General features: G+C 56.8%; 1 protein-coding gene across 3 annotated transcripts; it reads right to left on the minus strand.

Moving 5' to 3' along the window:
* Nucleotides 1-18,275: 18,275 nt before the first annotated feature.
* TRIM8 (tripartite motif containing 8) lies at nt 18,276-70,645 on the minus strand. 3 transcript variants are annotated; one of them, XM_075935574.1, is made up of 7 exons: nt 68,648-70,645; nt 67,736-68,407; nt 27,283-27,381; nt 25,715-25,948; nt 24,937-24,968; nt 23,887-24,002; nt 18,276-19,715 (listed from the first exon to the last, which is right to left on the minus strand). In XM_075935574.1, the coding sequence occupies exons 2-7, from the start codon at nt 68,303-68,305 to the stop codon at nt 19,108-19,110; spliced, it is 1,659 nt and encodes a 552-aa protein (XP_075791689.1). In that variant the 5' UTR covers nt 68,306-68,407; nt 68,648-70,645; the 3' UTR covers nt 18,276-19,107. The 3 variants fall into 3 exon arrangements, with proteins under 3 accessions (XP_075791689.1, XP_075791688.1, XP_075791690.1); XM_075935573.1 differs by having other exon boundaries at nt 67,736-70,645; XM_075935575.1 differs by having other exon boundaries at nt 27,286-27,381; nt 67,736-70,642.
* Nucleotides 70,646-105,475: the final 34,830 nt, after the last annotated feature.

Here is a 105,475-nt window from a genome sequence, read left to right on the forward strand (position 1 = left end):
TTTCAAACCAAAACCCTCTCTGGCGACATCCCCAAGGAGAGCCCAGCTCTGTGGCGGGCCACGGACATGTGTCTGCGGCAGAGAATTGGGGAGGCAGCCAGGAGCATTTTCCATCCATGAGTCTGTTTCTGCTCCTTCCCTACACTCCCAGCAGCAGCCGGCCAGGCACTGCGTTCAGTAGCAACCTAAGGGCTCGGTCCTGCTTCCATTGGGATCAATAGCAACACTCCCCCCGGGGTCAATGGAGGCAGGGGTGGCCTTAGCTCTGCAGTGACTTCCTTGGCAGCCATGGGAGGGTGGGCGGATTTCTGCCAGGAGGCGCTAGACGCTGTACTCCAGGGTGCCAGCAGGCCGATCACACGCAATAGTGAATGCTGCTCTTGCACCATCCAGCTGCTTTCCAGACCCTGCTGAGCTTCTCCTTGCCCAGGGGAGGTGGGTTGGAAGCAGAACCCCCATTTCACAGATGGGGAAACCAAGGCACGGGGCAGACATGCCTACGGTCTTACAACAGAGTTGGGAATAGAACGCAGATTTCCTGCACCCGTCCCACCCTTTAGCCAGGAGACTCTCCATCGCCATCATAAAACCACCGAGGCCCTCAAAGTGCTGTGAGCCAACAGCGGGCTGAACGGCTCCCATGTGGGAATGGAGGATGATGCTAGCGGGGCCCACAGACAAGTCCATGATGGACGAGAGGGATCAATGAACTAGGGGGAGGGGAGGCCGGTGGCTGTTGCCTGCTAAAAGTGACGTAGGAAGAGAAGAAACGTGTCCCTAAAATAGAGACCCCCCCCGCCCCCAGCTGTCAGTGACCCCAGGGGAAGAAGCCTCTGGCCCAGGAGCATTATGAGCATTGTTCCCTCTGTGCGGATTTGTTCCATCCATGTGCGGAATAAATTTTGTGCACTGTGCAAATGTACCCACCAGTAGACACACAAACCTCGCGGTGGGCATGCTGCTGATCCGCTGGAATCTCTCCTGAGCACCCACCCAAGCGCTCGGCTTACAGGGAGCACGGATGATGTGTTCCCATGATAATGCGGCTCACCTCTGGGCTTCCACCGAGCTTTCCAAGGGCTGCTGAAATGCAGCCGTCTCTGGGGTGGAGTGCAGCAGCCATTCCAAACAGCCTATGGTGACCAAGGGCGCCATGCAACAGGTCTCAGCTGACACTAGGGTTCATTAGTCATGGTTTTCTACCTTGGGAAGAGCAAGGGCTCAGTGGAGACTTTGGGGGTTTGAGGCGGAGCTTGTCAGGCATTTAGGTATTTCAGGCCTGCGGCTTAGCTCACGAAATCCCTTCCCCAGCATAAGGTACAATAGCACAGTGGTACGCTGGAGAGCGTGCGGCCCCCAGGCAGTTGCTGCGCTGTGTTTACCCAGGATCAGATCAGCACCCCAGTACCAAAGCGTAGGGGAACGAGAGGCTCAGGACCGGCTCAAATAAACCTTCCCCTGCCAGGTGAACAAGCCCAACCCCACAGCTTTTCGCTAGTGCCGGAGTCCCGAGCTGAAACTGACAAGGTGAAACTGACTAAACTCAGTTCACCTATTGACCTGACTGGGAGACATGCCAAAAGTGAACACAGAGCGTAAATAGCGAAAAACAGCTTGGCTGTGATGTCACTTTTCAGCTTTCTTAAGCTGCCATGTCAGGCCTGAGGTGGAGCCTATGAGGGAATATGATTTTTAAAATCACAGCAAAGCTAGAAGCACACAACTGCTGGGGAAAACTAAAGCACCGCTCAGTCATCTCTGGTGTGAAAGAGTTCAGAACAGGGGCGGTGTGGCAGCAGCAGGGAACCAGAACTGTTTGGTTTGATATCTGGTTCCGCCCAAAACTTTTGCCCATTTGCTGGCGTGGGTGCATCAAAGTCAAAGCCAGAAACGGGGAAGGAAGAGTCCGTTGTATTGGCCGACGGGGAAGCATTTCAAAAAATCACGGTCATTCATCAAAACTTTGGCAAGATGTGGGCTGCAGCAGGATGAGCGAGGCACTAAATGTATTATGTTTGGTTGAGGTCAGATTTTAGAGGCTGCTCGTGGCCCACTCGGATCTGCCTTCCTGACTCTGGGCTGCCTCCTTTCAGGGCGCTCTCTTCCCCTGGAATCAGAAGCAGAACAAGCGAAGGAGTTTGCTTTTTCATTTCCCTTCTTTTGAGTGACGTGTATGTTGTGGCGTGACTGGGCGGTGCCGGGTGTGTCCGGGGATTTGGGGAGGCTCAGGCTGTTTGTGCTGCCATGCGAGGGCAATACGGGGTTCAGCTTTCACAGGCAGCTGGCAATCACACTCTTTGCCCACAGATGGTCAGCCAGCGAGACAGTGCAAAGGACAAGAGGAGAGCAAGCTGGTTGGGTGAAGATTCCCTGCTATGGGCAGAGCGGAAGGTTCTGTCTCCGGCCTGCTCACGCAGCGTGGACTGAGCAGAATTAATCGCGTAGGAAGCATTCAAGAGGTTGGTGATGCGGACGTGCAGTCGGGAGTGGCTCGGACGATGCTGTTCAGCCGGCGTCCCATTGAGACTGGGGCTCGGCTGAGAACGAGGAAGCTGAAGACAGAGGGGACGCAAGTGTGTTGGGAAGCTGCTGGAGATGGCAGAAGTAATAGTGACTGAGGGAATGTGGCCTCCATCGGTCACCACGGTGAATCTCCTAGACCTCCCAGTTGCTGTGTACAGCTCACATCACAGCAGTGACCCAGGCAGCTTTCCCCCTCTGCCTCAGGCTGGGAGGCTGCGACCTCAGCTTTTGGCTGCAGCCCCGGCCACCGTCATCCCGGCCTTGGTCAGGGGTCGGACTTAGTGTTCCCTGAGAGCTGAGCACTTGGGCGGCCACCCAGGAGAAATTCAAATGCCAGCCAGCTGACTAGTAGAGTGCCCACAACATCCATATGGAGCCAGCAGCATGTGTGGTGCACATCTGCACATGCCCCTGGGCACATAACAAAATTCATTCTGCACGCAAATTGAAAAAATTCGAGGGACCATTGGTTAGACTAGTGCACGATGCTGCATCTTAGAACCATTTGGAGGTTGAAGCTGGTGCCGCTGAGCAGGGAATTTCACTGGGAGCCCGCAGTGATCTGCACCGGCTGCCCATTGGCCTCTGGGTGCATGGTAAGGTGTTGGTTATGGCCTGGCCCTGATCTCTTTCTCCAGGCTACATGCCACAGCGGCACCTGGCTCAGATGCCTCCCACCTATTCCAAGAGTGAGCTGGGGTGGCAGGAGGGAAAGCTTGCTTGATCCCAAAGAGCCTGGATTTGATGAGCTTCTGGGAAGACGGCGAACGCCCCCCCCCCCCGTCCTCAGTGGGGCTGCGGCGCACGGAGCAACGGAAAGAAGCTGTTTGGGAGGCAGCCTGCCAGCCCAGTGCCCCGTGGACAGGTCGTTTCCTCGTGGCAGCGTCTACGTGTGTTTGACGCAAACCGAGCATATTTGGTTACGTCCCCTGGATAGCCTCTGGGTGCCTGGCATCTGCCACCGCTGGGCGCTGCCATTAAACGCCCCAGGGCCTCTGCCCAGCTTTATGATGTGCTGCGATCTTCCTGGCAGCACGAGGTGCCATCCGTCAAAGCAGCGGGCTCTTACCGGCTTGGACCCAGGTTGCAATTTCCAGTGCAAACAGGAAGGCGGCCAGCCAGGGCCGTGTTCCCCTCAAAGCGCTCATGCACTGAAGGCAGCGGCAGATGCCAGGTACAAAAGGGGGTGGGGAGGGAGTGTTGCCAACAAGGCATAATGTATGGGGGGGTCACTTGCTGGCAGAGATTAAGATCATACTGAAACCAGGACAATATCCAGCACCCGCGGCACGACTTTCCCTTGCAAAACTGCATCCCGGTGGTGCCGAACCCTCCCTCCCCCACAAGTCTTTCCCTCCCCCCTTCCCCCCGCCCCCGTTAAAACAACTAAAACCAAAAGTTTTCCATTGAAAAAAAGCTGCTTGGGAAAAAAAATTACATTTCCGACGCCAATTCTGCAGCAGCTTCGTGCCGCGCCTCGTCCCAGAGGTGCTCCTGCAATCCATCGTGTAGGGCTGAGCCGCCCCCGGGCATCCCACTGGGCTCGCTGGCCGGACACAGCCCAATCCAGAGCCCACGCTCCCTGCCGGAGAGACGCCAGGGACGGTGGGCAGCGTTAGATCATTGAATCAAGGGCCAGGAAGGGATCTGGAGGGGGCTGCTAGTCCAGTCCCCTGCAAGCCCGGCCTGAGCGTTAGACCATCCCTGATGGATGTCTGTCCGACCTGCTCTTCAAACTCGCCACTGACCAGGATTCCACAACCCCCCAGGGCAATTGATTCCAGTGTTTAACCACCCTGGCAGCTGGAAACTTTTTCCTAATGTCCAACCTAAACCTCCCTCGTTGCAGTTTAAGCCCATTGCTTCTTGTCCTATCCTCAGAGACCAAGGAGAACAATTTGTCTCCCTCCCAGCACCGAAAGCTGGGAGGGCAGAACAGAGCAGGCTGCTTGTCAATAGTGGAGGGGCCCTGCTGCCATTTCACCAGGCCGCATAAGCCCCCTGGGTTGTGTTGCTCCTGGCAGGAGGTAAGCGGGCAGAGCAGGAGCGAGGGCAGGGCTTGGGGAAGTGGTGGAGTGGGTGAAGGGAAGGAGCAGGGTCTGCGGAGGGGGGGTGTTACCCTCTGCCCCCCACCATGGCCCCGATGGCAGTGACAGGGCAGCCTCATAATTCAGAGCCTCAAAAATAAAATTCAGATCTTTCTTTTCTTTATTGCCCATCTGGGTTCTGAGCCTTTAGGCTTCCCCGCGGCACATTTCCAAGCTGGTCTCTGCAGCCACGAGGCCCAGATGCTCCTGTGGCGTAAAGCGAGACACGGTGCGTCGAGCCGCCGAGCACGCTGCGACGCACCACAGCGCACCAGGAGGCGGCCACAGGGGGCAGGGCCATGTTCCCAGGGCCGGGGGCGCGTCTTTAGCCCGCGCCCCGAGCAGCCGGAACTGGCCTCTTCGCCCAGACGGGGGTGGGGGCGCTGGGGCTTGTCTGTCGGCAGCGTTCGAGAGCCGCGGTGCCACAAGCGACGTGAATCCACGGCCAGCGCCCGGGCTGGGGGGAAGCAGGGACTCAGCCCCGGCTCTCTAGGTGCCTGCCGGGCCTGGTGCGTTGGCGTGTGATTCACTATTCCACGCTCCCGCTCACCGGGGAGAAGAAAGCCTAACCGTGTACACGGGTCACCCCCAAGCCAGAGTGACCCCTGCAGCCAGGTTTTTAGGGTTGCCAGGTGTTCGATATTGATCCGAACAGTCCAGTATTTGCGGCTTCTGTCCGGTAAAAAACCCCAGAAAATACCAGCCCTGTAAAATGTCCGATATTTTCTATTTTTCTCGACTGGAAGGCCTCTCGGGACAGTCTTCCCCTGCCGCATGTGGTGGGAGTCGGAGGGGGGGAATTTAAAGGCACAGTGACTCTTTTTTTGGGGTTATTTTTTGTTTGCTCAGCCAGTTTTTTCCCCGCCCTGTTCGGTCTGTTTTGTGAGACTGTCTGGCAACCCAGCCCCCGGCAGCACGTCCTGGCCGCCAAGTCCAGCAAGGACAACGCTGAATCGGAACCCTCGTACCTCAGGGTCTCCCCTGCTCTGTGTCCATCAGGTTGGGCCGAGATCTTCGTTGGGGGGCAGCTCCCACCCTCCTGCTGCCGGGGGCCAAAGTGTCAGAGACGGGGTCCCCCCCGAGAGCCCCTCGCACCCAGCCCGGGCCCTCTCCCCCCCCAGGGCAGGGGGTGCTGAATGAGGTGTGGTTTGAACACAGCTCTGTTCACAGTCGCACTAACCAAGGGACAAGGGCTCTGGAGGGACGTGCGTGGCCGAGCCGTGGAGGCCAGGCAGGATCCCCCCAGCTCTCTGCAGACAACGGGCCCTCGGAGGGACCTCTGGGAGGGACCCTGCCCCTGCCGGACCCCGGGCGCCCCAAAGAGCCACACTAATGGCCGTCTCCTGCGCTCAGAGGGCCTGGGGGTGGGGGGCAGCTAGACAGAGACGCTCCAAGGACAGGTGAGGGGAGGGGTGAAGTCTCCCTCCCTGCTGGTCCCTACAAGGCCACAACCACCCACCCAGGGAGGGAAGCCGTATTCGCTGCGTCAATGTGCCCGCCAAAGCCAAACCTGGGCTTTCGCCCTGCAGCCGCCCCCCACCCCAGTGTTCCTCCCCCAACGAGCTCCCCCTGCTCTCCCATATGACCCCCCCCCCACACACACACACTTATCCCCAGCGCCCCCCCCCCCCCGAGTGCTCTGCCCTGCCGGCCAGCCTGCATCCCCCCAGCCTGGCACCCTGGGTCCCCTCCCAAAAGGGGTTTGGCTTAGGGCCCGTCTCCAGCCCCCCAGAGCCGAGGGGGGGGGTCCGAGAAGGCGAGGGGTTCCTCTCTGCTGGGCCAGCCCCTGGGAGCTGTAGCAGGCTGGAAGGGGCCAGGGTGGGTTCTCTCCCCCTCCCCCCCAACAATGCTCTCCCTCCTCCCCTCCCCCATCGGCAGGCCCTGCCCCTGCACCATCAGGAGCCGGCGGGCACCAGGGCTTTGCTTCAGACCTAGCTCCCCCCCAGAGCCAGTGCCAGGTGACCGGGGCATGGAGCAGTCTCACCTAGTGGTTGGAGTCAGTAGCCAGAAATCAGAGGCCCGGGTCAGAGCCGGGTGGAGATGGCAGCCCGAGACTCCCCACGGCACAGGGGCTTGCTGGGCTGGCATGGCTTGGGTCCGGGCTCCAGCTGGTCGCTGGTCCCAGGGCCTGTGGAGATCCAAGCAGGAGTTACCCGGCGGGGGACGGGCTTGCGGAGCCGCACAGGCCAGGGGCCAGATTCTCAGCAGCTGTAACCCGACGGATCCGACACACGGAGACCAGTGCAGCTCATCTGCTTTGTGTCGGCTGAGAATTCGGCCCACGACTGCAGGCAGCCATCTTCACTCGCCTGCTGGCCCCGGCTGTGGGGAGGAGGAATGGGGGGCGGGGAGTGGAACCCCTGGGAACCAAGCCCCTTCCCCCCACAGAGTCAGACCCTGCGAGCCCTGGACCCAGCTCACTTTGCCTTTTCCCAGCCCCATTCCGACACTGCGGCCGGGAACGTCCCTTCCCATGCTCCCGCGCTTAGCCAGCAGGGTCACTCTGCTCGGGGCGCAGGAGGGAGGAGTCAGACAAAGGGAAACAATCAGTGGAAGCAACAGTGGCCTCGGGTGGAGAGAGCAGGGCCAGGCAGCCAGCCCTCTGCCCCGCCCAGACCATGGCCTGCCCCCCACCGTGCTCAGCGCTGCCTGGAGCGTGCCACATGGCGCTCTGGTGGCAATTCCAAGGGCCTGGGACTCCGGATGCCCCTGTAGCAACAGCTGGGGGGCCCGGGCCCTACTGAGTCTCACTGCAGTGTAAACGCTGGGCCCCAGGGCGGTTGTCCCCTTCCCCCCATCGGCAGGCCTGCCTGGCCAGAGGACGGGCGGTGTGACTCTGCAGGGTGGGTGCATTAGCTGGGAGCGCCCTCTCCAGCAGCCGGGAGGGGGACCTTTTTTGGGTGGGGGGCTGCTGGCCCACTGAAAAAATCAGTCTGTGGCCGCACACCAGCGAGAAGCAAAAACCCCCAAACCCAACCCCCACGGACGTGTCCCCCGACTGAGGAAAAAGCCCCTCCCCACGCTCCCCTCCCACACCCGAGCCGAGGGGGGCCAGGCTAGTAGATTGTGTCTGCTCCAGGCCCACGGGGGAATAGTGGGGGTCTGGAGCACCAGCATGGGCTCCCCAATGCCGGGAGGGAGCCCCAAGACTCAGGGGCTGGACCCAGGCCTTGGGCCCTTCTCCATCCTTACCAGCAGCAAAAGTGGGCGCGGGGAGTGCCGAAAGGAGGGTCTTTTCTCAGCCAGGACACAGGCTGGAATAGAATTAGTCCCTGGGGTTCCAGAACAGCGCGCCCACGGGGAGCTAGTCCACAAGGCCTCCCCCCGTCGAGTAGCCCCAGCCGGACAGCAGTTTCCACGCTGGAGGGGCCCAAGCCAGCTGTGTCGTCTCCATTCGCTCTTCTCGTTCCCATCTCGCCTCCTTCCTTCGGCTTCTCCCCGAGACGTGGGGCTGCACGTATAAGCTACGGGAAACACACGCCAGGCCCTACAAAACAGAGCTTCCTTGCTGCGGAGCGCCAGGCACTGTCCTTCCTTCCCTGAGCCGTCTTCTCTCTGGAGCCCTCTGAGCTTGTAGCTTCCCTTTTAAAGCAAGGGTGGTCCTACTGAGCATGCTCAGTGGATTTCCCTGCAGCTAGGAGGCGGGGCTTTGGAAGGAGGCGGGGCTCTTTCTCCTGTGCCACCTGGCAGAGGGAAGGTGGGTGCCCTCTTGAAAGGTCATGATGAGCCTTACTTAATCGGCCAGGAAAGATGTGCTGGAGCTCGAGCAATTTTTTAAAATCGTTCGTAGTTTTTAAAGCCCTGAGGTGCTGGGTAGGGATGCCAGGTGTCTGGTTTTTGCCCGGACAGTTCCGTATTCAGGTCCCCCTGTCCGGTTAAAAAAAAAAAACCTAGAAAATACCGGACATGTGAAATGTCCGATATTTCCTGTTTCCCTCAGACAGAAGCCCAGCAGGGACAATTGTCCCCTGCCTCATCCGGTGGGGCAGGAGCGTGGGGCCATTTAAAGGTGCAGCAACTTTTTTTTTTTTTTTTTGGCTCAACCAATTTTGTCATGTTCGGGATTTTTGTTGAAAGCATCTGGCAAGCCTAGTGCTGGGGCTTAGGCAGTGATTCATAGAATCATAGAATCATAGAATAATAGGACTGGAAGGGACCTCAAGAGGTCATCGAGTCCAGCCCCCCGCCCTCAAGGCAGGACCAAGCTCTGTCTACACCATCCCTGACAGATGTCTATCTAACCTGTTCTTAAATATCTCCAGAGAGGGCGATTCCACCACCTCCCTTGGCAATTTATTCCAATATTTGACCACCCTGACAGTTAGGAATTTTTTCCTAATGTCCAATCTAAACCTCCCCTGCTGCACTTTAAGCCCATTACTCCTTGTCCTGTCCTCAGAAACCAAGAGGAACAAATTTTCTCCTTCCTCCTTGTGACACCCTTTTAGATATTTGAAAACCGCTATCATGTCCCCCCTTAATCTTCTTTTTTCCAAACTAAACAAGCCCAGTTCATGAAGCCTGGCTTCATAGGTCATGTTCTCTAGACCTTTAATCATCCTTGTCGCTCTTCTCTGGACCCTTTCCAATTTCTCCACATCTTTCTTGAAATGTGGCGCCCAGAACTGGACACAGTACTCCAGCTGAGGCCTAACTAGTGCAGAGTAGAGCGGCAGAACGACTTCCCGAGTTTTGCTTACAACACAAACTAAGCAAAGGCGATGAGGATTGCTGGGAGTTCGGCACCTTTCTGGATTTGGCGCTACGTAGAGCGCGCAGATGCTTTAGTGGTCGATGCCGCATACGAAACTTTCCTACATGATAAAGCTGGTTGAGAAATGAAGGGGAGGGTTCTATTGAAAATCTAGACTTCTCAGTGAAAAACGGAAATATTTTGGCTGAAAACTGAAATTTTCCCCTTTCATTGGGGTACCTCATGGGCTCCCTGCTTAGACTACATCTCCCACGATGCACCTGTCTTCCCTTCTGGTGGTGTTCCTGGCTGTGGGGCATCATGGGAGATGTAGTTCAGCAGAAGGGCCTACAGGAAGAAGGGTTGTCAAACAATTGATTGCGTGGGGCGGCTGAGCAGAACCCCCAATGGAAATATTTTGCCCTGGGGGCATTTGGGCGGTGTGAGGAGAAGCTGACGATTTCGCCAGAACGCAGGCATGCGTGGGTTTCACTTACTCCAAAAAACCCAGCCCTCCATCGGGAAGGAGTTGAGACAGAAACGTTCTGTGCTAAGCAGGGAAATGCTCGGCCCTCGTTTGGCACGGGAACACTCGCTGCTGCTACACCAGGAAGCACCCAAATCCGTCCCGCCAGACCTGCCCGCCGAAGCCTCAACTCCTTGGCAGGGCTGAGCGGGCCTGAGCACGTCCCCTGGAAGGCTGAGAAATTCTTCCCTGCCTGTGATACGGTTCCTCTGCCTCAGCGGTGCGGCTTTCCTCAGGCCCAGCAGGCCCCTCCCTCCCTCTGCGAGGGCACCGCTTGGGGAGGAAGACCACAGCCTTCTCCACCTCCATCAGCTTGTGCCTCCGTTAGTCCCTCCAGCTGGCAGGCAAAGGTTCACATTGGTCTCAGTCGATGGTGCTGAGATCCAGCGTGGGGCCTCTCACCAGAAAGGACAGCAGCTTGACCAGGATCAGAAGGAAATAACACAACAGACAGCGCCCAGCTGGCTCGGACCAGCCCCCCTCGGGTTACAGAGGAGAGTTTCCAGTGCAGAAAGCTTCCCAAGCCAGGAAGGCCTTAGACTCAGCTCTCCGACCCTGGCTCGTTCCCAGCCACAGGTCCTAGCTATGGTGCAATCGGCAAAAGCGAGGAGTCCTGCGGCACCTTAAAGACTACCCAATTTATTAGGGCATGAGCCTTCGTGGGCAAACGCCCCACGTTGTCAGAGGCCTGGTGTGGAGCTGCCAGAGGCAGGCAGAAATACCCTGGCCCATGACGAGCAGGGAGCTACCTTCTAAGACCCGCGCTAAGTCCGTATCTGTGCCAGTTTTTCCACGAAGTTGATGGATTCCCACAGCCGCCGGCTAACTGCAGGGCCTTGTGTGGCGACAAGTCCCAGGGGGAGCCGTGTTGGTCTGTAGCCTCAAAAACAACGTGGGGTCCTAGGGAACCTCAGAGCTTGATTTGGGCATAAACGTTTGTGGGCAAAACCCCACCTGGCCAGGTGCCATCGGTGGCACGACGGCGGCTTCGCCACGCAGCTTGGGCTGACGACAGCAGATCTCCAGGGGCGGCTTTAGCAGAAGCCGTACCAGCCTGGCCAGAGCTGGGGGGACTTGCGTGCGTCCCTAGTCTCCGTGAGGATTGCCAGGTGTCCGGTATTGACCTGGACAGTCCGGTATTTGCGCCTCCTGTCCGGTAAAAGAATTCAGAAAATACCGGACACCTAAAAAGTCCTAAAATGTCCAGTATTTTCTGATTTTTTTCCCAGCCAGGAGGCGAAAATACTGGACACCTGACAACCCTACAACACTCAGCAACTGGGTCCAGCCCCCGGCCTCCCACTCGCCCCGCTTACCTGGTTCTGCAGGGAAGCTGTCTTGTGGTTGGAGTAGGAAAACAAGATGGCCGCCAGCAAAAACGCCTTCTTAAAGGGGCCATGCTGGTTTTTTAATATCTGTTGGGGTCTTAAAAAAAAACAAAACAAAACACAACACAACAAAAAAAAAAACCTTTGGTTTCCCCCTTTCTTTTTTTAAACTGAATTTTTTCCTGGTGTCTTTTTTTGGGGGGGGGTCAGTATTTTTGGTTAAACCATTTGGCACCCCTAGTCTCCGTGCCACTGTGTTTTCACTGTCCATGAGTCATGCCAGCTCGCGTGCCTGCCGCACCCCTCTGGCTGCCCATGGACACTGGTGCGCGCACTGGCCGTTGGCTGCACACGTCCCGGCTCTGACCCGAACGTGGCCCAGCCATGGCCCCAGAGCAGAATGCGGGGGCGAGTCCCCTAGAACTTGAGAGCAGCCCAGCTCAGGGGCCTAGCTGGACTGTGGCATTTGCGCTTTCTAGCAATAGCACCGTGCACCACAGCTTTCCTCTCCCCGGTGCGCTCGCCCGGCCCTGTGCCCAGCTGGAGATAGGAAAGGCTGTGGGGCAGGGGGGCAGGGCTTGGGGCTGGGTGGCAGCACCCCACTGATGTACCTGGCCGGTGAGGCTGGCTCGTTCCACGCCAGGAAGCGATGCCAATGCAGCACAGTCACCTTGCAACAGTGACACAGAGGACTTCAGCCGCAGCAACCTTGCGGAGGGGAGCCAACGCCGCAAGCCAGCGCCAGGCAGAACAGAGAGGGAGGGCTCGAGGGCAGGAAGGACAGTCCCGTTCCACTCCAGAATTAGCTGCATCTCCCCGGGGATCGCCAGCCACAAAGGGCCAGCTCTGGATCGGCTTCACCCCCGCTTCCATTCAGAGTCACGTGCCTTGACTGGAGTCACTCCGGCTTGACCCGTGTGAACGAGAGCAGAAGCCGGCTCAGGGGCTGCCCTGGCAGTGCGGTGGAGTGTTAATCGCTGGCCTTCGGTGTAGCCACCCTAGAGATGGTTCCGCCACAGCCGTGGGGCAGCCAGCGCCCTGGCTGTAAAGCAACGAGCGTCTTCGGTGCCTCCTGTCCGCCCGCCTGTGTTAAAGTAACCGGTGCAGCGCCCAGACCGGCATGCCGTGAATTCTGGTCCTGGGAAGGAGGGGTCATTGCGAGCCGCTACTGCGGCCTCCCCTCCCTCTAGCCCCCCGAGCCCGAACGCACAGACGGTGCATAGGAGTGTGGGGTGCTGGCGGGCATGGGCCTGGCGGGAGATGCCAGGCTGCTCGCTGGGAAGGGCGGGGGCAGGGCAGGAAGGTCCCACGGCCGATCGCTCTGACATGCGGTGGCAGGACAGCCCGCGGCCGATTCCACCCCCGAGTCACGTCCTCCCTGCACGGGGAGCTTCGTTTCATTCCTGCCGTAGCGATCGCTGGCCGGGCCACATCCCGGGCCCCTCGTGCACACACAGCATACGCTGCTAGAGCAGGGGCTCCCAAACTTTTCAGCATCACGCCCCCTTTTCGATTTTTGAGAAACCCTCACTCCCCCCTCCCCAGTAGCAGCAAAATTTGTTGAGGGAAAAAAAGAAAGAAACTGACCGGGGACGAAAAACAAAATAGCAGCAAAACTTATGGGGGAGATTGACAGAGGGAGGGGGTCTGGGTCACCTTGCGCCCCCCCCTCCCCGGAATTTCTTCATGCCCCCCAGTTTGGGAATCCATGCGCTAGAGGGTTTTCAATTCCCCCAGCACCCTTAACTCTGCCCACCATCGCCTTCTCCTGCCTGCACAGCCGTGTCCACACAGGGGCATATGTCGCCATAGCTACGGGCATCAGGGGAGGGGTGTTAGCCCCCCCGCCGCCTCCCTTCGGACCAAGCCTAGCTCACTACCCAGCGTCCGTCTCGGTGTTTCTGTCCTAGGGGCTTAGCCATTGCTCCCCGCATGGCAGGACAGCCCCTATAGCCCCACCCGCAGCAGGATGGGTCAGTCCTGACGGGACCGTGGCTGTGGCCGAAGCCGGGGCAGACCCGCACCCCGTTGTGAGGGGATAAAGACGCTGTGTAGACGCACCCTCCTGGAGCTGGGCCGACGAGCAGACACGTCGTTCCCTCCGTCGCCCAGGCAGGGAGCTTGGAGCTGGCGGAGACGCGCAACACTCCCGGTTTGGAGTCCTACTGCTTCCCGCCCAGGTCCGGCTGCAGCGTTCCAGCAGGTCTGGGATCCCTTGGAGCGGCTCTGGCCGTGCTCTGCTTCCCAACAGGCCTAAGACAAACCAGCAGCCACGTCTGGAGCACCCTGGCTCGGGCCCAAGGCCGCCAGAGGACACACTGCCTGGAGTCCGGCTGTAGCCGTGGTTACGCTGTAGCGACCCCCAACCCCGTGTCTACGACGGGTAGCAGCTTTCGCTGTAGACTCCAGCATCTGGGAGCGTGCTGCCCCACCCGGCTGGGACGTTCGGTTTGCCCCCCCGCCGCCGCGGCGTTCCCAGCCTTCCAGCGGCCCCCCGAGGCCCAGCCGGCCCGCGTGCAAACCCAGGCAGCGGAAAGCGGAGCTGTGGTGATGCAGGGCAGACGACTCCGTCGCCGCGGGGTTACCCAACTGGGCTCGCTTGTGCATTTCAGAGGCCCCCCTCCCCCCCGCAGGACAGTCTGAACCCAGCCTGCGAGGCAATAAAGGCCCAGACTGGAGGGCGAAAAACACACACCTCCGTTTGAGACGTTGGCAGATTTTTTTTTTTTGGTAAGGAACTTGTACAAAACTCCACGTGCTCTTCCCAGGCGACACGTCCCTGCCTAGCGAGGGCGGGCTGCAGATCAGGCTTTTAGCCGTGTCTTCACGCGGATGGGCACGTCGATACAGACAACCCTGTCACTAGCTGTGCAAAACCCCAGGCGGTCCACACGGCTGGCCAGAAATGTTTGGTCCGTGGATTTTAAAGGCCAGAAGGGACCAGTATCACCATCTTGCGTCACCCCGTAGTTCCAGTTTGAAGTTAGCGCGTTTCAAGTTCCCGCTGTCGCACTCCTGCTAGTGGCACACAGCAAACCCGGACGGAAAATTCAAAGGGGGGGCCAAGCTGCGGTCCATGGGCGACAGGGAAAGGAAACGCCACCGGCACGAGCGTTTTGACCCTCGTGAGCATCCGTCGTCATTAGTGCTTGGAAGGCGTTATGGCCAATACCACTTTTAATTGGCGGGGTCTATCGCAGCGTTACCCGCGGCCGCTTTTCACCCTTCAAAAAGTGGCTCTGTCCAAGACAGACACCTGTTTTGTCGCTCCTGGAGACCCGATGGACAGAGCAAACCTCCCCTCCCCCAAAACTCCTCTCGATAGCCTCTGCGAACTGACTTCAAAGAAACTCGTGGCCACTTGTGACCGGCTGCTAAAAAGGGGGGAGACGTATTTGATCAAAAGAGAAACAGGCAGAGAGGTGAGATCCTGGTGACTCTGCCAAGGTGATTCAAAGGCCGGGGCAGGTCACTTAATTTCTGTCCTTCAGTGTTTTCAACTGTAAAATGGGTAGAATGTCCCTGTAGCAAATCCACGGGGGCTTAGAACATCCCAGGTCTCTGTGCTGTACCTTACGATTACCCAGAAGGTCCGGGAACCACTGGGGAGTGTGTGTGCGTGGTGGTGGGGGGGGGATCTTTCCTTCACAGGCACAGCACCGGCTGCGTGTGCGAAAAGGGGACTCCCATGGGCTGTTTTCAGTACGGGGCCTATGACACAGAGCTGAGGAATGTGGATTGCACCGGGCCAGAGCAGTGAAGGCTGCAGGCACCGGGCCATGGGTTGCAACACCCCACCCCCCTTCGCGGAGCGCTGCGCGGCTGTTCCTTTCAAACATGAGTGTTGGCCCCAAGCCCCCTGCCGGGGGGTCTCACGCCACGTCCCTCCTGCCCCGCTGGCAATCAGGGCTCGCCGAGACACCGGCCGTCTGGGGCAGGACGGGGACACAGGAGACTTGGGGTCCACCTGGCTCTGCAAAGCGGGGCCTTCCCCCCTTCCCCGCCTTGACTAGTGTGTGTGGGGGGGTTAGCTCTGCCGGGAAGGGACCAATTCTCAGTGGGCGTCTGTACAGCGCCTAGCACCCCGGGGCGCCTGCCAGCCCTGGTAAGACACAATTAGATCTCGGGGAGCTCCCCCCGCCCATTGTGGCCTCCTGGGAGCCAGAGGAAGAGGTGAAAGGCCCGGCTGGGGAGCGGGGGGCCCGGCTCAACAAGGGGGGGCAGAAAATGCCTGTGGCCCACGTCTACATGTTCAAAGGCAGGGGGAGAGACGACCACAATCCCCAGTCGGCTGAGCCTCCCCCCCCCCCGTTCCAGTGGTATAATCCTGTCCCCCCACACCCTGCTGTAGAAACTTTTTCCTCCCCCCTCCCCATTACTGGCCAATGGGGACAAGCCACACGCCTCCCGTGGGGGGGGGGGGGAGATTCAACATGACGCCTGCGGGCCCCCTTTACGCGCTCAGTGTCCCCTTCGCATGGCCGGCGGGGGGATGGGAGAGGCAGATGCAGGGCCTGGCCTGCTACTCGGGGACCGGCGGGGCCATAAGCCCCTCCCCCCCCGGGAACTGCAAGTCCAAACCCAGCCAGGCTCTGGCTCCGGTTCTGGTTGGGTCAGGGCAGGCGCCGCCCAAGCCCTGGGACTTGCAGGCGAGCCCAGACCCCGGCTGCTTCCTCCCCCGCAAGGAGCACGGCCCCAGCTAACCGGGAGGGCAATTGAAACGTTCCTCCCAGGAGGCGGCTGGGGTCCCGGGCGGGCCAGGCCCATGGCTAGTGCCGGCCTCCAGCAGAAGCCAAGAGAACCCGGCTCAACCCGCAGGCCCCAGCTGCCCGCCAAGTCCTGCCTCTCCCACCTTCCTGCTGCAGCAAAGAGGGGGAAGGGAAGGCTGGTGGCTTGTAGAATCCGAGCTGGCCGCACTCCGGGTCGGCTGGTCTGAGCGGAGCCATGGCACACGCCCGACGCCCGCGCCCCACATCTCCTAGTCTGCTCCAGCCCGGAGCGGATGAATTGGCCACCCTTGGATCTGAAAGGCAGCGCCAGCTGGGGTCCCCCTCCTAGCAAGCGCTTCCTGCCCCTGCCCCGCGTGGAAAGGCACCAGGGACCTTCGCGGAAAAGAGCCACCGGCGCCTGCACTGGCCAACGGGCCGGGCTTGTAAAAGTCCCAATTCAAACCTCGCGCAGCCCCAGGATCGTTCGGTGCCCACAGCCCAAGCTGCCAGGGCCCCGTCTGACGTGTGGATGCTGCGTTTTCCAGGGCAAAGACGCAGCCTCCCGGCTTCCACGCCAGCCACGGGGAAGCCACGGCCCCGCTCCACTGCGACTGAGCCCCCTGGACCACACCAGGCAGTGTTCACCGGCGGCCCACGGAGCCCTACACAGAAACAGCTCCGAGACCCCAAACAGGGCTCCGCTCTCAACTGCGGCCGTGACAGGGGTCCGCGAAGCAACAAGGACGTTAGGAGGGGGAAGGGGGACCAGGGACAATCTCTTCCGCCTGGAGAAATCCACCGTCCCCTTGTCCCCCGAAACGGGGCTGCCGTGAAGACCTGGTGAATCCTGCAAACCCCCCTCAAGCGAGGTTCCCCTTCCTCGAGGAGCCCGACGGCCGGATGGAAACGGGCTTCCTGCTGCCACGTTACAACCCGGCGCCCCGAGAGCCATCGCGCCAGGGTCAGGATGGAGAAAGGACACTCTTGGGGTGGGCAAAAGGGCCTCTGCGGGCCAGCCCCTGCCACTCCCTCTACCCCCAGGCCAATCAGGGCTTGGGGGCGGGAGCGCGTAAAGTCTCCTCCCACAGCCAGGCGCACCCAGTGCCTAGTGGGAACTGTCAGCTGTTCAGAACAACTGGCAGTTCTCTGGGGGGTGGGGAGGAAGAGGACCAAGACTTTGCTCCCCCACTCCCAGACCAATCAGGGAAGGGAATCACAGAAGTGTCCTGGCCCCGCCCCTTCCAGGACAGCCTGGGGCCACTTAAAAAATTTCTGAAGGGGCCCCCGATCAAAAATGATTGACCACCCCTGGTCTATACACACCCGCCCGCCTCTGTCCACCCAGAAGGAAGTTCTCGCCCTTTAAAAGAAAAGAAACCCAAGAAACCCCTCTGACTGCGCCGACTTCAAAATGCCCAAACCCCTTTAAAACGGGACAGGAAGCCTGAATTTGACCCTTTGCCATTTTCCACCGACGGGCGCTGTGTCACGACTGTACGCCAGCCACCAGACTCTACGCGGAGCAATAACTGGCCTCGTGTCAGGGCGGAGCCCTAAGACCAGTTCACACCTGTGCCCGGGGCGGCTAGGACTGGTCTGCGGACGGGGCGCGCTGCTCGTTGACGAAAGCTGATAAGAGCCGTGCGCAGTGAGGGCTCCTGCCTCTTCGTCCTGGCCCCATCCCTGAACACACACCACTTGCAGAATGCTGGAGTCACACACATGGTGGCCTGGGGGATATTGACAAGAGGACGGGTCTGATTGGGATCTTACGCGCCCAGCAAGACTCCGGAGTAATTTACACTGCGTCCGTGGAGAGAACCAAAGGAAGGCCCGACGGGGCGTGCACGGGCAGCTTTCTCTGCTCATTCCCAGGGCGACTGGGAACCGCTACCGGCTCAGAACCTGCACCCACACCAACTCAAATCAACAGGACCACATTCGCGTGTTCTGCTGCTTCGGGTAGCAAAAGGAGGATGTGAGGAGCCTGAATCGCAGCTGCGATCGAGGAGCTGCTCCACTCAAGGCAATGGATTTACACCACTGCAAAAACTGGAGTAAGAGGAGGAGAGAATCAGGTGGACCGCACAAAGCTGCGGGGCAGCAGGCCAGGAGCAAGGAGCCGAGGCATTGAGCCACCGCAGAATCCGGCCCAACAGGAGACCAGAATCGGGCCCCTTAATTTTAAAAAGGGTCCCCCCAGGTTCAAAGCCTGCGTGTGTCTCACCAACGTTCGCGGGTTCCCCGAGCCCGGGCGCTGTGCACGGGAACATTCCAATGCCTGACGTAAAGAGACGCCCATCAACCCTGAGACTAGCTCGTCTTTAACATAAATGCGCCGCCGTCTATCGGAACAACGCATCCCGGGTCCCTGGGGAGGGGAAGGCAGGAGGGTACCAAAGCAAACCGTTTGCACTAAGTGATCACATTTATTTGAATATTTTTTTTGTGTTCTAAAATTGGTTACAGAATAAATACCTGTGCCTTATAGCAGGAAGTCCACTTTTTTTTTTATACAAAGTGCTTGTTACAGGAAGTTGCATCAGCGATACACGGGAAGGGGCGTGTGCAACGTGGCAACGCTTCGCTCCCGGAAACTAAAACAGAATTTTTTTTGTTTACTTTTTTTTTTTAAAGTTTCTTTTCCCTTTTTTTGTTGTTTTTTTGTTTTGTTTGTGCATTAAATCTCCTGCCATCGTGTATTTACAAATCTCCGAAAGAAGGGGGAAAAAAAGCCAGGATGCATGAGAAGTAGCCTTTCAACACACACACACGCACACAGGGAAAAAAAATCAGCCTTAAAAAAAAAAAAAAATCTACAAATATTGTTTCTTACTGAATCAATGAGAGAATTTTCTTTAAAGGGAAGGGAAAATAAAAATGAACCAAAAAGAGCCCAGAGATACTGAAAGAGAAAAGGAGCCACTGTCCCTGCAAGTTTTCAAAACCAGAACGTAGCAAGTACGTGTAAAATTCAGAACCCGATGTCTGATTGAAAAAACCTCATTCATTTCTCCTCGTTAATTTCATCCTCGTCTTTTTCCAGCGAGGGGAGGAATTTGGAAAAATTAAATTAAAACCAATACTTGAAAGAGAGGAAGAGGAGAGAAAAAGACCCTCCCCAACGGCGAAGAGCGGAGCAGGAAGGAAGGGGGGGGGTGCAATTTAAAAAGACAGCAAGAAAAACTGGACGCGGAGCTCCGAAAGCGTCAGGAACACCACTCCGTGGCGAGTCTGAGGGTTAACTGGTGACGTAGTGTTTGGTGGAAGGTTGGCCATAGACTCTGTAGAAATCCTGACGTCCGTGCTGCTGGGAGGCGTCTATCCAGTCCCTCACGGCAAGTCCGGGAAGCGACTGAGGTACAGCCGGCGCGGGGGGAAGAGGGTGGGAATACTCCTGCGAAGAGACTGTCCAGGGAAAGTGACCCGACCGGGGGTACGGCTGATGCCCGCTGTGATTGGACACCGAGGAGCAGTAACAGTTGTCCACTGAACAGACCAGGATTTTGCGCCCGCCGTACTGGGACAGCACGGACTGCTGAGATGAGGTGCTACTGGGGTAGTGAGATGGGTTGAAGACGGACCCCGAGTGCACCGGCTGCGGGCCGCTGGGGAGTCCGACGATGTGCTGCGTGGAGCTACAAGGCACCATGGGTTGTGCGGACTGGCCCTCGCCAGCGGAAGCGCCCTGGCTCATGTACTGGCTGGCCACAGGTCCAGGCGATGGCTCTAGGAAGCTGCCTTCGGGGAAGGCCGTGGAGTGCTTGCGTTTCTCCGCCCCGGGGTTGCTGACGCTGCACGGGTACATGGGGATGCTCTGCAGGAAGGGGACCGGGGTGCTGAAGGGACCTGGAGGGGGAGAGAGAAGAGACAAAACGGCCAGATCAGAAACCACCCCTGGAAGGCAAGAGGGGACGCTCACAACCAGACCACAGGCGCTAACGCTACAGCGGAGCCCCCATGGGAACCAAACAGCACAGACCACCCACCCGGCCCCACCAAGCAGTCCCCCTTCTGGTAGGGTTGCCCGGTGTCCGGTTTTCACCCGGACATTTGTGGCCCCTGTCCGGTAAAAAAAAAACCCCAGAAAATCCTGGACATGTAAAATATCCGGTATTTTGTTTTTCTCGGACGGAAGGCCGGCGGGGCCACTTTTCCACTGCCACGTCTGGCATTGACAGCGGGGATTTAAAGGCACAGTGATGATTTTTTTTTTTTTGGCTCAACAAGTTTGGTCCCTCATTCCCCCCCCCCCCCCGCCTATCAGCTGTTCCAGGTGGGTAGGAAGCCTTGAGGGGGAGGAGCAGAGGCAGGAAGAGGCGGAGCATAGGGGGGAAGTAGCAGAATGTGGGTGGAGCTTCAAGGCGGGCAGGGGTGGAGACCCCCTTCTCCTCAGAACGCTGAAGTTGATGCTTATTAGGAACCAGGCCACCTGCCAAGTGGATTGTCCCGGCAGTCGTTTTCTGGTGCATTTCACCCCGCGTGGCTTGCACGCCACAGGGGAGGGAGGAAGGTCCTTGCGAACAGCTTTCCAGCGGCCCTACGCCCCAGCGTGCTTGCACAAAGCTCCCTGCACACGCCTCGGAGCCGGCTCGCAGACAACGGCCGGACCCCGACATCGGCGCGGCGCTGACGTAGAAGAGAGAGCACCTGCTACCGAATCTCAGTGCTCTCCACGGCAGGGCCGACTAGCCCGTGCTGGCCCCCAGCCTGGCCGATTGCCAGGCGGAACGTCGTCAGCGGACGCCGCAGCTGTGCGATCGCTTCTGGGGCGGTGGCCAGCGGCCCGGCAGATCAGCCAACGTTCGGCTGCGAAGCGGGAGGAGATTTTGGCCCAGGGCAGTGGGCGGACGGCGGCTCGCAGGGGACACGCTAGAGACTCTTTAGGTGAGCAGGCCTCACCCCCCCAAGAATCTGTCCTTGGAAGGGGGAGCCAATCCAGCTAAGATGGGGGCCTCCAATTGCCAGCACTCGGGGCAAACCTGAGGCTAGACCCAGACAGCTCTGAGGCCTCCGGGGGAGACGGACAGGAAGGCTGGGGAGATATCCCACCCTGAGCCAGTGGAAAGAAGCAATCCACACGCCATCTGCCCTGAGCCAGCCCACAGACCGGCCGGACCAGTCCCTCCGTGTGGGCAGAAGCTTTTCGGGTCGCTCCATCTTGCGCAGACCCTAATGGCCTAGTTCGGGAAGCAGCCGAGGACAGTGAGCAGGGCGTCTCGGAAATAAGCCGAGAGGCAGGCGCTGAAATTCCCTAACGCCCAGGCTCGCTCATAACTGTTCACTGGGTTCCCTGTAAGCTGAGCGCTCGGGCGGCCACCAAGGACAGATTCTGACGCCACTCAGCTGATTAGCGGTGTATCCACAGCCAGTGGCGTGTGTTTCTACTGGTGGTGCACACCTGCACATGCCTCGGTGCGCGTAGCAAAATTTATTCCGCACACACAGGGGAAAAACGGAGAGAGCATTGGCACCGGGGCTGCTTGACCCCCGGCATGGGGCTACTGTGGAGTCGATTCCTTCCCACTCGCCCAGCGTCCCCTTCTCCCCCGCGGCCCCAGCCTGGCCCTAGGGTGAGGGAGCTGGGACCCAGCCGGAGCTGCATTGCTGGCGGCCGGTGTACAAGGTGAACTTTGGCTGCCGGCTAGAGCCAAACATTACCTCAGCCTCCTGGCCCGGCAGCGGCTCTGCGGCACCAGGGGGCCCTCTGGCAGGGCCCAGGAGCAAGAGCAGGGAGTGGGGGAAGGCGTGCAAAGAAGCCAGTTCTGCAGCTAACTCAGCTCAGCCACCCTCCCGGCGAGCGAGACCCTGCAGTCCTGGGCCACCATTCTGCACGGGAGCATCCCCTGGGCCACGGGCTCGGTCTGTGCCGGCAGCATCAACCCACAATCCCGGTCAGAGTCGCTACGGGGGCCTGCTGCCTCTCCCCCGCGGGCGCCACAGCAGAGCCCCAGCGCAAACCCGGACTGCAGAGCCATTTCCTGGCAAGAATCGGCCTCCGAGGCAGACGCCCGCCTTGGAACGGGACGCCGGGTTCGAGGAGCTGCAGGCATGTCTGCTGGGTCCCCTTGGAAGCCGGATGGGGCGCCCTATGAGCTCCCACACGGGGCTAGGAAAGGATCTGGGGATCCGGAGACAGAGGGAACTCAGGGCAGGGTCTGCAGGGACAAGCGCTAAGCACAGCCAAGCCCAGGAGCAAGCCACAGTTTCTTTTATTTAAGGGCAGGTCTATGCTGCAGGGACCAGTCGATCTAAGCTACGCAACGTGAGGTATGTCAGCAGCACAACCCAAGTCGATGGAGCTTAGATCTCCTGACTGCAGGGTTCACACCGCGCTGGGTGGATGGGAGAGCAATCGGCGATTGATTTAGCAGGTCTTCACTAGACCCGCTAAATTGATCTCCGGTGGATAGATGCAGTAGTGGAGACAAGCCCTAAATCAATGCTAAAGGCAAATGGCAGGCAGGTGCCCAGGTAACATGGAGAGACGGGAATCAAAGACAGAGGTTGATTCGGTTCAGATCCTGCACGTATTCTCTGCGCAGGGTGGGAAAGTCATCTGCCTGCGTAGCCGTTTTCCATCCCTGTTTAGAGACGGGATAGGTCAGACGACTAATGTCTATTTAAATGCAGTCTCTCCAGTCCCCTTTCGTACTCGCTCTCCCCCAGCCTCCAAGAGAAAGCACGTTTTACTGGCTTGCCGATCAGCAGAAAGCAAAACCGACATTCCCCCGGGAGGGCTTGCGGCGGTTGTGCCCTGCACAGCATTTCAGGACAGGAAGTGACACGTTAGCATCTCTCATCCCCACTGCCAAATCCTTCACCCGCCCACCTTCCTTCCTGCCAGTGCCGGTTTCTTTTCATCCTTCGCTAGTTTACGTTGGCCTGGGAGATCCCGAGGCTGGCAGAAGCCCCAGACGCGCCGATGGAGCACAGTACATGCTGCGGTAGCCAATGGAAATTGCAAGGGGGCACGTAGGAAGGCAGAAGGCAATTCTGGAACCTGGCCAGAACCCCCAGGCTGCCTCCTAAACTGAAATTTCATGCCCCAAGATCCAGATTATAGTCCCGGGACAAGCTGAGCGGGGAGCTCGCTGGCCGCGGCAGACCGACGGAAGGGGAATGGAGGTTTCCGCCGGCCTCGCAGGCGGTTTCCTGCACGTGAAGCCCCTTCGCACACAAAGGGCCAGATCCCGATCTGGGTCACGCCGGTATCACTCCAGAGCAAAGCCCCGTGAGTTCCCACGGCTCTACCACAGCGACCGTGGTTCAGGGCTGGTTTTAACCCTCATGAAGTGAATGCACAACTAAGAGCGGCCAAACTGGGTCAGAGCAAATGTCCATCGCGCCCAGCGTCCTGTCTGCCCACAGTGGCCAATGCCAGGTGCCCCAGAGGGAGGGAACAGAACAGGGAACCATCTAGCAATCCCTCCCGTTACCCATTCCCAGCCTCTGACAAACAGAGGCTAGGGACACCATTCCTGCCCAGCCCGGCTAATAACCATTGCTGGACCTAACCTCCATGGACCTATCTAGTTCTCTCTTGAACTCTGCTAAAGTTCTGGTCTTCACAACATCCTCTGGCAAGGAGTTCCACAGGTTGACGGTGCATTGTGTGAAGACACATTTCCTTTTTTTGTTTTAACCCGGCTACCTGTTCGTTTCATTTGGTGACCCTTAGTTCTGACGCTGGGGCATTCAATTCCCTGGGCGTTTTTAGCCTGGGAACTGCCGTATTTCCCTCGGAGACTCTGGAGACGGGGAGCGAAGGTTTGGCAACACGACACTGCAAAGTGCAGATTGATCAGCCCTGGGCGAACCCCGCTGACCTCAGAGCAACCCAGCAGGGGAGGGGGAATGCGGCTTCCTCTCCCCCCGCAGGCAACGAGCATCTTGATCGCGGGGCACCACGCTACCAGGCAACGGGTCCCCGGGGCGCTACGGCTGGAGGGGGAGAAACGGACGAACTGGCGGCACGTTCCCACCTCCCGAGGACGCCGGCGCCGGACGCGCCACTCACCTTCCAGCAGCTTCCGCAGCTGCTTCTCCTTCTTGGCGATCTCGTTCAGGAAGAGCTTGGAGTTGAGGTGGCCGATCTTGGGCGGGGGCAGGCTGCCGCCTGTGCAGTTCTGGGTCCTGTCCCGACGGGCAACGAGAGCAAAGACTCAGGAGAGGCGTCGCGCGCCCCCTCCTCCCTCTGCCCCCCCAACCTCGGCTCCCGACTTTCCCCTCCTCAAACCGTCTGCCTGGAGCGCTGGGAACGGCCTCTAGAACAGCCAGGCCCCCAGCCCAAACGCCGGGGCAGGCCGTTCTCTGGGGCTTTGGCCAGCCTCGTTTCCCATGGCCCTTGCGGCGCGGCTCCCCCGCAGCCTACCGCTGCAGATCCAGCCTGCGTTCCCTTTCCCTTCAGCTGCATCCTCCCCGCCCTTCTGGGATCACGGCCCCCCAAGTCAGTCCAGGACTCTCCCCCCAGCTCCCCTTTGGCTGGGGGCTAATGCGTCTGCCGGGGCCCTTCCTGCGCCTGGGTAGGCCACCACTAGGGGGCAGGCTTCCTCGGGGTGCCCGGCCTCTCGGCGAGGCCCGTGTGGGAGAGACCAAGAGGCGCATCCTGCCGGGGTGGCGCGTCCTAGCAGAGCCCGCACGCAGACCCAGAGCTGAACCACTGAACGAACGGGGCCGGGTGCCGCCCTCCGCGCCTGTCGTGCTCCCTCCCTCCCCGTGAAGGTTCTCCCGCCTTCCTTTCCCCCGCCCAATGCAGGGAACGTCTCCGGATCCTACAACCGCTGCCGGGCACTCTAGGTCTACAACACTTCTCATGGGAAGACCGCAAAGCACCCTGCAACCGGCCGGGGCTCAACCCTCCCAAGCCCAGGGGAGCGGGGGGAAATATAGCTCCATTTTACAGAGGGGGAAAACTGAGGCACCAGGCAGGAAACGTGACTTGCCCAAGGTCACTCTGTGAGTCTGTGGCAGAGGGGGTGCGAGAAGCCAGGTCACGCGAGTTCCCACCCTCCGGCCCCGCCTGTGAAAACCCTCCCTTCCCATCCTGGCCAGCAGATCGGCTTCTTACCTGTCCATTAAGATTTTCACAGACTTGGTATTCTGAGGGGGGAAGGAGAAAGGCTGGTCAGCAGCTGCTGCGGATTGTCTCTGCCTCTCCCAGGACCTGCCGCCCCACCCTTCCCCCAGGCCTGGCTCCCTCCCGGTGGGTGCCCTGGCCTTTCCCACGGGCTGGGCGAGCCACCGGGCCTCTACTCGGGCGTCAATTCCTGCTCCTCAGCCGGATTCGGCCCAACAGCTCCCCGCTTTGCCCAAGGAAGCGGCAGGCCCCCGAGGAGTTCGGGGGTTGACCATCCGCCTTAGGGAACCGTTTGAGTCCCAAGACCCAGCCGGGCTCAGGAGTCCGAGGGCACCCACCCCCCGCCCCGATCCACTGGCCGTTAGAGATGGGCCAGGAACTGGGGGCGGCGGGAGGCAACACCCCTCCCCTTCCCTCCCCGGGCCAATTCCCCCCCAACCCCTGCCGGCCAGCAAGGAGTCCCGGCTTCCAGCCACCAGGCCGGAGGCTGGAAAAGCTACTCCAGCTACCAGGAAGCCAGGCTAGGACCCTACCCTGTCCCCTCCCCGGAGCCCCTCCCATATGGTGCTCCAGCTCTTCCCAGCCCCCGGGACGTGGGGGTGCCGGGCTCCTCTGCTCCCAGCTCATCATGAAACCCAAGGGTCCTTGTTCTGGGGGGTCCGGCCAGGCCAGAGCTGCCCCACGGAGTCCCCCATCCCTCCTCTGCTCTGTCAGAATCCAGGCCCCGGATTTCCCTGCGCCTGCCCCCGGCCAGGCGGCCCCCCCTCACCTTCATGAAGTTGATGTCCTCGGTCTTGTCGAACATGACCTGGACGGAGCTGAGCAGCTTCTTGGCCTCCTGCATGCGCTCGTTGAGGTGCAGCACCTGGGCCGCGTTCTCGTTGCAGAACTTGGCCTGGGCTTTGTCCAGGATCTCCATGGTCTTGCGCAGGTCTTCGTCCAGCAGCTGGTGCATCTTCTCGTACTGCAGGCGCACCTCGTCCTTCAGCTGGCTCACCTTCTCCTGGGGGCGAGGGGCGTGCCATGGGTCAGCCGCGGCCCCGCCCACCGGCCGCCCGGCCCCGCCCACCGGCCGCCCGGCCCCGCCCACCGGCCGCCCGGCCCCGCCCAGGCACAGGGCCATGGCCCCTGCCTCTCCCTGCCGCCCCTCTCTTGCTAGGCCGGCCCTCTGGCTTTGCCTCAGCCCCCGACCCAGCTAGGCAGGGCTGGGCAGGGACTTCCAGGAGCGAGCGGCCCGGCCTCATGGGCCAGGACGCCTCGATTCCGGGCCTGGCGTGGGGGACGGAATAATCTCAGCAGATTCCTCCGTGTCGCCCACCCAGGCCTGGCGTCTCCCCAGCCCTTCCCCGCCCGCCCTGCGCTCGCTCCACCCGGACGCCAGCGCGGCCGGCAGCCTCGGGGCCACGCCTCTGCCACTCCCAGGGGCGCCTGGGCGGGAGGGTGGGTGGAAGAGCAGCTCCAGGGCAGGGGAGCAGCCTGGGAACCGCCGAGGCCGCAGGGCGGTTCGAGGCCCCTGCTGGGACATCGCATTGAGCCAAGCAGATCCCGGGGATCTGGGGGGCTCGGGTCTGCCCCAGAGCACCCGAGGCGACCGGCAGGGGGAGCTCCGTCCTGGGGCCCTGGGTTCGTCGGCAGCGCCTGCCTGCGGGGCACCAGGGACGGCGGCCGGGACCTCCCCGTGTTTGCTGGCTTGAGACCTCCCCCTGGTGAGTTTCACCTGAAACGCTGAGCTGCAGTGGGCCGGGCTGGAACCGAAGGCGGGGGGGGGGGGGGGGGGTTGGGCCCTACAGATTTGCCCCCCAAGCAAAATATGAACTTCGGCCTCTGAAATCTCCCCTCCCCCCCACCCCTCAGGGTCCCACCCCCTGCCCCAAGATGCTGCCTGGAACCAGCTCCGCTTGGGGTGTACTCAGACGGTTCCTTCCCCTAACCCAGGCACCTTCCTCTCCCATCCCGAGGCTCCATGGGGCTGGGGGGAGCGCAGCCAGAGTCCCCTCTCCTGATGGGGGAGGGAGCTCTTGTACCAAGCGACTTCCCCACCTCCCCCAGGTTCCTGGCCCCAGGAACGGGGCAGAGGGACACAAACTCAGCCCCAGCTGCCTCCCAACCCCGACTCCCCACAGCAGAACCCTGGCTTCACTGGGGGGTCCTTTCTGTTCGCTGGTTCCCTGCCCTCCCCGGAGGTCCCCCGAGGCTGGCAGACCTCCGCCAGCATGACTCCCCGCTGCCCTGGCCCCAAGCAGAGCGCTAACTGCACGCCGGCCCCCTCTGCCCCCAGCCCTCTCTGCCCCACGGAGGCCGGCGGGCGAGGGCCACGAGGAAGGGAAAAGCACCAGCTACCTCCACCAGCCGCTTGTCCGACTCCAGCTTGTAGAGCTGCTCCTCTATGTCCTGCTCCCTCTCCTCCAGGCGGTCCTGCTGCTTCATCAGCATCTTCTGCAAGAGACAGGGCAGGCGGCCATGAGGCATGGGGCGAGCCGGGGAGAGGATCAGAGTTACACAACAGCAACGGGGGCAGCTGAGCGGCACGCTGGCTGCCGAGTCGCCAGGGCGGGGGGGTGACATTCCCTCCTGCCCCGCGATTGGAATCGTCCACCCCTGATTCACGGGCCCCGGTAGCGCCGGGGCTTTCTGGGGGTAGCAGTGACCAGGGGAGGGTCTTACAGAGCAGCCAGACCAAAGACAGTGGGCAACGCCAGGGAACAACACAGGGAATCATCAAGTGATCCCTCTCCTGTCGCCCCTTCCCAACTTCCAACAAACAGAAGCCAGGGACACCATTCCTACCCTGGCTAATAGCTATTGATGGCCGATCCTCCATGAATTTGCTTTTTTGAACCCTCTTCTATCTAGTCTTGGATTTCACAACATCCTCTGGCAATGAGTTCCACAGGTTGACTGTGTGAAGAAATACTCTCTTTGTTTTCAACCTGCTAATTTCATTTGGTCACCCCAAATTCGTGTGTTATGGGAAGGAGTAAATAACTCTTCTTTATTCACTATTTCCACCCCTGCCACGATTTGCAGACCTCTATCATATTCCCCCCGCCCTTCATGGTCTCTTTTCCAAGCCGGAAGTCCTGGTCTTATTCATCTCTCCTCACAGGACAGCTGTTCCATATCCCTCGTCATCTGTGCTGCCTTTTTCTGAACAGACATCTCTGCTTCCTCCTGCACGGGGAGGGGACTTTACATTGGTTCTTTCTTGATAAGTGAACTCTTCTAGGCCGACAGCCTGTTTGCGCCTGGAGGCCACCTTGGAGCAGCGGTCCCGAGGGTCGGCTTTGAAAGGTCGATGTTCCCGCCCCACACAGCGGTCCTGGCCACTGAGGGGTGTGACCCCTTCCTGGTTAGGATCCAGCGTTTCGGCTCCCCCCTACAAGCGATGCTGTCACGGTAACAGCAACCATCGCAATTAGCGGACACAGACTGGGGCTGGCGGGACAGCCCCTCCCCTGGATACGCTGATATCTGCTCTCCCTCCCAGACCCCCAGAGAACCATCCGGCTGCACCGAATTCCCAGGGTCACCCAGGGACCCATGGGAACCCCTTTCCCTGCACCGCTTCCTAGACAGCCACCAGGCCCGGCTGCGAACAGGAATCAACACAATCGGAAGAGGCCCCCCAAGAGGAAGAGCCAAATAAAACAAGCGGAGAAACCAGCTTCCCGCCTGTTCTCCTCCCTCTGCCCCACGTAACCCCACTTCCCCCTCACTTAGGGACAAGGTTTGCATCTGAACAACCAAGTAAAGAACCCCAGGGGCTATTAACACTGGCAATCAACGTGGCAAGCTGCCCGAGTATGTTGTCACCCTAACGTCTGGTAGGGATAACTGCCTACTACCGCCGCCAGCTGACTGAGCCGTTCCTTTAGCTCCAGGCGTGGAAGCGGCTGCTTCGGTACAGACGTTTGCCAGTTCGATCCCCGCGCGTGACCCCTGGCGTAGGGCGTTACGTTTATGCTGCTCTTACTACCTCTGTCCCTCCTCGAGAGGATCCCAAGCTGCCGGGTGAAAGATCAGTTATTCCCCGTCTGATACACACGGAACCGAGGCGCAGAGTGTCTGAAGTCACACGCCAGGGTAGAAAACAAGTGCCGGCTTTCCGCCCCCCCCCAGTCCAAATCCCCACACTCCCAGATTTTTTTAGGGGTGACGAGGGGGGGAAAATAGTACAGCCTGGCTGATGGGAGCGAAACGCGCAGCGTGTGGGAACGAGGCCAAATCCCATTTAACAGGCCCTCTAGAGACGCCGACCCCGTTCTAGGCTGTACACCGGGGTGGGGAATCTAAGGGCAGGATTCGGCCCCTGAGGCTCGGGGAACCCGCCCCCAGCACTGGGGAGCCGTGCTGGTTCGCCAGCCCTCTGTCTCCCCCCCCCCTTCCCGCACAGAGCTGGAGCACACATCATCTACCAGCCAGGGTCTGTTGTGAGCAGGGAATGCAGGGAGTTTTTTTCCTCCTCCACGCTCGCCGGCTTGAGACCCTTCACGCCGGGGAGGGGTGTTTCTTAGCTTCTTGCTTGCATGTGGCCTCGGACTGATTTTCTGTGGGTCAGCAGCCCCCAACCCAAAGCAGGCTCCTTGCCCCAGTGGTAGACGCTGCCAGAAACCAGTCCGAGCAGGCGTGTGTCCGTCCCTAGGTCTCCCAGCCTGATGGATATTGAGCAAAGATGGTTAGTTGGGACCTCGCGGTTTTTTCCCGTTGGTTCTGTTGTGTAACGAGCGAAAGACACAACAAGGCGGGAGATAGGAAGGAAAGGCTGATCAACAGCCTGTCCCATGAGGGGGCTCGTCCCAAGCGAGGGGAGAAGGCAGCCTCCCTTTCTGATACGGGCGTTTTGGGGAGAATAAAGACTCAGCTACATCTAGCTGGCGAATTTCTACTCTCACCCCCAGGCTATGTCTACACTGGCGCGATCTTGCGCCAGAGCTATGCAAACGAGGCTAAGCGTGGACTATCGCCGAGCCTCATTTGCATATCTAATGAGCTGCCATTTTTGCGGAAGAGGCTCGTGCGCCGGAAGGAGCCGTCTACACGGCCCCTTCTTGCGCAAGAAAACCCCTCTTGCGCAACGCCGCTACGCTGATCATTTTCAGGAAGAACGGCATCGCGCAAGAGGGGTTTTCTTGCGCAAGAAGGGGCCGTGTCGACAGCTCCTTCCGGCGCAAGAGCCTCTTCCGCCAAAATGGCTGCTCATTAGATATGCAAATGAGGCTCGGCGATAGTCCACGCTTAGCCTCGTTTGCATAGCTCTGGTGCAAGATCACGCCAGTGTAGACATAGCCCAGTGTTTTGGCCGGCGGAGTGAAAGATCACAACAGGGTCCCAGGCTGATCACTGGCATGGACATTTGCATGTGGATTTTGCGAGGTCGCCTACACACGGGAGTCCACGCGGCGCCGGTGGGAGAAGACGTTCTGGCACGTTCCCGCCCGAGGCAGAAGGCCCGTCCTTGAGGATTTAGGGCCGAGAGAAGAAAGAACATTTTCAAAGCAGCCCAGCCCGCCGCTTTCTCTAGTCCAACTGGGGGAATCCAGTTCTGGGACCAGGACAGCGTCTTCCCCAGGATCAGCAAATGGAAGAGACGCACACGCCCAAGCCCTAAAAGACCGAATCAATTAAAAAGCCAAAAATGGCTCCAAGCTTCTGAGTCATCTGCTAAACAGCTTGGCTCCAAGGCCTGGTGTTCCTGCCAGAAGGCAAGCTAAGAGCCTCTGGTACAGGACCAGTGCCGGGCAAAACCAGTCACTGTGTCAAAGGCGCCCTGCCCGTAACGCGCACACAGAATTCTCAGACATTTGCCCTGAATTCTTCCCTGCCTTAAGCTCGTCCGAAAAACCCGCTGCGTTCCTAACGGTTAATGACAGAGGCGGAAGGGAGGGGTCGCTTGGAAACCGACCGGCTGGGAGAGCTATGTGGAGGAGAGCGGCAGCAAAGACCAATTTTGAGGGGATTATTGCTAATATAAACCAAACACTCTGGGATTTATAATCAAGTAATTAATTCCTGGTCTAAGCAGGGGGAGGGAGGTGGAGAGGGAGGCAGAGGGGCGGCGGACAGCTGCCATGATTAATTGCACTGCGGGGAAAGGCTGTAGCCTTCAACGTAATTCATAAGCAAGACCGTACAGCCTCCTCCTTTGGTCATTTTTCTTAAGGCCCGGGGCACCTGCATCCTCGGAGAAGCCGGGCACCAAGGGGACCTTCAGGTGCTCAAAGGGGGACTGACATGTTGAGCGGACCTCAGCTCTGGGCCCAACCCACGACGGCACAGAGTCCTCACCAGCTGTTTTCTCCCCCGGCGTCAGTCAAGAAGCCCACGGGTTAAAATCCGCCAGCAAAGGTTAGGGAGCCTAACAGGGGACGAGGGCGCTGGGATTTATTTTTAACGTTCACAATGGAAAGTAGCTTTTAAAACAAACCAGCATTCCCCAGCTGGGTCTGTAGGCAGCCCCCTAGGCGAGGCGGGGGGACGGGAGCAGGGAACGGCCTCGAAACTGACTAGCTGCGCCAGTGAAACTGACTAGCTGTGCAATGAACAGGAAGGGGCGTGTGCACGCTAGGGGTGTAAAAACCCAGTTAACTGCTTAAAATGGGGACAGGTGGGGGCTATTCGGTTAACTGTAACCGACAAGAGCAGCCCGCCTGGCCTCCAGTTAACCGTAACCGGCAATCAGCAGTCTGGCTGGGCCTCGGGTAAACCATAACTAGTAAGCAGCAGAATGGCTGGGGCCTACGGTTAACTGTGACTGGCAAATATCACCCGGTAAGGGTAACGCTTACCAGCTAACTAGCGTACACACATGCATGTGCCGCATGCACCCTTACAGCATTATTCGTATGTATACTGCATAGCACAGATTGGCCACAAGGGAAAGGGGAGCCCGGTGGTGCCAGGCGCTGTACAAACACCGAGCCAGCCCCTGCCCTGAAAAACTTGCCATCTGATCAGACCCGGCCAAGTAGAAAGGGAAGCTGGACTTGCCGGCTCCAATCCCTACCTGCTAATGCAAGGCTCCATCCACTGGACTTCCCTGCCCCCCTCAAACCTTCCCGCTCCTGATCAGAAGAGCTGCCCCCTTCTGTATCATAGACCTCACACTGCCAGGCCAGCCCCTCTGACACCCCGGTGTTTCAGGAGGCCAAGAAAGAGCCCAGTAGGGCTGCGAAGGGTTAACCTGGTCACATCGCCCGTAACGGCTCACCGGTTCCAGTTAGCCAATGGGAACAGGAGCAGCTCCCCGCCCACCGTTGACAGGGACCGTGGGGTGCGTCTAGACTGGCATGATCTTGTGCAAAAGCAGTCGCTTTCGCGCAAAATCTGGCCGCCTGTCTACGCTGGCCGCGAGTATTTGCGCAAGAACACTGATTTCATAATGTACAAAATCAGGGGTTCTTGCGCAAATACTTCGACGCTCCCGCTCAGGGATAAGCCCTCTTGCGCAAGAGGGCCAGTGTAGACAGCCACCTTAATTTCTTGCGCAAGAAAGCCCGATAGCTAAAATGGCCAGCGGAGCTTTCTAGCGCAAGAGAGCGTCTACACTGGCACGGATGCTCTTGCGCAAAAGCACATCTTTTGCGCAAAGGCACACGCCAGTACAGACACTCTCTTGCGCAAATACTTTAAACGGAAAAACTTTTCCGTTAAATGTATTTGCGCAAAATCATGCCAGTCTAGACGCAGCCCATGGGTATCCGGTTAACCGATTAAACGTGATTTTACATTCCTCGTTCCAAGTGGCCAATGAAACGCGGTTTAACAGCGCTGCGCCTCTAGCCAGGCAGGGACTGATAAGAAGGACTGAACAGAACAGGGAATCATCGAGTGATTCCTCCTGTCGCCCACTCCCAGCTTCTGACAAACAGAGGCCACGGACACCATACCTGCCTATCCTGGCTAATACCCATTGATGGACCTAACCTCCATGAACTTATCTAGTTCTTTTTTGAACCTTGTGAAAGTCCTGGTCTTCACAACATCCTCTGGCAAGGAGTTCCACAGGTTGACTGTGCACAGTGTGAGGAAATACTGCCTTTGGTTTGTTTTAAGCCTGCTCCCTATTAAATTTGGTTATTCTCTTTCATATGTGGGTGGGTGAGATTCTGTGGCCTGCATTGCGCAGGGGGTCAGACTCAATGATCATAATGGTCCCTTCTGACCTTAAATCTATGAGTCTATATTTAAATGCCTGCTCGGTCACCTGAGGGCGTGCCTTTCAAACGCCCAAGCACAGCTACTGACCACACAGGAAGCAGCGACATGAACCTTGGCTGGCCAGCCAGTCCGTCACCGTGCAGCCTGGGCCTGGTCTCTCCCTCCACAGAGCGTGTTCGTGTGCAGCTTGGCTGGACATCGGGGCCAAAGCCCCAGAGGTCTGGACAGGTTCAGCAGTTAGCTGGGACCTGTCCCCAGGATACAGTCCGTGTGGACTACACACTGCCCCAGAGGTGACCATCTATCACCAGTTGAAATCCATGTTGGCAACATCCAAGAGAAATGGCCCAAGCCTGAGTGGGAGACTAACGAACTTCGGACCAGCGCCCTGGGGCTCATTCAGGGCTCTGGATGCCAACGCCTGTAAGGTGTTGCCGACTGTTGCCTTCTGCAGTGGCGTTTCTGCACATGGAATCCAAAGGCCACCGATTCGGACGGGAAAGTGACAGGCTACAGCTCCGTCCACAGGCGCAGCCTTCACACCGTGCCGGGCCCAGACAGATCCCTGCTCACCTCCCTCCTGGGACGCTTCCGCACGGTCCCAAAGACCGCCACCGACCAGCGGCTACAGCAACAGCCACACGATCCCGCCGCAGCCGAGACGTCCAAGAAAACAGCTCCCCGCCGACGCCTGCCTGCTGCCCGCACCCGCTCCACCCCTGGAACAAGAGCCGGGGGACGGGGAAGGGCAGGGAATCGCTGGGGAAGGAGATGGGTGTAGCCAGCAGGGTCAGTTTCAAAGCCGGAATGCGGGAGAGCCTCTCTCCTCCACCGCGCCGATTTCACACCCGCCGGTGAGGGGCATGGACATGCAGGGCGAGTCTCCCGTTCCAAGCAGCATCCACAGCCAACCTAAGCAAACGACTCCCCTCCAATGCCAGATCGGTCCACAGGCCCCGATTTCGGTGGGTCGCTTCTTCCCGATGACCGGGCTCCCGGTGAGCCTCAGTCAGCACGTAGGAAGCAGAGGGAGAGCTGGCCCCCAGATGCCTTTGCTGTTGGGTTCCCCTTCAGAAGTCAGATCTAACCGTGGGCCACCTCAGGCCAGCCAGGAGTTGACAAAACTTTGCCACGTCCCCGCCCCCCCCCCTTCCGGAGGGGGGGCAGGGAGAATCCCTTCTCAGGGGCCTCCTAGAAACACAGAAGCCGAGTGCTTCGTGCCACCCCTCCTCAAAGCCACTACACTGCTGCAGTCGAGAGGCAGCCATGGAAACCGGAGCGACACATGTGTTTCTGGAACGCTAGAGAAACCCCAGGACCGTCTCCGGCACAGCCCCTGCCTGCAGGCCCATTCCGATGCGATCGGCCCCAGCCCGCACTCTGATCTCCACATAACCCGGGCCGTTCCCACGTTCCAGGCAGGCCCGCCCAGACCTGGTGCAGCCCAAGACCTTGGTTTCTCACGCCGCAAGCTACTGACCCATGAAACAGACAAGGGCTGCGTCCGCTCTGTGGCCTCGAAACAGAGCCCCCTTTGCATTCTCCTCCCGAGCCCCGGCTCGTCTCTGTCTCTCCACCACCAGCCTCAGAACCCACGCGCCCTGCAGCAGGCGGGAAAAGTCCCTGCTGACCTCCACGGGACGCCCCGCCCCAACGTGGAGCAGGGCCCGAAGCAGGGGTACTGGCTCCTGGCTCCCAGTGTGCAAAAGCTCTGGGTTCAGCTCCCGGCTCAGGAGAGGCCCGACCAACATGCTAAGCACCTTGTGCCTCTCTGTTCCCTGGCAGCTCTTCTAACTGTGGGACCCCTACCTACTTACAGGGCCCCACAACCCTTTCACCCATCTGTGGCTGCGCCAGCCGTGCTGCGGAATCAGTCACACGTCCCACAACACGTGGCGTTTCACCTAAAACCCCAGCTCCCCGAGTTCTGCGATGATGTGCAAATCCCAGCTTGCTTGCTTGCAGCTCCCAGGCCTCGCGGAAGCAGAGAAAAACGGGAAAACATGCCGCTGAGAGAGACCGAAAGACTCCGACACCAGAAGACCCAGAAAAGAAGCTGAAATGCGTGACGGTTTGATGCCACTGAGGAGTCAGAAATCTCTGATTTTGGGGGTCCCAAGTCACGATTTTTGTATGCTTAAGGGGTAGGGAACATTTGGACCCACGGCAATTAGCTCCATTAATAAAAAATACGAGCAGAAGCCACCTCTTGCGGTGCCTATGAGAGCAATTTTCTTCCTCTGTAGCAGGGCCAGAGTTCTTTAGCTGTTTTGAAAAGGAAAGGATCTCCCTTGCACCTTGCTCCCAACTCCTCCCCCCGGATTCCCCACTCAAAGAGTGATTTTCCCCTAGATTTGCAGGGAAGTCTTTCAGTTCGCACATAACCCGAGCCCCTCTGTCTCTGTGCAATGTCTGTCAGTTTATATTTCCCAGTGCCTAAGAAAGCTTAGGCCAGGCAATCAATTGCTGGGGTGGCAACGGATCGATGTATTCCATTAAAAAAAAAAAAAGCCATTCCGCACGCAAGATCCTTAACAAAAACAATGAAAAAAACCACATAACGTACATTCCCCCAAAACGTGAAATTCAAGGGACACAATATACATGACAAAGGATTCATTTCAGTTTTATTTCAGGATAAAGGGGTGCCCTTTTTCTTTACTGAAGCCGTCCCCTGCGAATACAAGGACATGAAGCCAGTCCTGGAGGAAAACCAAAAGCGAAACTGACCAGAAACACCACGAGAAACTGACCAGTCTAGTTCTATTTCTCCAGCCAAGTGAAACGCAAAAAGAGACTCAACGGTAAGAAGCAAATCGGCTTGTTTAGATTCGTCGAGGCTCAGTAATTCATGGGGCCGTTGGTAGCGCGCAAGGAAGGATTCTTACGTTCTATACAAATGGTGATGGGGTCTTATGAATAAATAAGGTTTCTAGCCACAAAGGAATCCACGCCCGCACGGAGAGGCTGCCCTGTCGCTTTTCACACTTCCTCTCCCATCATGCAGCGTGGCCAAGGGGCCGCGTCTCTCGTGCGAGGCGCTGAGCACTCTGGAAGCCGGGCACGCAGCATCTTGCAGGACTAGCCCCCACGGGGGTGAGTCTATTGTTCTCACCGTGCATAGTTACCAAGGCAGTGGCTGGTTCCCTAGCAGCCGGCCGCACACTGGCTCGCGGGCAGCAAGCGGAAGCAATTCCAGCCTCAGAGCACAATGGGACTCTGAATGGAGGGAAATACTATTTCAGCTTCCTCCCAGCAGCCGACCCGTGGGGACCCCAAATTCCACAAGGGCCTGAGCTGAATGGACGTGCACTAGACACCTGCCTCGTCTATTGGTGTCGCATAGAATTTCTCCTCCAATGCAGCTGAATGGCTAGTGTTGATCCAGCCCCAAGCAGACACCATGGAAGGTACCAGGATAAAAGAAAGCCCAAAGCTACCTGTCTGAGGATGGACGGTGGCCAGGGCCGTAAGAACACCTGGGAACATACATGTCAGCTGGGAGGCGTTGAGAACCCAAGGAATCACAAACAGGAACCAAATGCCATTTGCAGGAAAAGACAGTATTGCAAATGCTCCAACAGGGACCGGCACCGCGAGCGTCCTAAGCATTAACAGGAGCGTGCGAGCAAGACACGAGAAGTCATCCTCCCGCTCTACTCTGCGCTGATTAGACCTCAACTGGAGTCTTCTGTCTAGTTCTGGGCACCGCATTCCAAGCAAGATGTGGAGAAATTGGAGAAGGGTTCGGAGAAGAGCAACAAAAATGATTCAAGGCCTAGAGAACATGAGCTCTGAGGCAAGGCTGAAGGAATTGGGCTTGTTTAGTTTGGAAAACAGAAGACTGAGAGGGGACAGGAGAGCGGTTTTCAACTACCTGAAAGGTAGCTACAAGGAGGAGGGAGAAAAATTGTTCTCCTTGGCCTCTGAGGATAGAACAAGAAGCAATGGGCTTAAACTGCAGCAAGGGAGGTTTAGGTTGGACATTAGGAAAAAGTTCCTAACTGTCAGGGTGGCTAAACACTGGAATAAGTTGCCCAGGGAGGTTGTGGAATCTCCATCTCTGGAGATACCGAAGAGCAGGTTAGACAGACACCTGTCAGGGGTGGTCTAGATGGTGCTTGGTCCTGCCGGGAGAGCAGGGGACTGGACTTGATGACCACGGCGCACATGTGGGAAGCCCAGACCCCTTCAAGGGCACGTCCCCACTGCCACTAACCACCCCTCACAGCCGCAAGTCTCACCCTGGGCTAACGGACTTGGGCCATTGGGCAAAACAGCTGGAGCCCAGGCCCCGAAACCTACCCCCTTGCCAGGTTTCACTGCTCCTTGTAGTGCCACGGCAGGAGCCCTGCAAGCCAAGTCAGTGACCCGGCTCAGAGACTCACTTTCACAGGCTGGTTTTTTTTGTATTGTAGATTCAGGGTTCCCTGTATGCTGAGGGCTTGGGCCCAGGAGAGATTCAAATGCCACCCAGCCGATTGGCAGAGTGCCCACAGCCAGGAGCATAGGTTTCTATCGGTAGTACACATCTGCATGCGTCTCAGTGCACAGGACAAAATTTATTCCACACAAAGATGGAAAACTTAAAAGGACCATTGGTAGCTGTAGCCGGCTGATGTCTCAAACTGAGCACCCCAGAAAAGAGGCCCCTTAAAGCAATAATCAGAGGACAGCGAAGACACAGGAGCTGCAATATTCCAAAGGTGCCTAGGGGAGTTAGGGTCTCAAATTTCACTGAATGTCAACAAGATTCCGTGCCTATAACATTTTCAGCCACCATTACACACCCCATACACAACTGTGGCTTGTATTACAGAAGCACCTAATCCCAGGCCAGGTCCTGAGGGTGCTGGGCCCAATACACACACACAGAGATGCAGGAGGAGGAGGTAATTTTGGGACTACAGACTAAAGCTTTGTAGAAATTATGTATTTTTTTTCGGATTCCAGACAGAAGATACAAGGTTCACCAGATTAGAACAAGGAGAGAGAGAGAGAGAGTGAGAGCAAGCGAGCGCTAGCGCGCTTCTGAAAATAAAGAGATCCGAAGCTATCGAGCTAAGCTTCTCACCTGGCAAGCTTTTAAAATGCAGTTACCCTCCCTGCACACCTGTGAGGCAGGGCAGCTCTCTGCATTGGACCCAGGGGAATGAAGGGCACTCAAATGACTCACATGGGCGCAGCCCACCGCAGAGAAAGGAAACGAACCCTGGTCTCCTGTAGCCTAGGCGGATGCTCTAACCACTGGGCAGGGCTCTCTGCAGCTAGCAGCGTGCACACTGTTTCGGCCCCATCCCTTCAGGAGCCATCTTGCAACTCTCTGACTTTCAGATGTTGGCCAAAGCCGAGTTGTTCCTGGCAGTGCCTAGCAAATAAGCATCACTCCCACCCACCCCACTGGAGACCAACCCCCCCCCCCCCCAGCACTGTCTGAAGAGTGGGTCGCTAACCTGCACCGGGGCACACGCCTAGGGGAGCCTGAGGTCGGAGCTGGCCCCACGGCAGGTGCGGAAAACGATGCACTCCAACTCCAGCTTTGTCCTGCCCGCTGGATCCCCGTCTCCACTCTTCCCCTTTGGCGATGCCCGTGCGAGCAAACCCCAGACAGGACCAAAGCTGCATCTTCCGCCTCGACATTTCGCGTCAGCCTGGCTCTGCCCTGTGCTGCGATGGGCGCTCCTGCGTGGGGCTTCGAATCCTAGAACGCTAGAGCAGGAAGGGCCTTGAGAGCTCATCGAGTCCAGCCCCCTGCCCTCACGGCAGGACCAAGCACCATCTAGACCATCCCTGAGAGATGTCTATCCAACCTGCTCTTCAATATCCCCAGTGATGGAGATTCCACAACCTCCCTAATCCATTGATTCCAGTGTTTAACCACCCTGACAGGTAGGAAGTTTTTCTTAATGTCCAACCTAAACCTCCCTTGCTGCAGTTTAAGCCCATTGCTCCTTGTCCGATCCTCAGAGGCCACGGAGAACAATTTTCCCCCCTCCTCCTTGTGACACCCTTTTAGATACTTGAAAACCCCTGGAGAACAGCCCAACCCCCCTTTTTTTGGCGCTGGTGAGTTTTGCTCCCTAGTTCTCCTACGGCGCCCCAGAATCATCATGTGATCCCTCTCCTGTCGCCCATTCCCAGCCCTCGACAAACGAGGCAAGGGACACCGTCCCTATCCATCCTGGCTAATAAATTCATGGAAGTTAGCACCATCAATACTTATCGAGCTCTTTTTTGAACCCTGCTCTGCACAACACCCTCTGGCGAGGAGTTCCACAGGTTGACTGGGTGCTGCGTGAAGAAAAACTGCCTTTGGTTTGTTTTAAACCTGCTACCTATTCATTTCATTTGGTGATCCCTAGTTCTTACGTGATGGGAACAAGTAAATAACTTTTCCTTTTTCACTTTCTCCACACCTGTCATGATTATATAGACCTCTATCATATCCACCCTTAATCTCCTCTTTTCTATGCTGAAAAGTCCCCGTCTTTTCAATCTCTCATCATATGGCAGCCGTTCCAAACCCCTCATCATTTTTGTTGCTCTTTTCTGAACCTTTTCCAATGCCAACATCTCTTTTGAGATAAGGCGACCACATCTGTACGCGGTGTTCAAGATGTCCCATGGATTTAGAGAGAGGCGATAAGATATTCTCTGTCTTATTCTCTGTCCTTTTTTAATGATTCATCACATTCTATTTGCTTTTGTGCCTGCCGCTGCACACGGAGTGGATGTTTTCAGAGAACTATCCACAATGACTCCAAGATTTCTCTCCGAGTGGTTCTAGCTACATGAGTCCCCATCGTTTTGTGTGCAGCGTGGGAGTTATTTTTCCAACGTGCATTACTCTGCATTTATCAACATTAACATTCATTTGCCATTTAGTTGCCTAATCACTTAGTTTGGCGAGATCCTTCTGAAGCTCTTCACAGTCTGCTTTGGTCTTAACTATCTTAAGCCGTTTAGTATCATCTTGTAACTTACCTGGACCATCCTTTTGGGGGGTTTGGGCTCCCCACATAGCTGGGACCTCACTCCCAGAATGGGGTCCCTCGAGGCTACTCTAATGCCAACAACCACCAGAAATACAAGCCATATTCTGATCAGAGTTGTTGATAAATGTTTTAAGATCCCCCCAATCTTCTGAACAGACACTGTCCCTTTAATTTAAACACGACTGGCTAGCTAGCCCTCTTCTCGCACCGAGCAGAGGGCATGTCCAGCAGTGCTTCTCTCTCTCTGCCCCCTTTGCTGATCTCGCTCTGAGCAGCCGGGTGAGGAAAGGACAGGACGTTGTTTGCAACAACCGGAAAGACGGAGCGGAGGGAAGTACACAAGGCGAAGGGGGGGCGAGGGAAGAAGCTGTAGCAAGAGAAAAAGAGGTCACCAACAGCCTCTGCCTATCTTGAGCAACCTTAAACGGGCCAGAGGTAAAACCAGTCCAAGGCGAGACCTGAGTCGTGCACAGTGGTGCTTTTGGGAAACAGACACAAAACACTAGTGACAGAGCAGACAAGTGTGTGTACACACACTCCCCCCCGCCCCTTACCTACACTGGTCACGGCCTGCATCCCATGCTTGGGCGCTTTCCCCACATTTTTTGCTAACCAAAAAAATTAAATTTCCCAAGAGAAATGTGTGTTCGTAACTATGTGTGCCCGGTCGACGCAGGGCAACAGGACTCCGGCTTGCCAACAAGCAATCGACTCGATACGGCCACCACTAAAATGCGGCCTTCTCTGGGGTGGAGCACGACAGCGGTCTCAGAGCACGCTGCGGTACTAGAGCAATGCAAGGCAGGCCAGGATGAACGCTGCACCCACTGGACGCCACAGAAGGACTTTTCGGGGGGTCGGAATCAAACCCCGGGGCTGGATTTGGCCAGGACACCCCGACGACGGCAGAAACGATCCATGGTGAGCGTTTAGGGTCTCGAGACAGACGACAGGCAGCCCAGCACCCCGCTGTGCCGCACCGGGGAACTGCTCCAGCGTTCCAGAGCATCAGCGACCTCCGCCCCCCCCGCGACTGGATTTTCCTTCGAAGGCCTCTCGGCTCAACTCCTACGAGCCCAGCCCTGCTGAGTTCATCAGATGGGACGCAGTCCCACGCCTGGGTCACGTCTGTGCATAAGGGAGCATCGTTGCCTTGCTTTAAGAGAGAAACCAGCCTGCAAAACCTAGCAGCTTCCCGGCTCTACAGCAGCAAACCTGTCCCCATCTGAAACAGTCCAGGCCTCCGAGTGCAAGGAGGGGGGGAGGTGATGAACCCGCTAAGCTCTGGAAAAGTGTTCGGATGCATCCATACACAGAGGCATTGGCCCTTTAATTATCTCTCCTACCCCCCAGACACTCACTGTAGGCTGATCCATTTCCATGGACAGGAAGGAAATGTTTTCTGGGTTTCATCTTACACAAATTTACAGTAACCAGCCGTCAACAGAGGAGGCCGGAGGCCAAGCGGAACGCCTCTCCTCCCCCGGGCCAGCTACACACACAGAACGTCTATTTTCAGGCCTGGCTATTCTCACGCTACTTTTAGGAGGCTCTAGATCTCGGGCCAAGTTCCACCAAGGTTCCTGGGAGAGGGGGAACATGTTGCAAAATATGCACCATACCCGCCAACGGCTCCATGTCCCCCTACGAGGGAGGCGATGCAAACAACAGTCAAGAATTCACCCGGCCTCTGCTCAGTGACATCTCCAGCTCACTCCTGCAGCTAGCTTTCAAAGGCAGTTTTGCAAGCCCTCGCGGAGGCCTCAAAACCGCACTGATCTGTCCTTCCTGTCAGGGCCAGCCTCTCATACCGAAATCAGGTGTCATTTCTTTACCGGTGAGGATTAACTGCTACCGCCGCCTGTCATTTTACAAGCAGGGTGGGATGTTTTTATAAAAGGCCACATGGGAGTTTTAGGGAAGACCCAGGGCCTGTGAGCTCCCCGAATTCAGACTGCACCATTGCCGTGGTTACAACTGAACGGATTGCCAGGCCGGAAGGTATTTCAGCATTTGGTGCTTGCAAGGCGAAGGATTGGACAAAGGGGTCTCATTCGGGACAAGCTATAACAAGCGGAGGCAGAAGTCACTGAGCTGAATGCAGCCAGGCCATATGGAATTTCACACTCCCAGCAGGGATAGAACTCAGATCTTGTCCATGTGAACTAAAGGAAAATCTCCCCTAACCCAGAGCTCTATAGGGCTTAGGACACACAAAAGAGCCATTTGGTTTAAGAACCTCCACCAGAATAAGTCATACAATCGCAAACTCTTACTAAGTGGAATTTGAACAGTGATAAGGTGGGGGAAGTCATATTTGTTATTTGAACAACTTCCGAGACGAGCTTTCGAACTCGCACAGGGCTCTTTTGCAGGTCTGACGGTGCTTCCTACTGACGCTAAATAAGCTGCCCCACTTCATGTTTAGCTGGGACGCTCAGAGTACGTCTGCCAGCCCTGAAGAAGAGCTGGGTAAGCTCAAAAGCTTGTCTCTTCCACAACAGAAGCTGGCCCAAGAAGAGATATTAACCACCCCCGCCCCCCCCACCTTCTCTTCTCCCAGGGGATACTGCTTTTAGTGACCTTGTAAATGACTGCCGTGTTCCACTCCAGAGATGGCTGCATTTGAGCGGTGACTGTGCAGAGCCCTGCAGACCGGTCTCAGTTATGAGAGAGAAGGCACTGAAAATCTAAGGTTAGCTCTGAGGCATGGGGCAGTTCTGGCCCAATGTCCCGCGCCCCCGGGAAGCGCCTGTCACCTTCCCAAAAAAGCCACCTTTGGTCGGCTCTAGCGCCTCACTGGAAGATCTCAAAGCACCGGACAAACATTTAATCAAAATTCACAACCCCCTGTTGTGAGCTGGGGCCCCTTTGTGTGAAACTGACACCTAGCAGTGGAAGCCACTTGTTCAAAATTCTCACTGCAAGCGAGGAAGAGAACCCAGCAAAGTCCAGTCGTGCCCCTATCTCCCCAGGAAGATGCAACATTAGCTATGGCTTCTGCAGGGAGATGAAAAAGACGGGGACTTTTCAGCTTAAAAAAAGAGTGTCAACCTGTGGAACTCCTCGCCAGAGGATGTTGTGAGGCCAGGACTTTAAGAGGGTCCAAAAACGAACTAGATACATTCATGGAAGTTAGGGCCATCAATACTTATCAGCCAGGATGGGTCGGAATGGTGTCCGTGGCCTCGTTTGTCAAGGGCTGGGAATGGATGACAAGGGAGGGATTGATTGAAGATTCTCTGTTTTTGTTCATCCCTCTGGGGCACCTGGCATTGGCCACTGTGGGCAGACAGGATACTGGGCTAGATGGACCTTTGGTCTGACCTAGACTGGCCACTCTTAGGGCTTGGATATTTCAGTCCTGGCCAGTCCATAAACGGAGTCCGAAGTCAACCACACAGGCCATGAATCGTGGGCAGCTTTTGGCCCTAAAATCCGCCCCCCCCTTCTCTCCCCAGCTGTGACAGATGCCGGGAGATGCTATTTGGACCACACCTGGGGTCAAGCCCCACCCTCACTAAACCCGTCCACGCGAGAGCATGGGTACCAAGTGCCATTTCGGCTCCCGGCTGGGACCCGGGGAAGGCGCATCGTGGAGGGAGACTGTCGGGGGGTGTAGGAGGGCTGAGGGCCCATTTGTGATCACCCGGGGCTACTGCCAAGAAGCCCGCAGAGGAATCGATTGTGAGTTGTAACAGCCGTCACTTCACGTCCTGAGGGGTACAATCCCTCCCCCCCCCCAGCAGATTAACACCCCTTCCTCCCGGGGGTGGGTACGGACGCTCCCATCCCAGGATCCCTCGTGCCGGTTTGGGAGGAGAAAGGTGCAGCGTGTTCCTGGGCTGCAGACCTGGGGGGGTCGGGGGTTCATGCTGCACCTGGCTGCAGCCCTGCCAGAAATTAAATCACCGTTCTGTGCTCGGGGTTTCCCCGGGGAATTGCCCCCACCGGCCCCATTTCCAGTCGTGGCTCCCAACCCTCTCCCCCCCCCCGTCCTCCACGCGAGGGGGACGGTCATTGGTCACGGCTCCCCACGCCCGCTGCCAGGTCACCACGTTCTAGAATGAGCTATGGGGCAGCACCTCTCCCCCCCCCCCCCCCCCACCGGGGGCCTGGATTCACTGAGGGGGCGGGGAATGATTGCTCCACCCACTGACCTCAGCAACGCCAATCTCGCGCAGGCAGCGAGCCCAGGAGAAACTCCCCCTCCCCAGCGGAGATGTTGCCTACCCCTCTGCAGACACCGGGTGCAAAACCCGAACACAGGGCGCAACGAACGGCCCGCGCGGTCACAACAAGCCGGGGGAACCTCTCGTTCCCAGCGCGGCACGGCCAGCCTGGGACAGCCGACGCCCCAGAGGGCCAGGGAGTCAAACCCGGCAGCGGCGAGATAATTTTCCAGCCCATAATATTCAAGTCACACATGGCAAGATCGGGGGCAATTCAATTTCATGCTTCAGGAGGCGGAGGTCAGGAAGAAATCCTCCACCCCTCCCAGCGTGCACAGCACCACCAGGCCGGGGAGTGGGGGGGGGGGGGGGGGAGAGGTCTCTCTCTGAAGCATCACACGTTGGCCCCATGGCTGCTCAGCCAAACGCGCCTATGGGAGATCTTCAGAGGCACCTAACTTCCACGGAAGCCAATGGGAATTAGGTGCCTGGGCCTGCCTGCCTTGTGTTGCGACGCCCTCCAGGTCTCACCCCTCTCTCCCCTGCTGCTGCAGTGGCAGGAAGAGACAAGCTACGGATCTCGCAGCGGCAGGAAAACGCAGGCCCCCTCCAGCCCCGTTTCCCATGGGGCGGCCTTCGAACGCCCTCGCTGACCTCCCTCCCCGGGCGCCGCGGGGGGCCCCTGGCACGAGTCCTGCCCATTCCCGCGGCCCCGCCAACCGGCCCGCTTTCTTTAGAGAGACTTCCAGGCTGCCATGGGGAAAACGTCCCCTCCGGGAACCACGTGGGCCAGAGCCCTCCGCTGGGCCGCCCGGTCCCCCACGGCGCTGTGGTGAGTCACCCCCGCGGGGCGGCGGGGGCCCGAGACGGGAGAGGCACAGGCAGCCGTGTCCAGGGGGAGACAATGCCAGTGATTGTGAGTGCACAGCCAGGCGGATGATCGGATCCTTTCCTGGCTCCCCCCCCCCCCCCGGCGGCCACCCCCGTGGGCAGGCCCAGGGCTCCTCCATCCGCGGCAGACCTGCCAGGCTGCCCTCGGCCGGCCAGGGTGCCCTGCCAGAGGAAGGAGAGAGAAAGGGCCAGGAGTGAGTGAACGCAGGCAGCGCCCTCCCCCTGGCCACAGGTTGGGGGGGGAGACAGCAGGTTTATCCTGGTCACAATCTCTGCTCCCTCCTGGAGATGCAGGCTGGGGTCCGGGGAACCAGCAAGCCAGGGGGCTGGAGCCTGGGAACACAGGATCCCCCCGGGAAAAGCCTGCTCCATTTCTGCATCCATCCCCTCGGCCGGGCAAACTCCCCCCTGAACTCAATGGAAGCCGGAAGAGGCCCGTTCCTCCCTGGGGCCGGCCCCCTGGATACGCTGCGACTGGGCCCACGTCCCCTGGGGTCTCAGCCTGAGGCTGCAGCCAGGGCAAACATGAGGGGAGGACAGAGCGGGCAGGGAGAGGACACCTCGGGCCAGCCCGACACTCGCCCCGGGTCTGCCCTTCCCGAGCGCGAGATGCAAACCCTTTTCCTTCCCCGCCCGGCTGCTCTCCCCGCCAGACTCCTCGGAGGACGACACAGCCCTGGAACCTGGAGGAAGGCGAAGGCTGGTTGGCTAGGTGAAGCCAATAAACGGGGGATGGGGGTGACAGCGTGGCCTAGTGGGCACTGAACCGAATAAGGATGCTGCAACCAGCTTGCGACTCCCTGGCTGTATCACCTGCATTTGCTCCCTTCCCACCATTGGCCTCCCCCGGGCTTAGACCGCACAGGCTCCGTGGGGCAGGAACGACGTTTGCACATCGCCCAGCCCCACGGTTGGGGGTCAGGCTGCTACAGTAACGCGAACAGCAGCGCCCAGCGAGAAGCCGCGCGGTCGCCACGTCTGCAGCGAGGGGCCCGGCTCGCCGGCTGATTTCCCAGCTGCAATCCTCTTCCACGGTCGCCCTTGCAGAATTCAAAGCACCCGGAGCCCCCTGCATACTAATGGGTAGCGCTGCGGCAGCAGGAGACGGCAGCCCTGCCGGAGCCAAACAAACCGGGGCGGGTAGCCGGGATCGGTCCCAGCGGAAGCAGATGGGGGGAGCGGGGGGTTATTAATGCTGCGTTGAGGATCGTGGGATGACGAGTTCTGTGCCGGGATCCCACGTCCCCGGCCGGCTTTCACGGATGCGCGTGGGAATTCTCGTGCACGCGGTTGCAGCCAGCAAATTGCAGACTCGGTCACTGGCCCTCCATCGATATTTTCGGGGGGGGGGGGGGGGAGAATCTGTTTTATAAATCTTAGCGATGCACTGTGAAAGTTCTCCCTTTTGGGCCCCGGCGCAGGGAAAATGGGTCGCTACTGCCATTCCCCAAGGAGGCGCGCCGATTCTAGGGCACGCAGCCTCTCCCCCCGCAGCCATAAACTTCCTCGGGGGGGGGGGGGGGAGAGGAGGGGAGAGGCCACCATCAAATCAGAGACAGTGATTTTCACTTGCCCAGTCGCCATGGCAACAGGCTGGAGAAACCAGGGGCAACAGCGAGGCGAGGGGGAGGGGGAGAAAGGTCGGCCGCTCTGAGCGCTCACGCGGGCTCATCGGCCCGAAGAGCCCGGCGTTTGGCCTCTGGCCAAGCGAGCAGGCGCACGGCTCACAGGAGCGGCCGTGGCCCCGCGCGAAGGACAGACTCTCGTCTGCCCCGCAGCAAAGGAGATAAGAGAGGTGACAGAGGTGACGGGGCAGCGACAATGCAGCCTCGCTGCAGAAGGCAGGGACGCCATGGGCCAGCTAGAGGCTTTATGGCCCATTCGGGGTTCACAAACCCAGCGAGGACGCCCTGGTGGGGAGAGGGGCCTTGGTGACCGTCGGCCCAGTTTTCACCCCAACTGGCCTCACCCTCCGTGTTTTTATAGCGGCACTTGGCTCTTCGGCAGCGGAGGATAAACAATCCGCTGCCCTGAGTTGGGAGAGGGACCGGGGGACTAAGGGGACCGTTTGAAAGTGCGTTTATCGTTCTGGGGGCTCAGCTTGAGCGGGGTGCAGCACAGCGGGCCCCTGACTGAGAACAAGCCGACGGCGGCACTCGAACACAAGCCTGCGTCCACAGCCCCCCAGCCCACCGCATCGAACCGCGAGACGCCAGCTTTAAGGCCACACAGACAGGCTCCTTTCCTGACCCTTGGAGGACAGACCCGCCCCCCGCCTGGTGCTCAGTCCCACACCCTTAGCTCCTCTCGTGCGAGCGGGTGAACGAGCAGGCCTGGTCTTGATTCTCAGCAGCACAGCAAGCAGGCGCAAACACGGAGGCTTAGCAAAAAGGAGGCGGGGGGGGGGGGGTGGTGCAGAAAGGAAATCCGGCCGGGAGAGAGGCCGAAAAGCCAGAGGGAAAAGAACAAGAGGGCCATGGTGTGATGGGGGGGGTGGAGGGTTGCTGCAGAAGAGGGATTTCCCCTCCCCACCCCCCCAGCCAGCACGTGCCCCTGTAACGATGATTTATAACATGTATTGAAGGAGGACAGGGGAGCCCCAGACCCGGACCCCGCTGTAGAAACACGGGAAAAGGCCAGGAGCTGAGGCCAGGGGCTGGATTTTGAACAAGAGCCCAAGGGAGTTAGGTACTAAAGCCCTTGGCCTTTGAAAGCCCTGGCCAGAGCCCTCTCCCCCGCCCCCCGCCGCCCCATTCCTGGTGATGAATGAGTCAAGTCCTGACCCTGACTGACGACAATGGAAAAAACTCCCGCTGACTTCACCGGGACAGGACTTCCCCCTCCCTGGGTTTTCCCCCCATTCTCGCTTGCAGGGGGGCTGATCCCTTCCCCTGTGACACGAAAGCCAGCAGGGGATCGCTGCCGGCGGCTCGCACAGAACCAGTGGCTGCCTCCACGCGCCGGGGCCCAGTCCCAGCTGTGCCACCGCCTCCCGGTGCCACCTTGGCCAACTCCCCCGGTGCCACAGCCTGGCCCCGGCTTGAGAACAGGGGACAGCCACGCGGGGGGGGGGGGGGGGGACCTCTCTCCCTTGGGAAGGCTGAGGGTGGACTCAGCCAGAGATGAGCCGCGGGGGGGGGGGGGGGGGGAGAGACACCCCCCCCAATGCTTCTGCAGCCCATCCGCGCCGGCTGGGAGCCGAGACGCGCCGGGGGCCGCGTGCTCGCTGCAAGGCGCTACGCCGCCTATCGCACTTCCGCCATCTGTTGGCTACAGGGGCCGGCTCCTGGCTTCCCTTCCTCCCCTGCGGAAGCAGGCAAGCCCCTCCCCCCCAGCCCACCCCCTGCCAAGCCCCGGCAGATCCGCTCTGTACTTTAGACGATGTAATCTAGGTCACTCTGCGGCTTACGCCCCTGCTGCCGCGTAGCTGCTGCCAGCAAGCCTCACCCCCCGCCCCCCCGCGCGCACTGCGCTCTCCAAGCCACCTCCTCTGGCACCAGGCTGCGCGGCTAACACAATCAGGCTGGAGCGCGGGGCCAGATTGGAGGCCCTGCTGGATTTCCAGCGGGCAGCAGCGCCAGTAACCAGGCAGGGCCGCGGCCCAAACGCCCCGTCGGGCTCCCAGAGGGACAGGAACGAGGTAGAACTCCCCACCCAGCTGCTATGGGGCTGGGAGAGGCAGGACGGGGTGGGGGATGGGGGGCTGCCCTCAGGAATCCTTTCCCCCCCGTTGCCGAGTCCAGCCCAGCTTCAGGGAGCCGCTGGAGGGAAAGGACAGGTGCAGGTGCCGGGAGTGCGATGGCCAAGGGGGTCTAGCAGCCTCAGTAAAGACACTCTCGTTCTATTCCCAACGGACAAGGCAGGGAGGCAAAATCCCAATCAAAACCCCAATCTACCTGGCTGCTCCTCTCCCCACTGCCTCCCAGCCCTGGTGCAGGTGGGGGACTGCTCCCAGGTGCTGGTTAAGCCTCAGGGTGGGACTTGAACCCACAATCCCAGGCTCCACAGGCCAATGCCTTATCCCTTAGGCCACCTGGACCCACCCCATCTCTCTACCATCACTGGCTACTTTAACCTCCCTACTTTCACCTGATGCCAGCTCCATCCCTAGGGAAGCAGGGGGTGGTGTCCCAGCTGTCCGTGGGGGGGGGGGCTGGAACTGCTCTTCTATCCTGGCAACCAACCTCCAATTACCACCCTTGTGTGGGTAAAACACCACAGCCCAATGGTTTTGCTAAAAGGCCGAGCACAGTCATAATCAATGACGGTATCATTAGGTTTCAGAGGTATCGCCACTTGATGGGCACAAGGCAGGATTGCTCAGCGCTGGTTCAGGCTGCATGCAGACACACCAGTGCGTTGGTTACACTCAGATCAGCTCCACACTGCTCATGGCTGGAGCCCTGACCTCCTTCCCCCCATTGCGGCAAATAAATCTAGATTCTGCATTTTTTTAATCTAGATTTTTGAACGCTGTGTGTATTCTGCAGCCATGAAGTCCTGGAACATGGGGGCGTGAGCTAGAGCGCAGGGAAAATAAACGAGCCAGAGGAAAGGGTGGTTTTGTGGGTCTGGCCACAGGAAGGAAGAGGCAGGAAACCTGGGTACCCTCAGGCAAAACCATTAACTTCTCAGCCTCAGTTTCCCTGCCCGTGCAACAATGCTGAGAACACGGGCCTATCTGGAGAGGGTGCATAAGGATTAAGTGAGGGTTTCGAGAGCACGCTGAGCGCTTCAGATGGAAAGCACAAGAGATAGTAATCTCTGGCCTTCAAAACGCCTGACGCTATTTTTGCTCTGTGCCAGCGAGTGAGCGGAGAACTCTTGTCCTCCGCTGCATTCAGTCACTCACTGCAGCGCAGACACCCGCATCACCACCAGACCGCCTGTGTCCCTCCAGCCGGAGAGCCCGGCCATCCGCACACGGGGACTGAGATGGCAGCTAGGAGTGCCGGGGTCCCAAAGCGCCTTGGAGATTTCGGACGGGGAATGTTTTTGAACAGAACACGGCACAGATCTAGATGCTGTCCAAGAGATGCTCCTGCCAGGGCCGGTTTACAAAAGCACGAGTGGATTTAACGCTCCTCCGTCCGGCCGGCCAGCCAGGTGCTGGGGGAAATCAAACCCACCCTGACGACCTTCCTCCACCTCCCTCCAACCCCCAAAAAGGTTCTGCCCGTGCACCTCAATCCAGTCTTGCAACAGCCCGTTTCCCAGCCATGGACTCGACACACGCGGCACTGCCCCTCAATACCTCCAGCGCAACTTGCCTCTGCCGTGGCTACCTAGGATGCTCCTCCTCCGACCTGCTCTGTCCTCGCCCCCCATTGCCTGGGCTCCTCCCCACCACTACAGCTCTGTCCACACCCCTCAATCCCCATGTCTCCGTCTGCCAGATGCATGGGGAGCTCATGAGTTCAGCCGGGACAGAATCACCCCTTCCCACGCAGCTCTTGGTCTAGTCCAACAAATGGCTGAAAAAACTCCACTCCCCTGGCTGGCAGCTGCAACGTCTCCGCCCCGTGCCCAGCCCACTGGGTTTAGTCCTGACATGCAAGACAGTATCCCTTCCATCTCCGTTCTGTCTCCCACTGAGACAATCAGCAAGGAATTGGACAGAGAGCATCCAACACCTTTCAATTGCCCCTCCAGTCTGGATCTCCACCGGCGACGCAAGAGACCAGACCTAGCCCTTCTGCCCTGTCCACACTAGAAAACGTGCACCGTTTTAAAGAAGCTGATTTTTACACTCACGCCAGATTCACGGAGGCAAAACCCTCCTTCAGAGGCACTTGGTGGCTCCATGCTCACATCCAGAGAGTTTAATTGTGTTACGTTACACAGGGGTCGCCGGGTTCATCTGTACCTGCAAAAGCAACGTGGAGTCTGCGGCATCTTAAACGGATTGATTTGGATGCAAGCTTTTGTGGGCAGGCATCAGATGAAGTGGGTTTGACCCACGCAAGCTTATACCCAAATCAATCTGTTAGTCTCGAAGGCTGGGCTACTCCAATTTGGAAGCCCCAGGGGCCACAATGATACTCAGCACATGCCGAGAGCCGCAACTTACGTGTGGTTGCATAGACATGCACGTATACAGGCAAATAGCGTCTTTCACATTGACGGGCATGAATTCAAAGAGTAAGGCAAGACTACACAACACACAGGCCCCATTTAAGTCAGGTCTACTGATATTAATAAAATGCAATATTGACCCCATTTCCACCCATAGGACAGCATTGTCAATGAGCAATGACAGGCCAGGAATTTAACTCACACCACACACATCAAGCCAAACTGCACCGTAAAACCCAAACTGCACCGCAGGCCGCAAACAAACAGGCCACAGGCCTGCTCTAAGATATCAGAGGACTCTGGTTTTACATTGTGTTGGTAAGTTACCAATTGTGACTGAATCGATATGCACACGGGATGGTCCCGCTTCAGTGCCGCTCGCAGGGGGCTCCGTCAGCTGAAGGAAGCGGATTTCTGCACCCTTAAACTGGTGAAGCTTGTCCAGTGTAGATGGGGGACAACATGTCTTAAAGCCCTTTTCAAAAATGACCCAGGCATTCGGGAACGTCACTGAAAACCATCACTAAACAGGCAGCTTGGCACCGAGTGGACTTTACAAATGCTCCTATCTGGATCTTTTGGTGCCTAAATACCTTTGATCCTCTGACCCCGATCCCTTGGTGAATAGGACGTAGGCACTTTCTGAACATTTTACTTGAGGCCTTCGCTGCATCATCACACACTTTATACTCCAGTTTTTACACCGTCCCTGGGTGCCTCTCAGTTGCAAATGGCTAGTCCAGTAAACAGCAAAACTGCTGCCTCAGCTGAAGGCAGAAAAACAAGCCAGAGGAATTTGACAACCAGCTGCACTCAGCAACCAAGAGGGAAAATGCAATGAGCGTTAGCACTTCTACAGCACGGTCTGGGGCAGGATCTCATGGTGCCTTCCAAACCCACCTGCAGCATGGGACAGGTGGGGGGGGAGGGAGGAAAAGTCACCCTCCAAATGCTGAAACGCACCCACACGGGCCCAACTCCTGATTCCACAGCAGCAGCATCTCAAGCCGGGCGAGACACTTGCCCATGAAACTTTGCATTTCAATCATGACCTGCCATGACCAGTTACAAAGTCGCTGAAGCCCAAGGCTCATCAGCTGTCTCCTTTAAACCAAAAATCAGCCTGCATAGTTGAGTGGGTTTTTTTCCGAGGGGGTGTGTGGTCAGAATTCTAAAGGCTTGGATTAGGATCTTTATGAATCCCATCGTTAGAATGTGCCGCACAACAGCCCGGGAACACCAGATGTTCCAGTCAAGCTGCCAACCAGCAGCTGCGTGCAGCCTGTTTTTATTTTAAAAAGCAAAAGGATCTAGATCTATATTAAAAAAAAGCGATGTGTATTTTAGATACACGCGCCCCTCCCGGTATCAACTGAGGCGGTGGGTATTGCTTCTTTTGAGTGGGGAACGGCAGCAAAAGGATGGATTATTTTAAAACAATGCTCCCTCAAATCCTGGCCCTTTTCCTACGAGGAGTCATGTTACTTTCTGAGTGGGAGGCGGATTTCTGAAGGCCTGTCCAAAAGAAAAGCACCCCCAATAAACACCATCTAACTAACGGAGCCGAGCCTGGGAGGGGAGGGGGGAGAGAAGAGAGACAGCATCACCTTGCTGGCACTGTTTACCTTGAGGTGTGCTGGAGGGCATGAGGGGGTCGGTTTCAGATCAGTGTTAGTTGAGGGGTCCAGGGAAAGCGTTTGGGGGAGGGAGAGGATGTTCTTGTGATTAAGTCATGAAAAATAGGAGCCAGATCTTTGTTTCTCCTCTGCTCAGTGACGTACTCACTGGGCACAAGTTACTTAACCATGGTGCCTCAGTTTCCCCATGACATGGGGATAATTATATGTGCCCTTTTAGGCTTCAGGGCTCCCCCTGTCATCCAAACTCACAAGCGCAGAATCCCACACACGCTTTCATGTTTCATTATGGTGAGAACCCCTACCCCCAACATGCTATAAATAAAAGGAACACGCATAGTACCACGGAGTGGTGATTTCAGGATGGGATGACTGAGCTTCTCGCAGGAAGGAAGACGATCAAAAGTCAGCCTGATCACCGATGCTCCCTCTGATCTTTTCCATCCATGTGTGGATTTTTCCCGCCCTTATGCGGAATAATTTTGTCTATGTGCACGGAGGCATGTGTGAATGTGCACCACCCAAACACAAAATCTAGCTGTCAACTGGGTGGTAACTGAATTTCTCCTGAGTGGCCACACAAGTGTACAGGAAACACCGCTGACCATCCATCTGTAGTGGAGTGATGTCTAGTGGTTAAAGCAGTGGGGGGGTCAGTTTCTGTAGCTGTAAAATGGGGATAAAAATACTTCCCTGAATGGCACAGGACAAAGTAGTGGTTCAGTTGGAATAGCCCCATTGTCCCTTAAGTCCAATATCTGTCTCTCAGCAGCCAGATACTTGCCAGGAAAGCAAAAACACCCTCGCTGAAATACACCTGGCCATTGGTGCAACACCACCCCCTGGGGACATCCCAGTGGGTGATTAGTTTGCAATTTGAAGTACAAAAGGCACAATGCAAAACCACGTCTATTACATTCAGATCTGCTGTCAGAGAGTCAAGATTGAAGCCCCATAATCCAAACACTCTAATCTTTAAAGGGTGGGTATATTAGGATCAGGAGTGTTGTCACAGCTCCAAAGCCAGCCCTTGCTTTAACAACATCAGATTCTGTTCCGATAGCTAAGCACCTGCTCCTGTGAGCAAACCGACAAACTATTTGCCTCAGTAATATCATGTGGCAGGGAGTTCCAGAGGTTAATCACATCTTGTGAGAGATAATCGGCGGTGTCCATAGCAATAAGCTTCCTGCACATTGAGGGGGGATATAATCACCCCCAGGAGAAAGGGGGATTTTTACCTCACTCAGGACAGCCTGTCTGATATTTGCAGTCACTGCCATGCCAAACCCAGGCCTATGCTGGAAGGATGGATGTTAACGGGGAGCAGGGGTGATTATTAAAGTCCAGCAACAGAGCAAATGCAGCTCCAGTTTCAGGGCCAGACCCACTCCCATGCACTGCAAAATGCCCATCAATCAAAGCGGTGACAAAAGACTACACGTCCCATCATGCAATCTTCTGACTTGCTCTCAGGCGAGTGGAACATACCAGGGCAGTTACAAACCTGCTTCACTTTGGTAAGAATCGGGGGTGGGGTCCCCAGGTGCAGGAGACGCTGCTAGGAACAACGTGGGTAGAGCCACCGTGTTCGTGCCTTTCCCCTTTTAAGCTAGGCCAGAGCTGCCAGCTTTCCCAGGGGGACCCGAGCTGAAGCCATTAACCTCATGCCCACCCCATGCCGAGTGTTTCCTCCCAAGCCAGGCGGCTGCCAACAAGCCTCTGGGTTTTTTTTGGGGGGGGGGGGTCCCTAATTGGGAGCAGCACCTCCCTCCCCTCACGGGGCCAGCGACAGGCCCTTCAAGAAGTCTCAGATCCCTTCTGCCAGCATGAGGGATTGCGTCACACAGAGGCCACGCCCTCTGGGAAGACACAGGATGCAAATTCTCAGGGTGCCTACAGCAACTGAGGCCAAAAGGGAGCACTACAAACTCCCGCCTTCCTCGTTTTTGTTGGGAAAAAAAAAATCGAGTAGAATTGTGACCTCAAGAGATGTAAGTTGAGCAAGGGAGACCTGGGGTGAGGTTTTCCATTCACACTCCTCGGCTTCGGGGTACAGGCGTTTGAATTCAAAGACCCAACACACACTTGGGAGAAAAGTTCTCTTTGTGAAGGCACCTAGTTACTACAGCTTTTTGAGTCAAAGGTGGCGGCAATGCTCATCCACAGTTCTCTAAGTCCTCCAAGGAAGCCATCAGCAATAACAGGAGACACTTTTTTTTTTTTTTTTAAATCTAAAAAACCCAAACACCCCCAAAGCAACCTGAACGCACTGTCTCTGTACGTCGGGAAGAAGGAATAAAGAGCGCATTTGTTGATTCCCCTCCCTCTTTGCAGATCACCTTTAAGATCAGGTGGGGCAGGAGTGCGGGACACCTTCACCAGGTGACGACAGAGGCCAGACAGGCAGACTATATGCCCAACCACAGAAGGAGTCAAGGATCACAGCCTGCTCCTAACAGTGGGAAAACTCCACCTGCATGTCCATCCATGCAAATCACCGCGGCTGAGAAGGGGATTGTGGGAATTTTACCCAGGGCAGAGTTCTGCCCACTGACTTACCCACACACTTAGCTCTTCTTTCCCTGGTACAGTCGATTGGCATCATCGCAACCAGTCGCTAATAAACCCGGAACTTTTGGTTTCCTCCCCGACTGACAAGCCAACTCACCTTGTGAGCCCCATGCTGTACTGCCTCTGTCTCCAAACTCGAATCAGACCACACCTCTTCCTGGGACGCATCAGAACCAGGGCTGGTCCCAGGGACTGAGCTGTCACGGCCATTTGGAGACCAGAAAGTAGCAGCAGGTGTTTCAAACGCTTTTTTCAATGGATATGACCCCCAGATCAAGATATGATCGTCTTCTGGGATCACATGATCCATTTCCCCCTGTGTCAGGGAAGCACGTTTTAACGGATCACTGCAGTTTTTGTTTTTAAAGCTACCTCTCCTCCCCTCCCCCCGCTAACATCTGGATGCCCGTCACTAGCTTTTAATCTTCCCCGATTTGTTAGCAGCCTTTGACTCTACTGATTTGCAGACCCCGACGCCTCATTTATCTTCTCGTTTTGATTTCCAGGCACTGGTGCTCAGGGATTCAGACTGTAGCCGAATCAGTTACCCCAAGTGATGGGGGCAAGAATTTCTCGTGCATTTCAGACAGCTGAGCTGGGGGATTGGAGGGACTTCGAGATCCACAAACCTATCCCCATTGGAGAACGCGACGATAGATTTCAGTAGCCTCTCTCGGCAGGTAATAATACAGCAAATGCTCTGATTCTCCACCAGAATCCACCCTACCTTACAGGCATCTAGACCTGGTGGACACCAGCCCAGGAAATACCCCCTCACACACAGGGGACTTCCCTCAGCTTGGGCAGAACTAGTGTAAGAACTCTGCCCTAGTTCGACTGCGGCACAGAAGGCGGGAGGGCGTGCGGCCATGGAATATAAACCGGTGCAGCCCCAAGCAAGTTGGCTATCGGCAGAAAGAGAAACCGGATCTCCGGACTCTAAAACTACAGCCCCAGTAGGGCTCCATGGAGTTTGGCAGTACAAAGTCTACAATCCCTCCTTCTCAATGCCTTGACGTGATCTCCGTCTTAAAGAGACGCAAACGGCGGTATCGAGGTTAAGTGACTTGCCCATGGCCACAAACAGAGACCCTGTCAGAGCAGTGATTCAAATTCAGGCGTAGTTGCTGGGTTCAGGTTTACTGACATTTTCCGAAGCAGGGCTCCAAAGACGAGGCCAATTTTTTTGGGCCTAAGGGGGACCTCAACCCCGCCACTGCAATTTTATAGCTTGCGGAGGTCCAAACAGTCGATCCAAATTTGATCTGTTGCACAGTTAGCCACAGGGCCTGGCCCTGCAGCGGGGTAAGGCCTGGCTGGGCTGACGTAGGCGTTGTTCTGACCAGGCTGGGCGCTGGTTAACCAATTACCGGTGAGCACCACCCGGTGTTTACCAGGTGACCAGTTAACCGGTTACCTGTTTCCATCCACGCCTCACGAGCCTAGGCCAGAGAGGTTGCAGCTGAGGAGCAAGGGCTCAGATGTATTGTTAGACTCTCCCGCACGCCCTCACCCATCGTGCCTTGCGAGTGGAACGTCAGCCCGGTCCCATGGGAGCTTCCCCCCCCCCCCCGACTTCATTCGTTGAGGGGGTGTTAATTATTAGCTGGCCGGCTGGCACACGTGTTGCGGCGCGACGCTTAGCACTGTGTAAATCGACAGGCGACAAGGAAAAGCCAACCCTGGAGAGATCCAAGGCCCGGAGAAAACAGGGTCCCATTCGGCAAGGCGCTGGCGCATCGGAGTAGCCACGCCGGCGGCAGAGAGGCCCGCTCGCGCGCTCGGCACGTGCCTAAGGAACTGGCTGAATCGGGGCTAGAAGATGCAGGCTCCAGTCTTGGCCGTGTTGGGTGACGGCGACTGAACACCCGGTAGTGGTTGGAAAACCGGACTCCTGGGCAGCCCAGGACTTGCTGTGTGACAAGGGCAAGGGGCCTCCCCTCTTTGAGCCTCGGTTTCCCCAGCTGCAAAAGGAGGAGACCGGAATGTAAGCTCCCTTTCCCGAGGCACAGCAAGTGCTCTGAAATCCCTAAGCAGAGGCCAGAACCGGGCGTGAGGCGGCCGGTGCCAGCTAGCACAGGGGTGCTAACAGAGCCATGGGGAGACCCCACCCCATCTAGCACAGAACGGGACACGAAACCAGGGACCTGCCTGATACAGGGATGGTGCAAAGCCTAAGAGACTCTCATGACTCAAACCACAGCTGTCTTCCCCCCTAAGCGAGGCACACGTCGCCAGACACTCCTCACCACCAGCACAGCCGGACCCTTGACTGCGAGCGACAATGATCTGTAGGCCTCCCCCGCCCAGCCTGTGCACGGCCCCCCTCCCTTGCTCCACCCAACAACCCTGGAGCAAAAAGCGTCCTTCGCCTGGAGCAATTACACTGAAATTAAACCAGTCGGAGCCAAATCTCCCCCTCATGGCCCACCCCCGAGGCCGCGGCCGGCGAGAGGCTGGCGACGGAGTCCTCGTGGCTTTATTATGAATTCCTCCCCCCCGAGAGGGGGGCCGAGCTCTCAGGAGCGCTGGCTGTCAGTGCCCGGCCAAGAGAACAAAGAGAGAGGCGCCGGCGCACACACGCAGAGAATCCCTTTGTCTGAGTGCCGGGATCCTCACTCAGCCACCGCTTCCACGGAGCCACTGCACCGGGTGCGGACGCATTCGGGGGGCAGCTTGGGGAGGGGAGGGAGTTACACCCGCATCTCACACCTGCACCACCGCCTTCCAGGGGCAAAAATCCAAACAACCCCACAACAACGTGCCCCCAAACCAACGCTCCTCCGTGGGTCAGAGCATCCACCTTTCACAGTGGGAAACCCGCAGTAACAGGGCTCAAAAATCGGGGGTTCTATCCCGCCTAGGGAAACTTTTAGTAACTTTTTTTTAAAAGGACAGCACTGAACAAAGCTACATGGGCTAGGCCAATTAAAGTGTTTTGAAATCAGGAGCGGCCGGGGAACCAGACGATCCTTCCATGGAGAACCCGCTTCAGGAGCGGAGCACCCAGCTCGCCACGAATCCACAGGACCCTCCGATACTGGCCGGCCAATAGCCATTCGCTCACGTTTTAGTGAGCGCGCTCATGCCCCGACCAGAACATCCACTTCTGCTAACCGCTTCCTCTGGATCCATCCGCAGCGGAGGAACGTGCGAAGACGCGCGCGGACGTGTCCCAAAACACCAACCACAAATCAAAGAACAGAATCAGACACTCCCAGCACTGGAAGGGACCTTGAGAGGTCACTGAGCCCAGCCCTCCGCCCTCACAGCGGGACCAAGCACCGTCTAGGCGTCCAACCTGTTCTTAAATCTCTCCAGTGTTTCCACAACCCCCCTGGGCAACTTATTCCAGTGTTTAACCACCCTGACAGGTAGGAAGTTTTTCCTAGTGTCCAACCTAAACCTCCCTTGCTGCAGTTGAAACCCATTGCTTCTTGTCCTATCCTCAGAGGCCAAGGAGAGCAATTTTTCTCCCTCCTCCTTGTACCACATTGCCCGTGTAATAGAAAGCATCAATGGGGGTCAGGAGCGGAGGGGGCAAATCCCAGTTTGTCGGATACATCAACCCCAGGAGACACAGAACCCAGATTGCAAGGTTTTGCTAGATTTCACCCGGCACAAGCCTATCCCGGTTTTGCTTTGGGCCTCTTAGAGCTGCCCTAGTACAAGCAATAGGAAGGAGGAAGAGTTTGAGGTTCTGATCCAACGCTGGGGCCCGGGTTGCTGATTCACCTCCGCTGAAACCGATCGGGTTTGGACCAGAACTATTTCCTACAGATCACCTCTGTGAAGAGACATAATCAACCCAGGATTTCATGGCAGAAAACATGCTGCCCTTGCAGCTGCTCAGGGATAGGTCTCTCTTCCTCCAAAAGCAGGGGCTTCTACCCCTTGAGCTAAAGGAGAACCGTCTCTGTTAGCACAGGGTTTATGACACCTAGCTGAACGGTTCGGATTCTGTGCGATAAAGGGAAGGACACACCCACACCACACTAACCAGTTGACTGCAACACTTCTCTCCACGGCACTGTGCAAACAAACAGGGTTTTCCTCTGTCGTACGATAAATGTCAGCCCCATTTTACAGGTGAGCAAACTGAGGCACGGAGACGCGACGTGGCCTGTCTACGTTCACACAAGTGAAGAAAAGGTGTCTACGATTAATTCAGGAGTCCTTGGCTACAAAGCCACTCAACACCTGCTCTCCTAACAAGTAGGGGCTGACAACATGCCCCCCATCCCCCCTGTAGCAGCTAAGCCAAAGAGGGCAACGTTACCAGAGAGATCAGTCCCGAGAGAAACAAGCAGCACAGCCCGGACTCTGCCCTGGAGCCCCCGGGGACCAGCGTGCGTGACGCAGAGCGGGGTGTGGCCCGAAGCATTGATTTCTAAATCCATCCGTGCCCCTACAGCTGAACTCTGACCGCGGGATGCACAGTCCCAGCACTCTGCGCCTGCCACACCGGCCGCTGCAGGCCAGCGGGGCCAAAGAGCAAATTTCAGCCACCGCGCCGCTACTTCATTGTTTCAATGTCAGTCCCTCCTCTTCTCCTCCCCCCCACATCTTTTGTCCCCCTTCTAGAGGTGATCTGCTTTTGTCAGGCCCAGTTCAACTCCAATTACAAGCACAAAACCTGGCAGGAGGAGGGGGGGGAAGCCCCCCCATGCTACCAGGCAGTCCTAGAACTTCTCCATCCTCCGTCCTTGTGCCAGCTGCAAACTAAACGCTGTCCCCTAGCACCAGGCAGCCGGAAAAGCAGGAGCCCCTGGGATGAGATCACCAGCGCGCTCCGGGAGGCGTTTAAATTTTACTTCCCAGGCCCCACCCCATAAGCACCAGGAGAGACGGCCTCATGGAGGGAGCGCTGCCCCGCCAGGCCTTGCAACCAGAAAGCTTGGGAACAATCCAGTCACAGAGGGGAAAAAAAGGAAAGCTGCCAAGCAGGAAGGGCCTTCAAAACATCGCATTGACCAGAACCCCTCCTCTCCTTCCGTTCCAGCTGATCGAGGGTGTCAAACTTCCAAACATGGGGGAGGGGAGGGAAGGAGAACAGGCAGAAAAAAAGGGGGAAGGGAAAGAAATTAGACTTTCAAATGAAGGCCTTTTCTCTTCTCTTTCAGTCAACAAACCTCCCAGCCCCTCTCTCTCCCAGCAAGATCACGTCTAAGAGAATGAGTCCCCGGAGCCTCTCACGCTACGAATATTATGGGCTAGCCTCGGTTACGAGCTCCGAGACCACGTTTATTACACAGAGAGCATCTCCAGAGCCGTCCAAAGCAGCATTTATACCCGCAGGTTTATAATGGAACAGACTTGGCCAACACTCCCCCACACTCTGTCTACTGCACCAAGGCCTTCCTTTTGCTCTCCAAAACCAGCTGCTTGGTGTACCTGGAGCTGCAGAAGAGAAGGTCCTTGAACCATAATTTGTAGGGGAGGTCAGAAGAAGGGGGGTTCCAACACCCAAGCTGTCAGGGACACAGTGGGTGGGCAAGTCACCCAGTCTTTCTGTGCCTCAGTCTTCCCATCTGTGAAATGGGAGAATAGCTAAACCATGAAAGGGTGGGGGGGGGGGGGGGGGAGAAGAGCTTAATTTGCTACCGGCTCTAAAGCACTTAGAACCTCAATAGCAGATGCTATGCAACCTACAATCGCAGGTGCTATGCAATCAAGTGCAGTCTACACACACTTACCCTTAACACTGCCCTTCCTCCCCTGCACACACCCATATGCAGTCTTCACTTACAGCACTAGGGCCTTCTCCTCTGCTGCTCCTCCTACATCAAGCAGCCTTCTTTCACCTTCCCCATTCCATCAGCTTCATATCTGGCACCTCGGCTCAGCCCCGAAACCCTCCCCCCCTCCCGCCACCCTCTGCCTCTTAATTCCCCTGGTCTCTGCCGTTATTATTTATGCTAGTTCTGGAAAAAGCTTGCGAGGCTGGAGACGGGCAGCGAAGCTGGCATAAGCCACCAAGTGGGGGAGGGGTAGCTCAGTGGTTTGAGCATTGGCCGGCTAAACCCAGGGTTGTGAGTTCAATCCTTGAGCAGGCCATTTAGGGATCTGTCAGAGATGGTGCTCGGTCCTGCTGTGAAGGGGACTGGACTCGATGACCTCTCAAGGTCCCTTCCAGTTCTAGAAGTCTGGTAGATCTCTGTTTCAAGTGGGCTGGGTAGGACTGCATCCCGAGACCCTCGCATCAATGAAACCAGGCCACCGGGGAGATCCACCCCCAGCTAAGGAGCTCACTAGGGAAACTCAAGATTGTTTTAGCGACTGACGAGCTAAGAACACCAAGGCAGCATCTTGCGCTGAGATTCTCCCAGTGCAAGACAAGTTCTTGCTTGCAGACCCCTCCCTCTCGGACTTCAAAGGGATGGCCAGGCCGGGATTCCTCTGACGCACCCTTTCCTGCGAGCTTATGCATTTAATTTCCTGTCTTCTAAATCAGCAGGAAAAGCCAGGGCAACAGCGAAGCCCACGCAAACCAGTGCCGGTTAAAAGCATGGAGGTGGGGGGCCAGGGAGGGAAGAGGAGACCTAGGACAGCCAAAAGAGTCACTGCACAGAGAGGCAGAATCCCTGTTTCCACGTGGAAACAGCCCAGCACGGGAATAACAAGGGAGGCTGCCGGTCAGGACCGAAGGACATCGGAAAGGGGGGGGGGAGGAATTACTGCTGGAACAACTCAGAGCCCCCGGAGTGCAGAGGGAGGCTCGTTTGCAGAGCACCATGGGAAACGCTGGTCCAGCATCTGCCCACACGGACGACAGTCACCAAGCCGTATATTCCTCCAGGCAAATCAAGAGGCGGGGCTGTGCAGCCCACGATCGGTACGGCGCACACCAACTTCGTGTAGCGAATCCCCAGGCAAACCAACACGCCTGCTAAAGCAACCACCACGCCCCTAAGCGACAAGGCCTGGGCTGGTTTTAAAAAGCTGCCCCCACCAGCTCGGCCGAAAGATTCGTCCTTCTAGCCAGTACGGGATTGAGACTCGGCACCCCAGTTGCAATCACATTTACCACCACCGGGAGAGAAGGGCTCTTTCAAGGGGAAAAAAATTCCCCCAGCTCCACAGCTGTCCATTAGACACAGGCCTGCGGCGTCCACTTCGAAAGCCATTAACGGACAAGGATTTGTCCTTGCTGGAGTGTGTCAGGGCCAGCTGACAGGGCCAGCCAGGAAAGTGAGTGGAAAATCCCCACAATGGACACTTTGCACGGGCCATCCACCGGGAGACTAGCAAGATGAACAGGTCACATCTGTGTCAGAATGTGCTACCAATTCTCCCGGCAGCATGTAGCGCTGGCACGGAGCCAGGGTCCGAACAGAAATTTCACTCCCCAAAATCTTCCCCTGCAGAAGCGCAGAATTCCCCACTGTCCCGTCCTCTTCTCTTCCCCCCCCCCCCGGCGGTAATTCATTTTAGACTTTTCCATTGGGCAAATACAAGATCTCCTCTCTCCTGGATTTTAAAACAGCTGCAATCAACTCGGAAATGCGTGTCATTCAAAAAAAAAAAAAAATACAAACATACCACCACCACACCAGCTCCCCTCCCTCCCATGTCCATCTAAGCCACCTGTTCAGAGTGACAGCCAAATCAGCATGGTTGTGGGCACAGTGCTAGGCTTCCTCACCACCTGTAGGGGGAGTTCAGAGAGGTCCCACTAAAAATAATGCTCATTATATATAGATCTCTCATTCTTAAAAAAAATACTAAAGCTATTCAAAAGATCAAATATCCCCTCCACATATACCCACCCCCTCCACCTCCCCCGGGCCCTGCAAGCTGTCATACCTTTAAGGCAAATCAAAAGCAGGACAAAAAAAACCTCTTGAATATCCTTTAAAAAAAAGGGGGAGGGAAAGCCAAGGTACGGGATATAAATGGCATTTTCATGTCGTACTGTCTGCATGGAGATTCTCGAGTAAGATTCAGTCTAGACCAAGTCAATCGCATCCAGTATAAAGACTGGGAGGAACGTGGCAACATTTGGAGAATGTTTGGGAGGAAAAATATTTTGCTGGTTTCGTTTCCAATCCCCCATTTCGTGCCTTCAGAACCAGACACAACTTTGCTTTATGAGGCTAACAAAAACCAGAAGAGCAAAAGCAAACTGTTTCCCAAACGGGTTATTTTCCAAGGCTGGAAAGAGAGTTCATTAGAACTGGGGTTAAACCGGGCAAATTGGACAACTTACGATTCCAACAAGGCAGGTAGGGCCTGAAGAAACACACCTCCATTTCTGGTTTCTTGATAGAAACACAATGACAAGAAAAACAGAGGGGTTGTGTTTTTTTTTCAGGCTACAAAAACAGGAAATAAAAGGACAAAACATCTCTAAGAGGGGAGCGTTCTATGACACAGCCAAAGGTGAAAAACTAACCACACACTTTACGGCCTCTCGTTACTGCGCTGGTGTCTGTCAGCTCTCTGCTACATGCCGTGCACACGGAGAATAAATAAATATAAAAAAAACCCTTTGCCCTGAAGAATTTGCAGCCTACACACAAGGCTAGCTGCCTTTGCAATTCTGCATGTGTTTATTTCAGAGTCACCTGTCCCTCCTCCCACACAGCCTTCCCGCCGACACTGCATTCCTCTCCCCTCCCGCCCCCTTCAGGAACCTGGAACCAGCCGGCCTGATGGCAGCAATTCACGATTTCAACTAGAACGTACAGCACCGAGCACAATGGAGACGAAACCCACCACTCCCTGCACCCAAAGAGCTGACCATCTCCCAGGCTAGGCCTAACAAGTAGAGGAGACAAACCAAGGGGCAGTCACAGCCTCAGGGGACCTGGGGAGCAAAAGTCATACAAAAGGAAGACACCTTGGCAGGTCAAGGAAAGGATTTTCAGGTGCTAGCTGTGACCAGGTTACCTTCAACCCTCCCATGCCACCTTCAGCCAGGCTCCTGTTACAGACACAGAGCCGGACCTCATGCCCCGCTACACACCGACATCAGGAAGGTGACAAAGAATCAGACCCACAATTTTGAATTAAAACAAACAAAAAAAAAAGGAGCTGAACAGGAAACACGAATATCGCCCGAGCATTTTACTCTCAGAAGCCTTCCCCCACCCAGCCCCCAATTTCACTAGCTACTTGCTCTTCGCCCTTCATCCATAGGGCCCAGCTCTTCAGGGGGTTGCCAGCCCTCGTGCTGTGGCTAACCACATGCCAATGGTACTAACAAGGGAGGATTTGCCCGAGTAACAACCGCCAGATCCAGCCCTGAGACTTCCAGATCCTGAGGGCAGGACGTTGCCATGTGTTACTTGTCTGCAAAGCATCAGGAGCACGAACCCTATGTCCAAGGCGGATTGACTGCTGTTTGAGTGGAAGGGGAAACTGAGGCAGGAGGCCTGGGTCACAGTGAGCTAACGGGAGAAATCGGGACTAGAAACTAGCTCTCCTGACTTCCGGTTCTGTACTTTATCCACTAGATCTCGGTGCCTCGCTTACTCAGACACATACAGGCTGAGGACTTGTGGAATTGTTAAGAACCTCAATATTCGGCCTTGGAAGGAATATATTGGGGGCCACCGTCTTCAGTGGATGGCCCCATAGGGAGGCCAGTGCCATGATCCCTATTGCTCAGGGGCCCATGGGGGCTAAGTGACTCACCCAAGGTCACCCGAGAACACTGTGGCAGAACAAGGATTTGACCCCAGATCTCCCCAGTCTCCAGCTGGCGCCCTACCCACTGCACCATCTTCCTAAATACTAAAGGTTTGCAGGGAGATTGCAGCATATTCTCCCACTGGCTGCACCTCTGCAGCTAGGAAACCCCCAGAGGGGGCTAAGAGAATCAGCAGAAGGTGTCCTTCGAGCAGCCGTGCATTTTAAAAGTGGGAGCGGACGCGATCCAAGTCCTTGGCGCTCTCGCTAGCACGGCGCAGCGGCCCGCCCCGCTGGGTGCGTATCCCAGCCCAGCTGAAGGTGTCTTTTCTACTTGGCTCTGCCCTTTTCCCAGGGCGCGGTGAGTTTGCAGAAGCAAACAAACAGCTTCCCACAAGCCTGGCTGAATCTTTGCCCTTCCTGTGCGGGGAAGAGGGACGGGTGGAGGGAGAACCCCGAGCAGTAGCTCCCTGCAAGTCTTTCCTTTCCCCTGAAAACCTGGAAAGGGGAGGCGACAGAAATCACTTTCCTGCAAGCTCCCACTGGCTCCTCTCGGCAGAGAATCCCCCACGGCCTGGCCGTTCAACTGGAAAGTAATTATGCTGCGCTTTTTATTTATTACCCTTTTTTTTTTAATTGCTAAAGGGTGACTCATGTTGGCAGCGTTCAAACACACAGGAAATCATCCCCATTTTACAGCAATTGCCACTCGATTCACTGGGAAATGTTTATTCCGCACACGCTGGTGCCCGGCAGCCCGCGCCCCGGACGCGGTGACAAGACAAAAGAGGGGGGCCTAGGGAGCTGGCCCCAGGGGGACAAGAAGGCTGGGATGGGCCGATGGCCTCTCTGCTTGTCAGACGTCCACCATCTCCTCCACTCCGGGCAAGAGACTAGGGCTGGAAGTGCCAGAGCAGCCTCAATGGACAAAAACACCCCTATTCTTCCATTCTGGGCACAGGCTCACAAAACCCCAGTGGTCTGTGCTCCTCCCAGGACGGGCATGGGTCCTACCCGCCCCCACCACAAACTCTACATTGTTCCGCCAAATGTCAGCCTCCAGGCCCGTGGGCAGTAGAGCTGGTGCATGAGTCTGGTGCTGCCCCCGCCCTGGTGTCTGGAGAAAGCTAGTCACTGGGGACACCACCCCCAGCTGCTGGAGCCCCGATCGCTTACTCACCCCTCCTCCACAACACCCCCCAGCCCTGCCAGAGGTTCCCAACATCACGCTGGGGAACCCAGCTAGGCGTGGGAAGGGGAGTGCCGGGGCGGACACTGACAAGCCAGATCATGGGAGGAATGCGTTGGAATGGAGGCGCTGCTAGCAGCCCCTGGGAGCGAGCTGCCTGGAACCAGATTTCAACACAATTCCACCTCCGAGCCCATCTGCCTGCCCCACCACCTCCGCCGCTCGCTCGGGAAAGCCGAGGGCCTTCGGAGAAGGCGCCTCGCAGGGCCCCTGGTCTCTCTTTTCGCTGCTGTTTGCGCTTTACACACGGGCGCGCCGGGTTCAGCATTCCACCGCTGCCACCAACGGTCCGCAGACCCCGTCGCTGCTAGCCGCAGAGCCACAATTAGCTGCGTCGGCAAGTCACCCCGGCCCGCGCCGTTAATTACTTGGGGAAGCAGTTTGAAGATTACAAAGTCCCCTTGTCACCAGTGGGTGACAAACGGCTTCAAAAGGTCCCCCATCCACTACCTCAATGCTTCCTCTTCCCCGCCCCCACTTCATTGTTTGAATAACCCCTTGAAGGTGGAAAACGCCTCCCCCTCCCATTCCAGTGATGTTGTCAAGCTCCCTGTTGGGCCTGCACTTCCCCGCCCCTATTCTCCCCCCTCCCCCCATGCCTTTCCAGCTGAGCTTAGATTTAACTCTGCTTTGGAAGCCCCACTAGTCACAGGAGGAGACACACTAACTAGGTGAGGTAATAGCTTTTGAGGGAGCAGCTCCCTTGCCTCACTCAAGTTTGCTTTTCGGTCACTGTGGGGCCGGGAACATCAACCAGCAGCTGCACAACCATCAGGAAAGGAGCGTTATTTTGTGTAGGTCCTACATAAACACTGGCCTTTTAAATAAAGACAAACCTTTCTCCACGGCACAGCAGAGGATTCACGATGAGGCAGATCGGGGAATAGGCAGCAGGTTCCTCCCCCAAACGGTTTTAAAGCAGGTTGAACATGGGGCAGGGGAATGGGGCAGGAGGGAGGTCTCATATTTGACTGTGCCCACGAGAGTTTTGGCACGTTCGCAACAGAGTAAAAGCCCTTGATCAAAAATAATTACCACGGTGGGGAGAGGGAAGGCTAGACAAAGCTTCTGCAAGGGAATCATGGAAAACACAGGGAAGGGATTCGCTTCCATCCCACTCTTGAATGAGAAGAAACCCACCAAGTCCCTTGGCCTTGACTCATTGGCCAGTCCCAACTCAGTTCCAATGACGGGAGGGGGGGGGGGTTGGTTTTTTTGTTTTTTTTTAATTAAACATGGAATTTGCCTCTCTCTTTTCAATTGGAATCTCCTCGGGGCAGAGACTTAATTTGCCTTTGCTCATCTCTTGTACAGTGCCACCCCCCACTGGCACGCTGCACGCAACCCACCTGCCGCAGAGGAACAAACTAACCCAAATAAGGACAAACAACGCCGGGGTCCGCTTACCCTGATCTCGTTGCGGCGGATTTCCACGTCGCACACCGAATGGCCCTGGTGCGCCCCGCTGTAGTAGCAGCAGAACTGGCACACGGCGACCTGCTCCGCTTCACAGTGGTACAGTCGGTAGGCATTGTGCTGTGGGCAGCTCCAGGCCCGCACATCGTCCGCCTCCACCAGGAGGTGCCCCCGGGCCGTGGAGGGCTGCTGCAGGTGAGTCTGCACATGGGACTGGCAGCAGGGGGCCTCGCACCTCAGACAGATCTTTTGGGCCGGCAAGGGGGGGCCGCGGCGGCAGAAGACGCAGTGCAAGACCGAGGGGGTCTTCTCCAGGTTGAGGGAGTTGAACTTTTCCACGATGTTGGTCAGTTTCAAGTTCTTCTCCAGGTTGGGTTTCTGGTTGTAAGCCTGGTTGCATTCCGGGCAGCGCACCAAGCCGGCCTCTTTGGCCCATGCCTCCCCTATGCAGCCCCTGCAGAAATTGTGCTTACAAGGAAGTTGAACAGGTTCCACAAAGACATGCAGGCAAATGGGACAGATCAGTTCCTCTTCAAAACAGTTCTTCCAATTTTCAGCCATTTCGACGGCGCTATTTATCGTCGCTCCCTGACGGGTTCGGTTTGATCTAGAAACGAAGAGAGCAGGGCTTTTCCCCCCCGCAACGGGAAGTCTCCGATTGAACTGCGATTGAAAAATAAAATCTACAGTAGATCCTAAAATTCCAAGGAAAGTAACTCTCAGAGCAGAGTTCTATGGAACTCAAATGCTAACAAAAATTAATACAGACTATTTGATGAAGGGCCAGTGTTAACAGCTGGAAAAAAAAACCCCACAAGCTTTCAGAGTTTAAAGCCCACAATTTTAACAACTCTTATGTACAGTTTTGTTTCTTTTGATTCCGGAAGGTGAATCAAAACTTACCAAAGACGGGGGGGAAAAAATCCATACAAAATCCAGTAGCAGAGTCCAAGTTCCATAAAAACCTCCTAAAATTAGAACTCCGGATATGATTTTTCTTGTCTTCGGTTTGCAACTGACATTCAATATTTTAAAGGGACTTTTGTCCACTAACCTGGTCAGACGCCCAAGAGAATAGACAGCCTCAGTTTTCTTTTTCTCTCCCTTCCTTTTCTCCCGGAAGGGGAGCTAGGAATTAGTCTTTTAAAAATGAAAAAAAAAAAAAAAAAAAAACCAGAGTTAAGATCCAAATGGGGGGAAGATTAAAAAACAGTGAATTAAACTGGATTCTTCCAATTGTCCCAAAGATTTTCTTCTAACCCAGCTGAGCAGCAAAACACGATTCTTTCGGTTGCTTTGGAATAGTGAGATCTTGGACGGAAGAGCACTGTAGGAAGACGGGTCAATCATTCAGATGAAATTCCAGCCCAGCGCCAAAGGAACCTCCCAATCCCTTCTTCCTTTCACAAGTCGGAATGAGAACGAAAGAGGAGGAAAAAAAAAGGTTTGGGAAGAGGGGAGGGGAAAAAAAGACCCATGAAATAAAAATCAACCTGTGCTCTAAATTCGCACTAATGAACAGGCTTTAAAAAAGAAAAATCTTGTTTTAGGATCTGGAAAGATTCTGATGCAAGGTAAAACAACCCAAAGTAGAAACAATAAAACAGAACAGTCGCTCAATATTTGGGAGAGAGCTGGTTGCTGGAAGGAATACAAGCATGCCTTGATCAAACTGAAAAGGAATTTCTCAACTGCTAATGAAGAGCCCTTCCCCCTCCTTTCCCTTCTCTTCTCTGTTTTCTCTCTGACATGAAAGCTATTTCTCCTTTCAGATCCAGCCTGCAAAAAAAGGGGGTGAGACACACAGAGAGAAGCTTAAAGGAGGCTGCTGAAAATGTACAATTCCAGCAGGACCTAGTCCTCAGCCATTTTGAGTTGCCTCTCTCAGTTTGGATGTTAAAAATAGAGCTACAAGAGAAAGAAGAGGGGACTTTTTTGAAAAAAAAAAAAAAGTAATAAAACCGATCAAAGATAATCGATCCGGTAAACGACACCACCCTGCAAAGTAGGCGCCTGATGTGTCACTGTATGGAGGGGAAACTCCACATTGAGTCTGCCGCTGCAGCTGCTGTTGTCTTTTGGCTTTATCATCAGATCAAAAAAAAAAAGCCAACACGCTCATCACGGCCACCTCCAGCCATCTTGGTTTTTTTTTTTTTAATAATCTATTTAATAAAAATAGACGTCTCGGATTTTCCTCCCTAGGCCCCCAGAAGAATACAAAAATAATCTGGCAGAGCCGCAGTTTCAGCGCCTCCCGGTCTCTCTGGCCCCCGGTCCTTTGCTGAATCTTCGCCCCACGCAGGAGGGAGGCAGAAAAAAAAAAATCAACCGACTCCCCGGCAATTTTTTTTCTAACCCCCCCCACGCCACACGGAATAAGACACAGCCCCAGGGGGCGGCCCCGAATTCACACGCACGCCGGGGGGGGAGCCACAGGGGCGGCCGAGCCCCCGGGCCGGGCCATAGATGAGAAATACGGACCCCGGACAGCTACGGGGCCATGCTCCGGGGCAGCTCTAGGGAAAGGCGGTCGCAGCGGGGGGGGATGCGTGGGGAGGGGGGGGGCTTGGAGCAGCAGAGCGACCCCCGCCAATTTAAAGCCCCCAGATTTTAGGGGGCCCCCCCAAAGTCCTGGGGGCGGGATCAGCCAGGGGAGGGGGCGCCGGGACCGGGCTGCGCAGGGGGGGCGGCCCGAGATCGGTCTCCCCGCCCCACGCGGGCTCCCCGCACGCGCTGGGGGGGGGGGGACACGCGGCGGCCGGGGGGGGGGAGATCCGGTCCGGAGGGTGCGCGGCCGCCTCTTCGCCCGCTGCTCCGGGCCTCGCCGCTGCCGCCCCCCGCCCGTGGCCGCGCCGCCGCCGTCTCACGCCGGGGCCGCGCCGCCGCCGCAGCCTCTAGCGCCGGCCCCGCCCCGCCCGCGCCACGTGACCGCCCCCATTCGATACATTGAAACACCGCCGCGTTCGGACGCCCCGCCTTAAAGGGGCCGCGGCGCGGGCGGGGTGGGGCCCACCGGCCGCCTCCCGGGCTTCCCCCGCTCCGGGCAGGCAGCGGCAGGAGCCCACGCGCACAGGGTTCCGGGCCCATGTCCCCCCTCGCGTTTCCCCGCTCGCGTGCGGAATAAATTTTTTTTTGCCGCGTGCACCAAGGCTGGTGCGGAAGTGCACCACGCGGTGGGCGCTCTGCTCCTCAGCTGGGCGGCGCTGGACTCCCGTCTGTGCGGCTGCCCACACTCAGCTTATAGGGAATGCGCGTCGTCCCCCCCTCCCCACTCCCGTCTCAGCCTCGTGCCCCAAGCGCCCGTCCACGTTGTGGGTCATCACAACGGTTTCATCTCCAAGAAACTGGTTGGTATTTCTAGCTGCTGACTCTGCAAACTCGGCCTTCTGCGGTTTAAACTTTTGAGTAGCCTCGGGTCATGGTTTTGAAGCCCACAACTTGCCTCGTTCAAAATAGGCAAGGTGCGTGCATTGTCAGATATCCAAATAGCAGGAGAGTCGGGATAAAACTGTGAGAGCAGGCAACACTGCGAGAGTCCTTTCTTGGAATTAAATGCTCAACCCAGTTTTTAGGAGTGATCGGGCAGTTATTTTTGTTCCTTTTCCTCAGCCAAGAGATATGATTGAGAAATATTTCCAGCTTTGCTCACCAGCAGTCATCCCAGTAAGCTGGGCGCATGGGTGGCCACTCAAGAGAGATTTAAATGCTGCCCAGCTGATTTGCAGAGTGCCCACAGCACAGCCTCCCACAGCATGTGTTTCTATTGCACGTGCCTGAGTGCACATAAAATTTATTTTGCACAGGGGGGTAGAAAAATTACAGGGAACATTGCTCACCACCACAGTCTGATGACCCTCCTTCCCTGCTCTTTGTATTTAGCTTCATCGTAGCTCGGGGTTTTGTTAAGCTCCTTTCATCCAGGCCGGTCCGTGGCTTGTCAAACCCAAAGGACTGGGGAACGCCAGACTTCCACAGTACACTTTTCCTGTTACTGATCCTGGTCCAGAATCCCAGGGAGCGTCACTTTCTTGAACCGTGGCCACTGAGAGCTGTGAGTGGACACTTAAGTAAACAAAGCGGCCCACCAGCAGCTAACTCTGATGAACTGTGTGCGGCCTGTGGGCTGGCGGTACTCCACTCCTGAGCTAAGCACTGAGGAAGATAGAAGCAGCACGCACTCCTTTTATTTATCAACCAGAGCCAAGCTGAGGCTGAACGCACACGGGCAGCAGGTCAAGGGAGAAAGGAGGAGCCACGTCATGTTTTTAAACTGGGGCCCAAAGAGCTCTGCGTGGCCTCCCCCCAGCAGGGCTCAGAGCAATGTTTGAAATTGACGATGGCTTGCGTCCATGCACTGACTTCAAACACATACGAGCTAGGACCTATCCATCGTGGTGCAGGGGTGGGGAACCTCAGGCTCAGGGACCGGATGTGGGCCCCTGGCTTGCCTGGATCTGGCTCCTGAGGCTCAGGGCCCCACCAGCATTGGGGAGCCCACGCTGGCACCACAGCCCCCCTGCTACCGCCCCACGAGGCTGGAACACACAAAATCTACTAGCCCGGGCCCATCTATGCTCTAGTGTGCGAGGGGAACATGGGGAGTGTCTGTCTCATCAGCCAGGGGCCACATCAGTGAGGGGTGGGGTTTTTTTTTTTTTTTTTGCTTTGCTTGTCACTGGTGTGTGGCCCCTGATTGATTTTTCTGTGGGTCAGCGGCCCCCACCCCTTACAGCAATTGTTCCCCACGACTGTTTCCAGAGGGCTCGGAGACAGCGCCTGTCCCAGTCCTGCCTTAAAAATGAGCTTTTAAGTTGGACCCTGGCCTGCTACCGCCTCGCATTCCGCTGCGCCTGTCGGGCCCCAGGGAGCGGGGTCTGCTCGGAACAGCAGTCTCATGGTGTCACAGCCAGCCAGGCTGGAAAGCACAGCTACTAACAAGCTATCACACCTTCCTCACACCAGGTATATGGCATCAACTGGCATCGGGATCTGAAGGCAGCCACCTCTGGAGTGGAGGAAAGCAGCTGACTGGTGAAAAACAAGGAGAATATACTTCAGTTAAAGACACAGGTCCAAGCTGATGACTCACATGTGGCTTCATGGTGCTGTGGTACCAGTATGGGACGGACAATCTCATCTCCAGCCACACAGGGGAGCAATTGTAGATGATCCAGCCTTTCCAGCAGCTCGCTCTAGCTTGGGGCCTTGCTCTGGAAAGAGACCAGCTCTCATGGTCCAACGCAACTCGTAGTGACGGGGTCTGGGCGGTCATTTTGAGTCCAGACACCTTAGCTGTGCTTTGTTCTTCCCAGCATGGCACAATGGATGTTTTCCCCACAAGTTCTCTTTAAAAACTAAATTCCCAGCAAAATGCAGGACTATGTAGCACTGGTTCCCTTCCCCTGGAGATTGGGCAATTCTCCCCTTCTCTTGGAAGAGAACAGAGGGGTGTGTCTGTTATCACCTCTGTCCTGCCAATCGCCGTATCAGCAGCTGCTTTTGCGTGAGGAGGGGGCTGAATAGCCAGTTCCTAATGAATGTGCTTGGACATTGGAAGCCAAATATGTTTCCAGTGTAAATACATTTCCCATTGGGAGGCCTGAAAAGGCAGAACTCAAGAGTGGCTTAAAAACGGAAGAGTTTGATCGGGGGGAAAAAAAACATGCGGCGCTTTATGTTGAATCAAGATACCAGTGTAATGTTGGCAGGAGGTAGCATTGCCTGGTGGTTAAAGCCCAGGCCTGGCAGTTAGGACTCCTGGGTTCTCTTCCTGACTCAATGTGGGACAGAACTTGAGTTTCCTATGCCTCTCTTTACCCATCTGTAAAATGGGGATATGCGGGACTCACCTCTTCGTGGGCTGTGAGGTTTGTTGCTGTTTATAAAAGTGTTTTGAGCTCCCTGGTTAGAGGAAACGAGAGCCCGAAACAGAGGACCCTCTTTAGCACAGGGCGCTACTAGCTTCTTTAGCGTCACTTCCTACAGCCATCAGGCTGGCAGAGGCGCTAGAACAACACAGATCCCACTGGGCCACCCGGCCTCATCTGCCCATGGCCGTGTAATTCACTTGAATCCAATGACTACAGGAGACTGGATGTGGGATGTGAAATCTGCCTTCACTAACCTGACGGATGGTAGAAGTGCCTGGAAATCATCTCAGTCCCGTGATTGCTCCATCACGGTGTCCCGTGTGCGGGGCATTAGGGGGCTGAGTTCAGCCCCTCGCAGGCAGGAGCCTGCATCACAAAAGTGGCCAGGGCCTCACACATGTGAGACACTCCTGGCATTCCCTGTGCAGCCAGTGCCTAGGAAGGGCCAGGCTAGTAGATTTTGTGGGGGGACCCCTCCCTAGGTTTTAGGTTGGGGTAAGAATTAGGGTTCAGTGTATGGGAGGCAGGTTGCTAGGAAGCAGGGTTAGGATGTCTGGGTGGGAGAGAGGGTGCAGGAGCATCGGGAGCCAGATCCAGGCAAGCCAGGGGCCAGATCCAGCCCCTGGGCCATATGTTCTCCGCCTCTGCTATGTCTACACTGGAGGGTTGTTGCGCCAGAAGTATGCAAATGAGGCTAAGCGTGGAATATCGCCGAGCCTCATTTGCATACCTAATGAGACGTCATTTTTGCGGAAGAGGCTCTTGCGCCAGAAGGAGCTGTCTACACGGCCCCTTCGTGCGCAAGAAAAACCCTCTTGCGCAATGCCGTTATTCCTGAAAATAATGAGCGCAAAATGGCGGCTCATTAGGTATGCAAATGAGGCTCGGCGATATTCCACGCTTAGCCTCATTTGCATACTTCTGGTGCAACAACTCGCCAGTGTAGACATAGCCCAAGATGTCTCTCTTGAGTAGTTATAGCTAAATTAGTCCCCACCGTATTGTATGTATATTGTATGGTCCCCTACCCAGCGGGGTCAGCAGACACGTGCTGTGCTGAAAGCAGCATGGCAGTAGTAGCGGCATGGGCCAGCCAGCCAAGTCCAAACCTGCCTGAGCCCTGGGGAGGAACTAGCTAGCTAGCCTGGGATACTATGGCCACACTGATATTTCTAGCGCACTCCCTTGAGCGGAGCTACTGTGTGTCTCTCTGGTGGGCTGGAAAGCCGGCTCCCAGCTGCCGTGGAGACACCCCAAAAACCATCAGCTTCTCGTCTAAGCGGGGTTCGGTAGATATGCTCTCCCGTCTAATCGTACTCCACAGCCAAGGAGCTGACGGCATTTTGCGCCTATCCGCGAGCTAGGGCCAAGAAGCAGGGAGCAGGTAAACATCCCGGTTTGGAGGGGGAGAAAGCGACAGCCAGAGTCAAGCCAGCCTTTCCAAATCAGGGGTCCAAACCCGCTGCAAAATCCACCCCGAGGCATCCACCTGAGTCTGAGTTTCTCAAGATCAGTGTCAGAAGCCTTCTCCCATTCTCCTGGTTCTTCTCCCGGGAAGGGGAAATCCCCGAGGTCCGGAGACGCAAACAATTTGGTATTTATAGGGGTTCGCTTCCAGCCATCCTGACCCCAGATTCCTTTCCTTTTCACCTTGGTCCCTGCTTCTCCCCCCCCCCCCCCCCCCAACCTCCTTCCTGTTTGTCTCGATCAATACAGTTTTCGGATAAACCTTCACCAATCCTTCGACTGAAATGTAACCAACCAATCCTAATTTACTGTAACATGGTCACCTAACCAATTATATCCCACCACCTTAATTGGTTTACACCCAACAAAATTAATTATGCAGGAGACAAAAACAATCAAAGAAGCAGACAGAACCATACAGAAAAAGAACAGAGAATGGGGAGCATAACAACAAAGCAATCAAGAAATGAGTCTTTCACCACCCTAACTATTGATAAGTGAGTCCTTGCTAGACAGAAAGCTCCCAATTTGGTTTGGAATGGGCCTTATTTCAATATGCTTAGGCAAAAGTCTTAGCTTAAGAGCAAGGCCCCAAACCGTCATATACGGATAGACTGATTTTGAGTCTTTGTTCTTATACCCCTGTAATTAGTAACTTGGTAAGAGTACACACAAGTTCTCAAAGTATACCGTAAAATCGCGAGTATAATGCGCACCTGTGTATAATGCGCACCTGCCATTTCAACGTCAGAATCCTGGAAAAAAGTGAACTCCTATATATAATGCGCACCCCTGTTATACTCACGATTTTACGGTATTTATAGGAAGGAAGGGGCCGCTCCCACCTGCAGGCTCGCCTGGGAAACGTGCCCGCAGCACCGGGGAGCCGCTGGCGGAGTTTGAAACCTGCTCCCTGCCCCCCGCCCAGATGCCCGTGCACTGCGCTGAGCTCGTGCCTGCCGTGGGGCTCCTTGCCCCTCCCCCCACCCAGCTGTCCGCGCCGAGACCGGGCAGGCAGCGAGCCAGGGCGCTGCAGTCTGGCGGCGCCGTCGGCTCCGTGCCTTGTCCGGGAGCCTGGCGGGGCGCCGCGCTGCAGCTGGAAAGTTTCTGCACAGAGGGGAAGGTGAGTTAAAAACTTTAACAGAAAATCTCCTATGTATAATGCGCACCCCGGCTTGGACCCTAAAAAATGGGGGGGGAAGTGCGCATTATACTCGAGATTTTATGGTAGACCGTTACAGGCAGGCCTGAATATCTATATCCCAACATAAACCTGTAGGGGAACATTTTAACCTGCCTGGTCACTCAATCATAGGTTTAAAAGTAGCCATTCTGCTACCAAGGAATTTCACCAGCTAGTTACAGAGAAAGGCCTCAGAACTGGAATTTATCTGCCGATTTGACACCATTACCCTGGGCCTAAACAAAGACATCAGCTGCCTGGCACATTACCAAGCCAATTTCTCCTGCCATTACCATCCGCATTTCCACATCAAAAGCTATGCCTGGGAACCATCCAACCCACTTAATTAGCCTCATTAACATGGGTCCGACAATGGACAGGTACTTCTGTTGTGATCTCTCTCTCGGTTTCTGTTATTCCCACTCCAGTTTTGCCCACAAAAGCTCACGAGTCTGTATATTTCGGTTAGTTGCAAAGGCGCCAGAGGACCACTCGTTTTTAAAGTTACAGACTGACACGGCGACCTCTCTGAGCTTTTATATCCGAACAGCCAGGTAGGACCAGAACTGACCTGCCTGCTCCCCGGTCACGTGTCTGAACCACTGAACCAACTTTCCTCTTTAAGCAGAGTCTCTCAGGCAGGCTTCCGGAGCTGTAGTTGAAACTGTCCTTGAGTTGAGTCGTTCGTGAATGAACTTGGCTAGCTGGGTTCTTTCCGCACTTCCCCTTTTCATGACTCTTACGTAACGCTTTGGTGCGGTTGTGTGAGAGCGAGCGAGCGGGGGCTAAAACCCAGCCAAGACACACCTCTGTGGGCCTGAGACAAGCCGGCTGTTTACTTCCCGAAGGGCCCTCTTCCGTAAGGGGAGCTGCAGACGCAGAGAGACAGCACAGCCCTGTACGCCCGACGAGATGCCGGGAATCCACCCGCGGCTGCCCAGAATCCAACTCCCGCTATTTACCTGGTGACTACGGTCTGGTCCAGAGTGGGAATAACAGAAACCAAGAGATCGATAAAGCCAAGAGGAGCCTGGTGCAGCTCTAAGGCTTGTCTCCTTCCCCTCTCCCCCGAAATGGGTCTAATAAAAGATATTACTGCACCCACCCTCTCTCGCTCCTATCCCGGGGACCCACCCTCCCAGTTACAACTCCGCAGACATATTTGCTTCATCCTACCAGTCTGCCCTAATGCAAATTCTCTCCTCACTTCTCCTCACCCAGGCTCATTAAAAATGGGATGGAGGGTGGCGGAGATGTCAGGCCCGGATTGAGGGGGAAGGCCAGGCGAGAGACCCAGCGTGGATGGGCCCGACTGGGCGACACTAGAAGCTGCATCCAGGCGCTGTTCATGCCCGTTCCTGATGGAGAGCTGATGTTAAAGGGTGGTGCCCGAGGGCCATGCTGTCCTTAAAGAGGCGCTTGTGAACATGCTGAAGAACAACCGGGACTTTCCCTCCCCTTTCTCTACGTTCCTCCCCCCAGCGCCCTCCACCCCCCAATTCAACGCAGCCCTCCAGGGGGCAGATCTGCGGCTCTCCTTACTCCGGCGCGGGGGGGCTGGACGGCTGTGGCCAGGCCAGAGGTCGGAGAAAGAGACTTTTGCACCAGTCCCCCCGCTGAGCAGGGAGAACGCAAACCTCCACGGCTTAGCGATCGGGCTGCGCGACGTGCTCCGGCATGCCGGTGTGAGCCGTGCCAAGGCTCTCGCCACGGGCAGGCCCGCCCCTGGAGCACACAGAAGACACGGCAGCCAGCAGGCCGAGCCGGTGACCCAGCAAGAGCGGGGAATTGAGTTGCAGTAGCAACCCAGGGAAGTAGCAGCAGTAACCCAGCCCGCTGGGCACGTCCCATCTGCCTCCTAGCGAGCTCCGGTGCACAGCAAAGCTAGTGTCTGGGCAGACTTTTCCAGGCTGGGCGGTAGGCGTGTCCCCCGCAACGGCCGCTGACCCTGTTCAAAATGAAGGGCATGTTCACACATCCGTGTGAACGAGGTTTTGTCTCCACCCATCTCAAGGAATCACTCAGTCAGGCCCCCTCCCCGTACCCAGTTCATAAAATTCGCTTTAAAATGCCAGGACAGATTCTTGGCTGCCTGCCACTCCGGGGCTGTGGGAACAGGCTGCAAACCAGGCAGGTTTCCCAAGGGACATGTTCTTCTCCCCAAATCCCTGGGACCATTCTGGGATCTCACTAGAGGTCTTTTAGGCAGAAACTGATCAGGCCTTGAGTTTAAAACAAACCAAAGGAAGTTTTTTCTTCACGCAGCGCACAGTCAACCTGCGGAACTCCTTGCTGGAGGATGTTGTGAAAACCGGGACTTTAACAGGGTTCAAAAAAGAACTAAATACATTCATGGAGGGTAGGTCCATCAATATTTATTGCCAGAATGGGTAGGAATGGTGTCCCTAGCCTCTGTTTGTCAGAGGCTGGGAATGGGTAACAGGGGAGGGATCACGTGATGCGTTCCTGTTTTGTTCACTTCCTCTGGGGCATCTGGTTTTGGCCACTGTGGGCAGACAGGACACTGGGCTGGATGGACCTTTGTCTGACCCAGTGTGGCTGTTCTTATGCTAGGGTCTGACTGCTTGAGTGTGGGGACTGAAAGAATCCATGGGGGCAACCCTCCCCCCAAAATTGGCTCCTCCCTCTCTCTTCCAGCGCTGCCCACCCGCTGAGGGTCAGCTGTTCAGCAGCAGGCAGGACATGATGGGGGGAGCAGGCAGGTGGGGAGGGGGAAAGAAGAGGTGGAACAAGGGTGAGGTGTCCTGGGGGGGAGGGACGGAATGGGACAGGAATGTTGGAAGGGTCACGGGGAGGGAGCCAGGGTGTGATGCTCCCCCCAGGAAATCAGAAAGTCAGCGCCTCTGTGTTAACTCTCCACTGCCACGAATAGGCCACGAGATTTCTCAGTTCACTGCCGGTCATGCTGACCAATGTTGCCTCATGGATTCCTTGTGCCCTCCCGCCAGGTATGAGTCCATGGCTGGTCTCCTGCTGGAATTAGAAAAGCCAGTCGTTTCGGTCTGTTTGTACAGCACCTAGCACTCCCGGCTCCTGGCCAGTGACCGGCGTAATCACAAGGAGGAGCAGAAATGTCCTTTACTCTCTGCATGGATAATCTGCCCCACCCTAGCATTCGCAAGTCGAGAAGGACGGTGAGGAGCTGGAGAGAGCTCAGAGAAGAGCGCAGTGACGGATTAGACGTGGAGATGCCAGCAGAGGGCGCTGAGATGAGCGATGCTATCGATGATAGATTCCAGGCACTCACTCGATTTAGCTTAACAAGGAGAAGGTTAAGCCACATGGGGCACAAATATTGGGTAATAGGCGCTTCCATCTCACAGAGAAAGGTCTAATATCATCCAGTGGCCGTAAATTTACTCCTGGGGGAATTCTGCATCCCGGCGCTTGTCCAGAATTCATGCCCCTCGCAGCTTTCTTTGCTTCCCCGCAGAAAAGTAACTTCGCAGAGGGAAGCCGCGAGAGTGTTGTAAATACTCACACCCCTTCTGGTGCCCTCTGCTGGCATCTCCATCTCTGTCTCTCAGTTTTCCCTCAGTCTCTTTCCCCACTCAGTGCAAGTGGCTCCTCCAGGGTTACGGCTCATCAAGGCAACTTCCTCAGCCAGCCTCACACTCTGCTCCCCTTGAGTTCTGCCCCAACACTGACGTGGCAGCGCCTTTTATAGGCCTCCCTGGCCCCTGATTGGCCAGTTCCTCCAGAGCCTCTCTCGCCTCCTGGAGGACTTCTCTATGGCTCTTTCTGGGCTCAGGGCCTTGTGCGCTCTGTCACAAGTGGTCAAGGGCCCTTCTCCAGCAGTGCCGGCAGGTGGGTTTGGGCGCCCAGAGCCAGGGCGGGGGATCTGGGCAGTCACACGTCTGTGAGAGAGACACTTGCTTGTTATTGAGGCACGCTTGGCCTGGAGGGACTGGGCTTTGGGGAGTTTCTGAGGAAATGGGGTGGGGCAGATCCTCAGGGAGAGCAGAATGGAGCAGTCTGCCTGCTTGGTGACTTCTTCCCATTTTTCTGAAGTGAATTCCCCCAGGGTGTAAAAAGGGTGTAAAATGTTAAGGCTCGTTCCATTGCCAGAGTGGTGTCAAGGGGCCTTATGGTAAAGGACGGTACAGCCTTAAAAACGTGTACGGTACTTTCGTGATTAGAACTGGTCTACTTTTTTGGACTGAAAACAGTTCCTATGAAAATGTGTCCCACAAACTGTTTGCTGCTGAGCTTTCTGGAGATGTTATTAGCCAGTGTACATTGTCGACTGAGTCCTCAGCCCTGTGATTTGACACCAAGCATCTGGCTGCGTAAATTTGTTGACTAATAACTAAAAGTAAAGGGTCAATACCAGCTGCTTTCCACACCCATTTTCCATCCACTAGGACTCGGCTATCCTGCAAAATCTGCAGAATTGGGCAGGATTTTAACAGGTGCGAAGAATTTTTTAATTCTTTTGATGCAGAAGTGTTTAGGCCCAGAATTCCCCCTGAGGTAGATGCTGAAGCTAGACAAATTCCGACTGGAATGAAATACGATGGAGTTTTAACAGCGAGTGTATTTATCCACCAGACCAAGGCTTGCAAAGGGTTCTTCATCCCCAGCAATTTGTCCAGCAAGACTGGGTGTGCTTTGAAAAGTCCGGCTCTAGGAATTATATGGGGGGAAGGTCTCTGATCTGATTTACGCAGATGATCTCAGAGATCCCTTCAGGCCATGGAATCGTTGACGCCATCACTCGGGATCCGGTTTGTGGCCGTAACACGATCATTCATAACAATGTCGGGATTCTAGCACAAGCCTGGAACACAAGCAAACTGTTGGAGGGCTGACGGGCAGAGCCGACTACCGCGTGCTGACCCTCTTTGCAGCCAAAGAGCACCCCTTGGATACGGACACTGGGGCGTTTGGGGGCTGCTTTGAAGAATTCCCCTGCACTGAATGCTGAATTTTTTGTGCTGGTGTGTTAACCATACACACCCTGTTTCAGATGAGGTAAAGCAGATGCTCTGATTACTTGTGGTTAGGAGGGGCCCTGATTTTTACCCCAGCTTCCCTTTCTGAGGGTGTAAAATTACACCTAGAAAGAATGGTGCCTTCTCTGTTGTGGACACAAGGACTGGAATAATAACACGGGCTTGTAAGTTCACTAGGGGAGAAAAACTGTACAGCGCTTGATACAACGGTCTGCTAGACAATACCACAGTGAAATCATTAACACTAATCAGCTCTGACATAGTGCTTGTCTGCCATAGATCTCAAAGCACTTCTCAAAAGTAGATGTCTCCAGGGGGGAAACTGAGGCACACAAAGACCAGCAGTGACTTGCCCACAGTTACACAGCAGGCAATGGCAAAGCCCGGGCTAACGTCCAGCTTGCCTAATCCGAGCACCCCCTCCGGGTGTAACCCAGAAGCAGCGTCAAAAGAGTCGTATCTGCTCTACAGCCCTAGATGAGAGCCAGCTGGCTTCTAGCTCATGCGGTGGAGGCTCACGCACTATGCTCCAAAAGTCCCTGGTTTGATTCCGCCTGCAGACGACCAGGGTCCGGGTGTGACACATGCACCATGCTGGATCCTTGGCTTTTCGCAGTCGTGGTCTCAAACGTGTTCACGTCCCCAGGAAACAGAGGGTGTTTTTCACCCGAGCTGCCAGTCTGGAAGCAGAACATCAGGCTGCCTGCTAATCAACTCCAGCGATGCTGCGTGTGGAGCCGTGATGGGAGCCAGTTTCGCCCGCTGGCTCTGTTGGACATGCAGCTCCGTACCGTCCAGATGCTGGCGGACAAACGTGCTTGAAGCCATGTGACTAGGATGGGCCATGTGCGACAAAGGCGGGACACCCTCCTCATGTGAAAGCACCTGGATGGCTGGGGAAGGCAAGCCCAAACCCCACCCCTTCTGCCTGAAGCCACACCCCTTCCCCTGAGACCACGCCCCGATGGGGCCCTCGAGCCCCTACCGCCCTGAGAGCTCCCAGGGAGCACGTCAGCTGTTTCTACGCCCTCCCTCGAACCCTCCGCTGTTCCCACGCCTTCTTCCTCGGCAAGCCCACCGGTAAAACAGCCTGGATTTCACTCCCTCCTCGCGCCCTCCCGGCCCGGGGAGCAGATGTTTGTACAGCCCTCCAAAAACCACAGCAACCAAAAAGAGTGTGGGCCCGGGGTGGCATCTTCAGAGAGCGACCGGCTGTGGAGAGGGCCAATAAAGAAAAGTTATTAGTTCCCTAAATAGAAGAACTAGAGGACACCAAATGAAGTTAATGGGTAGCAGGTTTAAAACTAACAAAAGAAAGTTCTTCTTCACAGAGCGTGTAGTCAACCTGTGGAACTCCTTGCCAGAGGAGGCTGTGAAGGCTAAGACTATAATAGGGTATCTCTACACTACCACCCTAGTTCGAACTAGGGTGGTAATGTAGGCAAGCGGAGTTGCAAATGAAGCCCGGGATTTGAATTTCCCGGGCTTCATTTGCATAAAGCCGAGCGCCGCCATTTTTAAATGTCCGCTAGTGCAGACTCCATGCCGCGTGGCTACACGCGGCACGGACTAGGTAGTTCGGACTAGGCTTCCTAGTCTGAACTACCGTTACTCCTAAACGCGGCACGGAGTCCGCACTAGCGGACATTTAAAAATGGCAGCGCCCGGCTTTATGCAAATGAAGCTCGGGAAATTCAAATCCCGGGCTTCATTTGCAACTCCGCTTGCCTACATTACCACCCTAGTTCGAACTAGGGTGGTAGTGTAGACATACCCATAGAGTTTAAAGAGAAGCTAGATAATTTCATGGAGGTTAGGTCCATAAAAGGCTATTAGCCAGGGGATAAAATGGTGTCCCTGGGCAGGATGGCAGGAGACAAATCGCTTGATCATTGTCTTCAGTCCACCCTCTCTGGGGCACCTGGTGCTGGCCACTGTCGGCAGACAGGATACTGGGCTAGATGGACCTTTGGTCTGACCCAGTACGGCTGTTCTTATATTCTTATAGGGACAGTCACGATATCTGGGGTTTTGTCTTGTAGAAGCACCTGTTACCCGCCCCACCCCATCCCGATTTTTCACACGTGCTGTCTGGGCGTCCTCAATCTGGAGAGAGCAGATTTGTCACAAGATTCCCACCGCCTGTGTCAGGTGAACTTTCATCCAGGGTTTGGTGTTTACTAGGGAACCCGCCGGAAGCTGTAGAATAGGGTTGGCCTTTGGCTCAAGAGCTTTGATTGCTCCTCCCCCGCCTACTCCACGCACCCCGGCCAGGCTGTTTAAAAGACCATCCATACAGCTCATGGTAGGGCTCTAGAGCAGGGTTTCGCAGGCTTGCTCGTACCATGCGGCACGCACCGCCTATCCGCCCTGGACTCCACCCCCGAGGCACCTCTGGCTCAATGTCCATAGCATGGGCTGAACCTCTCTAAACCAGACTGTCTGGTCTGGCAGCATCTCTGGTCCGGCATGGATGTTGCAGGACGAGAGTCACGGCGGAGGGTCACGGCGGAGGGTCAGTCTCGGAGTCCTCCTTCAAAAAAGGAGCCACAAACATTGACCCAAGAGTGCCTGAGTCGTTTCCAGCGCTTGGAGTAGCTGGTGACTGCGTCACCATCAGAAATGGGCATGAAGAAACAGGCTCGTCTCGGTGGCAGAGTGGAAATTCGGTTACAATTGTCGGCTGGCACATTCACCTGCAGGGAGTTTCCCTGCGCCAGCTTGCAGTCTGGGTGTCTGTGTTTGGGCGTGTGTGTTTTGCACCTAGCGGCAATCACGCCGCAGAGAACCAGACACGAATAAGGGGCAGTGAGTCGTGTTGCCCCATTTTGAGGGAGCAACCCGCTTTCTCGCTCCCTGTTTTGGGGGGCTTCTGCGTTGCCATTCTGAATGCTCAGCCTAACATTACAACCGTCCGGCACGCGTCTGTTCTTTGTCTTGAACGTGTGTGTGCGTTGGTGCCTCTGAACCTAACAACTTCCTGGCCGTAAGCTGCTGAGATCTCTTCTCTGACTGCAGAGAGTCACTGCTGTGTGTGTGGGCGGGGGACAGCGTGTGCCTTTGACACTAGAATGCAGTGAAACAAGGGTGCGGCTGAGCCCTCCTTTTTCAGGGCACAAGCTGGGCAGGGTTTGGCTTGGTCTACAGGAGGATGAGACCCCAAAGAAAAACCCCTCGGAGGGCGGGAATGGGTGCTAGCAATGCTGTCGCCCACACTCACCCCCCAGACTGCAACATGGTATTAAGAGACACTGACGTCCCGCCCTTTTGACAATACTTCGAGGCAAAGTCCTGGGATTTTGGTTTCATTACAGGATTCCCACCCCCAAAAGTAATTATAACACCCAAGTATGCTGGCCACATTTTTGCTCCACTGGGCACCTTAAATTCAGCCTTGCTGTCTGGCTGGGAGATGGTATTTTTCACGTCTTGTTCAGAATTGCCGCAGAATGTTGCTGTGCGGGATTAAACAGCTGCCACGTACCACCCCAGAGGGGGCTGCATTCCAGCGGCGGGTGCTGTGATCCCTCGCTCAGACCTTACCTCTCAGGACGAGGTGAGATTTGAGTAAGTTCTCTAAAGTTCTCTGCGCTCCTTGGGTGCTGTTTGTTTTCTTTTATAGGCAGCAGGCCGGCTGGAAGGCTCTGCCGGTTTAACCAGTGGAAAGTCACTTCTCGCACAGCGCTGGACGCCTGGGGCTGTCGGTCTCCTGGATTTTATGAGCTTTCTTGAGCCTCAGCTCCGTGGGGAGCGGGGCAGGGTGGGGAGTGCTGTGTCAGAGGCTCTGTCAGCTGGACAAAGTATTATTAAGGGAAACCTCCCTTCGGAAAAGCTCAGCTCCAAACTATTCATGACTCTTGCTTCTATATAAACTCCTGCACTCCCTCGCCTCCTACTAGCCCTTATGCAGTTCCACCAAATTCTTCCACCTTGACACACAGACCGATGTGGTTCCAGCCCTGGGCCTCCTGCGCTTTAGCACAGATCAGTCCTAAAAGGCTGTTTCGTCCTGGGCCACTCCTCTCTCCAGCTCTATGCAACCCCCCCAGCGCCTCTGCTTTCAACTACAAGAGTGTGCTACTTGAAATGTGAGGCTGTAAACACCTCATTCCTAAGGCAGCAGGTCCCTCAGGCACACCTAAGCTGACATGCAGGCCATGGGTGTGTTTCATTCTTCCATGAGCAGACGCCAATCGCGTTGCTTTAAAAAAAAAAAAAAAAAGGGAATAGTTTGGTGCTAGGTTGTTAAATCTGTGCTTTGACCCAGGTTACGTTCGACCAGTTGGATCGCTGTGAGTATGAACAAAAACTAAGCTGCAGTCTATGAAATCTGCTGCTTTCTTATTGGCGAGAAGTGCCTTGGGAGAAAAAAACCCATGGTTGTTTCAACCACTGTTCTAGCCAGCACCTGCTGTGTGGGTTTGGTTAGTCTAAAGACACAGCTGCCGGAAGCTAGATAAAGGGCTATATTAATCACTTTCATACAGGCCCACCAATGTGGGGGGAGGGCAATGGGGCAGTTGCCCTAAGGCCTGGCATTTCAAGAGAGAGGGCGGAGTCCGTATGCCACTGAGGACCGGGTACCCTGGCCCCACACTTTCCACCTGAGGCCCTGCCCCTTTCTGGAGCATGGAGCCACACCCCTACCTACCATGCCTAGGCCCCTGACCAGGCAGTCTGCTCCCCCGCTCTCATCCATCAGGAAAAAAAATTGTGCATGTAATAAAAACGAGATTTTTCTTAAGGAAATTCAAGCGGGGCCTTGTCATTCTTCCGCCCCACCACACCGGCCCGTCCCTGGATTTTTATATGAGGAAGTGGCCTGCCCTTTCCTTCTGCTCCCCTAGACACCACAGTCAGCTGTGTTTACGCCCAGCCGACTGTGGTCTTATCGTAGCTCATGGAGCCAAACCTGAGAGGAGCGAGGGCGGAGAAGAAAAAACCCAGCCTGCTACAGGAGGGGTGTTTGTGACTTGGGGCGGGGGGTGCGCTGCCCTCTGCGCCACCCAGCACGGTGCCAGGGGGCGCTCACCTGCTAGAGACGGGGTGACCGTATTCCCCTGTGCTGAAAGGGGACACCTGGTGACATGGCTCGGCCCCCACCGAGCGCCATCAGAACTGTGCAGAGTAACACCTGGTGGACTGAGCCGTTGCGCCATTGAAACACTGCGGAGCTGAAGTCTTTTTGTTGACCTTCGTGCCTGGGCACATTCCTCACTCGCACACGGGGACTGACCGTTGGCCCCGATCCTCCCTGCCCCACGCTTTCTGTCCTCCGTGCCTCGCTGGGCCCGCTGGGATGGAATAGCCTCTCCTGGTACCACACCGCATCTTCCCGAAGCAACGCAAGGGGAGGGGGAGATGCAGGGTCGGGTGCCACCTCCCAGATTTCTGCCAGGATTCATGGCTAGCAGCAGCCTTTCGGCACCGTGTGGGAGGGAAGGGACGGGGGCTGCTTCCAGCTGCAGAGCAGGGGAGGAGAGGGAAGGGGAAGAGAGGGATGACCTGGCCCAGGTCTTTGCCGAGGGCTTTTTCTTCCCCTCCCTGCCGACGTGGCTCGAAGCCGCCTGTCCCTCCCTGCCCACACCCTGCGGGAAGGTAACCAACACCGGCAGGCTGCTGCTGACCACCGACATAACCAGCCCTCTCCTGGCCCCTGGCCGCGGCGTGGGCAGGAAGGGGTTAAGCCTTAAGGCTTCCTTGTACATCAGGGCTTGGGGAACCTAACTGCGGGGGATTCAGCCACGTGGCCGGAGAAGTGGCTCAGGCCGGGAGGGTGCCTAGGGGAGGGAACGGGCGAAGCGGGTGCTAAGCTCCTTCCTAGGGGGCTTCGGCCGACACAGGGCGCGGCTCCTCCTGGCCAGCGCCTTGGGATGAAGATCTGGGCCTTTCCCAGGGTGCTGGCCATGGGGGAAGGGAGGGATCTGCCGGTCTGCGGGTGCTCTGAGTGCTCCGATCAGCGGCTGCTTCTCCGCACAGCGCTGGGAGTGGGCTGGACCCTGCTGGGTGGGGGGGAGGGGGGAAGAAGGATCCAGAGGAGCAGCAGGGTTGGGATGGGTGAAGGGGCGAAGCGGAGCTTAAATACGGGACCATCCCTTTAAAAACAGGACGGGATGTGGACACACAGAGCAGGGAGGGGGCAGGATTCCCGGCTCCAGGAAACAATCCTGCACTACCCATCCGCCAGGCACCAGGGTCACTGCACCGAGAGACTCTAGGTACGTGCGCCAGGTAACTCGCTCCTCCCGCCACCGCAGGCCAGAGCCACACTCTAGTGTTAGAGCTCAGGGGAGCTGGCATCACACCTCCAGCTCAAAGCCTAGACGCGCTCTAAAGCAAAGGCACTCATCCGCTTGAAGGAAAGGAGAATCCCCATGCATTCGTAACAGTACAGGGGCTATGACACATGGGAAGTTATTTTTGTTTCCACTCAGTGGGAGGTGGTAGCGCGCACACACACACACACACACACACATAATATGATCCCAAATAAAGTTGCGCAGCATGGGATTTCGCGGCTGGGGCTCAAGGCAGCCTGCAGCTGTTCGCTCGCATGTCTTGACCTTCTGGGTTTGTCTACACACACGCGATCTGGTCCAGGATTCATTCTATGGGAGGTGCTGCAGAATGGGACGTGTTTATACTAAACAGAGGCACAGCTTTGCTATATGCCCCCGAGGATCTAACCTGTGACAAAGCTCCCACCCCGTGGGTCCTGCACTCTCAGGCAGATTTGCTTGCCTCAGAGGCTCCCAGCAGCCCTCAATTTAGACACCGCTTGCTGTGTGTTGAGCTCGTCCCATCACTGGCCAGCATACGGTATAAACTCCCCAGTCTTGGTGCACCAGTACTACAGAGCTGGGCAAACCCCTTTGTTTTCCCCAGCCAGACTTTTCCCCAAGTGGAAACAGGAAGGTGGGCGTTGGGGGGGGGGGAACCCAAGCCCCCCTTCTACTCCAGGTTCCAGCCCAAGGCCCCGTAAGAGCAGCTGCCTGGAAATGTCTCCAACACCAGCTATGAGTCAGCTACAAAACCCCTGGGCCACTTCCCCACGCCTTCCCCTGCACCTTCCTTGTCAGGCTCTTCCCCCTGGTATCTGCTTGTTCTTCTCCTCCTAGATCCTTTGCAGCGCTCCATCTGTCCTCTCAGCTCTCCACGTGCTAACTCACTGCAGAGATGCTCTTTTTAACCAGTCTCAACTGGTTCTTGAATTGGCCCCCAGGTTCCTTGGCTCACCCGACTGCAAGCCCACTTAATTAGCTCCAGGGGCTTAATTGCCCTGATTGATGCTGGCAAGTTCCTGCTGGTTGTGGACTAGCCCCTGCTAGTTTACCTTGAGAGCAGAGATTTACTCAATCTAAAACAGTGTTTCTTAAACTTTTTAAGACCGAGGAACACCAAACAATACTTTTTTAAAAGAGAAACACCAAGGATTTTTTGTTGAGCAAAAAAAAAAGTTAAAAAAGGTCGCCTGCCCCTTTAAGGGGAGCCATTTTGAATTCTGTTGTTCTCCGCTGCACACCTCCAACCGCCTCGCGGCACACCACAGTTTAAGAAACACTGATCTAAGGCTAATAGGTCTCCCTTCAGTGACTCTCTTGTACCCTGTGGCCTCACCCTGTCACAAACCCTAACCGTGGCTGCCTGCAGTGGGCCGTGCATCAGAGCCTAATTTCCTTTGCAGAGCCCGACGATGTTAATGGTACCCCAATAAATTGATCCCCTCACCTATACACTGCAACCCTGCCATTGAGGGCCACCTAGCTCAGCAATGGGCAACCTAGGCTAGTGAGTGGGCCACATGAGTGGCCTCCTTCATCTCAATGGGGCGGAAAGATTGTCGTAACCCAGGCGGTCTCCCAGGACAGGGCAGTTTTGCTAGAATTTGCAGGCTGTCCCGACGGCACCGGAGCAGTGCTGTGATTGGTGCGAGGGAGCGCCCGGCTCTCGCAGTCAGCGTTGGGTGCAATCCGCCCGCCCCTCCCTCCCTGGGCTTTTCCCTGCGTGCCACGGAAGCTGGCAACCCTGCACGTGGGCTACGGAAAGCACACGGAGCCACACACAGAGCTCCAAGGGGCCGCAGGCTGCCCACCACTGACCTCGCTGCTTTCAGTTCTGGTGGGGAGAGACCCACCCCGCACCGGGATCAGAGAATTCAGTCTCTTGGGCGTCTCTGCGGAGGCTGCCCACTAGTACGATTGGCTCGGGGAGGCGGACGTCTGCCCGTTCCCAACTGGTGTGAGCCTAGCAGCGTCTTTCCCGTACGTTCCCAAGCCACCAAAATGCCCAGAGGCCTCTTTCTTCCAGCCGTGGCCTAGGCCGGACTCCAGCAAGCGCCCTCGCAGCGAACAGTTCTGCAGCCCAAACCCTCCCCATCCCAGGGGAGCTTCCCCCGTCTCCGGCAGCGAAGGAATAAAGCGCGTCCCATGCAGGAAGCGACGGCGGCTTTGTGCCGTGGCCTGCATGGAAATGCTGCTTCACGCTGGCTCCATAGACACGTGGTGTGTTTGTGCCTGGCGGATCGCGCTACGAATTTCTGCCCCCCCCCCCAGCTGCTTGTGCGAGATTTAATCAGTCGTCCGCTGCACCAGCACCCTCTGTGCTAGGCAGGGCCACAGCCCCTCATAATCCGATTGGAGAACGGAGCCGTTTGTCCAGATTTCCTGAGCGACGGGTTGTTAAAGTGGCAGGCTCCTTTCCCACCGCTGCCCGGGACGATGAGCAGAGGGGACCCGTCAGTTGGCCAGCAATCTACTCGTGTAAAAAGTGGTGACCTTTTCAAAAACGGTTTATAAGTAAACAAAGCAGCCAGGGGCAAGGCGGAACGTCCTGACTCAGACCTGACTCAGGCAGCTAAGCCCCCATGAAAGCCAAGCAGACGGATGCCTGTGGAACACACTTCTCCCCCGGTGGTGAGTAATACGGCAAAGGCTTCCGCTGGCGTTTTAAAACTGGGTTTAAGGTTTATGGCTTCAGTGAACTCCCGGGGCAGCACAATCGAGGATTCAAACGGCAGCCCCCAGAAGATGCGTGGCATGGAATAGACATGACGGACCGTGTGTCGCCTCCCAAGCACACACCCCGCCACGCAGCCACCACACGGATGCATACCCCACAGGTGCACAGGTCTGCACATACATCATGGAGATACACATCCACGCAGACATGCTACACCATCCCGGCAAACGCCATGCACCTGCGTTCTCTCCATATAGTTGAGAGGATTATTCTAGGAGGGGGTGGGTGAGATTCTGTGGCCTGCACTGTGCAGGGGGTCAGACTAGATGATCATAGTGGTCCCTTCTGACCTTAAAGTCTATGAGTCTAGTTTCCATCCATTTGCGGGATAAATTTTGTTCTGTGCACCACGGCGCGTGTGGGTGTGCACCACCCATAGAAACACATGCTGCCAGCTGTGGGTGCTCTGTTCATCAGCTGGGCGGCATTTGAATCTCTACACAAGTGCACAGCTGACAGGGAACCCTGCCATGCACCCCCCCACCCACACACACATGCAAACATGCACATGCACCAAACTCTCTGGTGCGCCCACACAGCACACACATGCATGCACTCCTCGCCCCCCCCACACACACACTCACAGTTGCACACACAGCTGTGAGCACGCAGCACACACCGGCACATCTTTTTCAGAGCGAGGCATGAGTGGCTTTGCCCTTTTAAGAGCCGGCTGTTGCCCTTTGAAGGGACGGGCACCCGTCCGCAATGATTAATACAAGGGGACTGTGCGCCGGCCCCCAGCCAGCCGCTGGCTCTGGACACCCAGCCACACAAAGCGGGGCCCGCTCGCTTCCCGGCCCTCCCCTCGCTCCATCCCTGCCTCCCCCGGCCCGGGCTGGACGCCAAGGGATGGAGCCTTTCCCGGCCCAGCAAGGGGGCTGGTACAGGGGTGGCCCGTCCATACAGGCGAACTAGGCAGTCGCCCAGGGCGCCAAGCTAAATGGGGCGAGGGGTTCGGAGGTGGGGGCGCCGATTGCATGGGTCACCTAGGGCACCATTTGCTGGCAGCGAGTCTAGGGCCGCCCCTGGGCTGGTGGCTTTGGCTTGGAACAGGCGGGGAGGGGGACAAGACATGGCAAGACCCCCCCCCCAAGGTGGGCAGCTGGATTCAGCGACCCCCCCACCCTTGGCCTGTAGCTGAGCTGGGGATGCCAAGGGAGGGTGTCAGCTTCCCCTCCGCTCTATGCAAATGCCCGGCAGCTGGGTGACTCATTTCCTGCTCCTGTGTCACGTTCTGGTCCGGCCAGTTTGGCAAGGGCTTTGCTCCCTCCGCCCCCCCCCCCCCCCCCCCAGCAGGGCTTTGCCTCCGCTCAGGGCCTGGCAGGCAATGGCGGCCAAGCCCCATGCAGCGGGGCGGGCTGGGGGAGAGGACAAGTGTGGGGGTGTCATGGGAGAAGGGGGGAGACACAACTTCCATGGCTGCCTCCGGTGCCTGGCCTCTTGGGGGAGCAAAGGGGGACCCCACAGGGGAAGCACAATTCCACAGCTGGCACCTGTAAAACACTAGACCCCCCCCCACTACAGAGGTGACTAATTTTAATCCCCGTCTCCACAAGCCAACTATTTAAGCCCAGAGGGATGGCCGTTAGTCAGTCTGGAACTGGCAAAACTTTTTAAAAACACTTAAAAACCAAGGAATCGTCTCGCAGCACCCTCAAGGCCTAACCAAACCCGGGGTCTAAACAAAACACAGGCCCATGTAGCTCTTTAAAGACTAACAAGATGGTTTAGTGGGTGATGAGCTTTCGTGGGCCAGACCCACTTCCTGGCCCACAAAGCTAGGCGCTCGCCATCTTGTTAGTCTTGAAAGTGCTACATGGGCCTGTTTTTTGTTTCAGCTACACCAGACTAACACGGCTGCATCTCGATCACTTTTCTGTCATCTAAACATGCAACAAAACTTTGCCCACCAAAACTCAGTCCCCCAGCTCTGTGCTTTGTTAGGCTTTAAGGTGCTGCTGGAGGCTTCGTTGGTTTTTACTGTTTTCTGGTTATTGAAGGGTCGCCTTGCTGAAATATTCCCCAGGCGCTGGCCGGGGAGTCTCGTCTACACTAGGGGGTGGAGGGTGGTTTCCCGTTGGTTAGCAGCTCAGGCTGTCCTTAAACAAGCGCTAAACAGGGCGAGCGTCAGAAGGGGCGCTGGGGGGATGGGGGATGTGTCCTCGGAGACAACGAGGAGTCGCTCCAAACGGCTGGTGTTAAATCCCGTCCCTCTTTGGATTTAATATCCGTTCCATGGCGCAGTGCTCACGCTGCTGCCCAATCCCTCTGCACCCCCAATATCCCCGTGCATTCTTCCCATCAGTTTCCCTCTCAGTTCCCAGCAGGCCCCTCACCATTGAACCCAGGCCCAGAGGGGGCTAACTCAGGCTTATGGAAGCAAACTGCTCTGAGGAGAAATGGATAGGGTTGCCAGACACCTTCACAAAAAATCCCGAACAGGCAGGGAAAAATTGGTTGAGCAAAAAAAGGAGACCAAACTTGTTAAGCAAGGAAAAAAAAAAAAAAAGAAGAGGTCGCTGCGCCTTTAAATTACCACACTCCTCGCTCCCCCAGCCCACCCTCGCAGACGATGCCGGCCAGCTTTTTGAGAAAAAAAAACACTGCACCTTTAAATGACCGTGCTCCTCGCTCCTTCCACCCTTGCAGACACCGCCGGCTTCCATCTGAGGAAAAAAGAAAATACCGGACATTTTACATGTCTGGTATTCTCTGGGTTTTTTTACTGGACAGAAGGTCAAAATACCAAACTGTCCGGGTGAAAACCAGATACCTGGCAACCCTAGAAATGGTAGCCATCTCCACTGAGGCAGCCGGCAGCCATTTTGGATAAGAGAAATAGTCCATCCAGAAGGCTGGGCTAGATCTTACCTAAAAAGCCACCTCCTCTCAGAGAGAGGCCATATGGCATTAACTTCTCCAGAGCCAGGCAGACCGCCCAGCCCTGGCCCACACGGGACAGGCTCTATCATGTTTTCGAGAGACACCCGCCTGTGTCCTGCCTCTCGCCTGAAGCCAACAGCCGCTGGACAAAGGACCCGTGAAGCCTCACAGAGCAAGGAAAGGAAAACACACACAAGCCGGACAGATGCTGTGGCTGCTGCTTGCACCCAGGCTGCTTCTGGGGCCCCCACAGCTCGCAGGTCATCAGCTGGGCAGCTCCTTTAGCGCAGGTCTGGCAGGAAAGTCAAAGAGACACTGACTCCCTTGTTGGCTGCTTCAGCACAATGGCCAAAGTCTGAACGGAGGCTCAGAACAAACGACCACAATTCCCAGGCACCTTAGATCCCTAATCTGCGCATCACAGCAGGGTGTGACACGCTGGCTATTTGTAGGGTTCCAGATGGTTTAACCAAAAATACCAAACACTCTCCCCTGTCCCTCCAAAAAAAAAACACAGGGAAAAAAATTCTGTCGGGGGAAAAAAAAGGGGGAGACCAAAGTTGTTGAGAAAAGAAAAAGGACCCCAAGAGTAAGAGTTGTTAAGCAACAAAAAAACAAAAAAAAACAAACAAAAAAAAACAAAAAAAAAAAAAACGTGGCCCCTTTAAGAAATGCTTTTGAGGCTTTTTGGCTCTGATAGGCTGCTGGCCATCTTGTCTCTCTGCTCTGGGTCAATACTGGACACCTGGCAACCTGGCTCTTTGGCTGGGGTGGGAGTTACAAAGGGGAACGCACATGGATGAGTGGAAGTCAGCAAACGGTCCCATTGTTCTCAGCCTCCTTTTAAAAAGCACCCACAGGTCAATCCTGCCATTAAAACCCCACCCCCCATGAACAGGCCAGGAAAAGGACCCAAAGGTGAATCCTGGGACCTTGTGGAATGTGTATGTGGGTCCAGCCAGCCGCCTTCACCCGCAGAGGCCAGCTCGAAACCTGGATCTGCCCACAGTGCTTGTTGCAGGTCAGGGCCACCGCTAGGAGCAAGCAGCAGGTCCAGTGTAGAGCAGGCCCTCTCTTGTGCAAGGTGCTGTACAAACACCTGCAGCCACACACAGCGCTACCCGGGACATAGGAATGACGGGAAGATTATGATGCAAGAGGGGCTGCGTGTTTGGCATTTTCTTTGTGGGGAGGGGCAATTATGACCCCAGTCTCCCCCTCAAGGGAGCCATGATGAACTGGCTGGTTTCCTCCAGGGCCCATGGAAGAAGTGGTCAGAAGCACAGGGCGGGAGAACCCTGGGGAAAACGGGGTGCACAGCAGCACCCCTCAGCCACAACCGTTGGGTAGCTCACCCAATCAGCGGCTTGGGGGAAGATGGAGAGGAGCAAGAAGAGATAGTTGGGAGCCTCGGGAAAGGGGCGGAGCAGAGGCAGGAAGAGGCGGGGCAAGGATGGGCCACCAGGGAGCAGATGGAGTGGGGGCGGAGCCTCAGGACAGAAAGGGGGCGGAGCACCCTGGAGGGAAAAGTAAAATTCAGCACATCTGGCGGCTCCGGAGGCCGGGTTCGAAGGCACGGGCAATGATTCCCAGAGGATGCCAGGCAGGGTGCTCTGTGAGCTGACGGACAGTCAGGCAACACGGGCCTCAAAGGTGCCACAGCCCCCACTGAACGGACGCTAGGAGCCGCAATCGGTTTGAGGAGCGGAGCCTACGTCACTGGCCCGCACACAGGCAGTCTGGGGTGGGGCCAGGAACCATACGCTGGCCAGCTGAGGCCTAGGGTAATACCCCAACGGTTGGCCCAGCCTGCCTCTTCTGGAAGCAACGCTGCAGAAGAAAGGACAATTCTGGTGGGCGGGGTTTCACGGAGGCCACGCTTTCGATGAAGTTCCAATGATCGCCTACAGCGGGTGAGTCCACCAGACCTCTCAAGAGATGCTGAGCTAAGAGAGCCCAGGCAATACAAGGCCTAACACTGTTCATAAACACCTTCCACCGAGAGGCCAATCCCGTCTGTGAACAGAGGATTAACTCTTTACAACCCACTTATGAATGGAACCAACCTTAGTAGCACATAGGCTCCGTACAAAAGGCTCAACGTTTAGAGAGAACCTGGCTCCGTTGGATGGGCAGCTTGGAGTTTTCCCTATGAACCTCTCTCTCCGGGAAGGCAATTATCCACACCTATGCTCAGTCCACCTGGCGGCTAGCCATATCCGCCCCTCTAAGGGAGGTGGCACTGAACCAGTTGGAAGAGGCCATCCCAGGCCGAAGAAAGCCAGACAGCTCCGCACAGAAATCAAACACAACATTTTAACGGCCGGAACAAACTACCGAGGGGGGACGTGCTGGATTTATCACCTCCTCAAGGGCTTTGGCTCAAGATCAGAGGTCTCTCAGGGCCATATGCTTGAGTCAAACACAATTTATTGGGCTCTGATACAGGGCCGACGGGGTGAAATTCTATAGCCTGTGTCATACAGGAGAGTCAGAGGAGACGATCACCACAGTCCTGTCGGGGTATGTCTACACTAGCCCCCTAGTTCGATCTAGGGAGGCTAATGAGGGCGACCGAAATTGCAAATGAAGCGCAGGATTTAAATATCCCGCACTTCTTTAGCATGTTCCCGGCCGGTCGCCATTTTAGAAATTGACTAGCCCGAGGTAACTGCCCGTGTCTACACGCGGCAGTGAAACGGGATTCCGAATTAAAGCCCTAAATTGAATTAGCTGGTAGACCTCATTCCATGAGGAATACCACCTAATTCTATTTAGGGCTTTATTCCGGAATCCGGTGTCACTGCCGCGTGTAGACACGGGCAGTTACCTCGGGCTAGTCAATTTCTAAAATAGCGACCGGCCGGGAACATGCTAAAGAAGCACGGGATATTTAAATCCTGCGCTTCATTTGCAATTTCGGTCGCCCTCATTAACCTCTCTAGATTGAACTAGGCTAGTGTAGACGTACCCTGAATGTATGAACACAACCGCTGCGGCAGGTTTGCTTTCTGCCGGGCGCCTCCCCTACAGTCTTGTCCTGTTGCAAATCAGCAGGTGAAAGGTCAGAAGGCAGTTTCCAGTCACAGCACCCTGGTGGCAGCGTGGAAGGCCAGGGCTGGAATTCCCAATTCCTGATCCTGTTCCCAATGCTTCTTATTCTCGTCCCATTGTCCACACATCGTCCGGAAGCCTCCCACGCATCTGAGAAGACACATCAGCAATTCATTGGCTGATCTAGAGAATGGAGGGATTTGCCAGGCACCTATGAATTCATTCTGGGTTGGATTACTGTCCTTTTAGTCCGTAAAGGACACTCAAGGTATTCTTCATATTAAAAAAAACCTCCTCCCCTTGTTCATTCCATGCAAAATGCCAGATGGGATCAGCCCTATGATCCATGCACTGTGGTCAGTGATGTTTCACAGGAAGGAGAAAGGGTTCCTGAGATCTATAATTATGGAAGAAGCTGCCCATAGGGGAAGGCTCGTCCAAATCTCAACCAATTAGTGATTGGCGTAGGTTCTGCTGCAGGACAGTTCAATGTCCCTTTTATTCATTTTAATCCATAATCTTTCTCCAACTAAACAGATTATTCTTTTACAAACCCCAGCAACTTCTTGACTTCAATATCCAGTGGCGAGGAGTTCCGCAGATCCACCGCAAGGTGTCCACATGCGGGTTTGTTAGGATTGCTCATTAGAATGGACTTTGGATTGTTACTGCAGAGTCTTTCCCAAGTGCTGGCTTTTACACAATAGTGTGTTGTACTGTGGCTCACAAATGCTTGGTTGTCATGGGCAGGTGTTTCCCGTGGGCCAGGCCTGCACATGTCAAGGGGTTCTCAGCTGGTCTTTGCTGACTGCTGGGTTGCTGGCTCTGGGTTTGGGAGAAACAAAATTTTCTAAATCCCATCCACGATGTAAAATCCGCAAACAAATTTAAGAATGACTATGAAGCATGTTGCCATGTAAAGTGGCCTTTGTGAACCCTGGCACCTCTCCCTGTGTGTGTGGAGAAATGTTTTGTCCATGTGTAAGTTAGCGTCTTCCTCCACCATGAGGTGTCATGTCTCCGAGTTGCCCTTCCAAGCTGTCGTCCAGAAGGTGAGGAGACATAAAACAAGCAGCAATTGGAATGGCCTTTGGGTGTCAGAGTCTGGGTGTGGGAGCGGAGGAGGGGTGGGGTGAGGCTTAATTAGCTGCCATTTGACCAAAAAAAATGCCAAGCACTCCATGAATGCCGAGGCGTGTAACAAACACGCACGCTGTTCGCTTGGAACAACATCACAGGAAGGGGGCTAGAATTCCGATCGTCTTGCTCCAAACTCCCAATCTGCTGCTGCTCAAGCCACAGGAGAATCTCCATGCATGCCTAGCAGTACAGGGCATATGAGACACAGAGCAATGAGCTTCCGCCTGCAGCTGTTTATTGTCACGGCTGAATGTGCTTAGCAGCAGTGATGCATGGATGCCGATAAAGCCCGGAGCAGCTCCAGCTTCACCCGACAAGACAATAACATTGCTCAGTGACAAGGCTGGAGCAAGTGGGAGGGGGGGACAGAAACAGCTGCTCCTTGGGGTCTGGGAATGAGGAACAATGCTTTCCTTTAGTCGCTAACAATAAGCATAGCTTTCCCCTGCCTTTTGAGTGGTAAATAGCAGGAAATGTTCGCAGCTCTCCGGCTCTCTCTGCAGCAGGCCGTACACTTGGGCGTCGGGAGGTGTAGCGTTTGCAGAGCAGTAATCATGCTAATGGGGCGCACGACTGCTCTAAAAATAGAAACCCGGGTGGCGATGGCAGTGCAGCGGGACATGGTCTGTGATGCCTCTGGATGGTATCAGCTCTGTGCCTGTCACGCGGGGAACGCCCGAGGCCACGTTTCGTGGGCTCAGGTGGGGTTCTGCTGCCACGGAGGCGGACGAGGGTAGATAAGATCAGAGCAATGTGCAGCCAATAAGAGAAAAACTAGGCCTGCTGTAAAAGGGAAGGGCGCAGAGCAGGAGGGACGCAGAAAGGCTAACATTGCAGCACCAGGCTGCCTCCAGAACCTGCCCGCAGGGACCAGCAGACACCCAGCATTAGGCCTCGTTAGAAGCCAGGGGCCAACTGTCTTGACCAGGGGCTAACCGGAGAAAACTGGTCAGGGAGCAGTAGAGATCCTCTGAAAGACCCCAGCAAGGACCAGTGACACTGCTGAGCTGTAGTCCCAGTGGTGAGCCCTGGAGCAAGTCACGTCTGCTTCCGTGCCTCAGTTTCCCCCGCACGGACCAGAGAACCTGAAATCACGCAGGGGGAAATCTCAGATTGCGGCGTCCCGCCCAGACACCTGCTCCATGGAGGCTTCAGCCTTCAGGCCTGTCAAAGCAGCTCCTAAAATCACCCGCCCCCAGTGGATGTTGTGCACACCCCAAAGGGCAGCAGCCCAGACCTGCTTCCCAGCGGATTGTCCTTGGGACAAGGCAGGTGAACTGGAGCGATGGAGCCGCGGTGAGGCAGGGCATTCGGAGAACGCGGAGTCGCTCTCGCCTTCGGGCCGATCAGCGTCTCCGCGAATGGCATAAGGGCCTCAGCGGCAGAGCAGGGCCTGCACCAGGCTCTCGGGTCGGGGGGCCACATGGCACGGCTGCTTGTTAACAAAGCCGAGGGCAGGCCAGGATGCCAGCTGGGTTCCTGGTGCTGCCCCCCCAGTCCCTGCAGAAAGGGGCAGTACAGTCACAGGACAGGCCCTGAATTTTGTTTTGGTCGCTGGACGCTCCTCTCCATCCCCCACCCCCATGCGATCTGTGTGCCGGGCGTCCGGAGGGGTGGGCATGTAGGTGTGGGGCTTCAGGGCTGAGCGTGGGCAGGGCCTTGAGGCAGAGAATGGGTGGCTCTTGGGAGAAGAGGACAAGTGTGGGCGGGACCTGGGTGCAGAGGATGGGTGGGACCCTGGGAAAGGAGGCCAAGTGTAGGCGGGGCCTTGCGGCAGATAATGGGCGGGGTCTTTGGAGATGAGGCCAAGGGTGGGTGGGGTCTTGGGGCAGAGGATGGGCGGGGACTTTGGAGAAGAGGACACGTGTGGGCGGGGCCTTGGGGCAGAGGATGGGCGGGGTCTTGGGGCAGAGCATGGGTGGGGCATTGGGAGATGATACCAAGTATGGGTGGGGCCTTGGGGCAGAGGATGGGTGGGGCCTTGGGGCAGAGGATGGGCGGGGCCTGGGGGAAGAGGCAGGTGTGGGTGTGGGCAGAACGGGAGCTGGGGCCGCAGTCCGGGCGGCAGGGCCCACAAAAGCTTGACCCTGTGGGTGCTGAGCATGCCCGCTATTGTTCAGTGGCTTGTGACCCAGGGCACCCACAGGGCCAGCGCCTGTGGTCACGAGAGCGAGCGGGGAAAAGGGACGCGGCACTAACGCGTCTGTACCGAATTCCTCACCCACCACCTCTGATTCCCCTGCCCTCGGAGGGGCTAATCCTGCCAGGGTCAGGGTGCCCCGCTGGGGACAGAGTTCCCCATGTACAGGAGTTGAGGATGCTGAGGACCTCACTTAGTCACCATCAGAGGACGCTCTATAAACAGGCTTGGACCCCCCAATTGCAACAGTCACAGGGCAGGGACGTGGGTGCCTTTTATTTGTACAGCACCTAACACCCTTCGGGGGCCACACAGACACGCCGGGGACCCTCAGCCTGTGTTCTGCGGGTGAACCCGTGGGCAGCTGGCGGCTCCTCCTCATTCCCCGCAGCTTAACAGCGACTGATGCTTTAACTCCTCTCCCAGCAAGCCGACGGGGTGCGGCGGGGACGGGGTGTCCACGAAAGAGACACCCCCTCGAAGCACAGCCCTGCTGGGAGCCAGGGGAAGATTCCCTTGAAAAGAAAACCTGGCTGCCTCGGTGGCCTCTCAGCAATTTACCCCGGGGAAGGCGGGTGGGGCACGTGGAGCAGGAGCCGCCTTGGGATTTGCCTCGTGGGTTCTGCGCACAGCTGAGACGAGAGGGACGGAACGGGGAGGGACTCGGCCATTTGCACGCTGACCCCCCGGCACGCTCGGCAAGTCGCCTGGAACGTAACGTTCGCTGGCCGGCTGCCCCGCGGGCAGCCAGCCCCACTGAAGGGAGGAGACATGCAGAGGGGTCGAGTGACAGGCCCCAGGCTACGCGTGGAGCCAGAGGGCGGCCAGGACGAAAACGCCCTCCTGGAACTCCAGATGTTAGGTGTTTACAAGACCCCTGGTTTGCTAACTGCTGAGTCTTTCAGCAGCTACACATTTACACACAGGGTGGGGGGAGGGCAGGCGGATTCCGGGGCTCACGGAGAGTCAGCTTAAAAGCTGGTTTCTCCAGCGTACCGGCTCCCACCTGCTGCCTCGGATACAGAGGCAGCAGGGAGGGGGGACAGGGAGCTCCGCAGGAAAGCCAGCTCCCTGTGTGTATTGCCTCCTACCTAGCCCCCCCCCACCCTCAGCGCTGCTGCTGCTCGAGTGGGGCTTTTAAGCCGACTCCCCCAAGAACCGGCTCCTGCCTGCCCCCCCATGATGCTGCCTCTCTGGAAGGCAACAGGGGAGGAAGGCGAGACGGCTCCGAGGGACACGGAGACAGAATCCCGCTGTGACGGACCCCTCCCCCCACGCTTTTGGAAATAGACGCACGGACATGAATATACAGAACGCAAAGCAGGACCCATCGATCTTCATGTCGTGATCTGCTGGTTCTGTGGATCTGACTCTGTTGTACGGATCAGTTGAGTGTGGAAAATTGGACACATGGAGGGGGGAACACTTGGTGAACTTCCCATGTGTGAAGGGGAGACATGGAGGGTGGTACCTGCAACTTCTAGATGAGCCACCATCTAGAGGGCTGGGGGGGGCTGAGCGGGCTGGGGGGGGGGGCTGAGCGGGCAGAGGGGTGGGGGCTGGGGGGGCTGAGCGGGCTGGGGGGGGCTGAGCGGGCAGAGGGGTGGGGGCTGAGCGGGCTGGGGGGGCTGAGCGGGCAGAGGGGGGGGCTGAGCGGGCTGGGGGGGCTGAGCGGGCAGAGGGGTGGGGGCTGAGCGGGCTAGGGGGGGCTGAGCGGGCAGAGAGGTGGGGGCTGAGCGGGCTGGGGGGGCTGAGCAGGCAGAGGGGTGGGGGCTGAGCGGGCTGGGGGGGCTGAGCGGGCAGAGGGGTGGGGGCTGAGCGGGCTGGGGGGGCTGAGCGGGCTGGGGGGGGCTGAGCGGGCAGAGGGGTGGGGGCTGAGCGGGCTGGGGGGGCTGAGAGGGCTGGGGGGGCTGAGCGGGCAGAGGGGTGGGGGCTGAGCGGGCTGGGGGGGCTGAGCGGGCAGAGGGGTGGGGGCTGAGCGGGCTGGGGGGGCTGAGCGGGCAGAGGGGTGGGGGCTGAGCGGGCAGAGGTTCAGACAGGGCAGGGGGCTGTGGCCGCTGGGAAGGAGCGGAGCTCGGGACAGGCCTGGGGCTGTGGCCTCGGGCAGTTGGCGGCCCTGCTGGGCAGCCCGCAGAAGGCCTGGTTGTGCCGGAGGGGTGGGGCCTGCCCTGTCGGCACCGGCCCAGCCCCAGCCCCCAGCCCCCAGCCCCCACCCCCCGCTGCCAGGTGGCTGCGGGGGCCTCTCGCCTGCTCTGCCCTGGAGCCGCCCTAGCTGCCAGCCAGCCTGCGGGCAGGACAAACCAGACCCCCACAGCCCCTTGCAGCCCTGGGCCGGAGGGGCCCCCGCCGCTGTCTCCAGGGCCTGGTCCCATCCTGGCTCAGGCTGCCAGCCCAGGAGCCAGTGATCTCCCACCATGCCACCCCAGACACCGACCCCCCATCCCACCCGGCTCTGGGCTGGGTGTGAACTGGGGGTCTGCCCCATGGCCCAGCCCCCGCCGGCGGCCGCAGAACATCCCCCAGCCTCTGGCCGGTGGGGAGGAGGGGGACTAGCGAGCCCAGGAGACTGGAAGGGGCCCTCCTTCGCCGGGTAGGGCATCAGCGCTAGCCTGCTCCTGGCTGGGTGACGCTGCCACTCCTGCTCCAGCCCCCCTCCCCCTCCCCGGGCCCAGCCTGACTGTGTCGGCTCCTGCCCAGGCGGGCGGGGAGGCATTCCTGAGAGCTGAGCCACCCACAGCCGACCCGGATGCAGCAAAACCGTGGGAAAAGCTCAGCTCCATAGACCCGGGCACACAGCCCCCCTCCGGCCCTCAGTGCCACCCACTGAGACCCACGACACCCCAGAGCCCGTCCCCCCTCACCTCCTCCGCCCTTCTCTGGTGCCTTCCACCTGAGCACTGCACGGGCACTGGGTGATTAATCCTCACACCAACCCTGCAAAGGAAGCCTCAGTTTCCCCAGCAAAATGGGGCTAAGGCACAGAGCCAGACCCCGCACATAGCAACGCCGCCCAGTTCAAATCGATGTTAGTGCCGCAGAATCAGCCCTACAGCTATTGCCCGTTAACGTTCGCTGGCGTCCTCATCCGTGACTCAGATCTGGGGTAGGGGTGAGGGAACACAGAGCCCAGTTGGGGCCTGGCCCTGCCATGACCCACTCCCCTACACAGCACAGCAGGTGGCTCCCCATGGCGCTCTGTCCTGAGTGGTAGGAGAGCCAGGTGGGAGGCCTGGGAGAGAAGAGAGCTGACTCACCCTCAAGATAGGAAGTGGCCCTGGGGAAACGAGCACAGGTGAAGAAGCAGACCCAGCTGAACGCTGGGCTGGCACCCAGACGGAAGGTGGGCTGGATGCTCCTCCTAGCCCCACAACGGGGCTGAGGCAGGAGCTCTGAACACAGGCTGAGCATCGGCTCTAGGAGTTTGGTTCTACTCAGAGACTGAAGAGAGTGATCTGGCCGGAGGCCAAATTACAACAGCCACCAGCAAGGGCGTGCTGCCACATCAGGCCTGTCCAGCAGGGGGCGCTGCAGAAGGGCACACTGCTGCACCAGGCCTGTCCAGTAGGGGGCGCTGCAGCAGGGCACACTGCCGCACCAGGCCTCTCCAGCAGGGGGCGCTGCAGAAGGGAGCGCTGTCGCACCAGGCCTCTCCTGCAGGGGGCACTGCCACTCCAGGCCTGTCCAGCAGGGGGCGCTGCCGCGCTAGGCCGCTCCAGCAGGAGGTGCTGCCATGCCAGGCCAGTCCAGCAGCGGGCGCTGCCATGCAAGGCCTGTCCAGTAGGGGGCGCTGCAGAAGGGGTGCTGCCACACCAGGCCTGTCCAGCAGGGGCGCCGAGGGGCAGCGAGTGGCAGCGAAACGCTTTTACAAGAGGTTACGTTGTCTCAGTATTTGTCACGGGTGCAGCCACGACTGACATCCTGAGTCCTGTGGCCACGATGCAAGGAGGAGTTGGATTCACCCGCAGCTGCCACAGCGCCTGCCCTTGCTTGTTCCCAGCCCCCCCTGCCTCGGACCCAGCCCTGCTCACGCCAGGTCCTGCCGGTCGGATTTCTGCCTCCGACTTCCGGCTACTGACTCCTAGACCTGACTCTGCTCCTCCCACTTCCTGGTCAGTGGCAGAGGTGGGGTTTGCCTGGCTCCTCCCTTCCCCGCCTGGGGCACCTGCCCTGCCGCGGAGGCCGGCAGAATTCGGGGACCCCACTGAGAAAGCAGCTGCACCCCAGGGGATCCCTGTGTCCTGGGCAAGGAGACTGGTGTAGCTGAGGCCATTCCCGACCCCCACACCTGGAGGGGGGGCAACACAGGAGTATCATGGGAGATCTCCCTCCCCCCATGGCATTTTTTTTTTATACAATCCTGTTCTGATCTTCAGGGCCCCCGGGAGATCCATGCCAGTCCGGGGAGACTCCAAGCCAAACCTGGGGGGTTGGCACCCCTAGCCATGCCCCCCCGGGAGCCGCCTCTCAACTGCACAGCACCGGGAGCTTCCCCCGGCCCCTCGTCAGTTCCATACCCCAGAGATGAATATTTACTGTGCGGATTTAAAAGAAAACCCACTTAGGGGGTGAGGAACCGACCTTCCCAGCCCAGCGGGGCAGCTGCTCCGAGCCGTGATTAATTAGAAGGGCAACCTTAGCAACCAGCCGCTCCTAATGACCGTCTGAGCCCCTCCTTTGTTAGAACCCTTAATTCAACCCCCTCCGAGGGTGGCCAGCCCCGGCCAGAGGAGTCTCTGCCCCGGAGGGTGGAGGGAGAAGGCAGCAGGGGCAGGTGAAGGGGCAGATTGCAACGCAGAGAAAGGGAACTTGCCACCCCCATGTGGGAAGGGGAGGGAAAGGCCCTAAACTCACCAGGTGCTGGTTGGGATTCACCCCAGCCCGCTCCGCTCCAGTTTCTGACCTGCGCCTGACAAAGGACAGCACCTACGCACCACATCTGGGCACATGCTGAGGCCGAGGGATGGGGCAGTTGGGAAGGGGGGGGGCTGCTACAGGATGCCCAAGACCTCCCCCCACATCTGGACCCGCCCCTGGCCTGGAGAAGAGCGAGCGTCCAGCATCCTGCCCTGGAGGGACACAGGAAATAGTCAGGACCCACCACTGGTTCCGAGCACAGAGGGACGCTGGCGTCCGGACCGGCATGCTGGCCACAGGATGGAGTCGGTACCTCCAAAGTCTGGGCCCATTTACACACGGGGGGCTCACACCTTGCAGGGCCATGACGCCGTGTTGCAACAGGAAAGAGCACCCCCATCCCCCTCCCCCCAGGAGGAAGACGTGACCCCACTCTAGGCAGAAAGAGGGTGGGAGGTTTCTGGGGGTACGTGGTGCCAAAGCGGAGAACTCTAAGAAACAATAGGAGGGAAACAAAAACGATGCGGGGGCTGGAGCACATGGCCTACGAGGAGAGGCTGGGGGATTGGGGCTTATTTAGTCTGCAGCAGAGAAGAGTGAGGGGGGATTTGGGAGCAGCCTGCAACTTCCAGAAGGGGGGTTCCAAAGAGGATGGAGAGAGGCTGTTCACAGGAGTGATGGACGGCAGAGAAATGGTCGCGAGTTGCAGTGGGGGAGGTCTAGGTTGGATATTAGGAAAAACTCTTTCCCTAGGCGGGTGGGGAAGCCCTAGGATGGGTTCCCCAGGCAGGGGGTGGAATCTCCATCCCTAGAGGTTTTTAAGTCCCAGCTTGACAAAGCCCTGGCTGGGATGATGGAGTTGGGGTTGATCCTGCTTTGGGCAGGGGGCTGGACTCGATGACTCCTGAGGTCTCATCCAGCCCTAGGATTCTATGAACTAAATGTTTAGCTGCAGAGGAAGGAAGACTGAAAGAACTGGGCTTGTTTAGTTTGGAAAAGAGAAGACAGAGGGGACCTTATAGCGGTTTTCAGATATCTAAAAGGGTGTTACAAGGAGGGAGAAAAATTATTCTCCTTGCCCTCTGAGGACAGGACAAGAAGCAATGGGCTTAAATTGCAGCAAGGGAGGTTTAGGTTGGA

The sequence above is a fragment of the Pelodiscus sinensis genome, chromosome 8 (assembly GCF_049634645.1).
Source record: "Pelodiscus sinensis isolate JC-2024 chromosome 8, ASM4963464v1, whole genome shotgun sequence".
In the NCBI taxonomy this organism is placed as follows: Eukaryota; Metazoa; Chordata; order Testudines; family Trionychidae; genus Pelodiscus; species Pelodiscus sinensis.

Coding starts and splice junctions, on each gene's coding strand:
- TRIM8 (XM_075935574.1), bottom strand. CDS start 68,305: ATGGCTGAAAATTGGAAGAACTGTTTTGAAGAGGAACTGATCTGTCCC. Junction 27,382..67,735: donor TCCGCCGCAACGAGATCAGG/GTAAGCGGACCC, acceptor TGTCTCTTGCAG/AAGATGCTGATGAAGCAGCA. Junction 24,969..25,714: donor AGGACATCAACTTCATGAAG/GTGAGGGGGGGC, acceptor TTCCCCCCTCAG/AATACCAAGTCTGTGAAAAT.